We start from the raw sequence: 129,072 nt of genomic DNA, 5'->3' as shown, positions 1-129,072 counted from the left end.
CAGATTCTATTTTATTAATCATTAGTAAATTACTGAAGCCGCCCAGTTATATTAAAGTTTGGATAAAATTGTAGTATATTATATATAATTTGTATACACATATTAAAGCTTTAATTAGATTACATAAATATAAGTGGCTGCAACATCTCATCTATTTCCATTTTCTAGCACTTCTAGAGAAGTACGATATGCTGGCTCTCTGACTAGGGACCCTGGCTCTGCAGCAGCAGCTGCTAAATCTACCAGACTCCTGATAGCTCTCAGGCAAGCTGCACACAGCTAATTTACAAGCTTCCTTATCATGATAAGCTTCGAGCATGTTGATGTGATATACCTTCTGCCTCTTTTGGCCCTCATCTTTTGCCACTACATAATTGACATCATAAATGCATTGTACTATGGTATAGGAGCCCTCCCAGGCAGCTTTCAACTTGTTCTACCGTATAGGGATCAAAACCAGAACCTTTTGCCCCACCTCAAACATGTGTTCTCCGCATTGCAGTCATACCACATATTCTCTTTCGCCTGCACAGCTTTCAGGTTGCTCTGCGCCATCCCCTTTAGGGACTGCAATTTTTACCTGAACTGCACTACATAGTATACCACTGACATTTCTGGGGTGATAAATTTCCTATCCCACTCTTCCCTAATCAAATGCAATAGGCCACACACCCAGCGCCCATACAGGAGTTCAAAGGGTGAGAAGCCAGTGGGTTCCTGCGGTAGCTCGCCATATGCAAAGAAGAAGGGCGGCAGGAACCTCTCTCAGTCTCTTCCCTGCAACGCCACAAAAGCATTTGTTTAAGGGTGCTATTAAGGCGTTTGCACAGCACCTTGGCCTGCGGATGATACGGGGAAGTAATTAAATGATTCACCTGCATCTTTTTACAAAGACTCTGCATGAGTTTGGACATGAACTGGGTACTGTGATCAGTTAACATTTCTCTTTGGAACACCACCCTGGAGAAAATAGGTATAAGGGCATCTGCTACTTTATCAGAGCGAATGGCGGAAAGAGCTACTGCTTCTGGGTACCTAGTCGCATAATCCACTACAGTCAGAATGTACTTTTTCCCTGAACTACTGGAAATGGCTAGGGGACCCACAATATCCACAGCAACCCGCTCAAAGGGTTCTGATATAATGCGCAGGAGAATGAGGGGGCACTCCCCACATCACCAGAGTTCCCGACAACGTGGCACACATGACATCAGCTGCAGTACTTGGCTATGTCAGTCAGCATGCCAGGCCAGTAAAAATTATGTACCAAACAAGCTTTAGTTCTGGCAACACCCAAATGTCCTGCTAGGGGTATCTCATGGGCTACTTTCAGCAAGCCTTCCCTGTAGGTTTGAGGTACAACTAGTTGCCTGTCTGCAATTACAACTGGATGCATACTCATGACGCTTCTCTCTGTACAAAAGTCCATTTTCCCCAAAAATTCTATCTTCTTTACTGTCAAAATATGACTGACTAACCCTTCGTCTCACTGGCGATAAACTGGGATCAGTGTTTTGTTCTGTTTTTAAAAAAAAAAAAAGGAAAGGAAAAAAAAAGTGTCACTTCCGCGCTTATCAGTGTTGCACACAGCATGAGGTCACTCATTCAAATCACTGCCCAATTGTGCAGCTTCTATAATGAGGGAGGGGGGTGGAGGGGGATTAGTTTCTAGCGAACTTCTCTCCACACTTGCAGGGGTTAATGCACAGCTCCTCTGTGCTGCTCTCCGGGTCACTACTGCTAATACATTTGATACATTTTCACACCAAGTCATCTTCAGAATTGGGCACATGTAAATCAATCAGACTACCTGAACCATTAGCAGACATGGTATCACATTTATGCACACTGGCACATATTTTGCCCTGATCAATTTCACAACAGAGGGGATTTAAAGTGTTAGTCTCTCCAAGAGCATTATCAAACACATTGGCACATAATCCCTCCCTCTGCATCACAGGTACCGGAAAATCTGCATGACTATTCTCAGCAGTACATGAAATTTCACCAGTGCATCAGAAGTTATACTTTTTTTTTTTATAAGCAGCGTGCATTGTTCCCAAATCAGTCCCCAACAGTACCGTGGTACGCAGATTATCTAGTACCCCAACGTCCCATATTCCTCTGCCAGATCCCGAATCTAGACTGGCTAGGGGTACTACAGAATATAGGCCCCCCCACTACTTGCACAGCAATAGTCTTCCCAGGAATAATGTTCTCTGGGCTCACTAGAGCTGGATGTACAAGATTCAGGTCTGCGCCTGAGTCTAACCCAAGTGCGACTTGGAGTCCTACCTTAACTGCTGCAGATTGTCTCTGGGGCATTCGTGGGGTCCTCCTGCACACAGGACGGCCAGCACTGGCTTTCCCAAATATTTCCCTTAGGTAGTTTGACTTCTCTTAATAACTCTACCTGGCCATAAGCATTCATACAAGTCTTTCCTACTGTTCGCATATGTGAGTCCACACATTTATCTATTTGTATGTATATAAAGTTAATGCTTCCAAACATGAAATTGGGTTGATACATGCTCCTCAGGATACAGTAGACGTAGTAGTGGGCTGATAAAGGGAACAATTAAAAGCAACACATTTCTCCAATAGTTAGACTGTGCAAAGAATAAACTGTATATAACTGCTTGTGACTATAGTTACTGCCATTTTTGCAAAAACATTACAAATATTGACGGGCTTGTAAACTCCATGCTACACTTCCAGTGCTTGTTTAAGTGCTAAATTAATACTCATTATGCAAATTACAGCTACCTTGAGGATATTTAGGCAAATGTATATTATCGCATTGTGCTGGCTGCTAAGAGCAAATATGAAACGGTTTGTGCTCTGCTTTTCAAATGCTTTATTAAATAATCCTGAAAGTGTTGGAAATGCACATCTGCAGCGGTTCCTGGTTCTTTGGAGAGAAGTTGGAGTGTGTTGTCCATCGTGTACATGTCACGTCATTGATTGGCTTTTAAAGCCTTATTTCTCACACATTTCACAAATCGTTAAAAAAAAAAAATAACCACAAAATAAAATCAGTCTAAATTTTAAGAAACCATATTTTTTTCTGGTTTTGTTTTTTTAAAAACATGAATACTAACAAGGCACTGGTAATGGTACCAAGCACAGAGGAGAAATACCACAAGAGTGCTTACATATGACAGAGCGGGTGCCAGGCAGTGTGAGTGCCCACCAGTCTGGGAAGCATCCAACAGGACAGGTCATGTGCCAGGTCAACTGACCTCAGCCTTGAAAGGGATTGTATCCACTTCACTGTACAGCAGGGCGGTTCCCAGACACAGTTGAGCAAGAAATATTTTCACACAGTATTTATTGAAAATGAGATTAGAGGTAAGGGTGGCACTTTATGGATCAGGACAGACAGCCATGTGAAGATTGCCATTAACTAGCAAGTAAAGCAACACAATTCTAGTGTTTATTTGTGCTGCAGACTGTTTCACTTTGTAGAGGTTGAAATTAAATTTTAACCCTAATTCAGATACAGACAAGGTAATAAATTAACTTGTTACACAAACGGCCTTCACTGGCTTTCCACCGGTAAAGGTGGAATGCTATAAAATCATTAAAATTTTACATTGCCCATAGGGCCCTAAAGCCCAGATCGACCGATCAGAACCAGCCCAGAGATGTCATCTTACGACTTCACTTCTATACTACCAAGGAGATGGTCTTGCGCGGAGCCCGAAAATTGCACACGCTAACATTCGAGGGTCACAACATACAGATCTTTCAGGACTTGTCACCGACCACTCTGGCCAGATGTCGGGAGCTTGCCCCAGTAACGCAAGTTCTACGAGATCATAATGTCCAATACCGCTGGGGCTTCCCCTTCAGTCTGTTCCTTTGGCATCAGGAGCGACAGATTTCCGCCCGCACACTCCCGGAGGCTCAGGCTCTTCTACAACGCTTAGGCCTTGCTCCCGAGCCCCCCCCAGGCGCCTCTCAATCATCTACCTCGGGCAACCAGGATACAAATCCGCAGCCCCAAAGAGTTCCGCGAGGCGAATGGTCCACAGTACAGAAATCTTCCACTCCTCGCAAGACCTCGTAATCTATCTCCCTGATTGTCTTTTAGGGATGAGAACTCCCCACCTAGGGAGGGTCCATCTGGGACAGGGCTATCGAGAGCCGTTCCTGATCATTTAGTGGCCACCCCTACTGGAGGCCTTCTGAGGAACTATGCCTACCCGGGGACTAGCCCTCCGAAATGCTCACACGTTGCCTAATTTCTCATTGTATCGTTTTCATGCCCTAGGCCTACTGTTTCTGTTTGCCCTTTTTTGTTCTTGTTCTCTCCGCTTACAGGTGGATCTCCATACCCATGGCCTTCTTGGAGCCACAGCGTAATGCCGCTATGGACCCCCCTCGGAAGGATTGTACCTCTCCTACGACCACGGGCAGGCCTGTTTGTTTGATTTTAAGGTCTATTTGGACTTGCTATGTCATTGTTTTCCGTTTAACTGTTGGATCTCTTTACTTGTTTACATTGGTACATACTGGCATTTGTAAGCATCCTCACTTTAATAGTTTATAGAAAAGAAAGATATCCGCACTAGGTGAATCTCATACCAAGGTCTATTGATAAGCTCTCAGTATTATAGCTCATCAATCAGGGTGTTTGTAATATAACAAAAAACATCCTGAGCAGTGCACCCATACACCATAAATGTAATAAGTACCAAAAGAAAAGAGAAAAGCAGGTGACTAAGGGTTACTCAGAACAATGGATGAGTATAAATATTTAAATAAAATACAATTTTATTGATATGCCTTAAAAATGTTGATATTAATTCATCCTGTACTCAAAAGCTGGTGTCCATGCAATACCTAGGTTCTATGTCTATATATATATATATATATATTGCTCCTTTGCTACAGTCTCTCTGAGACATACCAACCATTGAGTTCTCATATTACTATATATCAGACAGCTATTATTCCAGCTACCACTAGGGTTTTTTTTCTGCACTACTCTGATAATATATTGCCTGAGACACCAAGGAGATACATCTGCAATTAGGGAACCTTTTGAAAGGGAAATTTATATATAAATTTCTTCTAAACCAATTTGTTAATATACTAAACCTACATTAGCGATATTCTCTATTTAGAGTTTATTATACAATATAGGACCACCAAGCTAAGTTTGCAGTGGATCTGCAATTTTATTCATTTTTGTTTTTTAATATTTCGCCAGCTTTTGAGTATAGGATGAATCAATATCAACATTTTGAAGGCATATCAATAAAATTGTATTTTATGTAAATATTTATACTCATCCATTGTTCTGAGTGCCCCTTAGTCACCTGCTTTTCTCTTTTATTTTGGTACTTATTTGTAAGCATCCACCTGCTATCATTGTACCCTCTAGTTTGACAATGTTACATAGTTAATGTATATGTTTGCATTATGTGGTCCCATCTTACTGATATACCCTAGTCTGTCACCTCCCCCTTCCCGCACCTTTCCGACGGGAGGGACAGGAGGAACTCCAGGGCCTTGCAGGATTTCATGAAACTGCACAATCTGTACGATACTTGGAGAATCTCTGACCCTTTGGCCGAGACTATTCTTTCTACTCCTCAGTCCATAACACCTATTCCCGAATCGACATGGTCCTGCTCAGCCACGACCTGACCCTTAAACTCACTAACTCTAGTATCCACTCAATTACATGGTCTGACCATGCCCCATTTTCGGCGGATCTCTCCTCCCTAGTCTCTCGCTCCTCTGCCTTCTCCTGGAGACTCAACGAGTCCCTTCTCCACGACAAAAACACAGTAGCTCATATTAAATCCATAATATTTGAATACTTCGAAACAAATGAATCTCCTGATATCTCACCCTCTACCCTCTGGAATGCTCATAAGGCGGTCATTAGAGGCCACCTAATGGCTTCGGCAGCAAATACCAAAAAGGCTAGAGCGGCTGAGACTATGCGTCTCTCCACGGCCCTCCACCAGTTGGAGGAACAACATAAATCTAATCCTGACCCTTCTTTATTCGAACAGGTGGCTTCTGTGAGGGGTAAACTTAACAAGCTTCTCTCCCACCGAGTGGCCACCAAGCTGAAATGGCTGAACCAACGCTTTTACGAAAAGGGTGATAAGGCGGACAAGCTCTTGGCCACTCAGCTGCGGACCAAAGTCTCGGGCCGTAATCTTACGGCTATTAGGGATCCATCCGGAGCTCTGGTTTATGACCCAAAATTAATCCGCTCAGAATTCCAGAACTTTACTCTATGCAACAACACCTTTCTAAATTTGTCTGGCGGGACAGGTCTTCCAGGCTTCGATTGACACTACTCAAAAAACTTAAAGGGCTGCAGAGGCAGGGGCTTTCCCGACCTCAAGCAATACTACTGGGCGGCCCAGCTTAGCTCAATAGTCTCCTCATTTGCTCCTCCGGCATCTCATGCATGGGCAGACCTGGAGGCTGCCTATCTCTCCATACCCGGCCTATCTAGCCTTTGGGGAGTTCCCTCTGATATTCAGAAGGCCCTAACCAAACGTTTTCCAACTCTGGAGTTTGCAGCTCTGATCTGGGAAACCTGCAAGGGTTATCTCTCTATCTTTCCTAACCCTCAGCACATTATACCCCTGTGGCATAACCCCACCTCCCCCCTGGGAATGTCCCGATCTTTCTCTCGGCTATGGACCAGGGCGGGATTTCGATTTGCGGGAAGCCTTCTTGAGCGAGGAAGGCCTATATCCTATGACACCCTCTGTTCCAGAGTCCCTAACTTTCGCCCGCCTTTCTACCAATATCTGCAGATTTGGCACTTCCTCCTGTCACTCCTGTCAGACAATTCACCTCACTCCCCCTCCCAATTTGAATCTCTCTGCCTTTCTTCCGCTTTGTGAAGGGGTATGATCTCGTCCTTGTATAGTCTTCTACTGGAGAAGCTGGTGCCTTCCGGGAACACACATGAGAGGGAGTGGGAGAGGGATCTGGGCCCTCCCCCAGAGGAGGACTGCTGGGAGACCATCAGGCTGAATGTGGCCTCTAGCTCCATCTCCACATTAATTAAGGAAAATGCATACAAAGTTTACTACAGGTGGTATCTCACACCTGACAGGCTCGCAAAGATGTACCAGTTAGCCTCTCCCGATTGCTGGAGAAATTGTGGTCATCAAGGCACCTTCGTACATATTTGGTGGTCATGCCCTGTTATTTCCTCCTTCTGGGACAGGGTTTCAAGACTTCTTTCCTCCCTCCTCCAAAGCCCTATTAGGAAGAATCCATGGTCCTTCCTACTCTGTTATCCTATACAAGACCTAGACACCCACTCTGCAAAACTTGCTTCACATGTCCAGGCAGCTGCGAGATGCCCGATTGCTAAATTTTGGAAGCAGGCGGACCCCCCCCCGCGTCTCTTCTCTTAGAAGAGAGAGAGACACACACACACACTTCATTGCCAACATGGAAAAAAATCACTTCGCTACTGCGAGACAAAGAAAAATTTCATCAAATTTGGGCCCCCTGGCTTTATGCCTAGGATCCCCGCAGTTCTCTCTTCCTCCAAATAATCTCCCCCTACACGATGCCAGATAACATCGACCCCATTACTACTTTAAAATACTCCCATGCAGACCTGATAGCACTCCCTTCTGAAGGTGAGCATGCTTTTTTTAGTTTACCCCATGAGACGGCCATTTCCCCCCCCCCCCCCCCCCCTTGCCTACCCTACACCTCCTCCAATGCCCACGCCCTTTCCCTCCCGCCCCTTACCCATTACTATTTTGTTATATTGCAATACATTTTACTGTTCTATGAATGACATTGCTGGATATCTACTCTGCTCTGTGATTATTTCAATCAAAATGCTTGTTGTTTTATATTTATGGCATTCATATTTTATTATGCAATAAAATTGAGTTAAAAAAATAATATTTTTTTTTACATTAAACCAGCAAATAAAAGGAGGAGCTGTAGTAATTATGAGCACATCAGATTACATTCAGCACAAAGACAGCTATCGGATAAAAAACAAAAAAACAAAAACAAACCACCAACACTACACTATGATTATGGAAGACCCCACCAACCAATACACAGAGGAACTTACAGATCATAAATGGTTTCAACCCTGGATCATTCTCTCTACTGGACAATCCCAAAATGGGTACCTTCTATATGTTAAATAAAATACATAAAGGCAATACAGGGAGACCAATAATTTCTGGTATTGGGACCTTAACAGAAAATATTTCTGTCTGGATAGAGAATGTTCTTAAACCCTTGGTGAGATGAACACCCATCTATATCCAGGATACCACAGATTTTTTTTTACAAACTTTGAGCCCTGGTCCACTACCAGAAGGCTCAATACTGGCAACTATGGATGTCGAGTCTCTGTACTCTAACATATCCCACAAGGATGTCTTAGCCACATGCCAACACTACCTTCAAAGAAACAGTCTAGCCACGGAGCCGACTCTGCAGCTGATTAGGTTCGTACTCAATCATAATTACTTTTCTTTTGGGAAAGATACCTGCAGTGTATGGGTGGTACCATGGATAGTAAGATATCACCTCATTATGCTACTCTTTTCATGACTTAAACTTACAGGAGGAATTCTTATCAACTTGCACAATGATACCTCAAGCATACTTCTGTTATATTGATGATTTGCTACTAATCTGGACTGGCTCTGAAAATGAGCTGCAGACTGTACATAAAAACTTCAACAAGTTTTGACCAACCATTAGACTCACTCTTAACTACTCATGATCTCCGATACATTTCCTGGACATGACCTTATACAATAAAAATACTATAGAAACATCAGTATTATAAACCTACAGGCCGCCCAGCATATCTGAGATGGAACCGATTTCACCCAGGACACATAAGGAAGTCCATCATTTACAGCCAAGCTTTGAGATACATTCGGATTTGTTCAGACAGTGAAGACAGAAAAGAGGATTTATATATTCACGTTAAATCCGTTTCTCTGATTCCGTCTGGGGGACACTGCTTACCATGGGTTGTGGAGGGGAGCTCGAGGGGGAGTTGGCCGCTAGCTAGTTAACTTTAGCACTGCTGACAGACCCCTCCCCTCTACAATCCCCCCGCCTCTTCCTCCTCAGTTATTTAAAAAACCCCAAGGAGATAGGTCAATCAACCAAGAGCATACAGAGGAAAGGCAGAAGGGAGGGATCGCAGTGTCCCCCAGATGGAATCAGAGAAACAGATTTATCGTGAGTATATAAATCCTCTTTTCTCTTTCATCCAGTCTGGGGGACACTGCTTACCATGGGGATGTTCTAAAGCAACGTACTGTTCTGCCCAAAGGAATATCTGAGCAGCAACCTGCATTGCGGCTGCCCTCCTGGTTCCTCCTTGTCTGTTGACATATGCCACAGCCGTGGCATTGTCGGATTGAACTCTGACTGGGTGGCCCTGAAGGAGAGTCTGGGCCCCCCGAAGAGCTAAAAGAATTGCCTTCAACTCCAACGTGTTGATTGATAGGGATAATTCCTGTAGTGACCAGAGCCCTTGGAGCCTGAGGTACAGGACTACCGCCCCCCAACCTCTCAGGCTGGCATCTGTTGTGGCTATGATCCATGACCATGGAGCAAAGGATCTGCCCACCGCCAAGTGTTCTTGAATCAGCCACCACTGGAGCGATTCTCTCGCCCTCGGAGACAGAGATCCTCTGGAGATCCAAGTGTAGGTTGGATCCTGACCATTTCGTCAGCAGATCCCACTGAAAACATTGAGAATGAGCTCGACCGAAGGGGATGGTCTCGAAGGAGGCCACCATCTTTCCCAGCAGCCGCATGCACAAGTGTATTGAGGGGCTGGGAGAAGACAAGACCTGAGTTGTAATCCTCTGTATTGAACCGATCTTCTCGGCAGGCAGGAACACCTTTTGCTGGCTGGTGTCCATGATGAGCCCTAGGAAAACCATGTGTTGACACAGAACCATCTGGGATTTCTTTAAGTTTATCAGCCATCCATGGCCCTCGAGAACTGCCAGGGTGAGGGATAAGTGATGACTTAAGCCATTCTCTGAGGAAGATTTGATGAGATCGTCCAAATAAGGCACGACCTGAACTCCTTGTAGGTGAAGACACGCTGCCATCACTGACATGATCTTCGTGAATACCCTCGGCGCTGTGGAGAGGCCGAAGGGGGAAAGCCCGAAACCAATAGTGGGAGGACCCCACTGTGAATCTTAGGAGAGACGGATGGTCGCTCCAAATGGGAACGTGGAGGTATGCGTATTTTATGTCTATGGACGCCATAAACTGATCCTTCTCTAAACCGTTTATCACCGACCTCAGGGATTCCATCCGAAATTTGTCCACCCGTAAGTGCACATTGAGGTTCTTTAGATTTAGGATGGGTCGAAAGGAGCCGTCCGGCTTCTTGACCAGAAACAGATTTGAATAAAACCCTTGTCCCTTCTGGTCATCTGGGACCCTGCAGATGACTCTTTGCAAGAGAAGAGAGGCGACACAATCCTGTATCGCCTGTCTTCTTGATGGATCTCGGGGTAGTGGGGTTATGAAGAAACGTTGTGGTGCTGGGCCCAGCAGGTCTATCATGTACCCCTTTGATATAATGTCACGGATCTTGAGGACGCTGCCCACTGTTCCTGAAATAAAGACTGACGTCCCCCTACTGGCGCCCCCTCCTACAGAATAGAGTGGTCGTCAAGACGCAGGCTTCTCCTGGGTCTTGGAGGCCTGGCGCCTAGCTGCAAACAAGGATCTTCCCCTGACAGAGGAGACTCGAGCATTAGGTTGTCTACCCCAAAAGGATTGTCCTCTAGGCAAGGAGGTCCCCCGAAAGGGCTGACGAAAGGAGCTGACCCGAGGGTTCCGGCCCTACTAGAGAATACCGGCAAGGAAGTGCTTTTGCCACCTGTTGTCTGTGAGATCATAGTATCCAATTCCAGGCCGAACAAACCTGCTGCTGAAAAGTGAATGGTCTCAACAGGCTTTTTTGATTCCGCATCTCCTTCCCAGGATTTCAGCCATAACGTCCTTCTTGCTGAAATAGATGCAGCTTGAATAGAGGAGGATACAGACGCTGTGTTCTGGGCCGCCTCATAAAAGGTACCCAAATGCCTCTTTCAAATGCAAAGCCAGGGGAAGTAACTCAGAGTCCTGTAAGGCCTCTGCCAGTTGGTCTGCCCATGCTACCATGGCTCTAGCAACCAAAGCTGAAGCAAATGTGGGTCTAAATAAAGAACCAGCAGCTGCAAATATAGATTTCAGCTGGGATTCCACTCTGCGATCATTAGTATCCTGCAGAGTTGCTGAACCTGGGGCTGGTAATAAAGTATGTTTTGCCAAATGGGCTATTGGAATATCCACTTCTGGAATACTCTCCCAGCGAGCCACATCTTCCTCCTGCAATGGATACAGGGAAGAGAAACTTCTGGGAACAGAGAACCTTCTACCAGGCTGTTTCCAGGCTCCCTCTGCAATATCTAAGTTCTACAGAAGGTGGAAAACAGATAGTCTTCCTTTTGGCCTTCTTAAAGAGACTTCTGTCTCTAGGAGTAGGATCCTCCGGTTCTGGGAGGTCCAACGCCTCTCTTACTGCTAAAACCAAATCCTCAATAAATTGGCTTTTAGTGTTTTCTTCCTGTTCCAAAGGTTGAACCTGGTCAGGATCAGAATTTATTTCCCCCTCCTCTTCTGAAAACCCCTCAGAGTCTGAAAGGACCATAAGGGTATTAGAGAATCTAGGCCGATTCCTTTTAGCAGGCGGGATGTTTGGGGATTCAAGTAACTGGTTTAGTTTATCCAAACCCTTAATAAATGCTGCGGACCATGCTGGTTCTGTAGTAACAGGGGCCTGGTCCGTAATCACTGAGGAAGGTCCTGGAATAGACGTTCCCATAGAACCTGAGGTAGCTGGGAGGCCCACAGGAGAATTAGCATTAACCACCACGGAGGCTGCCACACTAGATAGCAACTGATTTGATTGCAAAGCCATCTGTGCTAAGGAGGAAACCGACTGTGTCAGGAAGGCCACCCAGGCCGGTTCCTCTGTCAGTGAGGCTGTAATATGCTGGGTTTGCGCAGAGGGGACCCCTGCTTCGCAGCAGAGCGCTAACGGGTCTTTCTGCCACAAGGTAGTTTAACATTACATTTTGAGCATGTGAAATATTTTGCTATAGGGCCCTTTCCTTTATCTGTCATTTTACAAAGGAAGGCACACCAAAAACACAGACTTAAATTGAAAATTTAGCTGTTATAGAGAAGGAGAGACACTGTAGAGAGAATAGTGTGAGAAACAAGTAATCAACTAATCTTGTATAAAAGTTGTACTTGTACTACATTAAAACACAATATAATATCCTGGCAGGTAGAAGAACTACAATATAACCTCTACTAGCCCACTCTGTATACAGCAAAATTCAATAAAACTGTATATAAAAGAGTCAGACACTTAGCCCATAGGCCAAACAGGGGAGAAGTTCATCAGCAGTGTTCTGGTGCCTGCTCCCTCTGGTCTGTGTCCTTTTCCCGGGCTTCTGCTTGGCACCAGACCGGGCTAGTCCACTTCTCTCAGGAGAGCGGGGGAGCTCTATATGTTTTAGCTCCCCCCTCTCTAATATGCCATCTCAATTTCCTCATGTTAGGTAAAAAAACAAAGTAAAATTTAAAAAAAAATATGCAGTAAGCTAAAACACTGCCCAACTCCATGGGCACCTTAAAAAAAACCAAAAACTGAGGAGGAAGAGGCGGGGGGATTGTAGAGGGGAGGGGTCTGTCAGCAGTGCTAAAGTTAACTAGCAAGGTGCCAACTCCTTGAGCTCCCCTCCACAACCCATGGTAAGCAGTGTCCCCCAGACTGGATGAAAGAGAAAACAGTGATAGTAGGAGTACATTCCTACAACAATGATACCATCCAATCGTTATAGATGAACAGATCCACAAGGATACCAAGGCGTAGCCTCCTGAATTACAAACAGAAGGAGGTTAACAGCAGGGTGCCCCTAGTGGTCACTTACAATCCCCACATGATCTTGGGGAAAATGTCTGCTGACCTTCAACCCATATTTCAGAGAGACAATAGACCGAAGAAAATATTCCCAGATTTACCTCTCCCTTCATACAAATTGCCTCCAAAATTAAAAAAATCTCCTCGTTAGAAGTGCCCTCATCACCATCAGAGACTGGCACCTTACCTTGGGTACATGTTTTGCATTTTTTGTGTATACATGTCCTACAAACAAACAGTGCACATACCCAACGGGACTAAAATAACATTCTCAATTAAATCCACCAATGTGGTGTACTTGATACAGTGTACAAGGTGCCCTGAGGGAATATACATTGGAGACCAAGCAGAAACTACAATCCAGGATGAATCTACACAGACACACAATAAGTCAGTCTCTGGCCACCCCTGTGCATAAACACTTCTCTGGACCAGGACACAGTATAAAAAGAAAAAAAAAAAAAAAAGACGGAGCGAAAAATATGGGAATTCAAACTGATAAGAACATTACAGTCATTAACTCAAGGACTCAACACCTGGATTTATGACCCACTACATGGACACACTTCACACCCCACAGCAGAGCAACTTCAGATCTCTAAACTTCTAGAGTTTTTATTATTCCATCCTTAACGAAAACCTTTGTTTTATTACTTTAGCTTATCTTGAATATGTACCCCCCCCCCCCCACCCCGTACAAATTTCTTGATGTAACAGCTTAAATATTGTGCCTTTTCCTCAGTCACTCATTTGTAAATCTGCCTGATGAAGGGGCCGCTGTGCTCTGAAAGCTAACAAATATAAAAAAAAAATTTGGTTAGCCAATAAAGGTATCACTCCTATAATAGTTCCATGTCAAAAAAGACAAAAGTATCACCACACCGGTAAAGGCAAAAACTGCTCCATACAAATTGGAATATAGGAATAGCAGCTTGTCTTCTGTACAGGCCCTGTGATTGACGGTTTGCTTCAGCGTTTTCTAATTATGTCTTGTACTATTTTCACAACGTTTTTTTCCCCCTAGATTCACATCAAATACCAAGTTTATAACAAATTATAGAAACCCTTTTGTTACAACTGTTATTTGCAACAGCCTATGTAATACTAAATAGTTCTAATTTATTGTGCTTGTAGCGTGCTTTAATATACCAGCCTTGTCTTTGACGCTCAACCTTTCACAATACAAAACCACTTTATGTCAAGACTTGGTACAAGCTAGAACGTTATTGTGAAATTAAATGATAGGAATGGACAAGCTGCAAGTAGTTGGATCTAACACTGGTAAGTCAGCAACGCCCCATTTTGAAAATACTCGAGGCTCAGAGGCAAAAAAAAAGGGGGAATCAGTAATGAGTACCCAGGGAAACCCCATATTTTGAATGATTGAGGAAAAAAAAGAGGGGGGTGAGGTTTGGATAGGCAAGAGTTTTCCTTTGCAGTTGTACACAGGAAATACAATTTGACAATTTGATCTGTAGTACAAGTTTCTATAGGTTATCAGTTTACAAAATGTTCTTTTTGTACCACCTTTTGCGCAGGGTAATAAAACATGCAGAGTTTTAAAGTTTCTCTTTGGCCACTGGTTTCCCAGACAAATCCCTCAACTTCCATTGTATGGCAGTTAAAAAATATCTGGCCTGTATTAATGGGACTTGAATATAAATTAGCCCACTCTATTATGTACTCAAGCAGCACTGTTGTAGAACAAACCTGTAAAATCACCAAGTTCTGGTCTGAGTTATCCAGTTTCTGATCACAAATAGGCAGAGAACATCCTAAAACATTTGTTTCACAATGACATTAAAACAGGATTACATTTGTGCTATCCAGAAGGGGGCGATAAGTTGCACTTTATTAAAAGAGGTTTATTTATTGAAAACAATCTCCACCAACAGTGGAATCATCTTTACAATTACAAAAATGGAGATATGTATAAAAATAGGAGAGAGTCACCGATTTGGGGTAAGCTTTTAAAAAAAATCCCATATCTGGATTTGGTTTGTGTAGGGCACAAGTCTTTTCAGAATATTGCATTTGCCCCAATGTCCCTTTTTGGTAGAGAAACCCTTTAAAAAAGGGATTTATTTTACATAATAAATATAAAAAAAAGAAAAGGAGCAATTCGTACCAATGTTCAGTTTGGTCAGTAAGACAGAGACCAGATCGTAAAGTTTGTTTCAGAGGTCAGTCTTTGTAGAGCTGCAGTGAGATACTGACAATTAGAGCTCCCAAAAAGGCCCCGACCAGCCACAGCTCAGACAGTAGGAGTCTTTGGTTGGTGGAACGGTTGGATAATCTGAGGCCGTTTGACTCGAGGTTTCCGTCTCTTTGGCTTGCTCTTGGCCTTGTTGATTTGTACCACAAAGAAAGCCAGGACTACCATAGCACCAAGAAATGCAAAGACTGGAATGGTCTGGCCTACATCCTGGTTATATCGTCCGGGCATTATGCCTGTGAGCAGAGACACAAAGTAATAATCAATCATCCTGAAAAGGACCTTCGTTCTTTTGAATATGCAACGTGAATGACAATCAGAAACTGGATAGTGCTAAAGAACCATACAACTGTTGTTGCTCCTATAATAAGACTTGATTAGTACATACTGGACATATTTACATACGGAAGTATTAAAGTATTAGACAAACATTCCTGGTATGGAAAACATTATATACATTTATATTTCCAAGATTTTTTTTTACCCCTGGCTAACAGATAGACCCCCCCCCCCCCAAAATCTATTTCTTTCAATGTGTTCGCCAAAGATCCACTAACCTCCAGGTATGTCCCATGCGCCGCTTTCTCCTGGGGACAAGGGTCTTACTTGGGGTCTGCTCTGACGGATGTTGGGAAGAACCACCTTATCCAAATCTATTGATAGCAGTTTCTGATGCTTCCACAGGTTACTGGAGAAAAAGGGCAATAGACAGTTGCTATCTCCTTGTGCCTCTTATGTCATATATTCTTCCCCATCACTCATACAATAAAACAGATTTAACGATCTTGGGTCTTTAAAAAGGTACTCACCATTTTATTTGAATGCTAATGTTCTTTCAGACACAATATTGTATATTTCGGGCTATCACATGCTAGCAGTGCGAGCTGTATGCATCACTGCATTGGGTATCTAGTCTAGAATTGGGTATGAGGAATGAAGCATCAGTCTTTCAAAAGAAAGTCACTCAACTGTGATAGAAACTGCGCTCAGGCACCTTTGGTTTGTTTGATAAATATATGGCATACGAAACAGTATTATGTTGACCCAACCATGTGCTTGTGGTCAGGAGAGGCATCATCATCCTTGAAGACATCATAACCCTCAGGAACAAAATGCTGCAACATGGGTTGAAGATCACAACTCAGTACCATTCAGTAGGGGTAGCATTGACTTGGTCTTCCAAGAGAATTCCTGAACCCAAACCATGCAAGGATAATGCACTCCATAACATTACAGAAGCATTCATCAAGTACTTAGCTCCACAGTTCTGTAGGTTAGTGCATTTGTCCACTTGCCATGAATATGATGAAGAAACTTGACCGAACTTGCAAACATGCATTACCACATTAGGATATCCTGCTCTGTAGAGCTCTGTTCGGACCATCTCTGGTGAAATGCTTGAGCTACAGGTTGAAATTTGCATTCAAACCAGTCTGCAGTTTCTCACCTGTTGACTAACAGGATACGCATACATTCACATCAAATGAATGTACAGGTATGAGATTCCTGCAGCGTGCCCCCAACCGCCCCACTATAGCTCCATGTCAACTTCACTGCTGCTCATGACTCATTAGCTAGTTGAGCTTTCTTGGCATTGTTAAACATGTCCCTGACCATTATCATTGCGCCAACATATTAAACATGGATGCACAGACCCTGTCCCGCTGGAGCTTACAACCCAAAATTTCTTCCACATGAAATACACATTCACTCATTTCTGTCAGCAACCAATTAACAACCAGTGTGTTTTTGGAGTGTGGGAAGAAACTTGAGCACCCGGAGGAAACCCGCATCTGGAGAACATACAGACTCCAGACAGATAGGGCCCTGGATGAAATCAAAACCATGGCCATAGCGCTGTGAGGCAGCAATTCCACACCTGTATGGAAGCCCATGCTTTCAATATGCTTTGTTTCCCTCATTTACCCAGGTGTTTCAATTTTTATCTGCTATCTTATAAAGCCTTGCTTTAGTTAAAGGACAATGCTGTCTCATGTAAAAGCCATTAGTAACATTAAACATATGGAGAATTTACAGGAACCAACAGAACTAGATTTGCAGATAACATGAGGGATATGGTGTATATGTATGAACACATCACACTAGGCATGCAAACACACAATATACAAGCTTCTCATTGTTGAACAGTGTGAAGGCTTATTCCTTACTTACTATACACAGTACGCTGTAATGGGGTACACACCTAGGAGCAGTTTCATTAAGGGGCAGTGGTTTGGCCCAGGAGAGGTGCGGACAGGCAGGTAAAGGCCGAGGTTTGGGGTCCCCTAGATGTGCTTCTAACACTTTAGAGTAGCGATGAAGGTGATTCCCTGAAAAGAAGGAAAAAAAAAAAAAAAAAGAAGAAGTTTGATATTTGCGACATAAAACACTCCTGCAGAGACAGAACAGGATTGGCTGCATTTAGGCTTTGTACACAGTGGAGACTTTTCCGGTGGTAATCGTATTACCGATGATGAAAAATCTGACAGCCTTTACTCCTACAGAAAAAAAAAAATCAGACTGGTCACAAAAACAAATGGAATATATAGAGACTAACCTGAAAACCGAAGCTCCAGATCTCTGATGAATGCGGCATGCTGACAGGCAGTCATTCCGAACACGCAGGACTCCGGGTACTTTAGGTTGACGTCAATGCTGCTTTGATCAATGTTAAATTTAAAGCAACATTGTCTGAACCCCGCCGGCTAAGTGGTTAAACAGGCAAGTCTATATATTCTATTTGTTTTTGTGACAAGTCCTATTTTTTCTGTAGGAGTAAAGGCTGTCGGATTTTATCATCATCAATAATAAGTACCCAACCAGAGTTTTCTGACCAATGTGTTCTCTACAACAGTTGTACAAACGACTGGAAGGTGGGGGGAGTGGGATTCATGCGTACACTAAACACGTTTAAAAGATTTACCCTCAGATCTGTGCTCCTCAACAGTCGGCTGAGAAGATCGCCTCTCTAAACTGTACAATGTAGATCCTGATTGTGAGTGTATACAAACTGTAGGATTGGATGGATGGCGTTCCATAGCTAAACAAGATTTAAAGTTCTGCTGAACAATCAAGCGATGATTGGTATTTTGGAACAAATCGCATTCATCATCAGCTATTTATATAGCGACACTAATTCATCGCTGGAGCGTATAAAACTAATGCATTATCAAACTGAATGGTCGGTTGTAGTTTGATTGACCCAATACTCTTCTGAAAAACTCTATAGTATGTACCCAGCCTTACTCACAGAACATTTACTGAAGATCAAACAATAAGGTATACAGATCTCTCAACTAACTGAAGACCTGTATAGTCTGTTTTATACCATCATCCTCCTTCGGAGAGAACATAATCCTTTGTTGACCAACACTATTTCAGGCACAAACCTAATAACTGGACATTGCCCCAAGACCAGCCCATATCTATCATGAAGCATGATGGCAGGAACATTAAGCTACAGGAATCCTTCTCTGCTTCAATTACTGGAAAACTTCTCAAAACAGAAGGCAAAATGGGCGAAGATAAATGCGAATCTTGGAGGAAAGCCTGCTGCACTTTACTAGCGACCTATGACTTGGGAGAGAATTTATATTCCAGAATGAGAATGATGCCACATATAGAGCAAAACCTACACTGGTGCAGCTTAAATGCGACAACAACAAAGAGTCAACTTCCTGGAGTCCAAAGTCTAGACCTCAATTCTATTGATAATCTGCAGAATAATTTAAGAGTTGCTGTTTGGAAACCAAAAGGACCCCCCAACCAAAAGGATGTACCTCAAGCAATACTGCAAAGAAGAATGGGCTACAATTGGAGTATCTGGATGAGAAAAGCTGCTCCAAATACATTCACAGCTGTAAGTGCTTCTAAAAAGTATTAAACAAGATTGGTGCGTGAATATTTGTGTAATTAATGAAGCTCAACACAAGGTGGAATTTTTTGGATAATAATGTTAAGTGCCGATGTATGAAAATAAAATGTAAAAAGTCAATAGGAGTGAAATTTTTTTTTTAACCACTGTACTGACTGTTTACATAAGAGCTTTTGCTTCCGTCACTGACTTTAATCAAAGTATTGTGCAGTGACCAGATTTAGAATAATATCCCTGTTCTGACATTAAAAGGCAAACAAGTACATTTTCACTACTACTATAACATTCCGAGATAATCTATATCAAGAGTGGACAGAGCTGGAGCACTTACCTTCCATCCTCTCTGGCTGTGGGAGCCCTTCTCCGGTTGGAGGCTTGTGTCTGCTTTCCGAGTGGCTGAGGCTTGCTGGCAGCACTCCATAGGACGTGTACTGTAGTAAGGAGTCCAGCAGCCAAAAGCAATCTGCATTTATATAAAGGACATATATTTATGCAGCTATGTGCACACTGACCAGGCATAGGCTCTGTCTATGGCTAAAGCATGGTGTAACTACTTAACGTGACAAAGACAGAACCACAAATGTAGACAAATGTCTTCCTCCAACAGGCTGCATTCTCACTCATAAGCCAATTCGGTGCAACATAGTAATATATAACACCACACCATGTCACTATATAAGGGGACATGTATATGTGAATTGTAGATTATAAAGTCATATCTGGTGTCAATATTTGCAAATCCACCCAAACATTCTGTAACTAGCACAGCCATAGTCACACTGCACACTTAGGAGTGTTTGGTTAGACAGCTTCTGAAGACTAGAGATCTAAGTGACTATACCTTTCTGACGATGGCTGTCATCCAAGCAGTTAGAGTCACCATAAAGAATGATTCTCCCCCCTCCTTCAGTCTGTGTTTGGTACAGTCCTAGCACAGGAACATTTTCAACCATAAAAGTTTCTTGTCTTAAGACTTCAAGTCCTGCCACAAGGGAGAAAAATGAAAATGTTAACCACTTTCTGTGGGAAAAGCTCGGAACAAAAATGGAGAAAAGGGAGAAATAATGTATCTGCAACTAACAGGGATAGTGGCCAGCGGATAAACCATTACAGGAGAGTTCTATTAAACGCAATGGTATCTGACAATTAGCTGGAAGACCGAGCATATTCATTTTTGAGATTTGACATACACTTAAAACATTTTGTAGCATCAATATATATTGCTGTGCAACACTCTTAATGGAGGGGACCATAACAGACTGCTCTGTGGCTACAGAATGGATATAATATAATAGAGCAAAATAAAACTACAGAAAGAAAAATAAAAAGCAACATAACAGAGCAATATCAAACTGGAAAATTACATGACTGGAGAATACATTCAGCAATAGCAGATTACCAATAGTAATGTTCGTAAGTAAGCAGGAATATCATACCTTGGTCCTTTAAAGTTTGTGACAGAACAGCGCCATCTTCAGGAAACCTTCCAATACTGCATCCGGATGCATAATACACTGAGACACAATGTATAAAAATATTTTTTACTATTAAAGGACTAAAAAAAAAAAAACCCACAAAATAAAAACCAAAAAACAGTGCAGCTGACTTATAGAGCTATACAAGAAAACTAAATGCATATCTTCACCTTAATTATTAATAACAGAGGAAGGAAAGTGGTTAGATCTAGGCACAATTTTACATTAGTAATGCCCAAAAAAGAGATAACCCTGATGAGGTTTAGAAGGGCTGATCGGAATTATTTTTTTGAAGCTGCCCTCGCGGTTGTGTTAGCAGAGGTAAAATATTTTGTGCAGCGTCCTGACCATCTAATGCCATGCACTGTAGCTCTGGAAGGAAAGTACGGCCCTACAGCAGGGTTATTTGGTGTATATCAGTCTTGTAATACAAGTTGAGAGATAAACCATACTTGGTTCTGCAAAACACACATGGGAGAATTCAATCAATACTAGCAAAGTCCTGTCGGAGCCTCCCTGGAAGCACGAGCAGGCACACATCACGAGGGGCTACGACAATCTTAGTTTATATTTTTTCTACACAAAGGAGGAAAAGGCTGTGAAGCTTCTTCAATAACACTGGGAGCGGAACCATAGATGGGAGTAGGTTAGGGACTCAAAGGGGGAGCTTCAATTACATGCAAAGCACTGCCAAGCCTAACATGATGACACTTCACAGAAAGCGAAGATGTTAGTACCACATTAACCAGAAATGCGTGCAGGAGCCAATTGCAAAAAGGGTTCTGCCGACACTTCGATGTTAAATGAATTTCCCCCAAATATCAGATCAAAAAGTATCAGCAATTATTGGGTTACAATTGATAAAATTGTATAGGGAAGCTGTCTGTACATACTACATTAGTACTTTGGAAGGCATAAACAGCCTCATGTCCTCCATATTCAAAAGGGCTCTTTGGTATATTGACATGGTAGTCAGTAAGGGTGTGGACGGATGTAGCAGACCGATGCGGCTAGGCCTTTACTACCCAATAGGTAGAAAATGGTGAACAGAATAGGGTATTATATAAAAGCCACAAGGGTGACCCGCAGGCTGAAGCTAGAGGAACCTCTCCATAAATGTGTGTACCAACATGACCATCCGGACCTCAACCCTATAGCAGACAGTGCTAGACTAAATTATCCAGACAAGAGTGTTTATGCGATCAGTTACTAGTACTTACTATCATGATTAGCCATGGTAAAATCTCCTTCATATATGCCATCACTGAAGGCCATATTCCAAACTGATAACAGGTCATTCAAGGCTGGTATGTTGGCTCCTCCTGTGTCTGGCATCCACCACTGCCTGCAAAAAAAACAAAAACACATCTTGTCTTTAAAATGCATATTTCTAAAATGTTAAAATATTGATACATTATTCTCCTACATTGCTACTCAGTCTTAAGACTCCTTCCCTTCTCTGTTATCAAATGCAAGGCTACTTTGCAGAGAGCCACCCAGTAACTGTAGAATTCGGTATACACGTTTTGAATCTTGCTCAAAAACTACAGTGCTTATGGCTCCCCCTACAAACATTACATGCAGCATTAACAAAATACAAGCCTCTAGGACAAAGGGTTACATATTAAAGAGGTAACCTATCCAAAAGATTTTAAATACGAAGTATCTGGGGCAGCTATGTTACGATACATAAATATATCCCACATTACCATCTTCAGCAATGTCCTGGCTGCTTTTCTCTGCAGTCTGTCGAGGCTAACAAGACGCTGTGCTCACTGTGCAAGAGTACATACATGGTAACCAGGCAACAATCAAACTACCCTACAGGATGTCCTGGTGTTCAGACTCGTGACATGTCTGTGCCCGATAATTGATTTTTGTGGGGTTGCTATAAATATGTTCCTGCATAGAAACCAGCATCTATCAGCCAAAGCAGGGCAGAGCACTATTTTAAAAAAAGTTAAAATTTTGCAGGTATAAAGTTAACAGCAATGGTGTGAGAAGTCTCATAACCCACAGGTTGTAAAAGTTTAGTGTGAATACATTGTGTGATAAATTTCTATGACACAAAAGTTTCACTGCTTTGGCTATTTGGAATACCATTTAAAAAAAAAAAAAAAAAAAAAAAACACACAATACAAATAAATAGAAACACTAATGGAAGTACTGCAAAATTATAAATGGTTTAAAAAGATAGAAATACACACCTATCAGGCACATCATTAAAAACGTCTAATATTGTGTAGGTCCCCTATGTACCACCAGAAATAGCTCTCACCCATCGAGACATGGACCCCACAAGACCTCTGAAGGTCTCCTGTGGTATCTGGCACCGACATTAGCAGCAGATCCATTAAGCCCTGCAAGTTACGAGGTGGGGCCCTCATGGTGCAGACTTTTTTTTTTTTTTACAGAACCTCCTGCAGATGCTGAATCATATTCAGATCTGGGGAATTTGGAAGCAAAGATAACACCTTGAACTCTGCTACAGTAGCTCTTACGTGGAATTGGGCCAGACAGCTAAACTTCGCTCCACACGCTCAATGAGCTTTGGGCACCCATGACCCTGTCACTGGTTGTCCTTCCATGGACCACTTTTGGTAGGTACCAACACTCCACAAGACCTGCTGTGTTGGAAGTGTTCTAACCCAGTCATCTAGCTACCACAATTTGGCCCTTGTCACAGTTGCTCAGACCCTTACGATTACCCATTTTTCTGCTTTCAACACATCAACTTGAGGAACTGACTGTTCACTTGCTGCCTAATATAGCCCAGCCTTTGACAGGTGCCATTGTAACAAGATAACCAATGTTATTCACTTCACTTGTCAGTGGTTTTCAGGTTATGGCCGATTGGTGTATACACATTATAAAAAAAAAGTCTCCTGAATAATCTCAGTACCTGGTGTTTTCATCGTAGAACTTGACTTTCCTCATAACAGATGTATTGTACCAGTCACTGAACACAATTACCGAGAGTCCATAGGCCACGTCTCTACGGAGTTTAGTTATTTCCTCCGGGAAAAACTCTTCTTCACTATCAACAATCAGCAGAGTTCCTGAAGGCCAGAGCAGAGAAAGATTATATACCCTCTACTAGGTGCACTTAAATGTATTTTAGTTGACAAATACAAATGCCAGACCTTGAGGAACCGTAGAGAAAAATGGTTGAATCTACAATTACAGAAGATACTGAAAGATTTACCACTGACAGTAAGGAGACATTGGAGAAAATATATTGATTTCATTCTATTAGAAACATTTTTGGAATGTGTTTTCTTACTATGCCCTTTTATATCCTGCATATGGGAGTTGGCCCACTAAGTAGGCTGTCCAATGGAGATATTCTATGTAGAGACAAACGCTTCATGAGTCATAATTCCAATGGTGGTGACTTCCGCAACATATAAACCAATCAATGTAACCATTACGGAGCATTTATTTCCTCCTCTTATATAAAAGGTCATGGTAAAATCAGTAACTTATGAAGCCAGATCATGTGTTCTGCTTTATTTTAATATGTGTCTTGTTGGCAATTATCCACTGTTCAACAAGAAAACCACTGCTGCCAATACTTTAATAGAACTGGAGGATGCAAGTGGTTCTTACCGTATTGGCTGGCATCGAAGCATGTGAATGGTGAGCCCAGCACCTCAACAAAGTAGCCCATACTCCTCAGATGCTGGTACATATCTCGGAAGTTGGTGTGAATGTGGTCCCCGTTCCTGTGATACATATAACAGATGAGAACTGTCAGTTCCCTCTCAAACATTCACCAATTACAGTATGCAGAATGGCTACTACTTTTCTAGAAGAGAATTGTTAGAGACTTCCACTGTAGTATATCCGTTTATCTCTGGGACATCCATTAAAATTAATTCTTTCTAGCCATATACTACAGAAGAAGTCTCTAAAAATGAATTTTATAGATGGATATCCCAAAGATAAAAAGATACTGCCAACATTACAATTAATCGACATTTATTTATATAGCGGTGGTATATTTCATAGCGCTTAACAATTGGGAACAAACACAGTAATAGAGCAATACTGGGCAACACAGACAGATGTAAGAGGGCCCTGCCTGCAATCTATGGGACATTGGGAGTTTGATATATTCGGTTAAGTGCAATCTGGCTGGACCAGTATGTAAATGTAGCAAAGGCGAAAGGCAAGCAATATGATCTCCAGTAACATCAGTATTGGTCAGGCGATCTTGTGTGAACTGTGTAAAGTAGTATAACAGGGAACCTTATGGAGGTTAAGGAATTTTATAAGCTAGCCTGAAGAGGTGGGTTTTCAGAGCATGCTTGGGTTTGGGGCATAGAGAAAAATCTTATTGTACAAGGGAGTGAATTCCACAAAGTGGGTGCAGATCGAAAAAAAAATTCCTAAAAGGTGCTTATTTGTTTCCAAAGAGTAGTGGTACAGATAAAGAGCAAAGGACCTAGGACTGAGCCTTGTGGTACTCTAACCGATAAAGGAAAGCTGGGGGGATGTGGATCCAGAGAAACAAACTCTGAAAGAGCCATTAGATAGGTAGGATGAGAACCGGGATGGAACAGTGTCCTGAAGACCTAGTGATTGTAGCATTTGTATTAGTAGAGAATGGTCAGTGTCAAATGCAGAAGAGAGATCCAGGAGAATTAGAAGTAATTGCTTTTAGATTTAGCAGTGATCAAATCATTGACCACCTTTGTCAGTAGTTAAGGTTGGGATGAGCACAGGAGACAGATGTAATTTGACGGCATAGGATCAAGAGGACAGGTAGAAGAGTAGGAAAACAAGGAGAGTAGCTACTTCATCTTCATTCATGGGATCAAATGGAGAGGGTGCCAGGAAGGAACTGAGCCGGCTGTTTTATCGAGGATGAAACCAATTCAAGTCCATTGTACCCATTGGCAAGATATTGTGAGGTTACCAAGTCATGTTTCTACTCCATAGATTTGAGATATATTTAGTGCAACAAGTTTAAAAAAGGCAATATTGAACAAATGACCAGAGCCCGATTCTTGAGTACACACGGGGAGAAAAAGGCTCGCCTCAATACAAGTGTGGATTTTATTTGGTGAAACATGCATAACATGACAGAACCTGTAAAGTGTCTCACAATTGTGACAAGAGAATACTAAATTACTAGATCCAGGGAGAATATGTGAGAACTAAGAACATTAGAGAGATATTAAAGTCAACCAACAGTACATGCACACATATATATAGCAATAAAGTAAAAAAGCAAATCAGTTTATGTACCAGTCCAGGGGGTCGTTCTTCATCCTCAGGTTGTCCCGGGGAAAATAGCCTGGGGGATACCGAAGATTGTGGTACTGATCCCACAGAACCCTCTTGCTTCGCGGTGGGGTGGGAATGATCTTCACTTTGATTGGCAGTTTGACTGTAGAGAACTGCTCTGCTCCATTCTTAAGCTTCAAATAAATGAGATTATATGTTTTTATTGTTGTATGATTGTATGTTTTTATCATATAGGAAGTAGCCGGTCTCAAATTTAGAAATGCATCCTGATGTCTTCAAGAAAACTGACATAACTAAAAATGTCCTTCCCATGTTTTGAGAGTAAAGTAAAACAGAATATGTACAGCAGGGCTAATTTATTTCAGTTTTTGGAGCTCACACCCATACATTAAATCATCACACAACTGGGCGTAAACAGATATATAATCCAAATGTATTACTGACCTCATCCATGTTCATGTAATATACTGAAACACCGAAATCACTAACAGGTGCACAAGCTAGAATATGCAGCACTAATGGTGCAAATACTGCAATGGTGCATAAACTCTTCATGAGTCCACACCTGATGTGCACCCAACCCAAATTTTACATGTACTAACAAGATACCAATTCCAGCATGAGTGTGTGGACATTTCTACTGTACATTATTGTCTCAGCTCTTCCATTTGAAGGGGTATTTGATCATATACAGTAGAAACAGGCCAACCTATGAAGCCAACTCAGATCCCATTAGAGCAAACCTGCTACTATTACTGTACTGTCCGAACCACTTGGTTGTTATAACTTTTAAACCAGCGAGTCACGTTTACAGTGAATGTTACAGGTTCTTATATACCAACCTCATTTTCCTCTGGAGATGCCACTGTAACCATCACATGACCCTGAGCAATGCCCTCCCATGAGGCTGCCTTCTTCGCTACAGAGATGGAGATGGCCAGATAACCAGACCACGGCCAAAGGACAGAGGAGTAGGAGAAAGCCACCTCAATGTTATCCCCGTTGTGTGGAAGGTATGGCTGCCAGTCAGGCTGCAAAGAGTTAAATGCGAAGTGTCAGAATTCCTAACCAATGTCAGATCTGCATTGCTACAGACATCATCATGTATTCTCGACTGTACCATCCATATGTGGGCAGTCAGACCTCACCTTGTCCACAATCCTCCCCGTGACTCCCATGCCATTTAGAATCGTGATGTTTACAATGGTTGGCATTCCACCATAGTAAATAGGTTGGGAACAGTATGGCCACATGTAGGGACATTCTGTCAGGTCCACATAGCTGGGACTCAAACTGCAGGGAAAAGATATTCATATACAAGTAACAAATATTGGCCTTATCTTCATATACCACCATCTAATAAGCAATAAACAAGTGTGCTGCTCAGCAAGATACCATTCAACAAGTTACCCGATCAGTCAATTCCCTTGAACAGAAACCCCATGCATCAAACACACAAACATACACGAGAAACAAAGATCTGTGTTAATTCTTCTGAAGTCCAGCCAGAGCAGGATAATCTGGAGAGGTTTATGTTAGCATGGATATAGTCTGGACCTTGGCAATTGTACAACTATTTAGGATACAAAAAATATAAAATACCTGGCTTGTGGCTTGTAACTATTGAGTATCTGATAGGCCCGGAGAAGATCCAGTTTTCCATGTCCTTGTTCAAACATATTGACTCCTGGAAGTCTACGAGCAGAAGCAATGAGAGCCTGCTTCATGCTGGCTGGATTCACCATTTCCCGCTTTTGAACTGTACTGGAGAAACACACAATTATTAGTAAATAGCAGCCAGTTCTAATGTGGAAGCGTCTGCCTCGGTGGTAATCGTTAAGATGATTACCACAAATCAGACACTGAGGAGACCTACAAATAAAATCTGAATTGAGGGGGGGGAAATTTTTTTTTTAAATATAAACAAACTTACCTGAAAACCGACGCTGCAGATCACAGATGGGACCAGCATGCTGACCGTAACTTATTCCGATTTGACAGGTGGTCTCCTAAGTGTTTAAACGCTTAACCCAACTTTGCCGCTTTAAATGAACATTCATACAAGTCGCATTGTAGTGCCGGAGACCGGTCAAGTCGAAATAAGTTGCGGTCAGCATGCTGGTCCCATCGGTGATCTGCACCGTTGGTTTTCAGGGAAGTCCGTTTATATTTAAATCTGTTTTTCCTCAATTCGGATTTTATTTGCAGGTCTCCTCAGTGTTGGAGTTTACAATATCGTTTAAGCGTACCCAACCAGTCTGCCCGACATGTGCATACAATTTCCATACAAATAGAACCGTGATACATTTGGACTAGTGCACGTATAACCTTTCTAATGATTCGTGTATACTGCCAGCACAGTTGGGCTGTAATGAACTACTAGTTGCATGTACATAATTTTCAGAGATCCTAAATGAAGTGATATTAAATGAAGATTGCATCTAGTGTAGAACATACTATGACCTTTACGTTCTGTCTTTGTAGGAGATCAGTTATATTAACACTCATGAACAGGACTATGGATTTTCAGGATTTACATAATTTATCCTGCCTTTTAAGATTAGCGCTTCAAGATTCTGTTACCCAACCATCTTCAAGTTCAATTTAAGGGTATACACATATAAAAAGTAAAATCTTGCTTGAACAGTGACAATGTAAGTACAACTGTAACCAATAAGCCATTTCATAATGCTATTTACAGATGCTGAGAAATGAGTGCTGGACCACGCATCAAGAATAAGGGAAATCATTTTCCTTAAGATCATCCCCCGATACACATATTTACCAGATTCAATAAAGTCTGCAATTTCATGATATTTTACAGAATGATCTACTTTACTTGCAATATTATTTATCTATGCTAAAAACAACAAGAGGACTGGAACTCGTCAACAGCAGATCAATAATGGAGGGAGCTGTCCTAATACAAACAGGGCTGGCTGGGAACTGCATAATCTTATTTCCACCCTCTATTCAAGGCATGAGCACAGACTCATCCATTCAGCACTTGGAATGGTGTGTAATAAAGATTAAGTGGACAGTAGACAATCACAACATTAAAATAAATTTCAATTACAATTTTTTTGTACGTCTTATTTACGCACATATGTATTACTCGGTTTGTATAACTATTTTTTTTAAAAAATGTTATGCTTTTTAAAAAACAAAAACGACAGTTTAAAGTGTAGACTGAATAATGCAGCAAAAGTTTACCATAAGCATCATGTGAATTCTTTGGCGATTTAGATTAATATGTCAGGTGAATCAGCATTTCAAATATATTTTCAGTCAAAAGGGAAGTGCACATTAATTAAGGGTGCAATTAAGCTAGGTAAATTATTAAAACATTTACTAATGAGTCCCAAACAAGACAAAACAGCTCTATATAGGTGGATCCCAAGTTGCCATTGAAACAGTATTCTGTGAAATGAAAGCATATACAATGGGGAGGTTTACTTGCACATAAACACTCAGAGTCTCCTTCACCCCTTCCACTTTCTCAGTATTTTTTCTACAATACTTCACATTGTAGACAAGGTTGCAGTTTTTCTACTCTGAATGACGTCCACCACAGAGGGTGAAGCAGTAGTAAGCAGGTGAGATTTTAGTGGAGATGCTCATTTGATTTATGAGCAAGGGAGGTACTTACCTAACAAGCAGCGTCACAGCTCCAGCCACAACCGGGGAAGCAACGCTTGTACCCGACAGGGAGCGGCAGCCACCTTTCATACCAGAACCCCGAACTCCAGAACCGTAGGTGACAATATCAGGCTTCATTCTTCCATAGCCACCAGGCAGCTCCTGCAGGAAACAGAGCACATATTTACCATATGTAAGCAGTGGAAGCGGCGTCACGTCTCACTGGACATTGAAACTGGGGATTTAGCGTTTTCTGTTCAATCAATCATTCTAAAAAGCTGTAGTGGGACACAATCTGTTAATTTTGCCTCTAAAAAACAGGGCACTATTAAACAAACAAGAACTCCTCACTATAATTCCCTTGCTGCTTTGTTTGCTGAATGTTTGGTCCTTGATGAGCAATATCCAGATGTTCAGAGCCAGGTAGATGGCCATGAGTTCCAGAGCAGTAACTGGTAACAAACTTCTGAGGAGACCATGTGCCCTAAGAAAAGGGTGGTAAAAGCAAAAAGGACTGCCTGCGACACTGAAACAGAAAGGGCCCCCAACCAGAAGATCACCACTTCAGGAAGTAAATAACCAATAGCCAGATAGGACTCAAGATACCCTCAAGATCTGTTCCACAAACAAAGAAATGCATTTGGAAAGGACATAAGGCCTCGCTTCCTGGGTTAACATCATGACCCCCACCATTATACAGTATCAGATTGTATTTCACGGGCTAGTCAGAAACGGGGATAACTGCGCCTGTAGAGACCAAAATTTATTGTGAGGAATGAACATTCTCTGAAGGATGTCAAAATGAAGGCCCATGAAAAAACACAACTCATCCAAAATTTCCCCAGGACTCTAATCATTGGGAATGGAGTGTCTGCAATTCTGTAAACTTTGTGGCAGGTCTATAGTTAGGTACATAACCCAGGGACTTCCATCACCAGAATAGAAGGTGGGAAAGGCCGTCTGCTTTGGGCTCGGCACATTTTGAGTGAGGCGTCACCGGAGGATTTTCAGCCATCACTTGGAGAAAGAGGCAGAGTATTTGACTTGCCCCCGATATGTTAAACAATGTTGTAAGTTCCACTGGTGAAAGCATCCAACCCCCAGAAATCCTGGGGCTTCAGAGAGGTGGTGCAGCCTCCATCCAGTCTCCCAGTAATGGCACAAAGGTACACAAGATGTCCAAGGCCCCTCCCTAATCAAGCAGGTGCTATTGGACCGGTTGACAAGTGACTGAGGTTGAACACAGAGGTGAGGAAAGTCTGCTGTGAAAGCAGGTGGATAGATGGGGTTAAGAACAGCGGAGGCTGTCCTTTATCTATTAAGGAGCACAATGGAGATAAATAATAAAGGGCAATGGCCCTATGTCAGGCACTGGATAAATACCCAAGGAAGGAGCAGGGAAGTTACAGAAAAGATGCGGAGGAGCCAGTACTTGTTTTTCCCCAGTAGCCTGCCTCCTGGTAGTAGAACTTCATTCACAGTCTGTATTCCGTTACTGGTAAAGTTTTTTTTAGATATGGATATAATGTAGATCTTGACCTAGCCAGCTACTGTATTGCAAATATTATAAAGCAGAAAGAAAGTAAAAAAAAAAAAAAAAAAAAAAAAAAAACCACTGAACTCAACAAATGTGTTATAAAATTAGCAAAAAGGAGTTACCCATGTGGTCATCCCCCTCGAAGAAAATCGAGCTATGTTGTCCTCAAAGTCAATGCCACCTACTCCGATAACATCCATCTGGTCCGCTGGGTTGTTAAGTGTCCTGATCAAGATAAGATAGGTAGGAAGGAAACACTAAATCGACTGGATTCAGTGTATTCTACAAAGTAGGAAAAAAAACACTTAACTAAAACATTTCTACCTGTGTTTTACTTCATCTCATCCTGATGGTTCTACCATACGTTCAAAAAGATTTTTGAGGAGACTTGTTACCGTTAGTATGCAGCGTTTATACATTGCCATCATTCTGTGTAGCACTGGATATATCCAATGCGGATACAGGCACTAAATACTTGTACAAACTGAAAGAAAATGGTGAGGAGCACTCTACTTGCAATAAAAAGACCCCCAGGCACAGGTTCTACATGGAGTAAGCCAGCAACAGACTGTACTATAGCCTCCAAATGTGCCCAGTGGATTCTACACAGACAAAATGGTATATACAAATACCAGGGAACATTATAAACAGATAAGGTAAAACAAGCACAATGTAAACATTGTAGAGGCAATGGCACATAATGTGTAAAAATAGCTGATCAGGACAGGCCACTGGACTGTACTACAAAATAAAAAAATATATCTAAAAGCCATAAATTACATTTATTTTGCAATCAATGTATATATGTATGCCTTGTGCCTCCTTTAAAACCTCCAAAGACTACCCAGCCTGCATGTATGTGATGAAACCACTTGTGTCAAACCACTAAGGAAATGTGCTATAATATCATGCCTGAAGGCAACCACCACTTTAAGATAGACTGATCAGATGTTTCATTTGTATTTCCTGATCCCCATAAGGTCTCCTGGTTATTTAACATTCCGATTGGCTCATATTTTGCACACAGAAAAAAAAAAATAGGCCAAAATAGTCAAACGGAGCACTGGTAGGTCACTGTTCATACCCATAGAGAGGTCCATCATTTCCTATAGCAGAAACCATGATCACTTTGTTAGCTGTTAGTTCCCAAACCTGCATGGTAGAAAAACATACAAGAAAGAAATCAGATGATTTTCCACTGAACAGCCACATTTAAAAATAAGGCTATACAGAATAGACCTGTTCATGTCTATGGCCCTTTCTGCAGAGGTGAAATCCAATCGAAGGTAAAAGTTTGACACATTTAAAATCTGGATCAATTTGCTTATGGAAAAATTGCCTGAATCACACGAGCGCAACAAAGTTTACGGGAGTTAATTTCTTCCCAAAAAAGTTAAAATGAGGTTTCTGCTGGCAGATCTATAAATGGATAAAGCAACAACACTTATTTATAGTGATAATAACTAAATATGAATACTTAGTTTGTGTAAAACATGAGGCAGTTGTCATTTAAAAGGGCCACCTCCAGCAGTAGAGTTGTTTGGACACTCATGACATTCCCCCCCCACCCCCAAAAAAAAAAAATATATGACTTGGCGAGCCACCCCAATTCCAAACTCTTAAAACTAACCTTGTCAACAAAAGGGTGATCCATGAAGTCAGGTCCCCCAATGCTGAGGTTCAGAACATCAATTTTCTTCAGGATGGCATAATTAAAGGCATCTAAGAACCAAGAAGTGTAGGAGACCTGACAAGACAATATATACATATAAAACCATGCAATACATCTGAACACTACTAAATTTCCTTGTAATGCTTAGCTGGAGGGAGATTAAAACGCTTAGAAGATTCACAGATCCAAATGCTACATTTTCAGTACATTCACTGTGTATAAAGTGTCAGAGCAGCAACTTCCCCCATTCAAAACACACACACATAGAGAGATACATGTCCAGGGTTCCGTCAGTGCCCTATACTGAAAGCATTAATAATTTACATTATATAGTACTACATTTTTTATCTTACCAACGTATTCACCAAAATACTGACACAGTAGGTACAGAGGTTACTACCCACTAGAGTTTACAATCTAAAGTGATGGAGGAAATTACAAACAAACGAAGGAAGACTGGATTATTAATGATTACATGAACTACCAGGCTTCATTGTATGCGTCACTGACATGGAACCTATGTTGGGCTTCTAACAATATCCTTACTTAGTAAATGCACTTTTCTGACAACATAATTTTACATTGATATAGAATGCATGTAGATACAGCCACAAGGGAGTGCCTGGGTCAGGATTAAAACAACCAGAAAATGAATCCTCACAGAACAGCCATTGCAAAATACAAAGTATAGCACATGTGCATCCTGGTGGATACATCTCCCAATCATATTTACACCGTCTTCCTTTGTGATGCTCCTCTCCTCCAAATTTTCCCTTTGTGTACTTTTCACCACCTCCATATTGTTTCTACACCCCTTTGGAACTGCTCTTCACCTCCATTTATCAGCTATTTATATAGCGCCACTAATTCCGCAGCGCTGCACAGAGAATTCACATCAGTCCCTGCCCCATTTGAGCTTACAGTCTAAATTCCTTAACACACACAGACCGAGAGAAACTAGGGTCAATTTAATAGCAGCCAATTAACCTACTAGTATGTTTTGGAGTGTGGGAGGAAGCCGGAGCACCCGGGGGAAACCCACGCAAACACTGGGATAAGGCTGTGGTCGGGAATCAAGCTCATGACACCAGTGCTGTGAGGCAGAAGTGTAAACCACTAAGCCACCATGCTGTCCCTTATATTGTTTCTTCTCTTCCCCCTCCGCCCCGCTCTTCCATCATAGCATCTACCTGGGTCCTCTGCATTTGCCCCATTGCCCTGCCCATTCACTTTATCTGTCACCACCCCATGCACTTTTCATCCTCTACAAACCTACCCCCTCATTTATGCTAGTCCCCCAGTAGGGAGTCCTGTTTGGTTTCCTGAGGCAGCATACTGTGTTCTTAAGTCCACTGCCCTTGCATGCGTTGCTCATAGAAGCAGCAGCGCAGTTAAAACACCTGGTACACAATGATGGCAAACAAATGAACATTAGTGGGTCTTGCAACCACTTTTAGAGAAGATTGAAATGAGGATAGTCTGACAAGTTGAAGTCCAACCAGCATTAAATCTTTGTGACATTTTTAGTGAGCAATATGGGAAATATTCTAGAGACAGGACAATGTAACAGATTGGGATGTGTGAGAGTAGTACTGGGTATGAGGTGTGGGTGGTGTTTATTGGGTTTCTATCTTCTTAAATTGAACTGAGTACTGTGAAAGCAACCAATTTCTAGGGTACTAAACATTTTTGCTTTGACAAGATAATTAAAAACATGCGTTTAAATAAGTTCAACACTGAGCAGCTAAGGAGGCCAAGTTAACGGAGGATGAGGAGTGGAGTCATTCTATGTCCTAGACACACTGCAGCTCAGAAGGGAACAGTCACTGCAGAACCTATTTAGTAAAAGGGGTGGTGGATTAGAGTGAAGAAATGTAGGTCAGGACATTGTACTATAATAAACATACACCACCCACCTTCCTTGCAATGAACAACAAATGTAACACTGTAATAAATGTATACACAGGAGAACAATAGGGCTAAATTAAAAGGAAGGGACATTGTTGACAATGGGCGTTAGCCGAAATTAGCATCCGCTACTCCCACAGTAGAAAGCCAGTGCAGTAATCCTGCAAGCTGAAAACTAATCGCTAAAACTAATAAAAGGACACAAACTCAGCAGCCTGCAGGAATCTGAAGATAATCCTAAAAGTGGAAGACAGATATTCAATATAATGCCTAAAATCTTTCCAGAGAAAAACTATTAAAATAGAGGCTTCTAGACAAAACTATGTGGCACAACATGCTCATATAATAACTGCACTGAATCCATTTCCCAAAGAATTTGGATGTAAAAGTCGAGTGGCAGCCCAAAATTTTGTCTAATCCAAAATTGTTTAACTCATTCCAGGTCTCCATCAGTAGAAATATGGCTGTCTCAACCTTTGTGCCGATCTGCTGCTCAATATGATAGCGATATAACAGTCCATGGTCCGTACCCAGAACCTGGCTGTCCATTACATTCCAGGTACTGTTACTCACAGTTCCCTGGCCACCTGTTCACTTCACATACCATCCAAAGTGAACAGTGTGTACACAAATCAATGGAGAAGAAGTGCAGGCTATCCCAGAGCACAGGAAGTCCTGACTTTCTCACCCCAGCATACAGGTGCCCTGGCTGCAGCAAGAGACCCATCAGCACAGATATCCAACATTGTCTGAGAGGTCTGCTGTGAGATCTAAGTTACAGTAAGTCTATCCATGGTGACAATAGGAGAGAGCAGAGGCTCCCTGGTTGTAATTTGCACCCAGAACACATTTATTCATGATGCTACCAAAAGCAATGTGGGTGGGCAGGAGGGGGGTGAGATAAAAATTAATCTTGTTCATCCAACACATAGTAAAACTGTGTAATGCAGTCTGATCGCAAAAGGTATGAAATGCCCCCAGTCATGAAGGGTTTAGCCAACAGCTTTATCGGCAGAGTGTTATTCTGTTAGTAGGAATGGTAACCAGTTTGCTCCATACTAATCTGGTATCGATAAGGGAAGGACGTTATATCAGATTGTATATCGTGAACAGTATTGCACTATGATCGAAACAAAACACCTAGAACACAGGCTTCTAGGCTTTAACTTGTATAATAGCAGTTTATGGGTATGAGTGGACACATCACCATAAATTTACTACACCACTTAAGAGTTAACTTTATGCAAACAATCGCTGGCAGTGTCTCCTTCATGACATTACATGCAAGTGCCAAGACAACTTCATCACATATTCTAGCAGCTTAAAGGATTACCAAGCCCCAACATTTCACACATGACCCATAAATATAATATACATTGTTCAGTGTTACTCTGGCATTCCACAGCAATTCTGTTAAAATACACAGTATTATCTATGCCCTGCACTACAGACAGCTGAAGCTCCTCCCACAGTGTACTGAAGGGATCAAGATATAGGTCAAACAATCGGACACCTAGGCATTGGAGTGGTAGTGAAATCCCCGCCCCTCTATAAATCAACCAATCCAAACAATGAATTTAAGCAAAGCAAGACTGCCTAGCTCTCAGTCACAGGCTGATTGTTTAAAGAAGCCCCTCCCCTTAACATGGTAACTTGCTACAGAAGCGTGATAAACTCGCCAGGTAGTTCATGCATATTAATCAGCTCATTAATGGATACACTTTTATTTCAAATAGGCTTTAATTGCTCACATTTTAAAATATTTAGACTATATGCACGCTTCTAAAATAAGTTACTGAAAGTCTGAAAAAACAAAAAAACCAAACACTTTCCTACAACATATGCATTCAAATTAACAGCTGTGCCTGCTTGTGGGGTGTCCTGGTGGAGCGTTGGATGCAATGGGGATGGATACATTCCCCTGGTGGGGAGGTGCCACAGTAAGTAGCTGACTTGAGTTCATCATTGTGGGGCTGTGTCACAGGAGTGTGCGTGCCAACATTTCCAACTGGAAACTTGGGATTAAAGACCATGTCCCTTATCCATGCAAATGGCGTTCAAGAATAAAGACCTAAGCAAAGAACATACCTGGTTATTGGTGAAGACCCGGTATATGTGCAACTCAGAGTCTGGGGCAAATCCTTGGCATTCTCTCATACTGGCAATGACACCTGCCACAAACGTCCCGTGTCCAAGTCCTTTAAAAGCAGACACACAAAGTTTATACAGAAGCAAGAGCTGCATAACTCCTACACATCAACTTGTGACTCCTCAATTCAATGTTACTTACACCTTCTACAAGACCAGACAGACAGTCAAGTTCACATATAAACTAACTTCTTGAAATTCTAGACATTTCAACTACAATGGCTGGCCCATGTCAAAGTTATCAGTGTCTACCCATGACACTTTCAAAAACACAAGGGGTGACCCAGATGTATCCATGAAAAGAGGGAGAGCACATGCACTGGTGTAAAGTACGGGAGGTTTACAGGTTTTAAGTTTAAAACTATGCCAAGCCCTAACTTGGCTTCGATCTTTCCAAATTTAGGACATGTGGTATTAGGCTTCTATAAGATTTAGAATTAGGTTTTCTTCCCCCTCCCCAGGAGATCTTTGTCAAGCATCTTTATTAAAAAAGGTGCTACTCTTAAAAACCAAGAGCATGTGCACAAGATGGAATATATCACAAGTACTTTGCATGACACTGCCATCTCTCTTTTAGAAAGTTTAAGTTCTTTGACCCCGTCCCCTACTCACCATCGTCTAAGGTTTTCTCATTGGTCCAGTTGGTTCGTTCCTTTACGTTTTTAAAGTGTGGGTGTTTCTCGCTTAATCCAGTATCAAAAACGGCAACTCTTACGTTACTACCTGTTTTAGGGAAAGACCAAACAAAATGAGGATGAAAACTTGATGGCGAATAAGACCTATAAGGACAACTGTGGTGCAGATCACAAAACCTCCATTATTCCCTCCTGTCCCGCTGAGTCCATATGGGGTCAGAAGTATAACAAACAAAGCTGTGCATCACTTGTGTGTTATTATATACTGTCCTGGGAGAACTTACTAATTGAGAGCGTCAACCACTAAAAATATCAAGACTACATTTTGAATTTCTATAATACAGCATCAGAAGTTTCATATTACATAAAGAATGAAAGAATGAAAGCTTTATTTACCCAACGTATTACAGAAAAGTGCTTTCTGTCACACCATGCCATGCTATTACATTGTGTATACAATGCTTTACACAGAGCATTTGGCAAGAGGCACTGTAGTCTCCCAAAAAAAGTTTTACTTAATTGTCCCTAGTAATGGGTAAAACATATGCTAGACATTGACCTATGCAACCTCTGTGCAAGCCATAACCAAACTTGGACCATCGTTAAAAACAAAATCATCATCATCAATAGGTCACTATTGTTATAGGTTAACAAATCTGAGCTTGGTTCTTGAACGTGAAGAAAGGAATATGGGGAAGACGCCAAAGAGAATGGAGTTCTAGCTTTAATAAAGGCATAAACAATTCTACTTACAGAGCTCACTATACACTGCTCCTATATTAGGCATATTTTACATTCACCTTAAAATATTTCCATTACACAAATACAGTGGGAATAAAAAAAGAAAATGTGTTAGAGTATTCAAAACGCAGATCAAAGTGGGGTCCTTCAAAGAAAACAGTGTCTTGTATGAACTCTCCTGATGACTGTACAATAGATACAGAACTGCTCCTCATTGAAAACTCTGCCAAAGGAATCATTATCCAGCATTTACAAAAGGTCGTCATTTTACACATCTCTGATGTGATCTAGGTATTTAATTGTGAAGTATCTCTACCCATGATACAGTTGGTGAACTAATTATGTCATGCCCACTCATAAAACCAGTAGACTAAACTACAGAAGACAGTATGCCTTGTGAAAATGTTATTGTGGTCCGAGGTGTACCTGTGTATCCCAGCTGCCAGAGTACATCAGCCTGCAGAGTTTGAGCCACTTGGCGTGGTATGGCTCTTAGGAGCCGTCGGCTAGAGTGTCTTCCAGTTGCGTGCCAAAATCCTGAGCTGAGGGACAGGCTGGTCCTTTTGAGTGGACGGGATGACTGCCACTTCTGACTCCACTTTGTCTCGTTGCAGGGGGCGGAAGGATCACCTAATGAAGAGGAGAATAAAAGGTACCTTTGAGTAGGAGTAGATGTTCTGTAGGAGTCTGCAACAAAAGTAAACCTACGGGGTTGGACAAACCAAGGTAGAATAATGGAAAATTTAGAAGCCAGAAAAAACTTGTGTGCATCAAGGGACAACAGAAATGATTTCCAAAAGTCAGATGCCAGTTTATTTTTATGCACATACATGCAGTAGGCTCCAGAGTGTTTAGCACTGTATAAAGACCTTATAACAGTAAAAGGAAAAGTACTTTCTGAAGCAAGTAAGATCACAAAGAGACTTATGTAAAATATCTGGATACAGGATAGATCAGTAAGTGGCTCCCTTTATAAAAGTGAACAAAAAAAAAGCAGTATACCACCACTAGTCTAACAAGGATTTCAAAACAAGTATTTTTTCCCCCTAAAACACACAATTAATCCTGACAACATAGTAGGCAATGTTCATCCTCCAAAAGTGTTAATAAATCATAATCGGGCAGACTGCTCCTGACCAGTAGGTTCTACATCATCAGTAGTTACATTTCGGAGTGCTTGTAAAGCTGCACACAGGGGACTAATTATTGGTAGCAACAGAACTACAACCTGACGATTATATAAATATTATTTATAGAAACTTCAACTGACGTTTATTGTAACAGAATATTTACACTTCATTTAAATACTGAATACATACAATTCTAAAAATATTAAACACAGATGAGTCACCTGCCAAATCACTGTTCATAAATGTTTAATATGAACCCCTACCTTTCTCCCAAGCAAGGGCAATGGAAGGGGTCCAATATATGTGCACGCTCCCATTCAGGAGATGCGCAACAGTCCAAACATGCCCAGTGCCTCTGCATGAGCCAACTGTCCCCGACACAGCTGACAGAGGAAGTTTGAAATTAATAGCTTCCAAAACATCAGTGCTTATTTTATGTGCCGATAGCACCGATGGGGTTCATCACGAGTCGAGAGCACACATGATAAAACCCAAGAGGTGCAAGATGAGCGAGTACCTTCTAAACATCCGCAGACCTGAACAGTGCCGTCCTGCTAGTTGGAGGACAGAAGGGTTTAACATTAAAGGATAATTTCACCATTTTGGGGTTTCTTTTAAAACATATCCTCCATCTCTGAGCGGTGTCCCTTCACTGGTATTGCAAACTTTATTCTGTTGGAGGGGATGATTTGCAGTAGACTATCAAGCTTTGTGGGAGCTCAATTTGTTTACCCTATTAGCACAACAGGATGGGTGTCACAAAGGAGAGCCCCAACACTTCAGGGATGGAGAAGTACGGGTGCTAGGAGGCACTTCTTACAATGTTCTACCCTAAAGGATCATTTAAACATTTGGCTAGATCAGTACTTGTACATTGATAGACTTCGTGTAAAAACATTTTAAGCTCTAGAATGATTCTTGAATGTGTCTGTACTGAGCTTTGGACACAACATTTTGGTGTAAACTGCAACACTATATCCAGCCCTGGACCATGACTCACTCCTATAACTGGATGGCAAGTTAGACCAGCTGCTAAGACTGACCCACCTATAACTAGGCTAGTTGCATCAATGCCTAATATCACATGCAACGACACGGCTACAAAGCCTAAGCGCTACTCTAACGATTTAATAAAGGAATAGGTTTAGCTCATTGGAGATGTGACTATGGATCAGGAAAGTGCACACTTTGCAGTCAGATAGGTAAATGCTATTGTAAATTTTGGTTCATATACACCAATCAATGCTGTTACTTAAGGTAAAGTCAGGGAGAATGACAGGGAGAGAAAAAGCAAATGCCCAGCAACACCTAAAAGCCATGTAGACTTGTGGCAGTGGTGAAAAGAGCCGGAGTCATTAGCTCAGATAACACCAACTTGCAAAAATATAATTAACTCCAGATACTGAACCTTTGTGCAGCAGAAACTCATTGCTCACGGTGCTGCACTAACTTGCCTCTGCTAACTCTGAAGTACACTGCAATACTACTTTCAAAATTAGCATATTCAAACCAAGGAAATGAACATCCAGTTTATATAAAGTTTGTATAAATGCACAAATGGTTCAGAACTACACGCATAGGAGTTTGATCTATTATGCAATAGACAGGACGACATAACAGCACTGCAGGACCCTTGTGGTGCCTTATACATGAACAACTGAAAAGGGGTGGATTACCACTAATCATTTATTTTGTTAAGATTCATTGAGAACCCCAGAGAGACAATTCTCAAACCTATACCTGTGTAGAATAGACATTTCTCTCTTATAACATTGTGCTTTTCAGTAAAGGGATGTGTTCAGTAATAAATTTTGCAAAAATAAAATGCAACTCAGATCTAGCTGCTTGTGCAGTTCCACTGTGTCTACAAGAACCTTAGCACAACAGTCAGTTTTATTTCTTTATAGCTTCATTTTTTCAATGAAGCTGCTTCAAACACCCCGTGAATATTATCTTGCCAGTACATGGGATGTTCCCTCTCTCATTAACTTTGGTCTATTTATATAATACTAACATATTAGACAGCATTGTATTAAAAGATTTATTCAGTCACATCCTTCCTTTACCAATTTAGACGTTTCAGTCCTGTGGTATACGCTGCGTGGTTATATAAGCTGCATCCTAATAGCCTAGTAGGAGATGCAGAAATCCTCTAGAAGCCAGCAGGATCTGTTAATGAGCATAGGTAAACATGCATTGTCCATAGAAAGATCAACCAAAAGTTGAGACAACAGGAATTTTTAGATAAATTGGCCACCAGGCCCCTTGGATTTGCCCAGCCCTGATGGAACATCTCCGGAGTTGTTCCAAGTGGCAGGAATCAGAATCTTTGACCTAGACCAGCGGTTCCCAAAGTGTATCATAGGGGGTGCCGCAGCCGCCGTTGCAAAAGAAAAAAAACAACAAAAAAAACTTGCCTATCCCCATCGCCGATTGCTCCTCCAATAGAGAGGACATCAGTAAAGACGACAGCAGAAAATGAGGAAAGGAGGTAAGTAAAGGAAAGGAGAAGGGGGACAGGACAGTGAGATGGTGAAGGGGGGGGGGGGGGGGGACGACAGTGAGATGGTGAAAGGGGCAAAATAACAGAAGACGTATATAGGCTCCAACTACCCGGTAATTATTTTGGCTTAGGGATGCCTTGGAAAAAATTATGGTGACCCTAAGGGTGCCTCAAACGGAGAAAGTTTACTCCATGCCTACCAAAGATAGGCACGACAATGTGATAATTGAAGTAACCACTACAGCCAGGGCTTTGATACACTACTCATGAGGCACAGCCACGTGAACAAGCAACACTATATGCCACATCCATGGTTAGCAGCAAGACAGCCAGCATAAACAGGGCAATTTAGGACACCTCAATAAGATTGACAGCAGAGCTCTGCAAGAGACAGCGATTCTGAGGAGGTGAAGGCAAACAATGGAACTGCAGTAAATTGTGCACTTTGCAAGTATACTTTAAAGCATCAGCACAAACTATGTTGTCCAACAAGACCATTAGGAGTAAATATAAAAACATAAACAGGTTTATATTCATGAAATAAAAAAAATGTTAGGGTTCCTTTAAAGAGACGATTGGTGCAAAATTGTATGCACCAACAGTCATTTCTTGGCTGCCATGGTAAAATTGGGCATGGCTTGTAAATGAACACCCTAACCAGAAGGGGGATATATAAAAAGAAACAGAATGCCTGGCACCATGACCCTTACAGCTTACTCTAGAGGTCTGACATCATAGACTAAATGCTGTATGGTTACAGAAATCTTCCTCAAATAACTAAATAGGAAAACTTTTTCTGGGTCTGGTAAGCTGCTTACATTGCAGAACAAAATATGCTGCAGGAACAGAGTCTTCACAGCTGTGGCAAGCTGAACAGAGACTCTAGGGGCCTACAGACTGCATGTAGTCTGAAAATCACAGCAACATGTATTGTGTTAGATCTCAGAGCCTTTACCATACTCTGTTCTGCAAGAATGGCTTATTCATTTATGATGCATACTTAAGCTTTCCAACATTCCACAAATCTACAATTAATCCCTCATGTACATGATGGTATAACCAGCTGCAGTGATTGCCCTTCTACAAAATCATAACAGAAACAATGGTAGGAAAGAGAAAAAAAAACAACAATTCAGTATCAATCCAGTCTAGAACGCTACATCTTGCAGCACTCAGCTGCGTCTCTATTAATCCTATGGCTACTAGTGGAACGTGCCCACCCAGTAAAGATCACAGACTTTGGTTGACGTTGTCACTTAGGTGCTGCAGTTTAAGTTATGTGGGAGGTAGGGACTGCATCCAAAGGGCAGGGAGCTACTGATGTGGAATGGAGCTGCTGCCAGCTGAACAAAGAGAAGACGAAACAGATGGGTTTTCTTTTCAGAAAATGTGTCACATGCAAATAAGAAACACTTTGCACTTCATCAGGCTCCCGCCCTTCCCAACCTGGAATTTTAAAAAGGAACACCTCCTATTTATCATAAACCTTTCCAGTAACAGGTTAGGGATCCTGTGCATAACAGTACAAAACCCAATGAAGAATGAAGAAATAATTGGGAGAGGAATGTGAAATCTGACTTATCACTTTAACAGACCGTTAACATAGGGATTTTGTTGGCACTTTGTCCAGTTGATGCAAGATGCTATATGGCCTAGAAACTTACTGTCGGCAAACTTGAGGGAGCGGAAGACGCGTTTCTGAGGGGTGACGCGCTTGATGTTAGGGTGGTCTTCTAGTGTCAGCACTCCATCTCTTTGTCCACTCTTGATCTCAATCAACTCAAAGTCACTGGGGTAATCACTGGCTGGGTTATTCCTCGGTACAATCCTCCAATCCTTTATACCTCTGCTCTTCAGCGCACTGGTAATAAACTTGCTACGAGTGTTCGCTGTGAAGTAGCCATTGAATGCCACAATGTATTCTGGAAATAAATGAAGCTGGGTCAGTGAGGACATATACAGCAAAAATAAGAATAATGCTGCAGCCTAAATACCATATGCACAAACAATTAGAATACATTGCACCACACGTGGGTAGCCGAGAGCTCAGAGCCTTTATTTAAAAGCGCCATCCGCATATTAAAGATCAAAGAACTTTAAGCTTTGCTAACCAGGTGTAAAATAACTAAAGTGAACTCAGATGGAGATTTCTGAAAACCCAAAGTGGCAATCTTGAATCAATTTCAATATAAGCTTATGTTGTATTATAAGGTAAATGTGTTATTTAAAGTTAGTTCAACACATGCACTGGAACAATTACACCAACGCAATGCTGTAATGTGTGTCATTTACTACAAAGCAATCATGTAACCTATGGTATAATTTTGAAGAGCAAGTGAAGCCCCTATTTGGCATTAATCTATATCAAAGACTGTATTCTTGAGCTGAATAATTCTTCCTGGAAATGACTGTAGTGTTTCTACTGAAGTATGCTTGCCATGCTCTGTCACCCCATCTTTACATTTTAGCAGAGCTTTAAATTATTTTACCTTCAAGGTTTAGAACATTTCAATTTTGTGGTTTAGTGCTCCATTAAATTGAATAAATGTTTTTTACTATCATGGTTTGTATCATATGTATAGAAAACCAGGTCATTCATTCTAAATCTGTAGAGCAGAAAATGTCATCTAGTTTTGTGATATTTGAGATAAAAATACAATTTTGAAGTGGTCAGATTTCATTATTATGTCAAACAAGACCTGTCAATAAACCTTACAATTTAGCTTTTATTGCTTTGATTATATTACATTGTATTGCTTCGTGTACACGTAGTTAGCTCAATAAATTAGCCCCTGCGTGAACTTGTTCACTCTGGAGAGAGCAGTACATCCAGCGTGTGTTTTATGCGTTCTATTCTCCAGCAGCAGGAGAGGTATACAGAAAGCAAGAAGAAAGCACAGTAGTCTGGTGTAGAGAGCTTGCTCACAGGTCAGCTGCCTCGCTGCTCTCTCCTTATGAAGGAAGTAGACCCAGGAGAGGGAACTGTGCATAAACACCTTATTGGATTTAATGCTCTCTACCGATCAACACCCATTGTTTTTTTTAATTACTTAGAGCAGCACAAGGCATTATATAGTAAAGCACTAAAATGACAGAGGGAGTGACGACTGGTATTCTAGGTAAGACTTCATACGGTGTTCTAACTTTTACTTTGCAATAGGCAATAAATGAAAGGTTTTAGATACAAGCATTTTCCCTGTTACCACCCACCTACCAAACAGCAGAATCACAGGATTCCCATGGATAGACCCCTCCCCCTACTTAAGACAGGGAAATATGGAGACTTGAGGGTACACAAGAATCCCCCCCTAAATTAATACAGTCGGCATTGCTGTGATATTGGATAAGCAACCACCACTGCAGATGGTACATTGTAGTTTGCTGCTGAACCTAGCACTAATAAGTGCAATGTGTTAAAATTACATATTGCAAACATTTCTCCCCATGTAAACAATCTTTCTGGGTTTCAATAATTGGATATTAATAATTGCCTTTTATTTTATTAATTAGAAAAAAAACAGTAATATTCATCTGCCTTTCAATCAAATGTTTAATTTTTACTTTCTGCATTTTGCTGGTGCAACTAGTGGATGGGGGTGGGGGGAGTCTGGAAGATGTATTCTACTCATTAATAATCTCACCATGCTCCACCACTGTTGAAGAGAACTCCATACTCAGAGTAAGATGGGAGCAGCCGTTACAGGATTCGGGCTCATGGGAGGAGTTTGCCGGCTGTTTGCTGTGGTGCTCCTTCAGACAGAGTAAAATCACAACCAACCGGAGCCAGAAATTTGCAAGCCTCATCTTCATAAAATATGGTGTGAAATTCATACGTTGAAGTCACGGCCTGCGTTCGTGTAGGTGAGCTCAGGAACCAGAGTTGTTGCTTACAATGTCCACCCAAGTAACCACAAATAGTTTTAGGGGTTCAAAAAAGTCTGCATGCCAGAAGTCATTAGCCAGGGTGTGCAGCGCTCATTTCTTTCTACGTTTCTTCTCCATGGCGATACAGACTCCTCGTTCACTCAGCGTGGGATAAACTAAATCTGCAATCCATAATGGCGGAATGAGGATTTTGCCAGAAGAGTCACGCAAAATGGTTCCGTGAAAAAAACCTAATAGAAAAAATAAACAATCACTAAATCAGACATGTGTGCGCTATTCTACTTGCAACCACCTTTTTACGTTTAGACATTAATACATCAGCGCTTTAACCACCGAAAAAAAAACCCAAAAAAAACCACCACACCATTGACAAGTATGGTCTCAGGTTATCATTAACATATACAGCCATGGTTTCCTCACAGCTAACTTGTTAAGGAAAATCTGGAAGTTTCTAAAGACTACAAGAATGCTAGAAAAACAAGTCCTAAAAGAATGCACCCTCCTTACAATAGAAGTTACATTTTGCTTACTAGTTATGTCAATGTAGGGTGAGTGTGCATCACTTTGTGTGTTGTTACGGGTAAAAGGTATCCATACACTAAATGCACAGCCAGTTTTAATACACTCGGACAATGCGCTTGATGATTGGACTACAGTAAACTGACGACCACATCCAGCCACCAATACAATTAACTAGACTACATAGGGAGCCAGAGCAAATCTAAAACCAGCCAGAGTACGATCCTGCGGTGATAGGAGTCCAATTTGGGTGCACACAAGTGGCCAAACTGGAAGAGATCAGGCTAGTCTTCACCTCGGGCCAAGCAAACAGATCTCTTCCGGAGTCAGTGAGACGTGTTGGTCAGAATACGACTATAAACACAGGCCAATAGCAAATGTTTTGACCTCATTGACAATATGCAGGACAATGATCAGCTTATTCTCCTGCATGGAATTTGTTTTGGGAAGATATAATGTACAAAAGTTTTAGGCAGGTGTGGGATAAATGCTGCAAAGTAAGAGTGCTTTCAAAAATAGAAGTTCTAAGTTATTATTTATTTTTATCAATTACGAACGAATAGAAGAGGAATCTAAATCAAATCAATATTTGGTGTGACCCCCCTCTTTCCCTTCAAAAACAGCATCAGTGCAGCAATTCTTCTAGGTTCACGTGCACAGTTTTTCCTTGCAAGTTTGGGGCTACATTTCAGCAAATGGAGTTGGGGATTTGGTCAGGATTAATGGTATCCTCAATGCTGAGAAATACAGGCAAGTACTTATCCATCATGCAATACCATCAAGGAGGCATCTGGTTGGTTTCAACTTTATCCTGGAGTAGGACAAGGACCCCAAACATACAGCCAATGTCATTAAGAACTATCTTCATCATAAAGAACAAGGAGTTATGGAAGTGATGATACAGCCCCCTGATCTCAACATCATAGAGTCTGTCTGGGATTACATGGAGACGGAAAGATTTGAGCAAGCCGACATCCACAGAAGTTCTGTGGTGAGTTCTCCAAGAGGTTTGGAACAACGTCCCTGCCGAGTTCCTTCAAAAACTGTGTGCAAGTGTACACATTTTGTGCATTAATGCGGTTTTGAAGTCAAAGGGTGGTCACACTAAATATTAAGTTGAATTAGATTTCTCTTCTGTTCGTTCACTTTGCATTTTGCTAATTGATAAAAAATAAACTATTAGAACTTCTATTTTTGAAAGCATTCTTGCTATGCAGCATTTCCCACACCTGCCTAAAACTTTTGCACAGTATTGTATTTCAACTGCCTGAAATTGCAGTATGTGTGGTCAGCAAAACTGATTGGGATTTCGAACAGACAGAAAAATAGGTTTTGATGCTTACTTGATGCGGTGTAGGGCCAGCTGGGTAAAAAAGAAAAAAAAAAAAATACAAAGTGGTTGATCACAGAAACATAGAATTTGACAGCAGACAAGAACCACTTGGCCCATCTAGTCTGCTCATTCTTTTATTAACCTATAGTACCTTAATTACGATTTGATCCTTTATTCTTTGGTCTATCCCCAGCATGTTTAAACTGCTCTACTGTATTAGCCTCTACCACCTCTGATGGGAAGCAATTCCACGTATTCACTACCCTTTCTGTGGAGTAGTTATTACTCAAATTTACTCTGAACCTACTTCCCTCCAGTTTCAGTGCATGTCCTCATGTTCTAGTACTTCCATCTCATGCTGTCATTCAACTTCTGGGCAACATACTGACTGATGGCCGTCCATTCTTGCCTGATCAATGCATGGATATTGTCAGAATTTGTGGGTTTTTGTTGGTCTACCCGCCTCTTGAGGATTGACCACAAGTTCTCAATGTGATTAAGGTCTGGGGAGTTTCCTGGCCATGGACCCCAAATTTTGATGTTTTGATACCCGAGCCACTTAGTTATCACTTTTGCCTTATGGGAAGGTGCTCCATCATGCTGGAAAAGCAGGTGGGGGACAGGCAGAGAGTGGCAGCGGGGACCCAGCAGGTGGAGGACAGGCAGAGTGGCAGTGGGGATCCAGCAGGTGGAGGACAGGCAGAGTGGCAGAAGGGATCCAGGAGGAGGGGGACAGAGGCACAGTGGCAGCGATTGCAGGGAGAGTGTGCTGCCTGGCTGCTCTGATCACAATCAGAGCAGCCGGCCATTACACTCTCCCTGCCTTTTTTGACAGCTATCGTAATATGTTTTTTAAAAAAAAAAATTCGGGGCTAAAATTAAGGTGCATCTTATACATGGGAGCGCCTTATACATGGGGAAATACGGTAATTGGCAATAAAAGCCTTTGACACTTAAGAAATGCTTATAATTTTACTTCAGTATACCATAGCAACATGTGTCAAAAAGGTCTAAAAACACTGAAGCAGCAAACTTTGTGAAAACCAATATTTTTGTAATTCTCAAAACTTTTGCCTGCCTGCCAGCCAGACTCTCTCTCCCTCCAGCTGACAGTGCCTGCCTGCCAGACTCTCTCTCCCTCCAGCTGACAGTGCCTGCCTGCCCGCCAGACTCTCTCCCCCTCCAGCTGACAGTGCCTGCCTGCCAGACTCTCCCTCCAGCTGACAGTGCCTGCCTGCCCGCCATACTCTCTCCCTCCAGCTGACAGTGCCTGCCTGCCCGCCAGACTCTCTCTCCCTCCAGCTGACAGTGCCTGCCTGCCCGCCAGACTCTCTCTCCCTCCAGCTGACAGTGCCTGCCTGCCCGCCAGACTCTCTCTCCCTCCAGCTGACAGTGCCTGCCTGCCCGCCAGACTCTCTCTCCCTCCAGCTGACAGTGCCTGCCTGCCCGCCAGACTCTCTCTCCCTCCAGCTGACAGTGCCTGCCCGCCAGACTCTCTCTCCCACCAGCTGACAGTGCCTGCCCGCCAGACTCTCTCTCCCACCAGCTGACAGTGCCTGCCCGCCAGACTCTCTCTCCCTCCAGCTGACAGTGCCTGCCCGCCAGACTCTCTCTCCCACCAGCTGACAGTGCCTGCCCGCCAGACTCTCTCTCCCACCAGCTGACAGTGCCTGCCCGCCAGACTCTCTCTCCCACCAGCTGACAGTGCCTGCCCGCCAGACTCTCTCTCCCACCAGCTGACAGTGCCTGCCCGCCAGACTCTCTCTCCCACCAGCTGACAGTGCCTGCCCGCCAGACTCTCTCTCCCACCAGCTGACAGTGCCTGCCCGCCAGACTCTCTCTCCCTCCCTCCAGCTGACAGTGCCTGCCCGCCAGACTCTCTCTCCCTCCAGCTGACAGTGCCTGCCCGCCAGACTCTCTCTCCCTCCCTCCAGCTGACTGTGCCTGCCCGCCAGACTCTCTCTCCCTCCCTCTAGCTGACAGTGCCTGCCCGCCAGACTCTCTCCCTCCCTCCAGCTGACAGTGCCTGCCCGCCAGACTCTCTCTCCCTCCAGCTGACAGTGCCTGCCCGCCAGACTCTCTCTCCCTCCAGCTGACAGTGCCTGCCCGCCAGACTCTCTCTCCCTCCAGCTGACAGTGCCTGCCCGCCAGACTCTCTCTCCCTCCAGCTGACAGTGCCTGCCCGCCAGACTCTCTCTCCCTCCAGCTGACAGTGCCTGCCCGCCAGACTCTCTCTCCCTCCAGCTGACAGTGCCTGCCCGCCTCTCTCTCTCCCTCCAGCTGACAGTGCCTGCCCGCCAGACTCTCTCTCCCTCCAGCTGACAGTGCCTGCCCGCCAGACTCTCTCTCCCTCCAGCTGACAGTGCCTGCCCGCCAGACTCTCTCTCCCTCCAGCTGACAGTGCCTGCCCGCCAGACTCTCTCTCCCTCCAGCTGACAGTGCCTGCCCGCCAGACTCTCTCTCCCTCCAGCTGACAGTGCCTGCCCGCCAGACTCTCTCTCCCTCCAGCTGACAGTGCCTGCCCGCCAGACTCTCTCTCCCTCCAGCTGACAGTGCCTGCCCGCCAGACTCTCTCTCCCTCCAGCTGACAGTGCCTGCCCGCCAGACTCTCTCTCCCTCCAGCTGACAGTGCCTGCCCGCCAGACTCTCTCTCCCTCCAGCTGACAGTGCCTGCCCGCCAGACTCTCTCTCCCTCCAGCTGACAGTGCCTGCCCGCCAGACTCTCTCTCCCTCCAGCTGACAGTGCCTGCCCGCCAGACTCTCTCTCCCTCCAGCTGACAGTGCCTGCCCGCCAGACTCTCTCTCCCTCCAGCTGACAGTGCCTGCCCGCCAGACTCTCTCTCCCTCCAGCTGACAGTGCCTGCCCGCCAGACTCTCTCTCCCTCCAGCTGACAGTGCCTGCCCGCCAGACTCTCTCTCCCTCCAGCTGACAGTGCCTGCCCGCCAGACTCTCTCTCCCTCCAGCTGACAGTGCCTGCCCGCCAGACTCTCTCTCCCTCCAGCTGACAGTGCCTGCCCGCCAGACTCTCTCTCCCTCCAGCTGACAGTGCCTGCCCGCCAGACTCTCTCTCCCTCCAGCTGACAGTGCCTGCCCGCCAGACTCTCTCCCTCCAGCTGACAGTGCCTGCCCGCCAGACTCTCTCTCCCTCCAGCTGACAGTGCCTGCCCGCCAGACTCTCTCTCCCTCCAGCTGACAGTGCCTGCCCGCCAGACTCTCTCTCCCTCCAGCTGACAGTGCCTGCCCGCCAGACTCTCTCTCCCTCCAGCTGACAGTGCCTGCCCGCCAGACTCTCTCTCCCTCCAGCTGACAGTGCCTGCCCGTCAGACTCTCTCTCCCTCCAGCTGTCAGTGCCTGCCCGCCAGACTCTCTCTCCCTCCAGCTGTCAGTGCCTGCCCGCCAGACTCTCTCTCCAGCTGACAGTGCCTGCCCGCCAGACTCTCTCTCCCTCTAGCTGTCAGTGTGCCTGTCTGTCTCCCTGACAGTATGTGTGTATTTATCTGCATAATGCAGATAGTGCTTTGGATTATACACACTATACTTTAAAGATGTCTATCATCAGGTTACTTTAAAGATGATCCAAGCGAACATTAACACTACCTTAAAACTTAACAGATCTGTCTGTAACAGCTTCCCTCATCTCACCCAGCATGGAGAGCTGCTAATACACACCGAAGTGTGAGCTTATGAGACCGGCGATGTACATACGCGTAGTGACCGCACTATAACATACCGCTCAGTGCACTCACGTCCTCACACAGCCTCGGAACAGCGCCCGCTGGTAATTACTCCTCCAACCTCCGCTCACCCCCGGGCACACACCACCGCCATCTTGTGTTGTTTTTATCTCTTGCTCTGACTCCTGACGTCACAGGAAGCGCCCGGAGGAGGCGTGGCTTCGCCTGTCAATCATTTTAGCTTTCTATTTTTTTTTTTTTAAACTTAGAACTTAAACTTTATTCATTTAGGACAACATTGGAATACAATGTCTTCCGTGAAGCATAGTTTAGTTGACAATCTTCAGCAAATTTAGTAGGCAAAAAGCCCCTTACTAAGACAATAATTTAGATGGATATGATTGTAACACTATATTTCCATTAACATACTTGTCTACTTTCCCAGAATGGCCAGTAGACTCTTGTATTTCATGGAGTGTGACATAAGCCCCTCCAAATAAATACATACCTTTAGGAATCTTGCAATGTTGAATTTTAGAAATTCCATAATTTTTTCTACAGACTTTCCATCAATTTCCTATACCCCTTACCCAAGATCAGAAGCACTAGTCTGTAGTTTCCAGCCTGCAAATGATTTTTTCCAGTCCTTTAAAACTATACCAGTCAGTAGTGGCTGATTGAAGAATTCTGTTAATGGTGTTTCCAGCACCTTTAAGCTCTATTAATACCATTTGTCACCAAAAGTAGGCTGAAGGCAGTAATAGTAATCCTTCCTGACAGAAACCATCTCTTCAGAGTTACCCTCCTATTATCTGGGAGGGGAATCAGAAATTCTTATGATTTCCTGTTACTGCCTTCCTAGCCAACCTTTGTTTAGATCAAATTTGTTGCAAGTGGGGAACATTCCCAGTCTACGGCCCCTTATATCTCCAACCTCCTCTCCATTCATACTCCTGCCCGCTCCCTACGCTCAGCCAATGACCACCGCCTCTCCTCCACTCTAATCACCACTTCCCACTCCAGAATCCAAGACTTCTCCCGTGCTGCCCCCCTTCACTGGAACGACCTCCCTCGCTCCATCTGTCTCTCTCCTAATCTGTGCTCCTTCAAACGAGCACTCAAAACTCACCTGTTCCTCAAAGCCTACCAAACTTCTACCTAACCCGCATCTTCTCTTTACGTTCTACCCTCTCTCCTCCCGGTCCTCCTCCCCATACTTCAACTTTCTCCCACTGTGTCTGTTTCGGTTCACCCACCCTTAGGATGTAAGCTCGTATGAGCAGGGCCTTCTTCCCTCTTGTCTCCACACCTGTTCTTCTACTCCGCCTCTACTGCATTAACCAGCCTGGAGTTTCTGAAGCATTGGTATTTTTGTTTATTATTCTGTACTGTCCCACCCTGTATAGTCTACTGTTTGCTCTGTGTACGGCGCTGCGGAAATCTTGTGGCGCCTAACAAATAAATGATAATAATAATAATAATAATATCTCAAAGTCATCTCTGACTCTGACCATGAGTATGTACTTCCTATGGCTCCTATTCGATACAGCTCTCCAGAGGTTTTTTCTCTACAGGAGAAGGATCAAGGGCCTCAGACTCTGGTATCCTGCCTGCTGGAGAATCTTACCTTCATAACATTTCAGGTCATGTGCCACATCATGTCAATGTTAGATACTGAGGTGGGCCCATAAAGTGGGCACCCGCAGACCTCTAGCAATGACAGAAGCAGACCTCATTTTCCATTGGACAGAGAAGGCAGACGATACTCTGTTGGTGATTTGCATCCTTGGCATTTGAAATCTGGGTGGCCAACTTTCATATCCTACTGGGGACGCCTGAAAGTGGACTTCATGGCAAAACAACAGGGGTCCTTGCCACTATTTGTGATTTTGACACAATGGTGATTGTCTGGACATTCTGGCCACACTATCTGTCATGCACTTACACTGTCTCCCAGTGTATTGAAAAATGTCAGGTGTTTAGGAACTCCAGCGATTCTCAAAGCACTGGACTGGCTAAAACGAGTGTGATATGAAGACATTCTATCAATTCTTAAACTTTCTGTCCTGGGGTCCATTCCAACATCAGAACCTTGTGGTCCTAATCTTAGTGTCATGGCCCTGGAGATTCTGATCCTCAGATATAAGGGATTTTCAGAAGTAACTATGCTAGAGATGTTACAGACAGAAAACCTGCTTCATTTACAGCCTACCACAGTGCACAGTGGTATTTTTTCTGTACATTCAATGGTGTGTTAAGCACTATGTGTCAAATCATCATCTGCTTCCCATGCCCTTTGGCTTTGCTCCAAGTTGGCTGGCCCCAGTTGAAGTATCAGCAACATCGATGTTGTTGCATATGTCATGCTTCAAACTGGTAAATTAACACTCTCGTTCATCAGTCAGGATTGGCACTGGCAGAGTCAAGGTACGCAGTATAAAAGAATCAGGAATTCAAACCAGAACATGACTGCAAACTCAAAGAATCCAGAAGTGCTAAGAGCAGAGGATGCAGCCCTGCATGGAAACATCCGGTGCGGGGACTGGTAAGTAAAACACGGATACTGACGCTAACGTGTGACAAGTTACTAGTCTCTGTCCGAATTCAGGACTTTTCTGCAGGTTGTAGCTCACGTTTATCTACTGGTTCTCAATCTTGTACCACTGTGAGCAGAATCCTTATATAAGGTGACAGAAAAAACTCATAACTGTATGATCTGCTCTCAGGGCTTTCAGGTCTCCCATTCATCATTTTCAATGAGGACAAGCCGGTCCTAAAGACAAACCCACCAAGAAGTCTCCAAAAGGTTGTACAGGGCTTCCAAATTAAATAGGAAAGTGTACTCCCCTCTACTTGCACAATCTTGGTTCAACTTAGGCTATTTGCTTGTACTACATTGACATTGTGTTGGCCTTGAATATCTTCTTGCATTGCCATAGCTCCAAACCTCTTTGTACTTTTTCGCAGTCAGTGTAGGGGTAAGGAACCCTCCACACAGTCCAATTTGTAGTGGGGGTATCAGGCAATCGGTCTATGCTAAGACACAAGCTTATTGCTAATTTCACATGGGGCTTGGGTACTTGATGGGCCTAAAATAATGGGTCTTTAGCAGAGAGGTTGTGTATGTTCCACCCTGTACACCTTCACAACGTTCTATCCGCTTTACAGGTGGTTATAAAATAGCTGTAGGTAGTAGTTATAACCATTCTTCAGCCTCATAACCTAATACCTACTGGTATAGACTATTATCCCGAGTACATGTCTTGAGAAAGGCTCTAGATGAGCCGAAACGCGTTGGGCGACGGGAGATTTGTGACGTCAGACGTGAGAGACCTGCAGTAGGAAGTGTTCCTGTTTCCGTTGATCGGGTGGTTATTACTGGCAGAACGGAGTTTTGTAGTGAGTTTCCCGGGACTTGACTCACTACATTTATGCACCATCAGACACGCTTTTTGCCCTTCTGAGCACGGTAAGGGTCCACCTATCCCTACTGATCAGGTCCCGCCTAACGTTTATTTGTCTGTTTACTTTTATTGTTTTTAATAAATTACCCATACGTTGTTACACTATGGAGCATTTTTTTCTTTTATTGGAGTTCGTTTTAACCGAGGGAAACTCTACATTATTGGATCGATATTTGTGAAGAACTACATCTCGGGTATGATTTTGGTTTGACCACACTATCTGTCCGGTATTATCGAGTGATATTATGTTTTAGAGGACCGACGAATTTAAAGAGTTACATCCTGGATACAGGCTTGTTTCACTATACTTTTTGGTGAGTGCGCAACCCTGAGGGGTTAAGTTTAACCCATCATCATGTGAGGTGTTCCCGTTTATCTATTATTGCACGGAGTACATAGGGATTTTTTTTCTCCTCCATCTACATTTTTCATATATATATGTGGATTGCACTATGTTTTTTTGTTTTTCTTCTTTTCTTTTACATGTATGACCTATGAGGAATATTGAAATATTTGACTTGATCAGAAGATTCCACAACTGTGCCTTTTGGAACATAGGACTTCCTTTATACTCATATATACTTTTCTGGACTTTTTATTATTGATTTTTTATTTTTGTGGATTTATAGATGATTGGCGCCTGTTTGCAAATTTGCTGTTTGTACATAATACCTTGGGATGTCTAGAAGGTGAGTCTGTGTTTCTGTTAGGTGAAGAGATATTTTACTTGTCAATAAATCCTATGGGGCATAAGACTGGAATCTTGGTCGAAGTCCTAATAATGTCACAGGATTTCTTCACATATTCAACATTTACATAGAAACAAGGAACCAGACAGCAACTTCTTTGGATCCCATCCATCTGAGTGACAGCTGGAAGACACAGGCTTCAGGTAATCCGCCTGATCAGGTCCAAGAACGTGACCATGGAGGCTGTCCTGTTTGTTCAGTTTCCCACCTCCTCAGAGCACTGTGGAGGTGGGACACATCTCTGTTCACCTGCTGCATCCACTCTCCTCCTCACCTTTACAAGGGTGAGCCAATGTCTTCCGGCATCGGCGGTAGAGACCAGTGATGCCAGCTTTAAACATTGAAGAGCAGCGCTGCATGGTTGCAGATCACTTGAAATGTTCTTTGACTCCTACCCAATCCATGTCCTATAGTGTGCTACCTTGGGCAGAGTCACTAAGGTACCTGCATATTATTCCTTTATAATGTTCCCAATACGGTGCTGAGCCAAGACTCGCTCCCCCGGACTAAGATTTGCCAGCCAGCCTCTGATTATATTGAACAAGTAATACAATATACAACCAATAAACAGTATGCATGTTTTCATACGTCTCAATGGTTTATTCAAAATATATTGCTTGGTAAATTCATGCAAAATGTGTATATAATAGTGTGTGTATATATGAATATAAACATGGAGCGGGGTATTATTATGTATTTGTGGGTGGACTATTCTTGTGTATCCATGTGTATGTATTACTGTGAATGCATGTCACTCTTATATACTGTTATGTTTTTTTCCCCCATAAAATACAATACAAAAACATAAGTCGTGTATTTATTTTAGCTTGAGTAACAATGTGCATCAAGAACATGGACAGAAGAGTACTATATAGTGCTGTATCTTCAAAAGGTGATACAGAATGATACAACATGATAGATTGTTGTACTGGGTCAGAGTCTATGTTAATGTTTCATGTTGTAGGTTAAATTTAAACTTATGGTAAAACTTTTAGCTACACTTCATATATGCTGATGTACCTTTACCCATCAGCGAGGCTTGGACACGAGACACCAGGTGACTGAGCAAACAATCATTCTAGGATATACATCATTCTAGGATATACACTACTAATGCAAAAGTGTATACTGATACAATAAGTTCTCCATGTGCAATAATGAGAGATGCATCAGGAAGAATGAATACTGGTATATTGAGCCAATAAAATGAACAAAAACTGGAATTTGTTTTCCCCAGGTTCCAAATGTTTTATCGGTAGATTACACAGTTCCCTGCTCTGTCCATGTCACGAACGGACGTCAGGATAAACTGCCCATAATGAAAACTTTGTAACATACTGTATATCTGAGTCACAATTCTAAAACCCAAGAACACGAGCATAACAACAACTTCATTAACACTGGACCGTGGGTAATTGGAGAAAAATAAATAGCTTAAATAACACCTCTCTGCATTTTCAACTTTCTATTTATGCATTTCATTTCCAGTCAATGATTTGTAATAAAATTATACTCCAGGCACTAACTTAGAGCTGTGACCACGAATTCATATTTTTCCAATTAATAATTGTTACTTTATTACTCTACTAGAAATGCTTAAATTATGTCTCTTCTCTCACTTGCTAGTAATATTCTATGCAAATTAGAAAAAAAAGACAGAATGTGCATTTCAGTCATTTAAAAGAAATACTGACTACATAACTATTCAAAGAGAAATAAAAATAGAATTTTCACATATATTTTTAACAATATCAATTAGAAAAATATGGATTAGATAGTTTAAAGCCTTTTGGTTTGGATGGTAGGCCTTGGCAGTAAATCCAGAGTATAGATTTATTTTGTCATGGAAGAGACCTGCAACAGTTTGCAAACATCGCATTTAGTGTAAAGGAGAAATAGTCTTGATCAGTAACAAAGCTGCTTCCAGTCTTCAATGCTGAAGAAATCTTGGTATTGATCTGTACATCCAGCCAGGCATCCATCGACAAGCAAGAAGCTGTGTGTAAAAAGGAGTAGATTCCAATCATAGTTCACAAAGCGAAATGCTCATTGTTCAGAGGCAAAATACATTTATGCGATGAATAGACCGTATTGTCTGTTATAGTGCTCAGAAACACTTGTGTGAACCAGCATTAAATAAACAAACTAGCAAATTAGTCATTGGGATAACTTAATCCCAGGTACAGAGTAGGGCTGGGTACACACTACAGGTTTTTCAGCCGATCATCGGGCCAATCACACGATAAACAACCGTTTGTGCCGATAACGCATTAGTGTAAACGCTCCAATGATGAACGATTTTTGTTTCAAAGCACATACGTATTGTTTGATTTTTAAACTGGACTATTAATTCCATCGTTGAACGAGATTTTGTCATTTCAATTCTGCAGTGTGTACACACTAGCGACCAGCAGTGTCCACAGATCTCTATGGAGTGTGCAGAATCACGATCTTTTCAGCCGATTGTTACGACAGGTGAAGAGCACAGACCATTAGGTAAATCTTGAAACAAGTGTTCAGTGTATACACGTAAATCGGCGTGCTGGTCGAGACTTTTTGTTTTCATTGATAAAACTGTTAAGGATATCGCATCAGAAGAAATTTTGTATAGTGTGTACCCAGCCTAAGACAACTAGGAAGATATGTAAGAATCCCCACTATTAGTCACAGCTGCAAACAACAGGCTGCTTCAATTGTTTATGGTCCACCAGGAAATTTTAATTACAGTAAGATTGTACTGTGGTTTGCTAATGTTTAATACCATGTTGCTAATGTTTAATACCATGGTGTCCCATACAGCAGGAGCGGAGCAAAAGGGCAGCAAAAAGACTACATAGAACTTTGCAGATTCTCAAAGCAACCACAGTAAATGGGGGCAACTGTATTTCTCCCAAAGGACACCACTAATGTACCACAGCCTATTGGAACATATATATGTATGGGCAGAATATACTGAATAGCAGCCATGAAACCTTGTAATTCTATCTAGTATCCCATTACTTCCAAAAGTATCTTCAGTGGAATGAAAAGGAACCCTTGTGATTTAAAAGCAATCTTTTTAAAATATTCAGGTATTAAAAAAAAAAATACAAATTGCAATAAAAGTATAGTAAGTGACTTATACATTATTATATATTACCTGCAAGGAGTGAGCCCAATATCCGGTGGTCCTGTTGCAGAAACCCAGCGTTCTCACAGCATGTCGAGCATAAACTTCAGGCGATGGGACCAAGACTGGCAGACAATGTAAAGTTCCAGAAGATAAATGTTTATTTCCTACACACAGAGGGGTCAATGACTGCACAAATATCCCACTGGATGAAAGTTCAGCCTTCAGGTTTCTGCTGAAGTTATCCAGGTAAGCCTGAATAAAGCAGATTGCAAACACATAGAATACATAGTTTAGAAACGACAGGTGTAATGGTAAGTACTTAAAGGTGCACCTGCAGCTTACACATAACGGAGGCAGACATCTTTAAGGCTCAGACAATATTCATGAGAATGGAGAAACTACCAGAACTAGATCTTACGAATGTCACCAATAGGTTGTATTCCAAATTTGTGCCTCAGTGATTTTGCTGAGTTTCACTGGTTTGGTAGGATGCGCTCTCATGAATATTGGGCCAACCAACATAATGGCTGTAATATAATGAAAGGAGATATCATTGTCAAAATAAATTAAGTAGAACTGCAAACCCTCACTAGAAGTTAAATAGAAAGACATAAATGACCAATTGTTTTTAAAACAAATGTACAATCACATCCCCTGTTATAGGAATGTTTGTTTAATAACAGGTTACCTTAGAGGCAGCAATTTGAGCGTTATATCCGCAGCTAGACCCAGGCGTCACATTGACAATAGCTCCTCTCTTCCTCTGTATCATTCCAGGAATTACAATATGAACCATCATTACAGCTGCAGCAATGTTGATATTGATGGTCTCCCACACTTTGTCCTCGGGAACCTCAGTAATACAATGTGGATACTCACAGAACACTCCAGCATTGTTAACTAAAATGCCTACGTCCACATCTCTCAAAGCCTTCCTAATGGCAGGATATATCGCATGTCCCCTGCTGAAATCTGCCTCTATAAAGTTGGTATTAACTCCATAGGTTTCAGCTATGGCTTCTGATACACTGCGTAGCGCCTGTCTGTTGCTGCAGATCAGTATGATATTCACACCACAACTAGCCAGCTCTTCTGCGTATGCTCTTCCAATGCTATCTGTGCCACCTAAAATATAAAAAAAAAGAAATAAAATCTGATCTGGCTCCATTCAGTAATGATCAGAATTCTGCCATCTTTAAAGTGCACATCACATTTATATATCATGGAGGCAGACATTTTGTAGCTGAACCAATATTCATGAATGCAGCCTACCAATACATTATGTCAAAGATATTTTTTTGGGATAAAGTCAATTTATTTTAGCATGAAAATATTTACATTGTTTTATCTTATTTTAGTATATCATTTATATTTGATGTGGTTTTATTATGTCATATGTTGTTATATTATTGGATCCTTCCGTGTGAGCTGATGAGAGGAACATGAACAGGAATGAAGGAGTTAATTCAACATCCAAACAGATGTTTCCAATCAAGAGATGTTGAACAAAGACTTACACAGACTTCTTCAATTTCTCCATTGCATCCAGGAGACCCATAAGGATCAGGATACGCCTATATACCTTCTCAGCCAATTGTAATATGACATTTATAAATTGTAGTACAACCTACTTTGGTTGGTACTAAAAGTATTTGTTTGCTCTTTTGGACGACCAGAGATTTCAGGACTGAAATTGAGTGATAATGTTATCACAGCGCAAGCTTTTCATTTTTATTTATTAATAAACCTTTCAAACTTTTTTTTCTCCCAAGAGTTTCTTTAGCTGAAGATATTCAATTATTGCTTTAACAATTAAGAACCTGTAACATCACAGACACATCAATACAAATATGTACGAGTAACTGGTTTCTATTTAATGGATAGTCTGCACTCTTTTAAAAATTGGTTCGGTTCACAATATGGCTTTATTTACTGTGTGAAGTGGACGACAAATAAACCCTCTGGCGCTTGATAGGCTAGTACGCTCACACACTGGTATGCAAGGGGTGTGCTAGCCCCAAAAATGGAAACTTACAAAGAAAAGAAATATGCAGCAGTGTGTAGTGTTCCAATCAATAATCAGGTGGATAGACTGCGGCAGTAAAAAACATTTATTCACATATGAATCTATAAATTGTATAAAACACTTAAAATACCATATTTCCAATAAGTACAAACTGTTAAATATCAATAAAGTGGAATAGAAAGTCAATATTTAGTCATGGAACTGAGCAAACTTGATCTTAACCTCAAACATGTTGTTCCATAGATAGTCAACAATGTACTGAAAGGTATTGCGATGGTATAAATAAGACTCCTCCTCTGATGAAATCGCCCTACAGGCGATGAAACGCGTCATGCTGTGTGTGGATACTTTATATTGGGAGCGTGGAGAACTACGATTGTAAAATCTTCTATGGCCAGTGAACTGCCAATATCTGTATCGGGAGTAGCACTTATTTAAGGCACCTACAATATCAAAGTGACAACCTGCGCACGGATAAATCTGGAGCTACCACCAAGAAATTCTCTGCAAGCGCGGGAGGAGGAGTCTTATTACCGCTGAACTCCTGCAATGTTGGAGGTGGTTAACACCATAATGCACACGGAGCTGTGCTCAACTTGACGTCGTCCGGATTTATTTATGGTTGATACCTACATACATTCAAGTTTCCACGGTTTGGTGGTTAGTTTGGTTCCTGGACATTATCTATACCATCACAATACCTTTCAGTACAGTGTTGGCTATCTATGGAACAATATGTTTGAGGTTAATAACAAGTTTGCTCAGCTCCATTACTAAACATAGACTAAACAAGATTTATATGTGAATAAATGTTTTTTACTGCCGCAGTCTATCCACCCGATTATTGATTGGAACACTACACACTGCTGCATATTACTTTTCTTTGTGTGAAGCGGACAGCTGCAATCCTTCATCAATTAGGGACCTTAAACCCAGCTTGATCTTTTATCAAGCTAATGAAAGTGTGTATTTATTTCATTATCGTTTATTTATGTAGCGCCACCATTTTTACACAGAAAATGTATAATCATTTCCATCAGTCCCTACGCAAGTGTGTAAACAGTAAACAATATTAGCTCCCAATAGCACATTGGTAAGGTGAGCATACAAGCAAGTATTCTATCAATTTTCATAGAAATCTGTTCATTTTCACAGATGAGTTTTCATTAAGTGACTTGTACATAAACAAAATAATCTAAATTTAATGAATTATATATAATGAGAAAATCAAAAAGACCACTTAACAATATAGTTTCAATGTGGTCACTCAAAGAGGTACAATTGTTTTTGTATTGGGCAGTCAAAATTGGAAAACTTGAACCACCATATTTCAGAAAGATATTTTCAACTTAGATCTTTTGTGCGATACACAGAGATAAACATATAAAATAGCTATGTGTGTGCACTGATCCTTCTGGATACTGATTTGTCAAATCCCAGTCTAGGGTAAACACCACCCAAGCCCATAACATTACATTTATTCCAACAGTTCCACTCACCGGTCACAACTGCCCACTCTCCATAGTGCTTGACCAGGTTAGTTCTGCAGAGCAGATGTGGGGTGATGTGCAGCCTGGTCATACTGTAACATTCATACAAGATGCAAAGGCCTTTCTTGGCCGTGTATAGAGCGCCCACCACAGCCAGAAGCTCCACATTGTTCTGGCAAGACCTGGCCACCTCACGATATAAAAGGTGAAAACTGTCCACTGCCGCCATGAAGACCACCAACCTGAAACCAGTGGGAGATGTTGTTAGACCAAGCGTCTCAAATACATCACACATTAGCATCTGTCATACAGTTTTCATGCGAAATGTCACGTTGATTTTACAGCTATAAAAGCAAAGTCGGGTACAAAACTTGACATTACAACAAAAGACTCCTATAGTTATAGACGTGTCTCTTTTTTCAGTAAATAGAGTACAATAATGCCCAGAGACATCATTATGCAACCCCATTTAATTTGCCAATCAACATGATTTACAAGGCTTTGCCTGAGGCCTGCAAGGTTGCCTGCTGCAATGGTCACATAGGAAATCCCATGCAGGGAGTCAGTGAAATGGCTCCTGACATAAAACCTGGATTTGCACTGATGGAGTTGTAGGATATTCTCCACCTTCATTTCTGGCATGAAAGATTTCTGCTGCCATGACTAAATTCAGACTTGTTGTGGTTCACCATCGACCCTAGGGACTGAAGGCAGATCACCACCTGAACCAAGTGAGGAAGATGCATGACCGTCTGGCAGTCTGATGTACAAATCTGAGTTTGGCAGATGCCAGGAGAACGTTTCATACCTGAATGCATACTGCCAACTGTAGTGTTTGGTGGCGGAGAAATAATAGTCTGGGACTGTCAGTGAAGGGGTAACTTAATTCTACAACATACAAAAGGAATTCTATATAATTGTGTGCTTCCAACTTTGTTGCAACAGTCCCTTCCTTTCTCAGAATGAGAATACCGACGGGGGGGGGGGGGGGCATCAACGAGGGCATCAAAGAATGATTTCCCAAGTTTGAAGTAGGACTTGACAGGCCTGTACAGAGCCCTGGACTCAACCCTATCAAGCACCCTTGGGATTAGTTGGAACGCTGTGTTCCAAAATCTAAAGGAAAACATTCCCATTAGAGTTTAGGCTGTTATAGCAGCAAATGAGGGACCAACTCTATATTAATGCCCATGGTTTTGGAATGAGATGTTCAACAAGCACACATGGATGTGATGTTCAGGTGTCCACATACTTATGGCTATGTTGTCACTCATTAGTCATCCGGTGTGTGAGGGAGGGAGTAGGTAGCAGTCCTGTGACAGACAGCATAGCAGTGGCGGATCCAGGGGGGGGCGATCGGGGCTAAATGTGGGCAAGCCAATCAGAGTGGTCCCAGCCGGCGCTCAAAACGGGAGGGGGCGGAGCCAATCGCGGGCGAAAGGCGGGGTTTAACGCGGGCCAGCCAATCAGAGTAAAGGTGGGGCGTGATTATGCGAAATCGCCCCCCCTAAACATAAAGTCTAGGGGCTAGATTTACTAAGCTGCGGGTTTGAAAAAGTGGGGATGTTGCCTATAGCAACCAATCAGATTCTAGCTGTCATTTTGTAGAAGGTACTAAATAAATGAAAGCTAGAATCTGATTGGTGGCTATAGGCAACATCCCCACTTTTTCAAACCCGCAGCTTAGTAAATCTAGCCCTAAGTCCGCCCGTGCGGCATAGGAACTACTAAACTCGTGACTCTCTTCCTGAATACTGAGGGGCCCTATCCTCACTGTGACCCATAAACCCATGATGTTAGGACATTCAGACTGTAAGCTTCAATGGGGCAGGGACTGACGTAAATGAGTTCTCTGTACAGCACTGCGGAATCAGTGGCGCTATATAAATAAATGGTGATGATGATGAGTGGTGAGTTCTCTTACTACTTGTTGTGTCAGCTTGTGAACTCACATAAACAAAGCCTGAATTTATATAGATCGCGCCAAGCATTTTCATCTGTCCCCTGCAGTTTTGAAGCTGGCGCCCAGATTTCCTCAAGAGCAGCATTGTTTTGTGCACACCTGTCTCTATGTCATTTCATAGCTTTAGCAACCAGATGTAATTCTATTTCAAATGCCCAGCATAGTAACCAAAGAATGAAACAGTAGAAGCAGGCCTAACGGTACACTCTAATCCGCCCAGCTTTACAGAGGCCCGGTTTCATTAAGAATCCCCACTGCCAGAAACGAGTCAGGTACGGGTTTGAGTAAGTAGATTTTAAAAACCCTTTGTTTAAGTGGCAATAGCCTATAAATGCTTAAAAAGAAAGATATTGGATCTTTAATCTGGAAACCATTTATCCATAAAATTCTAAAAACCAAAAAGAAAAAAAAGGAAATAATTTCTGCTAATTGGTTATATTGTCATAGACATGCTCACTGAGCATTTCCTCATTATATCAGAGAAAGGAGAACTGCTAAAAAATGTAATGAGGTATATTTATTGCCCCTCCGATACCTGCTGTCACGACTGTTTTTGATGCTTTATGCTTTCAATTTTTGTGATTTATGTTTTTGTTTTGTTTTTTTGTATCTTGCTTGTGTGGAAAACTTCAATAAAACTACTTAATTTAAAAATAAAAACAAAATATGTAGTGAGGATGGGCAGTGTGATGACATTTTTTTTTAACTCCTTCAGTGTTAAGGACAAGTGGTCCTCTACGTGACCCACTGCTTAAGATGAGTCCCACTTGTCCTCTGCATTTTAGGGGTTAAGAAAACCCACTGATCTTGCCACCATGATGTGTGGGTTTTCTGATAATGCCGGAGGAAAGGAAACTTTCCGGCATTAGAAATGTGAGTGCAGTCTATTGTAGCCTATGAGAAATGCCAGGCATAGGGGGAGGCTTTTTTAGAATCTCAATCTCCCCATCCCTGGCACTTAGAAAGCTTGGGGCTCCCTCATTTGAAAGAGGGAGGCGCTCTCTTTCAATGATGGCAATCTGTTTATTTTTTGCTTTCTACTTATTTTTGATCAGCTGCCAATGAATAAATATGAGATGGGTCCAAAAGCACTCAGTACAGGGATGAAAAGCATCAGCAGCAAAAGGGGTTACACATAATTCAGTATAGTTTAGCCATAGTGCTCTAAGTTGTGGAAAATACATTTATCCAGAAAACCTTAAGTCCCACAACAAAAGATGTTTTATTTGTTCTAACAAATATTTAGATAGAACAAAACAACATGTAACCATTTTTTTGGCCAGGTTGGTGTCCTGTGAAGATAATGATTTCCACCATCAAGGTAATTCAGAAATATTAAGAGAATCTATCACCCATGGCATGTCCTTTTTTTTCTTTTTAATGTAATGTAGAAATAAGAAAAAGGCTCCATCAAGTCAGTTGAGTTGAATACTAATAAACAGCCGGCATGCCAAATGTAGCTACTGCAGGCCCCTTGCTCTATGTCTCTGTGGAGCAGTGGCTAGCAGGTGAGGGACAGAGAAATGCTTGGTATGCAGTTAATATTGTAAGCCTGCTGCCTCTGTCTCCCTCTGAGCCAGTCATTAACTAAAATGGTCACAGAGGGGAGAGGTAACTTTCCTCTAGTCTTCAAACCTTCAACCGTTCTCTGAAAACCAATCTCTTCAGGCAAGCTTATGATATTCCTCAACCACCATCTTAATCTCCCTAGGTTAGTCTATTACCACCCTCTACACAGCTAACACAATGCAACAACCCTCTGACCAACATTGATGTGTGACTGATCACACAGCTCACTCAATACTTTTACCTTTGCATTCTAGCTGGTCCAGTGTGTAATATGATGTAGCACATGCCCTTGTGTTTCAAACTCCTATTGTCCCATAGATTGTAAGCTTGCGAGCAGGGTTCTCTTACCTCTCTGTCTGTATATATTACCCAGTATTGTCTTATTAATGTTTTGTTCCCAATTGTAAAGTGCTACGGAATTTGCTGGCGCTATATAAATAAATGTTGATGATGATATGTTAAAAATGACCTATGATGTTGGCTTATTGAGCATTATCTACTTAGACATCACTGACATTGAAGATTGTGTTACTGCACGCAAACATTTTGATATAAACAGAAATATAATTTAAACAAAAAAAGCAAAATCTTTGCTTTAGCCTGCAAGTACCCTGAACATCTATTTCTGTACAATCTGCTTTAATGTAATAGTGTGGCGATAATTTAATACAATAATTTCATTGTGAAGCAGATGCCACACCAAAATTACTATATAAATAATGATGTAGTTTCAAATGCAAGCTATTCGTGTCATGAAAACCAATTACAAGTTTTCCCAGTGTAATTTAATTGCGGTCGAAAAAGTTAAGATAATAATTAAGATGTTATAGTCATCACATATCAAACTGAAACAAAAGGTAATGAGCTTACAACATACCATAGGGAACACATAATATGTGCATATAAAATTTACATAATAAAACATCAGTAAATCGGTTACTGCACTGAAATAAATGAGAAGTAATGTGTCTATGGTCGGGTTATGCAGCTGTAACATGTTCTGACCTGAAGTGTCATCTGTCACTCACTGGGCTCCTGTCTTCTTATTCCCCCACTATAGAATTCTAGAGACAGGAAGCAGCGGGAAGTACAAACATGTTGAAGAGACGCACAACATGGTAAAATGTGTCCCCACTTCCGACTCAAATAGGGCTTCAGGTCCTGGTTGATCAGTAGAAACGTGCGCTGAATATTTACACTGCAGGGACAATGCATTTTAGCACAATTCTACAACTATTAAGACTATTATTAATAAAAGATAATATTACATCAAGGATAGTGAAAACGGCGAGTTTAAGATCGGATTGTAGTTTACGTGCCTAATAGGACCTGACTAGGCTGTTCACACAATTGGACAAAAACGTAAGCTATAAGGTATATGGTAATTTATAATGTTTCTGTGTAATAACAGTTAAAGACCGGTTTGTGCTTTCTTTGGGCAATTTCAGGTTTTAAAGAATTGTACCTAGAATAATTTGGTCCATAGAAATGTCCCTAATTTTAATGCTGATCAAATGTATTATACACTTTCTTTTATTCTGCATATGAGATGCAGCTGTCATTATCTAATATTATTCTGTGGTTTTAATATTTATTAAAGATTAATATTTTAAAATACAAAAACAAAGCATACTGTAATTATATTCCATGGACGTGTCATGACCATGCATGATAGGTGTTGTGGTTAAGGTTGCCAATAGTCCCATTAATGTAGCATATAAATCGTCTCGGAACGCAATTTGTCTGCAACAAGTTTCAAACGGCCCAATTTTTTTTTCCATTTTCTGAACCCCTTCCCCCAAAAAACCCAAAACGTAACATTAACGCTTGCTGACAAATTCTTGCTCCTACTTCTGCTGGACACCACACCATAAATGAATACTACAAACCTCTCAACATTTGGGCAGGCTGCATCAGGATGGGGATGTGGCCAAGTCATGACGGGGTATATGCACACCCTGGGGTGTGCCTAGTGCATTTGGCGAGCTCCCCTCCATACACCTTCATTGCCGTGCAGTAAACAGACAATATTTCCCAACTTTCCCGCCTGCAGAACAAAGTTGTTTAAATGTTTAGGGTGGTGGTACATGTCAACATCCACATGAATACCAGGACCCAAGGTTTCCCAGCAGAACATTGCTAAGAGCATCACACTTCTTCCCCCGGCTTGCCTTCTTACCATAGTGCATCCTGGTGCCATCTCTTCCCCAGGTCATCAACGCACATGCACATTGCTCCATGGTCCAGTTCTGGCGCTTACATGCCCATTGTAGGTGCTTTCAGCAGTGGACAGGTCAGCATGGGAACTCTGACCATTCTGCGGCTACGCAGCCATATACGCAGCAAGCTGGGATGCACTGTGTGTTCTGACACCTTTCTATCAGCATTACCTTTTTCAGCAGTTTGTGCTACAGTAGCTCTTCTGTGGAATTGGACCAGACAGACTAGCCTTCGCTCCCCACACGTATCAAATGAGACTTGGACGTCCATGACCCTGTTGCCAATTCACCAGTTTGTCCCTTGGACTACTTTTGGTAGGTACTAACCACTGCATAATGGGAACACCCAACAAGATCTGCCATTTTGGAAATGCTCTGACCCAGTTGTCTAGCCATCACAATTAAACCCCTGTCAAAGTCGCTCAGATCCTTACACTTGCTTATTTTCCTGCTTCCAACACATAAACATCAAGCACTGACTCTTCACTTGCTTTATAATATATCCCACCCCTCCACAGGTGCCATTTTCACAATATAATGAATCTTATTCACTTCACTTGTCAGTGATTTTAATATTGTGCCTGATTGGTGTATAATCAAACAATCCCAATGATGCCTCACTTTCAGGATTCATTTAAACCATAAATAAGGCTAAATCAAGCAATATTTTACTGCAGGAGAATAATAGAAACTTTTATCAAATTGAAAAGAGTTGTACTAAAAGGGGAGCAGACTTCAGTGTGATGTTTGCAGTGCACCTCCTAAAGATTGTTCCTATTTTGCAGACATTCATTGAGGCACACTATGTGGGGAATTCAATTGGCCGCGTTACTGCCGAAAGTAACACAGCGAGCAAAAACCAGCGTTGAAATGACCGTACTAAGTAGTATTGGTAATAGTACACAGGCTGCGTTACTTTCGGCCATAACACGGTCAATTGAATATCCCCTTATAAGTTTGCAGAAGTTGCTCCTAACTGCAGAATTGGGGGCATGTACCATGTTTTGCGCTGGGTGAACCATCCAGGTGCATTGGTTCAATGTGCAAGTTTATAGAACCTACACACATTTTGAGGGCATGTCTTGGCTGCCATTCAGGACAGACAAGCAGCTTTTGACTAAGTTAAAAAGAGAGATAAGGAATAGTTACTCACCTATAAAACTGATAAGAGACCCAAACAGCCTGAATACCCATATTTAATTGCAGAATTCTCCTTATCAGCAGGAAGAATTAAGAAAATCGTTAACAAACCTTGGCATGTATTAATGAAAGACAACATATTGAAGAACATATTACCATCCAAACCAAAATTAGTATATAGGAAAGCCCCAAATCTACAGATCCACCTGACTAGGAATCACATACCCATAAATGATTACAGGAGGATATGGCTAGAAACTAACAGGAGAAAGGGTTTCTACCACTCCACTCAATGTACAAATTGTACAACGCTAGGGTACAAATTCACTAAACCCATTGATACATTTAAGCCTCATCAATCGGGTGAACAGCATTCTATCAAAACACTACTGACATGTGATAGTCAGAACATTATCATCATCACCATTTTATATAGCGCCACTAATTCCGCAGCTCTTTTCAGAGAACTCACTCGCATCAGTCCCTGTCCCGTTGGGGCTTACAGTCTAAATTCCATAACACACACACACACACACACTAGGGTCAATTTGTTAGCAGCCAATTAACCTACCAGTTTGTTTTTGGAGTGTGGGAGGAAACCCACGCAAACATTGGAGAACATACAAACTCCTCACAGATAAGGCAATGGTCAGGAATCAAACTCATGACCTCAGTGTTTTAAGGCAGTAGTGCTAACCACTTAGCCACCGTGCTGCCCATTATTTACTTGCATGAATATCCGTGTAAGTTACAATACAACGGACTGACAATAAGCTTAAGGTGCAAATTGGGGAACATATTCGAAATATAAGAAATGGATTCGCCTTACATAGCGTGTCTAAATATTTTGCAGAGGAACATGACTGTAACGCTAAAGGGCTGAAGTTTGTAGCAATCAGGACAGTGAATAAGAATTGGAGAGGTGAGATTTTTTTGAGCAAAACAAACAAGGATGAGACAGTATGGATATATAAAATGAAAACACTACACCCTATGGGGTTGAATATAGATATCAATGTGAAACAGTCATTAGGAAAAAAGTAACATGCAATACTAACAGAATGCCGAGCTAGTAGCAACCCTCAACATTGCATTCGAGGAGGGTGTAGTACTTATATATGGGACTAAACTTTATGACACATTATGCAGATAAATCTGAATTGTTACTTTTGGTGATCATATACAGTTATCTAATCCATACAGGGGTCGCATTATGAATTTACAACACATACAGAAGCCCTATCTGTGTAAGGTTAGATAAGGAATAGAACTAGTGGCAATACAAGCAACCTGCCAAGAAAAGTATCCATCAGCAGAAGTATACATGTTAATATGACAGATCAACCATATGTTTCGGCAGTAAACAGCAATACAATTTCTATGGAACCCACAAAAGAATGGTGGAAAGGGAGAGAGTAGACCTAGTTTATTACATGGATCTAGTGTAGTCACTATACATATTTGCATTCTATACAATTAGAGCTCACTATGAGCTTACTATGAGGCTACCTTTAGGGATGACAGCATTCACATCTGAGACAGGAGTTAATTAATATGGGTGTCATCCTGCAGCCAAATATACAGTTAGGGAGAGTATATATGTTGCATACACAGACTGCAACACATCTATTAACAGGACGAAACACGTTGGAGGATTTAATTCACTATTTTCTTTTACCATTACCTATAAGCATTAACTATCATTTTCAAATTAACTAGATATACCTACGGGTTAAAGTCATCTAGTGAGCACCTGACATTCCCAGGTATGCGGGAGTGAGAGAACAAGGCCACAATCACTCAGTCAGCCCGACGGAACTCATGAGACGGCTGTCCATATAGAACAAATTCCACGCTAGAGAACGGGGTCCCCATCCATTCAGCTGCACAGCCTTAATCCCACCATTAACATAGACATCTTGAGGTAATTCCACCACACCATAAACAGTTGTTAATACGATGTGATAGAGTTTACTCAGTTTTACTTTATCACTGCAGATCCTTGCATACGAAGGTGAATAGTAGCAGCATATATACAGGGCTGAAGAGCAGGGTGCTTACAAAGATATATACAGGTGCGTTGGGGCAATTAGGGATACTCATGCTATAGAGATAGTTTGTTTAGAACATATCCTTCTCCTCACTCTAGATTGATCAGATGGAGAAAGCAAGAGTCGTGCATGAGCAGAGAAGTACTGTTGTAATTGACAGACAATATACTTCCCACATTGTGGAATGACATTATTGCACTTTTAAACTTTAATAAAACAGTTATATTTTAATAACCTAGCTATTGTGGTAACTAACACCATATATCATCACAGTTTTAGAGGTGCTGTGCGCTGGGTTTATCAATTCAGCGTTCTGTACTCATAGCCTAAGGCCTAAGCCAGCTTACAGACCAGCGGTTCATATTACCCAATGCCGCAACCATTTGCCTGGGTCTTGCTTCCAACACCTGGCTTGAGACCACCTACCACTAACCTCAACCTCACCTTTCAGGGCTCATGTTATGGTTCTGTTTAATCCAATTCCTTAATTACTGCCATGGAGCCAGACATGTGATATAAACGTTTAAACTGTTTATTGCAGAAAAAGTATAGTCCAGGGAAGGCAAAATAAACAGCAAACAGTTCAGGCTGAATGAAACAATGGACTTCCAGATCTTGCCAAACAACAGGTAAATAATAATGAAATACAGCAAATAACTTAACTGAAACCAGTTCGCAGTAATAGCCTGAAACATGCAGGTAATCCAGGAATAAAGAAACAAGCAGGCATAGGAACTTCAATGACCAGCAAAGGACTCTGGTATCGGCAGGCATATATAGAACACAGACAGGTGTGGATGATTAGCTAGCAGTGCTAGTTAACCCCTGATAGTAGGAAAGGCCGAACAGCAGCACCTCTGGAGGATCACAGGTACTACAGGGTAATATGCACACAGGGAAACAAGGCAGATCATAACACAGGGTAAAATGCACACAAAGATACAAGGCAGATCATAACAGCTTATACACTGACTGGAAGCGAGAGGTGCCTAGTCCAGCACGTATGCGCCTTATCAGCGCTATTACTGCCTCCCGCTCCATGGTTGCCTATGCACCTGCCAACCGGGCTGTTTCCTGGTGTTCTGGTCGAAAATGGCCCAGGCACACCAAACAGCACACATGATACTAGACCAGCATTGTGCTTTTACACATTCTACGACCAAAATATCACTTTACCCGATTAGGGCTCGTAACATTTTATACGACAATGAGCTTACCGCCTGATTGAAATTGGACTATGTTGTGTGTGCACTCCTCTATACCTATTGGTGCCTTGCTCTGCAAAAGGGATCTCCCGAGTTTCAATGCAACTGCGGAACAGTCCTCTGTACCAGACATAAACCACCCAGCAATAGATCTTTCTCAAGCGTTAATAAACCAGGATCTTCTGTTTTCTAATTACTACATGCAATCATCAAACCTGTTTGAGATCTGAATGTGTTACGACAATGCCATCTATTGGTGCAAATTCATAAAGCAGCCTGTCTGACTGAGATGATTATTTAAACCTTCATCATCATCATCATCATCAACATTTATTTATATAGTGCCAGCAGATTCCATAGAGCTTTACAATTGGAACCTTAACCAAACTTGGGGATCCCTGGTCTAATGGTAAAAAAAGGGATTCTTAGCACTTACTAAGCCAGGCCACCACGTGATCTCTCCTTGTGGCACTTATGGTGCTACCTTTGTTAACAAGTGCACTAACAGCAAAAAAGACCCCATGCCCCCGGAGACTGTCCGTATTTTCGCCGAACCAAAAAAGAAGCCAGCAAGATGTAATCGCTTCCCCTTCATATCACTTTGACTCAGATTAAGATGTTGGCTATCCAGAATCTTCCACCATATCAACAGAATAGAGGGATATTATTAAGTAAGGGTGTGCACCGGGCACTTTTAGTGTTTTGGGTTTTGGGTTCTGATTAGCTTGAGGTTTTGGGTTCTGATTTGTTTTGCCAAAACACCTGACGAAAGGTTTTGGTTCTGATTTAGGGTTTTGGGTTCTGATTTATTCTTAAAAAAGCATAAAAAGTGCTAAAATCTAGTTTTTTGTTTGTTTTTCACTCCTACGCTATTATTAACCTCAATAACATTCAATAACAATCATTTCCACTAATTTCCAGTCTATTCTGAACACCTCACACCTCACAATATTGTTTTTAGTCCAAAACGTTGCACCGAGGTAGCTTTCTGGACTGCGTAGTGGAGTGGGCCCGGTACCCAATTTAGTACCGGGGCCACAATACCTCCGCCTTCAAATGGTCTCAATTCCACTGCACAGCTGCCTGCTCCTACATCCTCTGCAGCATATACAGGGTGTAGTTCGAGCGTGTCAATACCTCTTGTTTTAGACGATGACAGGTCATTTTGATTAATTTTGGATTTGGCAGCAACAGTCAACGTTTTTTAATATCTGATACTCCTCTATCTGGACTGCGTAGTGGAGTGGCCCCTGTACCCAATTTGGTACTGGGGCCACAATACCTCCTCCAACCATGGTACAGACCATTCATCATTGAGATCCCATCAAGTATGTTAAAGACAGACAGGGTCGAAGTGTTATTTGTTGACTTTGGGAACAAAAAAACTGTCCCTGTTGCAAATCTTCGTGCAATGAAGAGTGACTTTTTCATTTAAAGGCTCAAGCTTTCAAGTGTAGTGTTTATAAGTTATATTATACTTTTGGTTTAATTTGTTTAATTTGTTTTAATTTTGTTTTACTTGGTGCTCATGGCAAATGACTGTTGGACGGTCAATTGTTTGGTGAAAGACGTAGCGGTCTTACGACTTCCCTTCTGGGAAGATGACCGACTACCAGCAGCAACAGCAGCAGTGGCAGTAGTAGGCGTACCGCTGCAGGATTCCTCGGATGAATCCCGTATTGAAGAGGACTCAGTCTGGCTGGTGACATGGCCTGCAGGACTAAATCTGATGGAGATCGTGGAGGAAGTTGACGAGGAGGGTGTTGGTGGTGTGTATCCAACAGGACCAAGGGATTTAGGTGTCCCTGGACTGATGACGGTCCTAGCCCCAGTTCCTGAACTAACCACTGAACTATGAAGGTTATTCAGTTGACGTATAAGGGAGGATGTCCCTAGGTGGCCAAGATCCTTACCCCTGCTTATTTGAGCTTTACATAAGCTACATATGGCCATACATTTGTTGTCAAGATTTGGATAAAAATAACTCCAGACCGAAGAGGTGCATTTTTTGGTCTTCTGACCAGGCATGACGATGGGCTTTTTCATCCCATGGACAACAGCTGTTTCCCCCCCTGGTGCCTCATTTACAATAACTACATCAGCATCCTCATCATCAAGTTCCTCCACAGCGCCAGCTACATCAATAGCCTCCTCCCGGTGTACAACATTGACACCTTGATTATCCAAATCTGGATCTACACTGTGGGTGATCCTTCCAGCATATGCAGAGGGTGTGCTGCAAATGGTGGATGGAGTCATCTCTTCCCGTACAGTGATGGGAAGGTCAGGCTTATCAACCACCAACACCCTTGGACTCGCCTTGGGGATTTGTGATGTCATCTGTTTAGAAGACAGAGTTGTTTGCTGTTTTGTTGTTGTTGCTGACAGCATAACTCTCTTCAATTTTTTTGAGAGGGGGGGAGGAGGAGGGCTTAGATCCTTGGGTGAAGTTGAACCACTAGTCCTGAACACGGGCCAGGGCCTAAGCCGTTCCTTGCCACTCCGTGTCGTAAATGGCATATTGGCAAGTTTTCATTTCTCGTCGGATGTTTTTAATTTTCTTTTTTTGGAAATTTTAGTCAACTTTGGGTTTTTGGATTTTACATGCCCTGTACTAGGAGATTGGGCATCGGCCTTGGCAGACGACGTTGATGGTATTTCATCGTCTATGTCATGACTAGTGGCAGCAGCTTCAGCATTAGGAGGAAGTGGTTCTTGATCTTTCCCTACCTTATCCTACAAATTGTGGTACTCCATTATATGCAGCACAAGAGAGCGTATCCCTAAACCACACACACTGGTCAAAGCCTTTACAAATTATCTGCGGCACAGGAGAGTTCCACTGGACTGTAGTTATACAGCAGTACCTATTTTTATTGACAGCTGCAAGAGTGAACGTAGTGTGAATTTGAATTGAAATAGTACTACCTAATTTTTGTGACAGCTGGAAGAGTGTACGTAATGTGACTTTGAATTGAAATAGTACTACCTATTTTTTGTGACAGCTGCAAGAGTGAACGTACTGTGACTTTGAATTGAAATAGTACTACCTATTTTTTGTGACAGTTGCAAGAGTGAACGTAGTGTGACTTTGAATTGAAATAGTACTACCTATTTTTTTCAACCTAATTTTTTTTTTTTTTCGTATAATTTTTTTTATAATTTTGTTATTTTTTTATATTTATTTTTTTATAACTTTTTAATAAATTTTTTATAACTTTGGAATAATTTAGCAGAACAGAGCACAGGACACAGCACCACTGGACTCAGCAGGACAGAGCACAGGACACAGCACCACTGGACTCAGCAGGACAGAGCACAAGACACAGCACCACTGGACTGGACTGAGCAGAACACAGCACAGCACAGCACAGCACAGCACAGCATAGCACAGGATATAGCAGGACAGAGGACCACCTAACACACCCTCCCTCTTCCCTGATCAATGCCCGAGTGAAGATGGCGGCGGCAAGCGGGGAATTTAAAGGATCAGGGTATCGCGAGATCCGACAGCGGGATTATGAGTCAGGGCCTCGTTTTAAGTTTCGGAATCGGCAGACATCCGAGCCCGCTCATCCTTATTATTAAGGCCACTATACAATCTGTAGTCAGAACAATTGTTCAATATATGTGTTTTGTATGGTTGTATTAGAAAAATATGTCCTTTTAATATTCTTGAGAGTCATGTATTTAGGAATGAAATTGTTTTCTGGTCTCAGAGCTATATATTTTTTATGCTTTTGGATGTATGATAATTTTGCATTGCTAAAACTCAATAATATGCTAGGACATTTACTGTCTGGTAGAACAAAAAAGTTTTCTCAGGCGCAGAGTGAATAATTCAATCTATATAATAAACCTAATACTATAAATGTTAGATTATCCACTATATATTATATTTGTATATTAAGATTTATCAGTTAGCACAAATATATACCCATTACTTATGGAATGTATTTTTCCTAATAGATGTTCTGGTATCTATATGAGACTTATCACTTTGATCTAAAATTGGTTGTAATTTGCATTTGATCTAATATTTTGGAGAAGATGAGCTTTTAGAACAGTTTAGAGTAGAGGTCTTCACTTTTAACAGCTGCCTTTCCCGTAGAGCTTTATATACTCACAGGTATTTATATGCCCCAAGGTCTTAAGCTTAGAGTAGTAAAAGCTCATCAATGGTGGCCGTAGCGCAGATGGATCCGGAGGCACCAGCCCAGACTGGAGCGGGTGGTCAATAGCAGGCAGAGGACCGTAGCGAAACAGCGAAGTCCAGAATACAAGCCAAAAGGTCAGTGTCACAGGCAAATAGGCAAAGTCCAGAATACAAGCCAAAAGGTCAGGGTCACAGGCAAACAGGCAAAGTCCAAGGTACAGGCAAAGGTCACAATGGAAGGTCAGGCAGACAGGAATCAAACAGCAGATCAGCAACAGCACAGAACTGGAAACGCTATAACTTGCAGGGAGGCTAAGCCCTCCCTGCCTTAAATACAGCAAATAGCCAATCAGAACCCTGCCCTTCAAGTATCCCCAGAGGATGCCTAATAAATTAGCTGGCAAATTAATTAGCCCGCAGGCTGTTTATTCCTATGCACACTCGCCTGGCTGCCCAGTGTTACAGGGACGCGGCGTTGCTCAGAAAGCGCCCATGGAGACGGTCGGGACGACAGGAAGTGGAAGTGAAGTCCTGGCTATTGCCATGAGAGCCGGGACGCCAATGGAGGAAGCAAGACGCGGGTCACCGCGGCTCGTGACACCCTCATATCAATAATTTTGATAAAACGCATGGTGTTGGTGGAGAACAAAGGGCACCTATTTGTTGGGCAGTAAACAGAATGTACTTAAGTCTCTATTGGTCATAAAGCTGACCAGGACTTCCTGCGTAACATTGCCGATCGCTAGCGGAAAGTCTTGTAGACTACGGTGTGCAACTTCTTAGAGTGCCTCAAGAAGGGGATATCCTAGTATGTGTAAGATCTATATTAACTTAGCCAAAAGACCAACAATTTTGCAACCACTGGGTTTAACTGCTACTAACCAATCAGTGTGGCTTTCTCATGCTCAGACCAATGAGAACAAAGCTGTTCTGTATTGGTCAGTTCATTACAGGCCTCCCCTCCTGTCAGGAACAGTATGCGGTGTCTATATGGGTTTTTATTTTTATTCCTTATGGATTAAATGCTGGAAGAAAGAAAAGGATCCACATCATGAATTAGATGATTAATAAATATGTTTGTGGTACTCTTTAATTAAATAAAAAAAAAAATTCATGGTGTGTGTTTTTTTAACAATATTTATTTATGTGACACTACAGGTTTCAGCGGGCCTTAGATGTCAGGTCATGCTGGTGTTTGTAATTTTACAAGTGCCAGCATGCTTTGGCAGCCGTGGGTATGCTGGCACTTGTAGTTCTACAAACACCAATATACTAAAGCAGCTTATGGCTACCAAGACTTTCTGGGAACAGTAGTGCCACATACTAGAATGATAATTTCATCCCTTCAACTGTTTATTACCCCAACACCCACTGGGCACTGGTGCCAGAAGAAACATTGTTTAAAAATAAATACATACATATTTATTTTTATTTATATTTAGTTTAACATACATTAAAAGGCCAGTCATCATCATCATCAAGTTGATGAATATCACTGGCATCCCTGCTGCATCATGATAGGCTTAAAGAATATCATACGCTTAAATTCTATCATCCACTTTAAACATATCTTCATGCAGCAGATACATTTAACACATATTTGCCTACTTTGGAGATCTCCCATTTGCTAGGGGAGATCTCTCTGCTGCCTTCTGGAGGCGTTGCCACGTGAATCGGGTCATCAGGCCCACTGCTGACCCATAACAATTTTGTCCTATTACAGCAGAGGGCGGGATCAGGAGGGCACAGTTAGCCCTGCCCTCACCCACTTCACCAATGAAGAGGGCAGGATGCGGGAGGTTGGCCTGCTCTCTCGGGAGTCCGGGAGAACTCTCAAAAATTCAGGAGTCTACCTGACATTCCAGGAGAGTTGGCAACTATGATTTAACATAGTGTACTAGTTGCACGTATCTTAAAATACATGCTGCTCGGCGTACACATGTCATTGTGTCTTTGTTTGTGACGCATTTTACATCTGCATTTTTTTTTCCTGTAAAATGCATCCGACTCTACAGGAGGCCAACTTGCCCCATTCTATACTTATTTAGAGTACCACTACCAACTACTATCTAAATTAAGTACTGCATTAAGGTTATAAAAGGAATGTAAACTGAAAAATTCCTTGAAATCTCTTTTGTGAATGAAGAATGAAGATTTTTGAAAATACCAAATGATTCATCCTGAGGATTGCAGAGTTACTTGGAACCCCCATGCCGATTCATAAAATCATTCTTTGTATGCTAACTTTTAAGCTAAGTAAATCTTTAATTTTTCATTGCATATTTTGGGTCATTTTGTTTTTCTTTCTGTGTTCGTATTTCTCTTTGTTGTAATCTCGATAAACTGGTACAACTTGTGAACAGGATTACATGAGCCTGAGGGAATTTTAACTAACTTTGTATTTTGTGTATTTGTGTAATGGTGATTTGTGACATTGTTCTTGCACTGTGTTGCTATCATTATTACAATTTCAAAGTGACTAATTATCAGCTGTGTTGTATATTAACTACAAAGTTATATTTTGCAACTAGGTACTTCAATGAACTACACATTGTTGAAAATGTATGTTTATGTTTGTAGTGGATATTGTGATAGTACTGTTTGTAGTAGTAGTGAGTACAATTTTGTCTCTCTGTTGATACCAATATTCAGCATTATTGATTGGAAATTTAACGTGGCTCTGGAAGATATTCTGAAAGTGGCCTTGTGTTTGTCAGGAGGCGGGGTTAAATCAACAGGAGTCAACAGGAGTCAGGGAAATGTGTGCGCTAACACCTGTGGTTTCAGTAATGGAGCTAGAGCGGGAGTGACAAGCGCACAAGAGGTGTGGTTATCGCTTTAGACAATCTTAGGCCATCCTCCAAGAGATGGGAACTATCATCTAACATCTCCTGGAAATAATCTAACCATCAAAACAATCTGCAACATTAAATCAATAGCACCCACATTTAACAAATAGGCCTATTTGCCCTAATGAACCCCAACATTACATTATTAGCCCACATATATTTGCTACAGAATCCCCACAATCCCCATATCATATTAATAAATAGTCCCACATAAACACATTACATTAATAAATACCACTCCACACACACATTATTTTAATAAATAACTACCACACAATTATATCAATAAATATACACACACACACATTACATCAATATATGCCGGATACAGACACATATTACACTAAATACAAAAAATCTTAGGCGCTAAGAATCATGAATTAATAATGTATGGTGATGAACCGCAGCTCCCTTAAAACAGATATCTGGATCTGTCAATTATTAGAAAAAAACAACAACAAACAAATAAAGGGGCGCTGTATCCACCAAATTTAATAAAATGCATTAAACATTAGAATATCGATAACAATATACAATATTTGTAAACATCAATAGACGTCTCATAAAATTAAAATAATCACAATACTCTACTCATAGCTCCCGGGGACCAGAATCCACTGGTAGACAAAGAATAACCGCTGTGGTGATATAAAGCAGTTAAAATCCTTCAGTGTAGTGGAGAAAAACCCCACAATAATCTGGCCAATAGAGAGTAACGTGCTCTCAATTGTGCAGCGATAATCACCTGTCAAACAAATCCAATTAAGCACGCAGCAGTAGTGATATAATGAACACTAATCCAATAGTTCTCCTATTTGGATGATTTTATTAGTGCTCGTAATGTATAGATAGCCGCTAAAGCCAATAAGAACAATGGAGGTCCTTTGATATGAATAATTAGCAAGCGGTTTATACATACGTGGGTTCTCCAGATTTGTATAGATAATTAACAGCCGGGCGAGTTAGACTTTAGCATGCAGATAAACTGCAGCAACAGAAGTGACAGCCTTAAACACAGTGATCCAGCACTTTAAAGGCTCATGGAGACACCACTGAAGCAGTTTTCGAAATCCACTTGTTCCACTTGCTTAATGTCCAGTAAAGTACCCTGGGGCATAAGGATTAAATATCCAAAGGTAGTGAGTAGAAGCAGAAGGTATCCTGACGCGTTTCTCCGTCTTAATCACGGTTTCATCAGAGGTATAATGTCCTTAGGGAATCCACACACTATTTAATGCTAGTTTGTAAAGCACATGACCAAAACTGGCCAATAGAAACATGATTCCAATTGTTCCCTGTTTAGAGCAGTGTACAGGTGAAACTTCGTAGAGCTTATTATGAACAGACATCAACGGTATGTCTAATAAACAAATATACATTTCTACAGACTGTGTCAAGTATACAAATGACAATAGCAATCTTGTAAGATTTAATATATAGATACCTGAATACACTTGCATAGAAAACTTTATATAGAATAGATATATTACACTAGTAAATACCCCCACACTACATCAATAAACACATATTACAGCAATACCCTTCAGCCCCCTTATATTACAGCAATATCTACAGCCCTTGTCCTCATTACAGCAATACCCCTCACCCCACCACATTGCAGCAATAACCCCCTCGTTCCACATACATACACCTACTAACCTCATCACTGGGCCAGCCTTCTGCTACTTTGTCTCATTCTCCACTGTGCGACACACTGCACTTCTGGCAGCAGAGATCTCTTCCCTTATGAGCAGTCCAAGGCACATGTAATAAAGTGGCCGGCCCCATGGGGACCTCTGTACCTCTTGCATGCAAACATGTCAAGTACATATTAACCGCATGTAAACCACTTATCAAACTTTTATTGGACACATGCGCAAATACATAGCATTCACATGTGGTAGAAAGTTGCATATTGATGCAAACACAACACCAGTGTATAAAGTGCTTTAATGTTAACTGTTTTCAAGGGATCTGTAACATTGTTGCAACAAAGTAAAAAAGTGATTTTGGCTACTTGTCATATTCTTTTGTACTTAATAGTGGAAGAAAGGTTAGAGGAGAGCAACATACATTTCACTAGTCTCGATTTTACTAAGACAGTTCTGCAAAGAGTGTGCCCTGTTAGACCAGTGGTGTGGCTTCAGGGGCAGATTGATTGTGGAGCTAGATTTGTCCCAATTTTGATAGTAGCATGTATGTTTTCTTTTCGGTAGATAATAGACTAGAAACAATTTATGTTTATTATCGACTAGAAGGCAGTAGAAAATATAACAGCTATAATTTGCAAATCATTTTATTATCAACTTGGGGATGTGAATTTAAAAAAAATGTGTGCACTTTCCTTAAAATGTTATGTTGGCTTTCCCACTCTCTGACGGTTTTGGACTATGCTTCCCAAACATATGGTTTATCTCCTCAACTTTCCCCAGTGACTCCATTCTTCCGCTCTCTGAAATTTCCCCCCGACCTTGTACCATCTGTGTTTTACCCATGGCAGTCACATGATATTAGATACCTGAATGATCTAACTAACAAGAATATTTTTCTCCAATTCTCTAATATTCAATTTAAATGTAATATTCCTGCTAATTTTTTTTATCAATATTCACAATTACGAAACATCCATAACACAGACACCACCACCACCAGTTGTCCACAACTGGCCTGATTTCTACTCTATACTCAGAGCTCTCTACCACGGTTATGCGTGATCCCCACAAATTGGCTTGGGAGCAAGATTTAGGAGAAGCCCTGAATGATGGTGACTGGGCTGAGATGACTGGGAGAATGCAGCCTCCAGTTCAGATATAATAGAGAATGTACACAAGTCTTTGCTTTGAAGGTATTACGTACCAACTCGGTTGAAAAAGATGCTCCTCAACTACTCCAATAGGTGTTGGCATGGGTGATCTTTAGAAGGAACGTTTCTCCATTTATGATGGTGTTGTCCGAAAATCGCACGTTTCTGGTTAGGTATGAAGAATCTGATCTTTGCTGTACTCCAACTTATCATTTTCGTAGAGCCTAAATTTTCCCTCCTCCCTCTTGGAATCCTCTTAGCTACTCATCATCAGAATAAACTTGTTCAGTACATAATCTCAGCTGCCACCTGTCAGCTGATTGGAAACATCCTACCCCTCCACCACTCCCATCCATCATTAGCAGGCTTTGGCACATCCAACACATGGAATCCATTACTAGTAATCTTAAGAACTCCTCTAAGTCTTTCGACAAGGTCTGGGGTCCCTGGTTATCTTTTTTTCTAGTCTCGCTCACCCTTTACTTAACTTCTAATTTTTTCATACTTCCTACTCTCTATTTTTCACTCGTCGACCCCTCTGAGTAGCACTTTTTTACCTGTAGTTTTGTTACGTAAATGTTTGTCTGTTGTAATTTATTGTTATCAGACATACTCCTGTTCATATTGTCCTTAAGCCATTTGTCTCGCGTTTGTACTGTTGTTTTCCCTCTTGCACTGTTATGTCCTTCAATAAATAAATGTGTTTGTTAAAACAAAAAAAAAAAATGTTTGCAAATGAAACAAAAATCACACAAATTTCTTCCGTATTAAGTAAGTTCTGTGAACTTCATCGCCACCCATAGCTAAAGAATGAATTAATAAAATCTTTACTTCTGAAATAGTAAAATGTTTACACAAGCACAAATCAGATTATGACGCCACAGAATAGTCAAGACTATTAACCTGGAATTTAAACAGGTTTTTCTTCATTTTAAACAATTCCACCCACCCTTAACTCTCAATGCACATATCAAATCAGTAACAGCATACTCTGCACGTCTCTTCACCATGTCTATGAGTGTCTTACCTCTGTTGCTCACAGTCACATTGATGGGTGAGTTACTTTATGTTAATAATTTCTCATCACAAACAGATCATCAGCACTCAGTAGTATAACTAGACTATACCACTATTGTAATAAGCCATGTGTATAAACCTCTTAGTGTTACATCTTGGAGCTTATAATGTTATAATATGTTATAAATAATCCAGGTAATTACCAATGGCATATTACTGTACCTATAGGTGGCATTGGTGGTCTTGGTGACAGGTGGCATTAGTAATTATTATGGAACTTGGGGCATTGTGGAAAAAAAACTTGTTCCAAAAAAATAGAATACAGCTGGGATTTTACTCTGGATTAACACTGTATTAACAAATTAATTTTCTTAAAACTAGACGTAATGTTATGCTAGTAAGATTGCAAACCCAATCCCTTGACCAGCAATGGTTATACTATAGCTTGGATTTACTTGGATTTAGAAAACCTGTCACTTATTGGAGACTGGTGTGTTACTGTAGGCTAGAGGTAGGCAAGTTTCAACCCAGACATCAGCTTTCAGGGTATGCTGGGACTTTTCAACAGATCCATGGGGTTGTAAAGGCTATTTTATACCAATTGCAAAGTGCAAACCTTAGCGTTCTGTAGACATTTCTGATCTGGTCACTTCCTTGCATCGTTTACATTTTTAATAATTCTTTTTACCATTATAACATCATCAATGCTGTAAAGAAGAATCCCTCTGCTTTAGTAATAAATACTTTGAGCTCAATGTATTAAGGCAAATATAGAGGAAAGGGCAGCACATTTCCTTCTTATTTGCACTGCCATATATGATAATGAGATTCATTATTACCATGTAACGTATTACGCCTCTCTGTCCTTCTCCTCCGTGCGTCAAAATAATAAATAAATATTGCATATGATGCCACTATTAAAAGGGAGCAATGAGGCTCTATGTACATCAGAACATAGAACCCATAGTATGTATCATAAAGAACACACACAGTAAAAGTTATGTACTGAAACCACAAATAAGCAAACTGCTTTCGTTGTTAAGTTGCACTAGATTGATCAAAGTTTACTGCTGAATTGGGTCTCTGCACGTTTACATCACGGGCCTGATTCATTAAGGATCTTAACTGAAGAAACTTCTTATTTCAGTCTCCTGGACAAAACCATGTTACAATGCAAGGGGTGCAAATTAGTATTCTGTTTTGCACATAAGTTAAATACTGACTGTTTTATCATGTAGCACACAAATACTTGATAGCTTATTTGTACACTGAAATTTAAAGTTGATATTTGTGTGCTACATGAAAAACAGTCAGTATTTAACTTATGTGCAAAACAGAATGCTAATTTGCACCCCTTGCATTGTCACATGGTTTTGTCCAGGAGACTGAAATAAGAAGTTTCTTCAGTTAAGATCCTTAATGAATCAGGCCCCACGTTTGTAAATCTCCCGCAGCGAGTATATCTAATGGCAGACACTGTAGAAGCTGCCCACCTCCAGGAGTGACCTGGTTTTATTCACTCTACCTTCTTGTTTTGCCCAGGTAAAGTCTTTTGTGAATCTGACTGTAGTTTTAAGAACCTGCTAAGGTCCTTGAACCTAACTAATCCACCCCTTGATGAACGACCCGTCCAAAACTGGAAGAATGTCTCTATTGTGTACCTGGATTTGATATTATATACCCTTATAAAACTGGTAAGAACCAATTGTAAAATGAATGAGAATCGTATGGCGAGTGCATGCTGTGATATCGTGTAGTCACCATGTGAGAGACGATCTACAGTGTTCAATATGATGGATTATTACTTGACCCACTGTATTGGTACAAAATGTTCTGTTCCTAAACTTCCAACTTAATTTCCTTTTAAAGCTGCATGTGCTGAGTTAATTAATATACAAAACGTGAGGTTACTGCCTAAGTGCAGAAAGCAATTCAGAAGCAGAGCATCTTCTGTCAAGTGAAATCAGTCCTGTTGACGTGTCAATGTCTCTGTTTACGTCTACTGTCCTAGTAATCTATGTTTCAACATTTATAGTTATGTAAATGCTAAAATGATTATGTGACTATTATGACACAAGGCATCCAAATGATAGGGAGATGTTCGATTTAAAAACATATATTTTTTTATTGTAAAATGTTCCTATTGATTGAGTAAAAAATAGTATGACCCCATTTCTGTTTGCTACATTATATTCCCACTCAGTGACCAGATTTTGTTTCTTACAGGATATGAACCAACAAACTGTAGTCTTATATTTATGGTTATCTTTGGTAAGTTCCCGATTCTTACATTATATAATAAATCATAGCTGTAGAATCGTTTTCAATATTTGAAGACAATTTCCTGGGACCCTATGTATATCATGTGCTTCAAGACTTCACTATAATAATCGCTGCCCTTACAAATGCAGGATCCTGTATGATATTCAATGCAGGCCCTCCCCCTATCCCATCAGAGGGGGTGTAGCTGTTGGCTCTCCCATTGTCCCCCTCTCTGCCATCCCCCAATATTCCATGATTTTATTTTCTCCTCATGGTTCTGTCGATCAGTCAACTTTTGCATGTTATTGATAGCAGATGAGTGTGTCTCTCCCCAACCATGTTGTTCCCCCTCACCCTCTGGTTTTCCCACCCTCCCATCTTTGCACCTCTGCCGACTGCCCTGCAGCCAAATTCGATTCACAAGATATTCTGCCATAAATACACACTTCTCTAAGCTAAATGAATCTCAAACCAGCAATATATCTTTAGAGAACAATAAAAGTCCAGTTTAATGAGTGGGGAAGCAGCCTTGTAATTTCTTCATATTCTTAGCATTACAAATGGAAAGAAAGGCAAACAATACAAAGGTTGTTTAATATGGGCACACAATAAATTTCTATTTGTGAATATCTGCCTAATTATCTACCTCATGCATAACAAAGAGCATAGAAAGTGAAAAAACAGATTCGAAAGCGCAACAATAGAGATTTGGATCATGTAATCAGCTGTAGGTAGAGTTATACAGACTCTAAAACATAAAAAAAATTAAATATAAATGTTCAATCACCGGATCAGTCAGTAGGGATAAATAAATATATGTAAAACTATCTAAAAGGAAAAGAAGGTAGGGCGCCTCATAGTGTAGTAATATAGGATCCAGAAACCTATAACCAAGGTGATAATAATTATGCGTACCAAAAATAACTTGCCAATAACCGTATCAAAATTATGGTCCTCACACCAATCTTCAGGATATCTTCAAGGATCTCATAATAGGAACAAAAAATTTGAAGAAACCAGTAATAGTATAGTACCTTAGTGAACCTTATTTTGCACCCAGTAATGTATGTACATGTGACCATAAAACTTTAGTGAACAAGATCTTTTTTGACCAATAATGTGTAGAGTCTGAGACCAGCAGGAGTAATCACCGTGATGCCAATAATCAGTGCTTTTTATCACCCAATGGTATTAAGCGTACCAACAATCACAATAAATATCGCTTATCTGTCTCCGGTCCTGATGTCTGCCCTCTGGACATGGATTCCACTCCGTCACTAGTCTTAGGTGCCAGAATTTCTCGTAACTAATAACAGGAATGGAAACGTTGATACACTTTTACACGCTTTCAAGCTTGTCAGTTTCTCAACCTCCTCTAAAAACATATGAAGCAATGGAATAAGGATGTATCTGAAAAAGATTCCAGCCTTAGTTTTGTCTTCGTTAAGTCAGATCCAGAATCCTAGTTATTGTTGTATTATATAAATAGCAATGTCCTAGTTCAATATGCTTGTAAAAGAAGGTCTTTAAATGGCAATTCCACTTGTATCTTCCCTCCAGATTTGTGCTTATATAAATGAAATAAGGACATGCCATAGAATAAATATTGTAGTGAAATACTGCCAAATGATGTGAACAGTAACGTGATGTTAATTACTCACAGTTAGGTAATCTCAGTGGAGCCTTGTTATAGTGCACTTAGGGTCTTCATGCTTATGGTGCTAATGCTGTTCTGTTGTTCCTCTACTTGTTACTGTCTGCCTCCTGAGTCGTACTGTAGTGAGGATATGCTTCCATGCAGTCTGATATTAGGGGTTGTCGAAATAAGCGAAAAGTAGCAACATCTCTAAGGGTAACACAATTTGTTAAATAAAGAGCTAGTAAAGCTTACATGTAAGTAGCGGACTCGATGTGGATTAACTTATCCAGCCCAGCTGTTGCCATGAGTTGGAAGGACTAACAAGCCCCGTCAAATCCTTTCACTCCTAAAATAAATTGCACTTAGACCAAGGTCTGAATGGGTTAGATGCCGATATGTGCTTCAATTGTAAATCATGGTTGTAGGTCTAATTGCTGTAGCTGTATAACTCAACGCGTTTCATCCCCTGATGGAACTTCTTCAAGAGGGTCGTGCTCAGATTAGCTAATAAATGCTCCGGTCTACAAACTATTATACATAGTAATGTTTTAAGAGTAACTTAAAATATAAGCTTAATATGAGTGAAAAATTCTCTACCCATCACGTAATGTTATAGTGATAGTACAATATAAATTGTCATAATGGGCATTTCAAATGATTTCCTGAACAAGAGGCCAACAGCTCTGATGTGTCACTAGAAATCATTACAACGAAATATAACATATAGACATAGTACTGAGCATGCCAAAATGGTGCACATACGTGATAGAGCATTGACAATAAACTACAGATTAAAATGCAACCAAGTCCTAAGTATAAATCAGTAATAATTATATATAGAAATTACAATGTACTGCAACCAAGTTTTAAGTATACACCAGAAATGGTTATATATAAAAATAATAAGAAACTAAAATAAATGAAAATAAAATTAAAGTAATCCAATACAAATTAAAATGGATTGAAATAAGAATAAATAAAATAATGTAACATAAAATAATATATAATGAAAAACAAACTTGAAATGAGAGTAAAGCTGAATCAATTGTAAAAACAATAATCCTTTTTTATCATGATCATACATGACAGATGATTGTATCCACTGGATATTTAAAGAGTGAAATGGAGTGTAGTTGGATGGCTGTTACAATCAATGTGTTCATTAAAAAGTTTGGGGGTAACCTTCCTATTTACTCCTCTATCCAAGCAGCATGCAATGATATAGTGAAATATATAAATAAATATGTAGGTTGTATGTATTAAATGATCAATGTATATCTGTAAATGTTAAGTCTTTACACTTTGATTGTAGAGATTTGCTACAAGATATAAGTGGAGATGAAGGTTTATCTATTTACTTTACATAATATGGATTGTAATTCATAATCAATATACAAACCAGTAGGTGCTAGGATTTTAAGCTTAAAAAAAATCCAACATGCTTCCTCTTTATTGATTTTCCTAATAAAATCCCCACCTCTCCAATTCTTTTTGACGTGTTCAAAAATTAGGAAACGTAGCCCTTTTGGGTCATTGATGTCTACTTTGGAGAATTGTTGAGATACACTGTGAGGTGAATATAGTTTTTGTATATTTCTCAAGTGTTCAGCTATGCGTGTTTTGAAACTAGACAAATAATAGACAGCGCTTAATACAGTTCAATTAGTGTACTTAAAAAAATAATAATAATATATATAAAAGTGTTCAACCACTAGTTTGTCATATTGATTTTCTAAAATTTTTTGTTTCAATTGTTCTCCCTGTTCTATGTAGCTGTGTATATCTAAACAGTTGCAAGGTATACGTTTAAACTGTCCTATCTGTATGTTTGCCAGCCAATATGGAAGTTGTCTAGTAGCTAAAATATACCCATTTACATTCACAGGTTTTTGGAAGGTTTTGGTTTTAATCTGGTTGTTATCAATACTGATCTCCAAGTGCAAACATTCAATTCTCTCTTTGCTATATTTAGAGGTAAATTTGAAATTACATGAGTTGTTATTAATATATCTAAAGAAAAGTTCCAGAGACTCTTCATTCACTTTCCATAACATGAGTACATCATCGATGTAATGTTTCCCTAACACCAGGTATCGCTCAAATTCATGAGCTAATGTTATCACCATCATCATCATTGTCAACATTTGTTTCTATAGCGCCATAATATTCCGTAGCACTTTACAATTGGATGTTATGTGGTCTTTCTCCCATTTGCTCATGAAGAAGTTGGTGTAGCTTGGGCAAACCTTGTTCCCATCGCTGTGCCCTGTACTTTTAAGTAGCGTCTACCCTCATACAATAGGTTGTAATCAAGAATGAACTTTACACTGTCCAATATGAAAAGAATTTTTCTCTCATCTAGTTTGTCTTCTTTCTTAAGGAAATGGCTTATGCTATTGATACCTTGCTAATGTTGGATTACCATGTATAGCGACGAGATGTAGCTAGAAACTAACCAACAATCATCTCCCCATTCTGTTTTTTGTAATAAATGCAACACCTGTGTTGTATCCTGTAAATATGATGATTGTTGTTTAAAGTATTGTTGAAGAAAGCAATAAACATATTGGGACACACTTGAAGTGACAGCACCAATGCCATATATTATAGTGCAATCTGGCGGTTTCAGGGGGTCCTTATGTACTATAGTAAAATACCAGAATGATGGGATGCTGTGTTTGTAGGTATTTGAGTTCCTCTGGTTTTAGTATTCCCATCTCCAGCCCATAGGATAGATTTAACTGTAAATGATATTAATTCTTGGGGTCCTAGTTTAGTTCTTGATAAGTAGATCTATCACTCAAGATACATTGTACTTCTGATTTGTAGTCTTCTGAATGCAAGATAACTATCCCCCCACCTTTAGCCGGTGATATGATTATTATTAATTTATCAGTTTGTAACTGCTTCAGAGCTTCTCTTTCCTGTTTCATTAATTTCTGACCGGCCCTGATGGGTCTGGTATTTAGATTCTCTAGCTCATCAGCAACTAATTTCTCAAAAGTATTAATAAAACTACCTTTGATAGGGAAAAAGAACAATCCCTGAAAATATTCGGAAAATAAATAAAGAGGAACCATCTTGGGTTTTTAAGCTTAAAACCCTAGCACTTACTGGTTTCAATATTAAGTATAATCCATATTATATGAAGATAGATAAATCTTCCTCTCCTCCGCCTATATCTTGTAGTATATCTCTTTACAATTATTATTATTGTTTATTTGTAGGGCGCCACAAGGTTTCCGCAGCGCCGCACACAGTACAAACAGTAGACTATACAGTAGACTATACAGGGTAGAACAGTGCAGAACAATAAACACAAAGTACCAGTACTTCAGAAACTCTGGGAGGGCAGATACAGTAGAGACGGAGCAGAAGAACAGGTATGGAGACTGGAGGGAAGAGGGCCCTGCTCATTCGAGCTTACATCCTAAGGGAGGGTAAACAAAGTCAGGCACAAAAGGGAGCCAGTGAATCAAAGGGGAGAGAGAAGAGGGGTCAAGGGAGGATGAGCAGAAGAGATGAGAGGTTAAATGGATGGTTGGTAGGCCTTAAGGAACAGGTGAGTTTTAAGTGCCCGTTTGAAGGAGCACAGATTGGGAGAGAGATGGATGGAGCGAGGGAGGTCATTCCAGTGAAGGGGGGCAGCATGGGAGAAGTCTTGGATTCGAGAGTGGGAAGAGGTGATCAGTGTGGAGGAGAGGCGGCGATCATTGGCCGAGCGCAGGGAGCGGGCAGGAGTTTGAATGGAGAGGAGGTTAGAGATATAAGGGGCAGTAGACTGGGAAAGAGCCTTGTAAGTGGTGGTAAGGAGTTTAAAAAGTATTCTGAAGGGGAGCCAGTGTAAGGCAAGACAGAGTGGAGAGGCAGGGAAGGAGCGGCGTGAGAGGAAGATGAGTCTTGCAGCCGCATTGAGTATAGAGCAGAGGGGGGCAAGGTGGGAGTGGGGGAGGCCAGTAAGGAGAAGGTTGCAGTAATCGAGGCAGGAGATGATGAGAGCATGGATGATAGTTTTGGTGGCATCCTGAGAGAGAAAGGGACGGATGCGGGCAATGTTACGGAGTTGGAAGCGACAGGCTTGGGCGAGGGATTGAATGTGGGGGGCAAAAGAGAGAGAGGAGTCAAGAGTGACACCCAGGCAGCGGAGTTGGGTGACAGAGGAGATAGTAGAGTTATTGACAACAATAGAGAGGTCGTGGTGGGATGGGAGTCTGGGTGGGGGAAAAACAATGAGTTCAGTTTTTGAGATGTTAATTTTAAGAAAGCGCGAGGGCATCCAGGAGGAGATAACTGAGAGGCAGTCAGTCACACGAGAGAGGAGGGAGGAGGAAAGATCGGTAGAAGAGATGTAGAGCTGAATATCATCAGCATAAAGGTGATACTGAAGACCGAATGAGGAGATGAGAGCACCAAGGGAGGAAGTATAGAGCGAGAAGAGTAGAGGGCTGAGAACAGAGCCCTGGGGGACTCCTACAGTGAGAGGGGAGGGGGTGGAGGAAGAACCAGACGTGGATACAGAGAAGGAGCGGTTAGCAAGGTATGAGGTGAACCAGGCGTGGACAGAACCAGAGAGGCCAAGAGAGAGAAGAGTTTGCAGCAGGAGGGGGTGGTCTACGGTGTCAAAGGCCGCAGAGAGGTCGAGGAGGATGAGTATGGAGAAGTGACCTTTGGATTTGGCTGAAAGGAGGTCATTAGTGACTTTAGCCAGGGCACTTTCGGTGGAGTGGAGGGGGCGGTAGCCAGATTGGAGTGGGTCAAGGAGGGAGTTGTCAGAGAGGTGACTGGTGAGGCGGCTGCAGACAATCCGCTCAAGTAGTTTGGAGGCATAGGGGAGAAGAGAGATAGGGCAGTAGTTCACAAGAGAGGTGGGGGTCAAGATTTTGTTTCTTGAGGATAAGGGAAATAAGAGCGTGCTTGAATGAGGATGGAACTATGCCAGAGGAGAGTGATAGGTTAAAGAAGTGTGCGAGGTAAGAGCAGGCAGTACGAGAGAGAGAGAGCGAAGGAGGTGAGAGGGGATGGGATCAAGAGGACAGGCATAAAGACTTTACATTTACAGATATACATTGATCCTTTTAATATATATAACCTATATATTTATTTATATATTTCACTATATCATTGAATGCTGCTTGGATAGAGGAATAGATAGGAAGGTGACCCCCTAAAATTTTGAATGTACACATTGATTGTAACAGCCATCCGACTACCCTTCTTTTCACTCTTTACATATCCAGTGGATACAATCAGCTGTCATGTATGATCATGATAAAAAGATTATTGTTTTTACGTTTGATTCAGCTTTACTCTCATTTCAAGTCTATTTGGCTTTCGTTGTATTTTATTTTATTTTATATTATTTTGTTTGATTTATTCTTATTTTTGTCCATTTTTATTATTCGTTATTAATTATTTTTATTTTCATTTGTTTTAGATTTAGTTTATTATTATTTTTATATATCGCCATTGCTGATGTATACTTAAAAGTCGATTGCAGCACATTCATTTTCATTTTCTATATATAACTATTACTGATTTATAGTTAGAACTTGGTTGTCAATGCTCTATCATGTATGTGCACCATTTTGGCATGCTCAGTACTATGTCTGTATGTTATATTTCGTTGTAATGATTTCTAGTGACACGTCATAGCTGTTGGCCTCTTGTTCAGGATATCATTTGAAATGCCCCTATCACTATAGCATTACTTGACGGATGGAGAGTTTTTCACTCATATTTAGACTATTTTTTAAGTTATTCTTAAAACATTACTATGTATACTAGTTTGCACACCTGAGTATTAATTAGCTCTAATCAAAAGTCCACTCCACTTAGCAGACTCGTTTTATCTGAGCAAGACCCACCTGAAAGTCCCATCAAAGGATGAAACGCATTGAGTTATGCAGCGACAGTATTATTAGACCTACAACCATGGTTTTCAAGTGATGCCCATATCGGCATCTAACCTATTCAGACCTTGGACTGATGGCAACAACTGGACTGGATGAGTAAATCCCACTTTGAGTCTCCTACTTACATGCAAACTTTTACTATCTTTTAATTTAATAAATTGTGTTGTCTTTTACATTGATGCCTCTTTTTACTTATGTCGACAACCACTGAGACCAGACTGCAGAGAAGCGCATTCTGACTACAGCGTGAGTCAGGAGGCACAGAGTAACAAACAGAGGACGAAGACCCTAAGCAGTGAAGTGCAATAAGGGCCCACTGAGATTACCTTACCGTAAGTGATTAATATCATATTATTATTCACATCACTTGGCAGTATGTCACTATAATATTTCTTCTATGCATCTCCTTTCATTTATATAAACATGGAGGGAAGATATTGTTAATATGGAGCGCCATGCTCTGTCTCCCATCTTGGTAGTGGTGTCCCCTGTGACCTAGTGAAGACAGGAAGTGGGGCAACCTCTAGCCATCTGCATCGCTCTACTGAGCATGCACAGACAGGAAGTTCAGTTCTCAGCAGGTTCTTACAGTGATAGTTGAACTGTAAAAATTGTGATATAACTGGAGCTTCATCCTTTTTGTGTAAAACTTACTTATATATAGATATATAAAGTGAGCGGAGGCACAAAAATATATATGAGTAAACTGTTCTCTGACATTGCCCACAATATAAGTGTACCATCTGCATGTATTCAAAACCCTTTATACTTGTTGAAACTGGCAGATTACCAAAATGTAAAAAATTAGTCTTGTCAAAAATGGGCAAAAACCCCTCTGGATATGAAGGGGTTTAGAATAAAAATAAAACTGCATTTCTATATTTGTATTTTATTCCACATATAAAGGTGGAAAGACGAACTTCAAAGAAATAAACAAAATGGGGCTTACTGATCAGACACATATGGAGAGCACATGAAATGTTTTAGTTTGATAACATCAGCTGTTTCATGTATTTGATTCACTTTAAAACAAAATTATTTATTAGATATTTTAATCAGCTATGATTTTTCATACTCCAGTCTTGGCAAAATGATTTTATAACCTGGAACCCAGATGACTTTTGTGGAATTGAGAGCATATTCATTCCCAGTGATTACTTTTGGAAACCAAATGTCTACGTCTATGAAATGTAAGTCGGACGATATAAACACATAGTTACTGATCATTTATGTGAAACGTAATTTTATGAATGCCTCTCAGGCCATGATTGGTTTTTCTGAGTTTTCTGAGTTAATAATAATTTCTGTTTGTGTGTTAATAACAGTTTCTATTTGTGGAGGCATACAGTATACACAGGGGAGTTTTATTTTGTGAGATTACTTCAATGGTGTAATATCTAAATTTGATATACATAAAGAGAGACAGCAAAAGTCCTGTTACTTATGCCATTTGCTCCTATATTTCAGCGAATGTCCCTGTTTTCTAGAGATTTGGATTTTTAAAGGCTAAGATGGCAGTGTCTGAGTGGGTGAAACATTTCAGGGCCAATTCAATTCGGTTACGTTCTAACGGTAATAGTGTGCAGGCTACGTTATTCTTAGAATAACGCGGCCGAACTGAATTTGCCCCTTTGTGTCTTCTGATGGTAGGAGCTTGGTGAATCGCAGTGTTCCTTGGTGACTGTGTGCTAAGTGCGTCTAAACTTGTGTATGGGTACTCAGGAGGTGCTAGTTATTGGAATTCCTGTATGTACAATGGGATAACTTTTGCACATTCCAGGTGCAATGGAGTAAAAGCTTTCAAACACAGAAAAGTGATACATGGAATAAAAGTGACATTTCACAATGCCCATTTACAAGTATGCACTAGGAGCAGATTTATGTTCTGGAATGACTTATCTAAGTTACCTTTGTAAGCGCCAGGCTGACAAATAGGGACATTTGAGCCGATAGGAAAGCACTGTGAGACTGCTTGTTTTGTAAATTATCATTATTCAGGCAAAGGTGTCTGCTTTCCCCCCCAGATATTTGACCTTTGCATGGAAGCCTTGGCCAGATTATTTAGAAATAACTCTGATGTGTTGGTGGTGGTGGGGACGGAACATAAGTTGGCCCAATTTGCTGACAATCTCTTAGCTACCATCACCAATCTTGCAGTATCTTTACCCAACGTAATGGTGGAATTTAAGAAGTTTGGTGAATTATCTAATTTCAAAATAAATTATGCCAAGTCTATGGCTTTGAGTCTCTCGATTGCTCTGTCGGTTCTGAAGTGGATCCAGCACTCCTTCCCCTTCACCTGGCATCCCGCCCACATGAAATATTTAGGGGTATTACTTACAAAAGATCTGGCCGATTTATACAAAGCTAATTTTGCACCCATGATTCCTAAATTCTGAATAGAGTTTCAGCAATTGTGGTCCAAAGGCTTCTCTTGGCTAAGGAGAATAAACATCATTAAAATGAATGCGCTACCTAAACATTTCTATCTTCTCAAAATGCTCCCTATCTACATTCCTCCCAGATATTTTGCAGATGTTCAGAGGATAGTTCGTTTTTTCGTTTGGGCTAGGAAACCACCCAGATTTCGACATGACATTCTCTATAGGCAGAAATTACAGGGTGGTCTGCAATTACCTCTTTTCTCTAAATACTATCAGGCTCTGCTACTCAATAGAATACTGGAATGGGCTAGAGCCCCGACTTTAAACAATGAGTCTTGATTGAGGGTCATTCAATGTGAATTTTGGTTGTACTTACAAACCAGACAAGGCCATCCTGATGGGGGCAGGAAGGAGCCTGACGGGCTTTGAGGACCTGTGCTGCATCGCACACACAAACATACGATCTCTAATATTTATAACATACTTATTGTTAACCTATATGACTCCCTACCAGAATATGTTGGGTCTTGGGACCAGGACCTGTGAAGGACTAGCAGTGATCAGCTGTGGGCAAAAATATTCCAATTTACTCTTACTAGCTCTACAAACCTTTCAGTAGTGGAGACACAGTTCAAGGTACTCTCCAAATGTCACAGGTGCCCGTCTCAGCTTAGAAAATGTATCCAGATGTCTCAGGGTCCTGCTGGAGGTGTAGTTCGGGACCTGGGACTCCTCTTCATATATGGTCAGACTGCCCACTCCTTACCCTTCTGGAATCCGGTTAGACAATGCTCTGAAGCAATTCTGGGATAACCAGAAGTATGGAACCTCCGGCACTGGACAGTAAATCTCTCCAATGTCTCAATCTCCCAATACAAAAATTCACTGCTCAGACACTTAACAATGCTATGATGGCAGTGATTCCAATGCATTGGAGGTCTACTATTCTCCCGAGTCTGAAGGAATGGTTTAGAAGGATAGACCTTTATATGACTATGGATGACTTTTCTGTGTCTAGCCAAAAGCGACTCACTGGATTCACAGCAATGTGGCTCCATTGGCTCAAATTTAAGGAGTCCCCTTCCTATAGCTCCCTTATGGACATTGATTTTTTATCCTTTTTTGCACTGTTTGAATGATCTGAGTAGGTTCATCCGGGTGGCACTTGAGTGTCTCTCAGTTAACCTATGTAATATTATTACTCTGGAATTTCAGGGAAGCCCTGAGGATCTTCTTCTTTTCCCCATTACCCCCCTTCCCCCACCTCTTTTCTGACATATCCCCCCTCTTCTTATCTGCTTCTCCTTCCTGTTTCATTGTCCTCTTTTTTTTTTTTTTTTTAATATTGAAAACTGTGAGGTCGATTTATGCTTCTATATTTCAAAATGTCTTGCTGCACTTGTTACATATGTGTTTTATCGCCTCAATAAAGAAAGAATACACAGAGAAAAAAAAAATACCATTATTTAGTCTAAAGGAAGATAGGCTGATAAAAGACGGGATTTATTAATACATGTTGGTATATACCCCCATGGGGTATATTTACTAAACTGCGGGTTTAAAAAAATGGAGATGTTACCTATAGCAACCAATCAGATTCTAGCTGTCATTTATTTAGTGCATTCTACAAAATGACAGCTAGAATTTGATTGGTTGCTATTGGAAATATCTCCACCTTTTCCAACCCGCAGTTTAGTAAATATACCAATATGTGTACTTCAATTTAAGCAAAATTGTTCTGCAGCACAGTGCACTAGGAACATAACTCCTAATGTACTGGGTAGAGGGCATTTAACCCCGGGCACCGGTCTACATGGGGTGCTGTCCAGCAGCTGAGCATGCAGCCCACTAGTTGAGAGAGAGAACAGCAGACACCAATGTGTGCCTGTCTATATTTGATTGTGGATCTGCTGTTTGTCACACCCATTTTAAATGACCCTTTAGGGATGTCAATCAAAGAGCACTACCATGGCTAACCAGGACTACTGCTGTAGTACAGCACTAACACAAACTCATGCAGTGTATGGGGGTCTTACCACACAGACCAATGGAAAGCCACCAGCAGAGAGTTTGCAGCTTCCTATGGTCTAATTAGTCACACCACACCTCCATCTGACAGATCTATTCAGATGAGTTAACATTTTGCTAAGGGGAAGGATAAACTTTACCATTTAACTTCAAGTGCTCCTTTACATTAAGAGCATGGGTGAATATACTGCATTATAACCTCGCTTTGTCTCTGCAACACACTTTATAACTCTTACGGGTCATATAACACATCACAAATTGTATATTACAGGACTGAAAGTAATAATAATGTCCCAGTGTTTTCATATTATAAGCTGAATAATGATGGAGAAATTGACAAATCTTATCCACTACGGGTCGTCAGTACATGTCATTTGGACTTGTTCAAGTTCCCCTTTGACTCCCAGATCTGCAGGTTGACCTTTGGTTCGTATGTTTATACAGGTAAGCCTTAAAATATATATGTAAGTGGTGAGCCAAAATACAACAAATTCAACAATCTGTGGTGCAATAAATTATTCAATAAATATTACTCCAGTTGTACATCAATAAAAGTTTATATAATGTAATTATGAAAATATGTTACCAAAGTATATTATCTAGAACAGTGCTATCCAGTTTGCAGGGCACATATTTTTTTTCAGACTTACATAATGGAGATCCAGACACAATTTAATGATCAAAACAAATCATAAAAATAAACACACAATAAATCACATTATTAGAGCAAGTCCGAATTTTAGATACAAACATATTCACAATTTGTATTTAACACATCTACAGCGCATCTATCATGAACATACACATGCAATTCAATTTTATTGTAAATACTTGTAGTGGGTTAACAAAAAGTCACCAGCTCCACAGTGTAACACAGCAACACATGTGAACAGCAAAACAAATCAATGCAGAAACTTGATGGTATATTTCCTGCATCAGGGAAGAGGTGTAAAAATGTAATCCTCCCCACACTCCAGCCAAGACTAGATTGTGTTTGAGCTCTTAAATAGGCCCAAACTCCTTGCCACGTGCCGGAACCCACATCTCTCTTACCAGGATCTGGTCCGCAAGCCTGGCCTCCTCAGTCAGGCTCTGCCTCGGTAGCGCCGATGCTCCATCTTCCAATGAAGTTTGCCATTTTGGATTTCGAGATGAGCATGAGCACTCCAGTCATTTAAAATCTTCCCTTTTACAGCATAGGCTGCTCGTTCCCCACCCCTCTCTCTCACCCAACCTATATAAGCCCCTGTACTGGCAAGATGGTGCCAGATCTTCATGTCCAGATAGCCTGCTGCTGCTGGATCATTTGACTCCTGTTTCCTGTGCTTCTCAGAGTATCCTGGTGTCCTGTATTCTGGTACTTCTCTGTATATCCTGGAATCAAATGTCCTGTGTGTCTCAGCAAATCCTGACATCCAGCATCCTGTGCTTCACTGCATATCCGGTCTCCCGCATCCTGTGCTTCTCAGCTAATCTTGGTATCAGAAAAATGTATCAAGCTGCGATTTTTCTGGCGATTTAAAATTGCTGCAAATCAACTTAAATCACTGATGATTTGCATCTCCAAACTGCCGCCGGATGTATTATCCTGCAGTTTGGAGGGTCCAAACTCAAATTGCCAGCGATGTGTGGCAATTTTAAAAATACCAATCCCCTTGGCGGTTTAGTCAAAATCAACGGAAAATTGCTGATTTTTTGGACCTGCTTCTGATAGGCTAGAGAGTTCCAGCTGCATGCTGTTTGAGCTTTCTAGCTATTAATAACAATAGAGGAGGCACCATTAACTTATGAATTATAGAGCAAGCATTATTTATTGCTTTATTGCTTAATAAATTTCTTAATTAATTTCTAATTCATTTATGGGGCAAATGAATTAATAAATAAATTAAGAGGGTAATATTACTTAATGATTAAATTAAAGGGACACTATTTGACTACTAATGGAGCAATAGTAATTTTTTTTAGGATAGCTCAAAACGTATTATTTCATGATGGGAAAACAATTAAAGTGCATACTTGTGGCACTACAAGTGCTAGCATGCACTTGTGTCCATGTGCATGCTGCCACTTGTACTGAAATAATAAGTGTTGTCCCGTCATAAAAGAAATGATTATTGCCCCCATTGGTAATCAAATATTATGGGTTGGGTACCATTTTACGATGACAGTATTTGTGACACTGTGTATACCTACAAAGAAATGGCGATTGCAAGAATGTGCACAAAAAGAAAATGATGACTTACAATAAAAATGACACTGTACATCCTCGACATCCTTTCGCTACATACCGATTGCTGTGAATGCGGCACTTTCAATTCACGTCACTGTTCATATCCACAGTGATATGTCTGTATTTAAATCGGCAAGAAATAATGACTATCCTCATAAATAATAATTGCTTTGTGTCTTCTGTTATGTTCTGAATTGCCAGATAGCTCAAAACACAGGCGATTTGATCTTTCCTTTCAGAACCGCCTCTATTTTCCTGGTGATTTTTTGAGTGATTTACCATCGATTTGCATAACTGCCGTTTCATAGATTTCACAGTTTGTATTCTTATCTTGGCTAAAAGTTGGGACGACGGATTGTAATGTGGTGCTTTTGAAAATGTTCTTTTTTTCCTGCGATTTTCTATTAACTTTTCCTTTCGTACATTAGAGATTAGCAAATCTCCAGAAAAAAAAGCTGAAATATGGCGATTTGGGCAAATCGCAGCTTGATACATTTTTCTCCTGTTGTCCATTGTCCAATATCCCTCTGCTGACCTGGTATTATCATTTCCTGTGAACGTCATTTACACCTGTCAATTTCGCATGGAGAACCGCAATCTGCGCGGTGCTAGCAGCGGTTATGATTACCTCGATGTTTACAGATAGAGCCAAAAGAGCCAGTAGCTGGTGCAGAATGTAATAATTTATTGCAGGACAACACTAGTAGCAAAACAAAATAGAATCCAAGAATGCAGGAAATAAACAAACACTCAGTCCAGGTAATAAAACACCATCCGGGTGTGGTTGGGTGAAAGGAGAATTGTACAGTTGACCATACACAGAGTAATGCAAATGTTGAACATTACTGTACATTCACCAACAAGAGATGCCATACATGCAGAAAAAACTCTATAAAAAACAATATCAAAATAAGTTCTATTGATACAAACATAGTTTATGCCACATAATTGTGAGACGCCTTTTTGCCAACTTTTATACACTAGACTCGTTTGCAGTGTTTCTTTTTGTATATTACACATAATTTTACAGTAATCATGTTTGATTTGATTGCCTTCACTTCCCGTGCTTTTAGGAAGTGAAAGCACAGCGGTTTCTTCATCAAACCCATCGGCTTCTTGTGCAGTCATTTCGATTTCAATGTTGTGATTGCTGTGCCTATGTAAGTGTGAATGATCAGTGAATCTACCCAGCTTATGGACAGCAATAGTGGTTTCAATGTTGAAACCGCTAGTCACTGTCTACATTATGCCTTAAAACACAGGAGGAAGCCTGACAGGCAGCTTCTAATGCACCATTCCAAAAAAAAGCAAAAAACGCTCCTTATAGACCATTGATTATTTCAGATAAAAGGATTGGACTGCCACCTGATCAGGTATCATTTAGTAAGAAGACAATGTTCTGAAATTTGTTTGTACCGTCATGGGCAAAATGTTTCAGAATGACATAAGTATTGGTTTTCACAAAGTTTGCTGCTTCAGTGATTGTAGACCTTTTATCAGATGTTGCTGTGGTATACTGAAGTAAAATTACATGCATTTTATAAGTGTCAAAGGCTTTTATTGACAATTACATTAAGTTTATGCAAAGAGTCAATATTTGCAGTGTTGACCTATCTTTTTGAAGACCTCTGCAATTCGCCCTGGAATGCTGTCACTCAACTTCTGGGCCACATACTGACTGATGTCCACCCATCCTTGGCTAATCAATGCTTGGAGTTTGTCAGAATTTGTGGGTTTTTGTTTCTCCACCGACTCTTGAGGATTGACCACAAGTTCTCAATGGGATTGAGGTCTGGGGAGTTTCCTGGCCATGGACCCAAAATTTTGATGTTTTGATCCCCGAGCCACTTAGTTATCACTTTTGCCTTATGGCAAGGTGCTCCATCATGCTGGAAAAGGCGTTGTTTGTCACCAAACTGTTCTTGAATGGTCGGAGAAGTTGCTCTTGGAGGATGTTTTGGTACCATTCTTTATTCATGGCTGTGTTCTTAGGCAAAATTGTGACTGAGCTCACTCCCTTGGATGAGAAGCAACCCCACACATGAATGGTCTCAGGATGCTTTGCTGTTGGCATGACACAGGACTGATAGTAGCGCTTACCTTTCCTTTTCTGGACAAGCATTTTTCCAGATGCCCCAAACAGTCTGAAAGGGGATTCATCAGAGAAAATGACTTTACCCCAGTCCTCAGTAGTCCAATCCCTGTACCTTTTGCAGAATATCAGCCTGTCTTTGATGTTTTTCCTGGAGAGAAGTGGTTTCTTTGCTGGCCTTCCTAACACCAGGCCATCCTCCAAAAGACTTTGCCTCACTGTGCGTGCAGATGCACTCACACCTGCCTGCTGCCATTCCTGAGCAAGCTCTGCATTCGTGGTGCCCCGATTCTGCAGCTGAATGAACTCTAGGAGACAGTCCTGGTGCTTGCTGGTATAATTGGCCAGTGGTTTGCAAATCAGGAGGCCTCCCTAACTTTGTTTTAATCTCTTCTGTATAGAACATGTAGACATGAAAATTATGTTTGAAATATGGTTAGACTAGTGTAAAAAATCTATAGAAAAATGGTCATCACCATCTCAAATTCGCCTACTTAGGCTCTGGCTTTTATAGTCATTAATCTGAATGTGACTACTGACTAATTTTATGTTCCACCAGTTACCGATTTGATCATGGTGCCAATGGCCAACTCTTCCCAGGTTGATAAAAACTCAAAAGAAGCATTTGTTAGTAAAGGAGACTGGAAACTGATCAACATCACTGTGCATAATATTACGTTTGGTTTTCTGGACAAAGGATTCAGCGAAGTCATTTATGAGGTGAGGCATTTACCAACAGCTTGATTAAACCAGATGGATAGATGTGTTATAAGACAGGAACATTTTTTTTTCTGTTTAAAGTATTAACACAAGCTATTAGCTCTTCAGTTTGTAACAATAGCATACTAACACTTAATTGTGTGTAAATGTTCAGTAAAACATTTCAGTTATTTTTTTTAAACTGCATAATAAACCCCCACAGAGACAGGGACACAGTCCAACAGTAGCATGGAAAACAGCAATTCCAATCACATTGACAGAACACACTGAGAAAACATAAGGCTTAGCATTTTAGCTATTTCTAATGGAGAACTTTTCATTTATTTACATATTTGCATTCATGGCTGCTAATCATCAGTATATTTAGTGACATGCAGTAAAAATATGTGAGCTCACGGAACTGACATCAGGAACTGGTGGGAGGGATCAAGTATCTTGTCAGTTATTGCTGCATGTACCTGTTGCTGAGGAAACGTGTGTTACATCGCTGTTCCACGCTTGCATCCTGCTTTATTCGCACCAATTTATAGTAAGTACTAAACAAATGATTTTAGGCACTGCTGGCATGTAAACACCTTTCGTATCTTCTATGTACCTCCTTCCCCTCTAGATGCTGTTAATCCTGTCATTTTTTGAGAAATTTTAGTCTATCATAACAATGGAGACAGATTCTATTTGGCGCGTGATGACGCGTTTTGTCTCTGGAACGGTCTGCGGAGACAAATCGCGTCTGAGTTTTCACAGAAATTTCTGCCTATTTTACCTCACGTCCCATAAAGGTGTGTAGAAAAATGAGTGGAGATTTCTTACCATAATAGCCGGCAACATTGAGGCAATGATCAGCTGCACCTCGCGCTGACTTAAACCTGCCCCAATGTGTCAGTAAAACATGTTGTCTGTAAATTTTGATAAAACTCAAAAACTAAAATATTTTCAGTGGTTAGCCACTCCGTTTGTATTGAGCATTGCAGTTTCCCTGTTTTCTGAAGGTTGGGGTAAAATGTTATCCAAAAACAAAAATAAAACACTGTCATCAGGGCCGCCAAGATGAATTTGAGGCCCCTGTACAGCAACTTTTTGGGTCCCCCACTCCGCAGATGAGCTGGCAAAGGGTTGTGTGCTATTGCGCAGCAGCGTTGCCCCGAAGGAAACATGTCCACATAGTGTTGGGAGCCAACATGGGGTGTGGCTGCGCCTCTTTAGATAAGACATATTATGTATTACAATGTTTTTTTTGCAGATTTCACAACCTGGTACTGGAGACTTGCATGGCTCCTGGATCCTGGCATGTTGGGACATGTTTGAAAAATGTATAGGTACATGAAATATGGAAAACTGAGCAATAAGTGAACACAGTATATAACACAAATCACGCAGTATATAATATATATGTTATAATAAAACATTACATTTTATCACCCCCTCCCGAGCCACATCAGGCCCTCTCTAGCCACATCACATCCCCCCAGGCACATCACGTCAAACCCCAGCCTCATCACGCCACCTCCAGTCACATCATGCCACATCATGCCACCTCCAGTCACATCATGCCACATCACGCCACCCCCAGCCACATCATGCCATATCCCGCCACCTCCAGTCACATCTTGCCACATCACACCACCTCCAGTCACATCATGCCATATCATGCCACATCACGCCACCTCCAGTCACATCATGCCACATCACGCCACCTCCAGTCACATCATGCCACATCACGCCACCCCCAGCCACATCACACCACCTCCAGTCACATCATGCCACATCACGCCACCTCCAGTCACATCACACCACCTCCAGTCACATCATGCCACATCACGCCACCCCCAGCCACATCATGCCATATCCCGCCACCTCCAGTCACATCTTGCCACATCACACCACCTCCAGTCACATGATGCCATATCATGCCACATCACGCCACCCCCAGCCACATCATGCCACATCACGCCACCTCCAGTCACATCATGCCACCTCAAGTCACATCATGCCACAACATCACACCACCTCCATTCACATAATGCCACATCATGCCACCTCAAGTCACATCATGCCACATCACACCACCACCCCAGACACATTGCACCAACACCCCAGACACATGTTGACACCCTCTTCCCAGACACATTATGACACCCTCTACCCAACACATTATGACACTCCCCCAGCCCACTGTACTTACCGATGCTGAGCTTGTGCTGCTGACATCTATCAGAGTGAAATCATCCTGCAGAGTCAGCAGGGAAGCTCTTAGTCTCAAGAGATTACCAAATATTGCGAGATTTAGAGCACCTCAACTTGCTCTGCAGACTGTCAGACAGTGTGATGTCACACACTGCCAGGGGACTGGAAGTCACTAACAGATCCCTCCCTGTTCTTTTTTGACATACTAGAGGACAGAGAAACGTAGAAATTAGTAGATGTTGAGACCACTTACCCACCGGAGATAAGAAAATGCCAGTAGCAGTGGTCAAAGTGTAAATTTAGAAGTGGTGGTATGAAAAATGTCATGGAAATGTAAGTGGATGGAATTTAATAGATTTACAAAGAGGGCAGTAGGAGAAGTGGCAGTATGGCATACCACCATATACACCCCTACTTCCACCACTGACCAGTAGGTAATTTTACCATTACCAGCAGCTTTATGACAAAAATTCATAGGTCATTATAAGTCATGATGTATTTCTAAAATCCTTAGGCTGCCACCTATCCACAGCTTGAAACGCTTTTTTTTTTTTTACAACACATTGGCCACTGCATCTGTTGCTGCACCTATCCTAAAGGAGTAATGCCCTTTAATGCTCCTATTTTTGCCACTAAGTGACTTTCTCCAATGTGTTCTTATACTTCTACAAGCTCCCGCTTTCCTTGGCTCTCCTTTAAATGATCTGCACACTGCAAAGATGGTTTTGGTTCATGCATCTCCCTAAGTTTGCTAAAAGAAGAGATAGACATGAAGATTGTGGCCACCTTACCAAACTCTCCTCTATTCAACTCATACAAATAAAGCAACAAAGTGTACCCAACTATGTTTACAAAGTTGCTATTTCTAGAAGCATTAGTTGCAGGCCCTCCTTTGTTTTTGTTAACCCCAGAAACATAGTTCACCTTAAAATAAATGATACCTACTCAAGTTAATTACTGGTGGTCAGTTCATGTAAAATCCTTTTCGATAGAATCATTAATTGAATGCCATGCTTATACTATAGAGTAGGTGCTGAATCATTAAAAAAGGATGACTGCTGTGTATAATATTATTATAGTATAGTATTATTTCATAATGTAATCCAAATAGTTTCCCAGGCCTGACCCAACCAAACTAATGGTTGTGATTGACATTGAATCAATCTTTAGACGCCTCATTTTTCACCCTAAATGCTTTACCTATTACGGTAAAATGGTTTACCTGTATCCATTTGAGTGGCAGTATTCAGAGCTCAAAGGCCTTTCCTAATATTTCTGGAGTAGTTATTGGGTATCCAGGAAGTTTAGATATCTCCTTTGCATTTGTCATTCTTTTACTTAGGAATCATCCCTAAAAGTGAAATAACCAGACCATTTACGGAGGTCTAACAAATGGCCCTGACATTCTATCTAGTCAAATGTTTCAGCTAATGCTTGTATTTCCCCTTTCAGTAGTCTTTTCCAGAAGAAGCAAAAGTGTTCTTCTCAAACGTTCTTTCATTCTCTTTGGGGTCTTCTGTCTGTGTATGTGAAACGGTGCAAGATGAGCAAACATGTCTGAATTTTCAAGCTAAACAATTTAACACTGTCGTGTGTTATATGCCCAACATTCCATCCTTGGCCTAAACTACTCTTTTCCACTAATATTTCTGCTTAGTGGCATGACATGGGAGACCAAACTTGGCCAGAAGGCCAGGTCCTTTTGGCCAAACTGTAATTATGCATTCCAATCATACTTTTCTTGAAAGTCCCATCATCTTTTTCCCACCTGGAGTCAACCAAAAACACTGTTTTGTGTTATACTTGACTTTGAAGCTAAAGTAGAGGATCGAACCATTGTATTACATGTAGACTTTCTTTATTTCTTATTTTAACATGGTCCTTCTTATCTTGCACTGCCTCCCTCGTAACTTCAAATATATCAATGAATTCAGCATGTGCTAGCATTCTGATGACTTTTGCTGGCAGGTAGAAATAAGTGGGGAAACAAGGCACAAGCAAGCATATACAGTATGTGTCCTCAACTTCTAATGACTTAACCCTTGCAGCTAACTCGTTATTTCTACTTCCACGGTCTCTAAACCATATTTGCTTCACTTTCTGACTTACAGCAAGCACATTCATTTAGACTTGGTAAAATAAACTCTCTGGACTACTTGCCTTTGTATAAGAGTTGTTACAAAACTGACCCTCCCTGTATAGAAATGTGTCCTGTAATTCACATTCTCTGTTGACCTCCTAACTATTTTCCACACTGCATTTCTCTGATGATGATTGATTTGTGTGTCAATCCACAGGTGCCTCAATAATTTTTAAATGCCACAAAGTACATATATTGCTCGCTTACCATTTTCTGTGTTCCGTCCCACGTTCCTCCACGTGTTCCGTCCCACGTTCCTCCACGAGCAGCTTTGGTTACTGTCACTAAAACTCACCTATTATTCCCTTTGGAGTTATGGGCTGGATCCACACTATTATAAGGTTTATGTGTGCTAACAGTGTTATGCTTATTCCGCCTAGACTATGGAGTTATAGGTCTAGTAATGGTAGAGTAGATGAGGATTTCTCTTATACAAATAACATGATCACTGATGGAGACACAACCTTTTCAGGGTGGGGTTGGATAGATGCTGGTCTTGACAGGGAACATGGGGTTGAAGAATAAGTTCTGGTCTGGTAGAGTGTGAGGCCACCGTTTTCGTTCATGTTAAATTTCTAATGGTTGCTGGGGCTGTGGTTTGCAGTATTTTGTGGTGGGATCGTACTTTGACCATGACTATGAGAGTTTATAGTAAGCTGTACTTTTTAATGATTACTACTGAATTTACTGTGTTCCCTATTTGTTCTTCAGATTGCCATACAAAGAGAGCCTATCATCTATATAATTAACCTCATCATCCCAGCCTGTTTCCTTGTTTTCCTGGATATTGCCAGTATGCTCATTCAGTCATATGAGGAAAGACTTAACTTCAAAATCAATGTCATCTTGGGGTTCTCGATGCTTTTACTTATTCTGAATAATATTATGCCTCAGTCTGATACTACTCCGATGTTAGGTAAGTAGTCATTGATAGATCATCATTTACCCTATGTTTACTCTCTATGTGCTGTATATGTCGTGTACATGCTTTAACAATTATGTTATTATTATCTAAAACTAAAAAGATTTAAATGCGCAAGGTGCAGGGCCTTCTGGTTTTCTGTAGATGGTGTTTATGTTCTTGCTTCTTTATAGTTAATAAACATATTTATAAGACAAAAGTGGCAAGACTAGAGCTCTGCTTTAACAATCTGAACATGTGCCCGTTCTTGAGTAAAGAAAGTACCAGTGTATTAGTAAGTTTAAATATCTGCGTACCTAAGACAAATGTAATTATATTACAGAGAAGGACAACTTCTACTTTTTCTGAAAAACAGATCAATTCTGTTACTTAGAAAGCCATTAGAAGTTACTTTCTATGCAGAGCCACATCTCTCTTAAAATTTGTCCCACATATCAACATGTCACACCTACAATAACCAACTGGCACCCCGCTAATCTAGCATGTAGCTGTAGACAGTGACCGGTATTGTAGATGTCTAAGTGCCTGGAAACTGGGACATTGTGAACCAGAACTAACATTGTGAACCAGCACTAACATTGAGCTGTATACTTTTGGGGCACAATAAGCTGTTGAAAAGCCATCCGTGGCTCATAGGGAGAACGAAAGTCATAAATTTGGTATAACTGGCCTTTGTCACACGTCGGCCAATCAGGTCATGCCCGGCACACTTACCTGCTCCGGCCATCTGCTTGCTCCAAGTCGGGCGCCACCATCTTCGCTCCGGGTCTGCGCATGCGCAAACCCGTCCTGTCAATTTCCTCAGCTCCTCTCCCATTGGCTGGAGTTTTGGCTCCAAAGTTTAAAAGGCATCTGCTGACTGCTGAACTAACACCTCCTGAGTGTTCTGCCGCCATTACAGTGGTAACCAGTCATCTGCAGAGCTGACACTCTATTTCAAGCGCTTCTCCGTTGTTCCTGTGGAATCTGCTGACTGTTGAACTAACACCTCCTGAGTGTTCTGCCACCATTCCAGTGATAACCAGTCTTCTGCAGAGTTGACACTCTACTATTGCCGACCCCTCAGGCTTGTTCCTCTAAGAAGTTCCTCCTAATTACTCCTAGCAAGGGCCGCGACCTGCAAGGGGAAGCAGCTAAGCCAAAACCGCATTGCGGCTGGTCCCTGGTGAATACCATCTCCTTGTTAGACTCCGCGCCTTGCTGGGGTGTTATATCTAGATTACGGCAGGATCCTGTTCATCTACCGTTCTGGCATCAGAATTGTGACACCTTCATCCCATATAATCCAGTTCCTGTGGCTGGTGAATCAGCCTGTCTGGCTAGAGAAGGTTCAGTCTGTTGGCTCTTCCAGAACTCTGCTCGGTTTACCTCTCCCTTGTCTACCTCTGGGCCATGTGTGTCATTGTGAAACGGCTCAGGTATCAGTACTGGATTTGTAGTTAGGGTTGGTGTTGATATGGTTAGCCAGGTTGGGGTGCTGTCATCTGATGAATGTGCCTCTACACTGAGCTGGTGGCAAATGACCACACTGACAAATCGGTTATATATGCCAAGCCCTAGGTCGTTACCTAGCAAAACATCTATAGGTAGGCTTTCCACCATTCCCACTTCCACAAACCTCTTATCATGCCTCCAATCCAATTCAACATTGGCCATGGGAGTATCTTTAATTTGGCCTTTGCCAAGCCAATACAGATCATTCTGTTGCAAAGTTCTTGGGACCTCAGGACCAAGTCATGCTATACTTAAGTAATCAAAGTGCCTGAGTCCCTCAACCCCTAGACCACTTCCCCTTCCCCAATGGCTAAATGTGTTTGCAAAGAAAGAAATGTGTGTTCTCAACTTTGTCTTTTTCGTTGTTACACACATGTGAAAGATTACATAATATGAAGTATTTCATGTTCTTTGACATGGCTGCTAAATATATTTGGCAAATAGATTCACTTTTGTGCTATAAGCTTATTCCTTTAATTTTGACCACTACACTAAATAGTAGTTATTACATTTTAAGCACTCTTTATTTCCTTGTACAGGTATTTTCTGCTGTGTGTGTATGGCTATGATGGTCCTTAGTGTTATTGGAAGTATCTGTTCCTCCTACATACTGGAGTTGTCTGCCACCCTCCCACATGTCCCACCATGGTTAAAGACTCTTGTCCTGCACTATCTGGCATATATCTTGTGCTTCAGGAGAACTTTCAACAAACAAGAACTGGTTGCTGATGGGGCAATGGACAAAGGTTGGCATACAAAGAAATGTATATTTAAGTTACAGGTGTGCCATAGCACAGGTGTTTACATTAAATTATCTTATTTGTCAAAGGTTCTGAGGTAGAAATGAAGACCTTTACCAGAAATCAGAGGAAGGACTTGCCGAAGGTCAAAGACAGCCCAGTAGTAAAGCTGTTGAAAATGGTTTTGTTTGAAATCCTAAAGATTCACCAGGAATTGACCCTCGCTAAGAATGAAGAAGAAGCCAAGTCAGAATGGTTTAAAGTGGTTCTTGTCATTGACCGTCTGATTCTCATCTTGTATTTCATCACTGTGGTTGTAATAGCAATCATTCTGATCATTGTTTGGTCTATGTGAATTATATTTATAAATAGCAAAAGTGACCTGGTTATTGCTCCGTGTGTTTACATACAAGTTTGTCTTTCCTGTTATTTGTTTAATTATGTGGCCAGTGCTGGATTCATGCTTTTGGGGGCTTGGGAAGATTAACACGGCGGTTATGGTCTAAAATTAGTGGCGAAAAAGAGAGGAAAAAACTATGATATTGTTACTGTCATATCTCTCTCATTGCCCCCTCCATATCTCACTCAATGCCCCCTCCATACCCTCACATTACAACTGCCTCCCTATAATTTTCATTACAGCCCCCTTCCTATAGCGTGTTATAACAGCCCCCTCCCTATAACACTCATTACAGCCCCCTCTCTATAGCACTCATTATTGCACCCTCCCTATAGCTCTCATTACAGCCCCCCTATATAGCGCTCATTACAGCCCCCTCCTTATAACTCTCATTACAGCACCCTCCATATAGCTCTCATTACAGCCCCTCTTGTATAGCGCTCTGTGAAGATACCGGGTTTATCTGGCCCAGTGCTACCCAGTACCTTCTAGGATTCGTATGGTCACTCAAGCAAAATGCAGTTATAAAAATACAACAGTATATTTATTGTTATACAAACAACACTAGAATATTATATACACACAGTAAATAAATGCCAGGCAGATTTACCACATCATCTGTCCCTTACCCCAATAACTTAAGGAGATATAGTCACCTGCTGTCCAGACTTCATGACCCATGGATCCCTCTCAGCTGCATATATAGACTCGAGTTAGAAAATGAAAATTTAAAACTCCATCTTGCACCTTCCTGAATGAAATCCAAGCATGACCACCCCTCCCCCCTGGAGTTGTTCCTTATATATCACAGGTCTAATTTCCACAGTCTTTCCCCTCCCTGGGCAAACCCCTGCGTCTATTCTACTTAACCATTGGTCAGTGCTGGACTAAGGGGGGGGGGGTTTGACAGGGGAGTGAAGATGAGCTGTCCTTTCAGAGAACCTCCCCTGTTAGATGGCCTGTCTGGACTAGCCTGGTGAGAACAATGGACACTAATTAGTTTTCCTACTCAGGCACATGGCAACCTGATCCCTACCCATAATCCCCCTGGCTTTACTTTAAAGACAATGAATAGCAACCTTACTTCAAGTTATCCATATACAATAAACAATATACATATGTACACTGAACTACAATGTCCCCTTAGCCACATGTTATTGGACAATGCAGTTATAGTCTGGTGAGCTGGGGAAACAAAAGAAGGCTATAAAAAGTATTTGCTATAATTCACATATCACACTCGTTTTGTCACATTCCTCCCCTACTTTTTTTTGCCCTTGTTTCCCAGTGGCTCCCTAGCCCCAAGTAATAATTTCTTACAAGTCCAAAGTTTCTGGCCTGCTGTGGTTTCTCCTGGGTCTGATGGTAAGGTAGACAGCAGTACACAGTTCCTCTTTCTCCCACCAGGGTCCCATGGCTGCAGGCATATCTTCCCACCCAGCTGGAGTGGGGGTTTATGCTGCCCTGTGTCATAAGATGAGTCAACAATAAAACTGGGCCACTCCGGTGCACACATCCATGGTAGGAGAGTTGTAGTCCAACATCCCTTGGGTGCCTTGTCCACCCTTAATTGCCCACCTGCAAATAGTCCCTTGGCCTGTCCTTTGTTTCTGGAGGCCATGCTCCCCTCCCCCACATATCCGAGGGAAAACTGCCAAGTGGCAGGAAAACTTTCTGGCACCTTGTCCGTCTGTTTCTGGCAAAGATCCAATCCCCCCTCCCCCAAACACTCAAGGGACAACTGCCCAGTGGCAGGCAAGCGTGGGGGCTCCATTAATTCTTTGCTTATGGGGAATCCTCTGTCCCCCTCCCAAACCACATGTGGGTGCCCCTGTAAGTATGTTGGTGTGCATCTCCCCTCCTCTGCTACCACATCCAACTGTTGCACTACTTCCCTCGCCTCTGGCGCATCAGGGCAGTGTGAATCCTCATTGGACACAGACTTGTCCTCCTGGCAGCAAAACAAAGTGGATGGTCCAGTGCAGGCCTCTGGTATTGGGTCCTGGATTCCCAGATTTGGAGCTGGAGTGCGATGCATCAAAGCTGGCGGGGCTGGTGAATCTTGCTGTACTGGTGCCCTCTCAGACACCCACTCAGTCAATATCTCCTCATCTGCCAATTCTGCATAGGGGAAGGTATAAGTGTAATTTTCCCAGGGCCCCATGGTAGGGGCCTCTGACATGACAATTCCTTTATCCTCTCCTATTAATTCTGTCCTACAGTCTGTAAACATGATTTCTGCTGAGATCATATGTTGCGCAAGTTTATGATTCTCTTCTGTCACAATTGGTTACAGCTGTACATCACTTGCCCCGGAGAGCACACATGCGGTATCCTGCGTTACTTCATTAAACAAATTCTTTTCAGGCACAACAGGGATGGATAACTGGTCTTTTCTGTAATTCTGTTCTAACTCAGACACAGTCTCAGGTTCCAATAACACTGGCAAATTATCAGAAGATGCTACTACATGGTACTTACTTGGTAGCTCTTTTCCATCCAAGTCACCAAATGGGAGAATTTCTCCTAATCCTTTCTGAGTAGTCAGAGGTACAACATCCTCACCAAGCAGTTCTTCTCCAGTCTCCCCCAAGATAGTAGCTTGGGCAACTGTATTTAATCCACTGGGATGGACCTCCACCTGATTAACAGACTGAGCAGCCATCTTTTTAGAGTGTGACAAAAGATATTCCAATTGGCATTTTTCAGTATTCACTTGATAACACTGATCCTGCCACATTTCAGTGTCTGTAAATCCTTGCCGCCATACCTCATCCTCTGCTTCTTCAAAACTCTGTTGCAGACATTGCATTTGTTCCCAGAGAGGTATGTGGGGACCTAAAGTGAGCATCCATTTTCTATAAACACTAAAGGCATTGATGGGATTCTCCTGATCTTTTAACAAACGTTTCAGGATATCCATGTGTGTGCAGTACAGGTAAGGTACACCCCGGATCTGGCATTCCACTATCAGCTCCTCCATACTCATTGTCTCTAGTGGACCTGTAGAATCTGCTAATGGGACAGATTCTATTAATACATTTGCAGGGGATTCATCAGGCATGTCCCTGTGCTGTAATAGTCCATTTACGTCTTGTTTGTACTGCTGATTATTGTTGTATCTGGATTCTCCCTTGGCCAGATTCTGCATAGTACAAATAACTTCATGTGTAAAATCATCCCATGCTGGTTCATCCTGAAAATTACAGGCACTTGCCTCCTCTTTCAACATTAGGAACACATCCAACAGGTTCTCCAATTTCTCCTGTAGACTGGCTCCTTCCCACATAATAATCTTTGGGCACTCCTCATCCCAATAATCCAAAATGTGCAGCATTGTGGTGGGGTGGTGCAACACATCCATATCCCCATCCTGCAGACACTCCCACAGTCCTTCATCCCAGTACGCCTTTCTCCTGGGTGTACTGGACTGCTTCATCCCTTCCTTTGGGAACTTTTGCAACACTGGGCTGTGATCTGCTCTCTTGTTCCTAGAGCTCACAGCCATTTTACTTCCAGGGATCACCTCACTGTGATTTCCCCTCTTTGAGACAAGGTTCCATCTTCCGTTCTCCTCTGGCGGGGTGCGCTTCCCCTTATCAAATCGGCACTTAGGCGGCATCTTCCCTCGCCTAAAGCCCACAACGCTTTTCGTGACACTTTCTACCTTAAAGCCTTTAGGAGTAAGTTCAGGATAATGTGGTAACTGGTTTCTAGTGCTAACTGCTTTGCAGAGCCCTGGAATGTATCACGATACAGTTCCCCTGCAGCTCTACCCAGAGAGAACCTGGGACTGAGTGACCCCACTGCTTGCCACCAAAAATGTGAAGATACCGGGTTTATCTGGCCCAGTGCTACCCAGTACTTTCTAGGATTCGTATGGTCACTCAGGCAAAATGCAGTTATAAAAATACAACAGTATATTTATTGTTATACAAACAACACTAGAATATTATATACACACAGTAAATAAATGCCAGGCAGATTTACCACATCATCTGTCCCTTACCCCAATAACTTAAGGAGATATAGTCACCTGCTGTCCAGACTTCATGACCCATGGATCCCTCTCAGCTGCATATATAGACTCGAGTTAGAAAATGACAATTCAAAACTCCATCTTGCACCTTCCTGAATGAAATCCAAGCATGACCACCCCTCCCCCCTGGAGTTGTTCCTTATATATCACAGGTCTAATTTCCACAGTCTTTCCCCTCCCTGGGCAAACCCCTGCATCTATTCTACTTAACCATTGGTCAGTGCTGGACTAAGGGGGGGGGGGGGGGGGGGGGTTTGACAGGGGAGTGAAGATGAGCTGTCCTTTCAGAGAACCTCCCCTGTTAGATGGCCTGTCTGGACTAGCCTGGTGAGAACAATGGACACTAATTAGTTTTCCTACTCAGGCACATGGCAACCTGATCCCTACCCATAATCCCCCTGGCTTTACTTTAAAGACAATGAATAGCAACCTTACTTCAAGTTATCCATATACAATAAACAATATACATATGTACACTTAACTACAATGTCCCCTTAGCCACATGTTATTGGACAATGCAGTTATAGTCTGGTGAGCTGGGGAAACAAAAGAAGGCTATAAAAAGTATTTGCTATAATTCACATATCACACTCGTTTTGTCACACGCTCATTACAGCACCCTCCCTATAGCTCTCATTACAGCCCCCCATATATTATTATTATTATCATTTATTTGTTAGGCGCCACAAGGTTTCCGCAGCGCCGCACATAGTACAAACAGTAGACTATACAGGGTATAACAGTACAGAACAATAAACAAAAGTACCAATACTTCAGAAACTCCAGGCAGGCAGATGCAATAGACACGGAGCAGAAGAACGGGTAAGGAGACAGGAGGGAAGAGGGCCCTGCTCAAGCGAGCTTACATCCTAAGGGAGGGTTAAACAGACCAGGCACAAGAGGAGCCAGTTGAGGGAATGAGAGAGGGGGGAGAATGAGTGGAGGAGATAGGGGTTAAGTGGATGGTTGGATATAGCGCTTATTACAGCCTCCTCCCTATAGCGCTCAGTGTAGCCCCCTCCTTATAGCTCTCATTTCAGCCCCCTCCCTATAGTGTCATTACAGCCCCCTCCCTACAGTTCTCATTACAGCTCCCTCCCTATAGCTCTCATTACAGCCCCATCTCTATAGCTCTCATTACAGCCCCCTCCATATAGCGCTAATTACAGCCCCTTCCATATAGCGCTCATTACAGTCCCCTCCCTATAGTTCTCATTACAGCACCCTCCCTATAACTCTCATTACAGCCCCCTCCATATAGTGCTATTTACAGTCCCCTCCCTATAGCTCTCATTACAGCACCCTCCCTATAGCTCTCATTACAGCCCCCTCCATATAGTGCTAATTACAGCCCCCTCCATATAGCGCTCATTACAGCCCCCTCCATATAGCTCTCATTACAGCCCCCTCCCTATAGCGCTGATTACACCCCCCATATAGTGCTTATTACAGCCCCCTCCCTGTAGCCTTCAGTACAGCTCCCTCCCTATAGCTCTCATTACAGCACCCTCCCTATAGCGTTCATTAAAGCACCCTCCATATAGTGCTCATTACAGCCATATAGCGCTGATTACAGTCCCCTCATTATAACTCTCATTACAGCACCCTCCATATAGCTCTCATTACAGCCTCTCTTGTATAGCGCTCATTACAGCACCCTCCCTATAACTCTTATTACAGCCCCTCCATATAGAGCTCATTACAGAAACCTCAATATAGCGCTTATTACAGCCCCCTCCAGATAGCATGATGTTACTTAACTTTAGTTGAGGTCACCTGAGCCATTCTGCAGCATCACTCCTTGCTGCTCAGACAGGAAGTGAATACATTTCCTACCTGAGCACATTGTGGGGCTGCCTGACGTCTCCTCGGGATGATCAGTCAGTGCTCTAATGAGTCTGTGAAGTTAGTTTAGCCTCATACATTTAAAAAAGCACGGGGCAAGTATATATATCTGCCACTGGTTAGCCCTCGAAAGAGGGGGACCCAGTGCACATGCCTCCTGTATCCTTCCCCCTTAATCCGACTCTGCATGTGCCTTTGTATTTTTTCTTTAGTGTGTGTGTTTAGTAGAATGTGCTACTGTGTTTCAGCAAGTTTCAATCTTTGTGTGCCCATCTGTGTATATTGTGAATTTTTTGTGGTGTCCTTGTTGGGTTGTGGTCAATGTAGACCACTTCTTCCCTGCTTCTGGACATAGAGGGCCCGATTCATGTTCGGACACAACTTGCACTCAAGTTACATTTTAAAAGAGAACACAGAACTTGAACATAGTTCTGACCATATTTGTATTTGGGTGTAAGTACGCTCTGCCTAAACAGTACTTACGTAGACAGACAGAACAGTGCAGTATACAGCATATGTGCAATATAAGGTCACCTCAGAACGCATACAAAAAATATTATATTATAAAATTAATGAACAACTAATAACAGTATAATCACTAATCTAAAGTTGGATTCTCAATATAATATGTCAGTCAGTCGTCACTATAAATCGCCACTTATACCTACCCTGTAGTTGGTGTAAATGATACGGCTGACACCAAGGACTTGAATGGGCTGCATCTGCATTTCATTTGGAACAGCCATGGCACGCCCTGACTGTACATCGCCTACGGTTAGTCCGTCCACCCCTTCCCTCACCCGTTCCGTCCTTCATGTCGTAGGTAGTCGTGTCAAAAACCTGAGTAACTGGGCACTGTTAATAGATTGGTCTTCATTAGGGTGATCCAGGTGAAGGTATTCGTTGGGATGAATGGAGGGACAATCGCAGGGAATTAGTCATGCACTGTTGAGTTATTCAAAAAATGTACCTAAAAATATAAATCTCTATCTGCATATAAAATTCTATATGATTTTTTTAAAATTACTTTAAAAATTATAAATCATAATGTTAGTTCTCTCACAATAAGGTTTATACAATCTTATAAACTGGTGAGCAACAATTGCCCTCAGTCGGCTGCTCCTGATCTTCTACATTCTCTGCTTTGCTATAAAGCAGAGAATAAGACTGAAAGGGAGCAGCTGGCTTCTGTGTCACATGGCCTCCTCTGCAGGGGGGTTACGCAGCACAACCAATCGGAGGAGGAGGTGTTAGTGCAGAGCATTTTGCACCATTTGCTTTCCCTCATTATTCTGCGGGCTCCAGGTGGAGTTGTAAATGGCATATGTAGGAGGTGTGAGTGGCATGTGGGGGAGGTGTGTGGCATGTGAGGCAGGAGTGAGAGGCATGTGAGGCAGGTGTGAGAGGCATGTGGGGAAGGAGTGAGTGGCATGTGAGGGACATGTGAGTGGCATGTGGGGAGGTGTGACTTGCTTGTGGAGAAGATGTGTGGGGCATGTGGGGAGGTCTGAGTGACATGTGAAGGACATGTGAGGAGGTCTGAATGACATATGGTGAGGTCTGAGTGGCATGTCGAGAGGTTTGAGTGGCATGTTAGGGGCATGTGTGGAGGTCTGGGTGACATGTGAAGGGCATGTGAGGAGGTCTGAGTGACATTTTGGGAGGTTTGAGTGGCATATAAGGGGCATTTGGGGAGGCCTGATTTGCATTGCTGGGCATGAGAAGGTGTTTCAGAGTAAATTAAATCTGAGGTCCATTTTGTGAGAAGTGGGGGGATCTGAGGGCCTTTGGGGTTATTTTGGATCAGGTTGGCATGTATGTGAAAATAGTCTTCCGTAGCTGCATGAAAGCATATACAAATTTTGCAATGGGGTAACAGAAAAGGAACCGGGAAAGTGAGAGGGTGGCAAATGTTAGAAGTACAGTTACAATGCAGCCAGCAGATGAGCATAACTACAGATTATCGTTTTTTGCACAATTCCACAGCTTTCACCAAATCAGCAGGGAGCAGATGTTACAATTTTGGTGTTTTGTACTGATAGACTATACCTCTGCGGCTTTTCTTCAGTCCAATGAGAAATAGTTATTGATAATATTGTTTTAATAATTTTAGTTTGCTCAAGATCCGTGATTGTGATTTATTACAGCTGAGTAAATATGGGAGCAGCTATTTAAGGACACATAAAGACAAACTGCATTGTTCTTCTGATGAAGTCGTATCATTAGATATGAAACGCATAGGGAAATTTAGAAAACTGTTCTTAGAATTTGTTTATTGTTTTTTTAAGAAGAGCTCTGGGATCAGCCAGCAGCAGATTCTTGTACATATTGTCGAAGTCAGCAAATTGGATAAAGTCATTTCAATTTAAGTCTAGCAAACTTGGTTGTCGCTGTCTGAAATGATGCGTATGGTACGCATCTACGTACAAGGGCACGCTACGGCGTGAAAGGGCGTACACATCCACTACACGTGGCAGCAACAGTAATTGGTCTTTTACCATACATTCGCACAAACACGCATACTTATAAAATAGTACACATTAATGGTAGTTGCAACACATAGTCAGTTATGTCGAAATATAGTAGTATTTATATGTTATATCAGAGTTACATGCATATTAGTGAAATACACGGAAAAGGTTGAAGGAATCACATCATGAGTGGTATCATAATGAACCTTGTTACATATCCTACTGTTTGGTTCACTCTGCGAGGGAATCGCAGAGTGCATACACAAGTTATGAATGATAGGGAATTATGAACTACTTAAGACCAAGGAATCCTGGCGGGAAGAGCAGAGCATACCCCCTGCAGAGATGACCCCTCCTTTGGATTCCTTAGGATGAACCAGCCAATGATTGACAACCCCTTGGACATTCCTGAGACCTGGACCAATAGATGCAAGCTATACCATCTTCATTGTATTACTGTATTTGATTGTGAATATAAGCAGCAGCTTGTGATCCAGAGTGCAGACATCTTGTCCCCAGACTTCAGGATTGAATGACTGCACTGGATCCAGAGCGCCTGCGATAAGTAACGGCTGTATTTACTATCACTTCGCTTGAGCATATTATTCTACTTATTACGAATAAATCTTTGTGCTTTGGAAACACAAATCGAGGTTCGACAATCGTTATTGGTTAGCGACAATACGCACATAACAATTTATAATACAATAATCATTGATGGTGGTGTTCTAAAGAACTAAAGGTGCAATATATAAAAAAATATTTTGGATTTGTGGAGGATTAAAGTATTTGAAGTGGACCATATGTACATCGAATATTGACAAGAGAGTCCCTAAAGCCGAACACACTTAAACTCATGAAGTTTGTGCTCACTTACACAAAACACTTACCTATCAAGGGTTAAGTCTTTCTGTAGGCTCCTCATGGCTAATGGGATCCATTAGGGCAAACTTTAGACTGCGGTGTAAGACTCGACTCATCAGCCTCTTTTAAATGAAAAACAATGCAGGTGGCCCAGTGACTCAGACCAAGGTAGCCCGCTATGGGACCGCCATGGGGGCAGATGCAGATGTATTCTGAGTTTTCAATCTAAAAACCCTCTCAGGCTGTTATTCTGCCTCATTTGTCTGCACAAAATCCCCCATTCTCGCCTCTGGCAGTGCATGGTAGTTTTTGATTGTTTTTATGTTTATTATGTTAGTAACCTTTTCCCTCCCTGATACAGATCAGGCACAGTTAGTGGGAAATCACGGCGATTAGCGATTGATACATATGGCACTATTGCTGATTGGCTGCAGGGCATTGCCCCCTTCCAGGGAAAGGTGTCTCTTGGTCCTTTTGTTTGGGGGAACCTTGACCTACTTTGTGTGGGCACGTCATTGTAAGTCTAATGGGGGTGTAGTCACTCTGACACTGATTTAGCTCTGGCCATTCAGAAAGCGAGGTTCACCTTGGTTTAGTGGATTCCGGTCCATTTGGCCATCCACTCGTTTGGTTCAATATTCAGTTGTTAACTGTCCAGCACTTTGCTTTCTCCGCCACCAATTTATTATAATTAAAAATGTGACCTATTTTTGCCAAATTCACAAATGTGTCCAAGTCTTTATTTACTTACAGTTGACAGTATTAAGTTATAACATACAAGAGGGCGATTGTGCATTGGAAAGGGGGCATCAACAATATGCAGTATAAGCTGTTTTGGAGGAAGACATCTCTTTTTCAGAGACACAGCACAATATGGAACTATGTCCTTCGCTAAACTGTGTGCTATAATGTTATTAATACCTCTGCAAGGAGCTTTCTTTCCTATACCACATCTTTTGCAGTACTTTTGAATAAGTTTGTACGATTGTGATCAAAGTGTTTTCTACTGAGATTGCTGGCTGATTTAAAGTGTCTTTCAGTAAGGAAAGGGATTTGATGTTTCATAACCATATGAATCTTGATATATATTTTCCTTGAGCTGACATTGCTATATCTACGTCTTATATATATTTATTAGATAATCTTTTTTTTCTTTGCTATCAAGTGTCTTTTTGCAAAGAAGTATTGTCACACATATGTCCTCCACCTGCATTTATTTAAGCTAAGTGAAGAAGTGCTTGTATGGCAATTTTGAAGAGAACACTCTGCAGTATAATATAAAACCTATAAACATATTAGAGGATGCAAGGCTTTTCACCCTGTGATTCCCTCCTCTCCTGTGCCCAATTACCTCTCCTCATGTCTCCTTTCATTAATGTCTTCAATTTTCCTAAATCTCTCTAATGTCTCATCTGTATCTGTCTTCTTTGTCTTCCCACACTCCCAGTGTGTCCCTCATCCCAGGTAACCACCTCTCTCACGCCCCACCTGTTCTCCTTTGTGCTTCACCCCCTGCTTTGCTCTCTTCCTTACTTTATTTCTGAACCTCTCCCTCCCTCTTTTACCCCCTGCTCCTGTTTATCTACACTTGTTCCTGCTCATATGGGAGGACCAACTCTTAAAAATCAGTCCCAATTTTAAGTTTTTAGCTCCTCTAGGCTATTATATTTGATGCCTCATACCCCACCTCAGTATCACTGTAGTTTTCCAATCCTCAGTGCGTCTTATATATATTAAAAAAAGAATGAAATAATTCATACTTCTTTCAGCGCATTCTTGAAGGTTTAAAATGTGTAAATATGCGCAAAGTGAGCATAGTGCTGCCTGCACTCTTGTACACCGACATCATGCTGAATCCGATCTTGTGAAGCCTTGTCTGCATACATATGCTCACATTCTCTACAGGCAAAGCACCTGCTTACAGAGCATCTGTGTAACTTCTGCAGCCTCAAATGAAGTGGGGCGAAGAAATGCTGCTATGTTTTATATATATATATATATATATATATATATATATATATATATATCATACTTACCTACTTTTGAAGCCAGCTGTCCAGGAGGGCGTCCATCGAGGGGGCGTGGCCATGCGCAATGCGTCGTTAGGCTCCGCCCCTGTCAATCTTAGGAAATTCTGGCCAATCGTAGCAGGGGGTTGGGCCACAATGGCGCAGTTAGCCCCGCCCCCACCATCTACAACAACAGGGAGAAGCTGGATCCGGGATTTTTGCCTGCTCTCTCGGGAGTCCGGGAGAACTGCCAAAAACTTCGGGAGTCTCCCGGACATTCCGGGAGAGTAGGCAACTATGATATATATATATATATATATATATATATATATATATATATATATATATATATATATATGCCACTATACAGGATTTTTAGTAAATCTACCTCCAAACTGTCATTTTATGGAAAAGCACAACAATGGCAGCACAGACCTCACAGTGATTGGGACTGAAATAGTGTTCCAAATTCCAAGAGGTGGAGGCAGAAAAAAACACTATTAGAGAAAGACATATTGAATTTTCTAGCGTAAAACTTTATCTTCCCTAGGCCTTACTTACATTGATTTGGCTTTTTGTAGATTTCCCTGACATCATAGTATAGAGGATATTTTCTTATTATTTACAAATATTCATATGACATAGAGACTACTATTAAAGTAATTCTATCGTTTTAAAGTAAGCATTGCCCACTCAATTGTATGTGTTTCCAAAGCACAAAGTGATTTATTTTAGCAAATGTAAATAGTCAACAATTCAATACATTATTATATTATGATACAGTACAGTACAGCCAATACCAAAAGATAAATACATACCAATGCAATCGCTTGTGCTCGCTGCGCAACCACGGGACCCGGTGGACAGTATATCTGTTAGAATACTGTGTCAGAGATGACTGAGGGCCAGGGTGTGTGCAGCAATGATTATATACAGTACAGTGTTACACTTGAACAATAGAGATGACGTAGATTGTTTCTATAGGTCCAGACGTTGGGTGGGTCCAGGGTAAACAGATCATAGGTTGATTCAATCTAAGGAATCCAAAGGTGGGGGTCGTCTCTCCAGGGGGTCTGCTCCTTTCATAGCCAGCATCATACAAAAGGATTATTCCCTAATATCAATAACTAAAGTATGCAATGTGCGATCTCTTCGCCGACTGTACCGGACAGCTGCTGATGATTAGGGGATCAATATGATATCAGGCATGACACCTTTCCTATAACCTAAACCTTTAATAACACTACAATGTACATATAATCACTATATATATATATATATATATATATATTTATATATATATATAGACTAATAATAACCCAAATACTATCTGCTCATAAATTACAGTGTAACGGAACCAATATGAATATGAATTGTATAAATAACTAAATGTTGTAATGCGAGTGTGTGCGTGTGTATTTTACCGTGCGATCGCATCACGCCACGTGTTACGTGGCATACGCTTCGCAATACGCACGGCAAACTAATATTAAACCAATATACTTTCGTTCATCCAATTATACGACTTTGACAGTCCACCCTTTGATAGTACAATAAACTATCACCTTAAAGATGTTATATGCAGGATCTCAGTACCACGTTTCATTGTTATGTAATACAAATCCCCCTTTGTGTATGACCACGCAGTTTGTAGATCTAAACAAGTTATCATAAGAAAGAGAGTCTTAATCCTCTAAACAATTTCTTCTTTTACTATAGACCGTACATTTCTGGAGCTTGGAGATAACCTTTTGTATGCCCTTCAAGGGTGCAATAAAACATGTAATACATTATTTGGAAAGGTACAGAGTACAACAGAACATGTATCAGTTATACAGAATACTCTACTACAGTTCTTCAAGTTTAACAGGTTCTTCTGTCCAACGCATGTCTTTAAGCTCAGAATACATTTAAACACTTCATGTTCATCAATAGCATTATCCTATGTCTATCAATAATGTCATATACAATCTCCTTCAGCTTGCGTTAATATACACACTTCTAATAATGTCATCAGTTCTTTTCATCAACACTTGTGGGCGGGCTATTGTCTGTTCATTCTTCACAGTCTCCCAATACTCAGATTTAACAGTGATCGGTTTGCAAAGCATTGGGAGACTTCAGACTAAGGGACCTAAGTGTCCTACTTTTTTCCCTAGTGACCTCCCACCCATAGTTCGGGTACCTCAAGAATATTTAGTGGGAAGAGAACTAATCCTATTTGATATAATCACTGAGGCACGTGTGAGCACGCCCAGCACTTTGTTTGGTCTAAAACCTTACCCTCCCAAGAATGATAATCATTCTCAAGGATGCCTGCTCAAGTCCGAATATTACTGGACTGGCATCGCTGGGTGTATCTCTTTTCTAACCATGGGGTCGCCGTACTTACAGACGTAATGCTACTCAGACATTAGCCCCTCGCACTTTCTCCAAGCTCCAAGGTTTGTAAATTTTCCTTTACCCCTGAATTGAATAGAGTAATTGGCTGGACTGATTATGCTACTAACTTCTTCCTCCCTAATACCTATTTACCATTACCTGAACCAGTCTCTGTCACCTGCTAATAATCAAAAGAATTAACCGCCCTGAGAAGAGAATGAAATGAGAGAACACAAAACAGGAAAAACTACAACTTCATGCTGGACAACAATCTTAGCCTTTGACTCAGGTGCTACTAACTGCATTCGAGGCCTTCACGTACAGACTCATGAGTGCCCTTGGACCCTTCTCTGAGTGTTGGCCCCTCTGCAGTGGGTGGAATGGGCACCAGTGTGTCTCTGCTACCCTTGAAGCCGTGATGCTGGTAGCCTACACCTGGTACCTGTCTGTCAAATAACCTAAGCTTAAGAAATTATTACTCCACAACTTACTCTCCCGATCCAACATCCTGACAGTTAGTGTGACTTTTCAGGAAACAGTGTTTTGGACGTTCTCGGTTGCTGTCTCACTATTTACCTTCTCTCAAGATCTAACCTAGCCTCCCAGTTACAATCTCATCTCATGAGGGGTCAAGAACATTTCAAAAAACTGACAGGTTAGGAGACTGCCCAGGAGTGATCTTTTGGTAGCGGGAAAGGACTAGTGGCCGAAGCTATCAGTCACTTCAATCAAGTTCCAACTCTTAATCTATTCAATTCGTTCTACCGAGTACCACTACTTTATGTTCACACTGGTTTATGGCTAACTGAAAGTATGTGATTTGTTACCACTCTTCATACATTATACCTCTATTATCAATAACATGAATACCTCTATCATCTATTATAACTCTAGGACTATCACATTGAATAACAAAAGTTTTGAGTATGACATAGTAATACATTAGACACATTTCAATACACATTTACCCAGACATATTTCATTGGTACACCAGTGTATACTTGAGGATCCTGCATGGTGGTAATTGGATGACGTGTATTTGTTTTACCTGGAGGAAAACCCATCAGCAGGAGGGATATGGGATGGCTCTATTGGTCTACCTTGTCTATCTTTCCAGAGTCCGCCAGACTCCTCACCACATCTCTTCACCTTCCAGACAGTATATTCCTCAGGTAACACAAATCTTTATATATTAACCAATATGTGTATGCGTGCATGTGTGTGTGTGTGTTCACATTTTAGAACTAAAACAATACAACAAAAAACAAAACAAAACATAGATTTGTTAACTGTCACATAAAACCCTGCGGTCTATTTGACAGCTATGTTCGCCCTGGTGTGACAGCCATGTATGGTCGTGTGTGTAAGTGTGGACCTTACTAGCAGCTACTTCAGTTGGTAACTGTGTCACTGTATAAAGTCCTCTATGTAGTGTGCTAATCATATGCTGGTATTGCTATAAAACGATTTCTCAGTCACCTCAACATCGCCCCCTAGACTAGAAAAATGCTGAAGACCAATGTATATCAATCGATTTTCCCTCTGCCAACTCACATGTCATTCTCAGTACCTCACATTCAGCTACTTGACTAAGTGGGAAAGGCAAAGGGGTCTATTTCTATAACACTTTCTTCAAATATAACAGTATCCAGTACATGCCTTTCTAACAGTGGAAAAAAATATATAACATGAAAATTCTACATTTTCTAGGGTTTCACATTATGTTGTATCTTGTGGTAAAAATCCTACTCCAATGTTCTATACAGAGATGCATATCTGTATGCCTAACCTCCAGCAATCTCCTATCCACCCTTTGTGCCTCCATATAAAGGCACATTTTTGTACAGGAGGCACGAATCATAAAAACAAAACAGATATGCAATCTATAAAACATGAATCGTATTTGCACAACAGAACCTTTCTGCTTAAAATCAGCAGTTTCTATACACATGAAAACAAAACCCCTGACTGTTTCTGTAACTCATGTCAATCTAGTGTGTGTATCTCTGAATTTGTCTTATGTAAAAAAAATATATATATATGTTTTAGCCCCATTGTTGAGACTGTGTCTGATTTTATGAGAGAGAGATAGAGAGAGAGATACTAGCGTTTGTGTAAAGAATGAGAAATAGGAAAGCAATGAATGATGGGAATATAAAGATTTGAATACAAAACATACATGCAGAAAGGGAGATTTTTACAACAAAATGACAGCTGGATTGGACACTGACTCTATGGGGAAATGGCTGTATTCCTTTAACTATGATCCCTCCCAAGAATGACTCGGGGGTCTTAACTGTGCAATCCAGTGTCGTCCGTCATTTGTTCATTAAGAACTCGGTATCTCATTGACTACATACCTTTTCAACGGACTTTACTAACTTATAATAGAGAAATGTAAAAATTAACTGTTGATGACTCCTCTGAGATACATAAACGATATTTTGGAGCAAGTATGTATATACTTCATTGTTGGATAATGATTCTCAGCCAAACAAATTATCATGAGACACTGCAGCCTAAAACAAAGAGTGTTCCATTTGTCTATTGTTAATTAGTCTTTCAAGAGTAATTCTTCTATTTCTCTATCTCACCCCTTTTAAACACTAGTCTATACTTCTTTTGTCTGCCTTTATCTGTGAAGAAAAGACAAGATAGTTATCTTTAAACAACAAACAAACCAAGCATTCTCATTCTTAACCATCAGCCAGCGATTAGGAAAACAAGCATTTGACAACATAAAACAAACAAACAAAATCAACAAAGATTACTTTTTAAACTCAGTTTCTTCCTAAAAGTACACACTAATACTTACCATAGATTAAACCCCCCCTGGTTGTAGGACTGCAATGTCTGACCTGAACTCTAGAGTTGGTTATAGTTCTCCCCCAAAGTATTAATGGCTATGAGGTGTGCAATCAATTGTTGGGGAACCTCTGAAACTTGTGTACGCCTCCTTTGTGGGTGTCTATGTGGTTCCCAACCCAGGTATCCCTTTTTTTTTTCTCTACACAGTTCCTACTTCTGTGTACCTTCTTAAGGCAGTAAAAACACGTCCTTGTCATGTCTGCACAATCTTTTGCTAGGTGTCCTATTTTATTGCATTGAAAACACTTCCTCAACTCATGTTGTTTCTTTTCCTTAACCCAGGTGTTATTACACTGTGGTCATGTGTGCAATCCCTCTAATGCTGGGATACTTACCATCATTACCCTATCACTTAGTGCTTTTTCCTCTTTACCTATATTTTTATCATGTCCTATAGCTGACTCCCTGAGAACACTTACAGTACTTCCTCTCCAGTATGGTAATGAAGTTTGCACCCTTCTTTTCAAGTTTTCCCTGAGGCCATCCATTAGAACTTTAACAGCAACCTCTCTGTAGGGTACACTATCTTTTATGTCTGATACCCCAGTATATTTGGCCATCGCTATTAGAGCCCTGCAAAAATAGTCTGTTGCTTTTCTCACTATCTTTTTGCTTGATAGTAAAAATTTTACTCCAGTCCACTATCACTGGAAAATATATGGCCAACCGTGTGATTATTTGTCTAATATTGTCCTGATTATCATCCTCGGTTAAGGATTCATCCTCCTCCAACATACAATCCCTAATGAACTTTTGTATATCAGTATTGAGAGGAAGACAGGTCTTCAATAATACTCGCCAATCATTATTAGTTGGCTCGTACACATTACCATAATATCTAATAAACTGCTGACATTTGGTCAAATCTTTCCTAGGATCAGGGAAATCAGACAAAATTGAAAATGTTTCAGACTTAGTGCATGTATCATGCTTTGCTACATGTTTTAAGGGAACGTCACCATCTCTGTCCGCTTTCCCATTGGGAACTGTTGTAGTGCAGACAGGATGTAAGTCTACCAAATGACTATGTTCTGAACTAGTTGCTGAAATTGCTGTTGCAGTACAATGGATGTCTCCCCCTGTGTTAACCTTTAAATTATTCTCACCACTTTCAGCCGCTGCCCCTGCTGGTGGGATCATTCCTTTTCTTTGTCCTGAAACAATACTTTTAATATTACTTAAAACAACATACAAGTTACTAGTTACAGTTTTCACATTTTTGGTATTGGCTGTACTATCCGCCCCAACCGAATTTATCGGGGGCGTGTTTGTGCTCAGTTCGCCACGCTTAGCAACGCACATTTCCGGAATGCTTGTTTCCGGTACGCTTACTTCCGCTGAACACGCGTTTTTCGCCACATTCACTTCCGCTGTGCATTCGCTGCTATGCCACGTGTTACCTTCCATTTGCCATGATTTTAAACAATGATTATGTGCATTTCTCACTTTCGTTGACCTTATCAACCGTACTTTATATTTTACGTTATTTTGTACCTCTGCATTAAAACTCCCTATTGTTGGGAAAGGCCTAACACACTCTTTGGTCATCTTGACCGCTGTGTTACAATAAGCCGTTGCGTATGCACCATATTTATTACACATACGAAACCTTGCTGAATCCCTAAGGCCTTCTTTAGGCAGTACATTGGCCATCTCTAGCGTATGCTTAGCACTCATGTTGAACAGTGTCTTAGATAGCCCGGCTACCACAACCTTCTATGCGTAACACAGATATACTGATTTCAACAATTGCTACAATCACTTTACTGCTAGAGATCTCTTACTGGCCGTGGACGTATTCGCTACAAGCCGCGTCCACTCGCTTCCTCTTGTCTTAGACAAGGACCCCTAACACAGAAACTATCACTATGGGACCAAAAGGCTATCAGCTCCTCGATGCCCTGGCTAAACCACAAAAATCTGTTGAGTTTATTATAACTGGGAGAACAAAGTCGATACAATCAACCAGCCTTTCCAACATAATTCCTCCTAGCTGCTTCACCAATTCGCACTGATGGTTGTCATGCGGTTAGATCGCACAGCCTACCAATACTAATTATTAGCAAACCTTGCGATCTATTGGTAGCACTTTGCGAAAACCCGGTTTTCGCATTCGGTATACCTGCCCTGTATACCGTCCTTCAGTTGGGCAATCCGCCTCGTCAGACAGCAACTGAGCACAATGAATAATAAACAGTGTATCTATGTTACAAAATCACAAACTATACACCTTTTCTGCGCAGAAAATTAAAAGTTCCCAACAACAGTAATAATGTCTCAGAGGTTTTCACAAGTAATTATACTATGCACATATAATAACTATCAATACGATTGTTCAACCACGTGGCAAATCTACCGAAAGTTCGCGTACGCACAGCAGGAAATACACATACGCTCAGCAATGTAATACACTTTAAAACGTAAAACGACAATAAAAAGAAACATTTTTCTTTCTTGTCCCTAGATTCAAATTAGCGTTCCTTCAGTCTATGCAACAACGG

At 41.3% G+C, this 129,072-nt stretch overlaps 3 protein-coding genes across 3 annotated transcripts; 1 reads left to right on the top strand and 2 right to left on the bottom strand.

Moving 5' to 3' along the window:
- Positions 1 to 14,825: 14,825 nt before the first annotated feature.
- Positions 14,826 to 51,324, bottom strand: MBTPS1 (membrane bound transcription factor peptidase, site 1). The gene is made up of 23 exons (XM_075188887.1): positions 51,190 to 51,324; positions 45,363 to 45,836; positions 43,386 to 43,643; positions 38,515 to 38,718; positions 37,325 to 37,435; positions 36,653 to 36,762; positions 32,615 to 32,731; positions 32,069 to 32,136; positions 31,107 to 31,209; positions 29,458 to 29,609; positions 27,411 to 27,572; positions 26,957 to 27,101; positions 26,651 to 26,839; positions 25,809 to 25,981; positions 24,165 to 24,280; positions 23,458 to 23,614; positions 21,776 to 21,900; positions 20,517 to 20,594; positions 19,922 to 20,062; positions 19,412 to 19,543; positions 17,410 to 17,536; positions 15,764 to 15,894; positions 14,826 to 15,442 (listed from the first exon to the last, which is right to left on the bottom strand). The coding sequence occupies exons 2-23, from the start codon at positions 45,550 to 45,552 to the stop codon at positions 15,246 to 15,248; spliced, it is 3,186 nt and encodes a 1,061-aa protein (XP_075044988.1). The 5' UTR covers positions 45,553 to 45,836; positions 51,190 to 51,324; the 3' UTR covers positions 14,826 to 15,245.
- A 4,598-nt stretch (positions 51,325 to 55,922) lies between these two features.
- LOC142104298 (inactive hydroxysteroid dehydrogenase-like protein 1) lies at positions 55,923 to 66,618 on the bottom strand. Its single transcript, XM_075188886.1, has 5 exons — positions 66,512 to 66,618; positions 61,984 to 62,216; positions 59,147 to 59,583; positions 58,486 to 58,710; positions 55,923 to 57,342 (listed from the first exon to the last, which is right to left on the bottom strand). The coding sequence occupies exons 2-5, from the start codon at positions 62,201 to 62,203 to the stop codon at positions 57,277 to 57,279; spliced, it is 948 nt and encodes a 315-aa protein (XP_075044987.1). The 5' UTR covers positions 62,204 to 62,216; positions 66,512 to 66,618; the 3' UTR covers positions 55,923 to 57,276.
- Positions 66,619 to 93,204: 26,586 nt separating this feature from the next.
- Positions 93,205 to 110,048, top strand: LOC142103383 (5-hydroxytryptamine receptor 3A-like). Its single transcript, XM_075187446.1, has 7 exons — positions 93,205 to 93,234; positions 93,840 to 93,949; positions 97,443 to 97,615; positions 102,053 to 102,213; positions 107,249 to 107,453; positions 109,493 to 109,699; positions 109,783 to 110,048. Exons 1-7 carry the CDS (start codon positions 93,205 to 93,207, stop codon positions 110,046 to 110,048), a joined length of 1,152 nt encoding a protein of 383 aa, XP_075043547.1.
- The last annotated feature ends 19,024 nt before the right edge of the window (positions 110,049 to 129,072 follow it).

The sequence above is a fragment of the Mixophyes fleayi genome, chromosome 10 (genome assembly GCF_038048845.1).
Source record: "Mixophyes fleayi isolate aMixFle1 chromosome 10, aMixFle1.hap1, whole genome shotgun sequence".
Lineage (NCBI taxonomy): Eukaryota > Metazoa > Chordata > Amphibia > Anura > Limnodynastidae > Mixophyes > Mixophyes fleayi.
This window is presented reverse-complemented; position numbering and strand designations above follow the sequence as displayed.

Coding starts and splice junctions, on each gene's coding strand:
- MBTPS1 (XM_075188887.1), bottom strand. CDS start 45,552: ATGAATTTCACACCATATTTTATGAAGATGAGGCTTGCAAATTTCTGG. Junction 25,982..26,650: donor CATCTCCAGAGGAAAATGAG/GTTGGTATATAA, acceptor ATTTATTTGAAG/CTTAAGAATGGAGCAGAGCA. Junction 21,901..23,457: donor TTCTACGATGAAAACACCAG/GTACTGAGATTA, acceptor TTTTTTTTGCAG/GCAGTGGTGGATGCCAGACA.
- LOC142104298 (XM_075188886.1), bottom strand. CDS start 62,203: ATGGCGGCAGTGGACAGTTTTCACCTTTTATATCGTGAGGTGGCCAGG. Junction 59,584..61,983: donor AGAGTGGGCAGTTGTGACCG/GTGAGTGGAACT, acceptor TTTATATTTTAG/GTGGCACAGATAGCATTGGA. Junction 57,343..58,485: donor ATTGGGCTCACTCCTTGCAG/GTAATATATAAT, acceptor TTTTACACACAG/CTTCTTGCTTGTCGATGGAT.
- LOC142103383 (XM_075187446.1), top strand. CDS start 93,205: ATGGAGCGCCATGCTCTGTCTCCCATCTTG. Junction 93,235..93,839: donor ATGCTCTGTCTCCCATCTTG/GTAGTGGTGTCC, acceptor TTCATACTCCAG/TCTTGGCAAAATGATTTTAT. Junction 102,214..107,248: donor TCAGCGAAGTCATTTATGAG/GTGAGGCATTTA, acceptor TTTGTTCTTCAG/ATTGCCATACAAAGAGAGCC.